The 120,563-nt window shown below is 39.2% G+C and overlaps 4 protein-coding genes across 4 annotated transcripts; 2 read left to right on the plus strand and 2 right to left on the minus strand.

Moving 5' to 3' along the window:
• Positions 1 to 23,188: 23,188 nt before the first annotated feature.
• MGARP (mitochondria localized glutamic acid rich protein) lies at positions 23,189 to 50,947 on the minus strand. Its single transcript, XM_060778927.2, is given in 5 exon segments — positions 23,189 to 27,288; positions 35,040 to 35,145; positions 38,237 to 38,337; positions 50,648 to 50,758; positions 50,761 to 50,947. Coding segments are annotated over 5 exon segments (756 nt in total). The 3' UTR covers positions 23,189 to 27,037.
• Positions 50,948 to 60,035: 9,088 nt separating this feature from the next.
• NDUFC1 (NADH:ubiquinone oxidoreductase subunit C1) lies at positions 60,036 to 66,055 on the minus strand. The gene is made up of 4 exons (XM_060778926.2): positions 65,947 to 66,055; positions 63,262 to 63,365; positions 62,510 to 62,593; positions 60,036 to 60,211 (listed from the first exon to the last, which is right to left on the minus strand). Exons 1-3 carry the CDS (start codon positions 66,005 to 66,007, stop codon positions 62,528 to 62,530), a joined length of 231 nt encoding a protein of 76 aa, XP_060634909.1. The 5' UTR covers positions 66,008 to 66,055; the 3' UTR covers positions 60,036 to 60,211; positions 62,510 to 62,527.
• A 7,037-nt stretch (positions 66,056 to 73,092) lies between these two features.
• Positions 73,093 to 105,590, plus strand: NAA15 (N-alpha-acetyltransferase 15, NatA auxiliary subunit). The gene is made up of 20 exons (XM_060778924.2): positions 73,093 to 73,466; positions 85,157 to 85,241; positions 86,586 to 86,690; positions 87,300 to 87,457; positions 88,002 to 88,136; positions 88,847 to 89,000; positions 90,558 to 90,677; positions 90,941 to 91,036; positions 91,443 to 91,549; positions 92,145 to 92,217; positions 94,165 to 94,334; positions 95,011 to 95,163; positions 95,960 to 96,088; positions 96,581 to 96,794; positions 97,259 to 97,452; positions 98,697 to 98,805; positions 99,831 to 99,929; positions 100,578 to 100,721; positions 103,783 to 103,880; positions 104,176 to 105,590. Exons 1-20 carry the CDS (start codon positions 73,413 to 73,415, stop codon positions 104,374 to 104,376), a joined length of 2,598 nt encoding a protein of 865 aa, XP_060634907.1. The 5' UTR covers positions 73,093 to 73,412; the 3' UTR covers positions 104,377 to 105,590.
• A 4,532-nt stretch (positions 105,591 to 110,122) lies between these two features.
• Positions 110,123 to 119,975, plus strand: RAB33B (RAB33B, member RAS oncogene family). The gene is made up of 2 exons (XM_060778925.2): positions 110,123 to 110,404; positions 115,645 to 119,975. Exons 1-2 carry the CDS (start codon positions 110,159 to 110,161, stop codon positions 116,083 to 116,085), a joined length of 687 nt encoding a protein of 228 aa, XP_060634908.2. The 5' UTR covers positions 110,123 to 110,158; the 3' UTR covers positions 116,086 to 119,975.
• The last annotated feature ends 588 nt before the right edge of the window (positions 119,976 to 120,563 follow it).

Raw genomic sequence — 120,563 nt, forward strand, 5'->3', positions numbered from 1 at the left:
CTAAATGAGAAACTCCCTCCTGGGCACACAGAGGACTGGGCGACTTGGAAGGTGCTGAACAGATTGCGCTCTGGTACCAGGAGATGCAGAGCCAACCTTGAGAAATGGGGCTGCAAAGTGGAATCCTCGATATGCGAGTGTGGAGAAGAGCAAACCACTGACCACCTGCTGCAATGCAACCTGAGCCCTGCTACATGCACAATGGAGGACCTTCTTGCAACAACACCGGAAGCACTCCAAGTGGCCAGATACTGGTCAAAGGACATTTAACCAACTACCAAACTCACAAGTTTTGTATTTGTCTGTTTGTTTGCTTTGTTCTGTTAGAAATGTAATATAATGGACAGGTTGCTCTGACACGACAAATAAATAAGATTCCCTGGTCCCACCCCCTTTTTGGGTTTTTGGAGGGAATAGGAGCCTTTTTGGGTCAGTCCACACAGAGAAGCTTTCCATGCAGGACATAATACCAAGAGCTCCTGTAGAAAGCTTCGTCTTCTACAGCTTGGCTGGGGAAATATACAGTCTACAGGACTTACTTGCTGGCTGTTTTTATAGTCCAAAATATAAAACACAAAGATAGCAAGTAGCTACAGAATAAACAAAAAGTGATAGCAAAAATAACTTCCTAGTCAAAAGGGTCCAGTCCAATGGTCAAATGCAGAGTTCAAAAAACAAAGTCCAGGGATCAAGAGTCTATACCGTAGTCAAAAGCCAGGCCAAAGGTTCAAGGTTCCAGGGTTCCAAGATTACAGGAGACAGGTCAGGATACCAAAAATCCAACAGACCTGGGGAAAACAAAGCAGCATCCACCACCAAAATATGACAATATGCCGCCCTTCTCACTCCAAAGGGGACTCAGAGCGGCTTACAGGGTATATATATACATACAATATATTATATTATTAGCATAGTACAATATCAGTATTAAATATTACTATATTGTACTATACTATTATATTGTAATATTATTAGTAATATTACATGTAATATAAATATATAATTATAATATAATATTAGTATTGCATTACATTATAACATTATAAATATTATATGTTGTTGTTGTTCATTCATTCAGTCATTTCTGACTCTCCGTGACCTCATGGACCAGCCCACGCCAGAGCTCCCTGTCGGCTGTCACCACCCCCAGCTCCTTCAAGGTCAATCCAATCACTTCAAAGATGTCATCCATCCATCTTGCCCTTGGTCTGCTCCTCTTCCTTTTTCCTTCCATTTTCCCCAGCATCATTTTTTTCTCTGAGCTATTCTTTCTGCTCATGGTGTTGCCAAAGTACTTCATCTTGGCCTCTACTATCCTTCCCTGTAATGAGCCGTCTGGGTTTATTTCCTGAAGTATGGACTGGTTGGATCTTCTGGCGGTCCAAGGTACTCTCAGAACTTTCCTCCAGCACCACAGTTCAAAAGCATCTATCTTCCTTTGCTCAGCCCTCCCTATGGTCCAGCTCTCACATCCGTAGGTGACTATGGGGAATACCATTGCTTTAACTATGTGGATCTTCGTTGCCAGTGTGATGTCTCTACTCTTCACTATTTTATTGAGATTGGACATTGCTCTTCTCCCAAGAAGTAAGTGTCTCCTGATTTCCTGGCTGCAGTCTGCGTCTGCAGTAATCTTTGTACCTAGAAATACAAAATCTGTCACTGCCTCCATGTTTTCTCCCTCTATTTCCCACTTGTCAATCATTCTTGTTGCCATCATCTTGGGTTTTTTTATGTTTAGCTGCAACCCAGCTTTTGCGCTTTCTTCTTTCACCTTGATTGGAAGGCTCCTCATCTCCTCCTCGCTTTCGGCCATCAGAGTGGTGTCATCTGCATATCTGAGGTTGTTAATGTTTCTTCCAGCAATTTTCACCCCAGCCTTGCATTCATCAAGCCCTGCACATTGCATGATGTGTTCTGCATACAAGTTGAATAGGTTGGGTGAGAGTATACAACCCTACCATATACCTTTCCCAGTCTTGAACCAGTCTGTTGTTCCATGGTCAGTTCTGACTGTTGCTACTTGGTCCTTGTACAGATTCCTGAGGAGAGAGACAAGGTGATTTGGTATGCCCATCCCACCAAGAACTTGCCACAGTTTATTATGATCCACACAGTCAAAGGCTTTAGAATAGTCAATGAAACAGAAATAGATATTTTTCTGAAACTCCCTGCCTTTCTCCATTATCCAATGGATATTGGCAATCTAGTCTCTCGTTCCTCTGCCTTTTCTAAACCCAGCTTGAACATCTGGCAACTCTCTCTCCATGTATTGCTGGAGTCTTCCTTGCAGGATCTTGAGCATTACCTTACTGGCATGAGAAAAAAGGGCTACTGTAATAAAGTTTGAGCAGTCTTTAGCATTTCTCTTTTTTGGTATGGGGATATAAGTTGATTTTTTCCAGTTTGATGGCCATTCCTGTGTTTTCCATATTTGCCAGCATATGGCATGCATCACCTTGGCAGCATCATCTTTCAAGATTTTAAACAGTTCAGCAGGGATCCCATCATCTCTTTCTGCCTTGTTGTTAGCAATGCTTCTTAAGGCCCATTCAACCTCACTCCTCAGGATGTCTGGTTCTAATTCGCTTACCACACTGTCAAAACTATCCTCGATATTATTATCCTTCCTATACAGATCTTCTGTATCGTCTCACCACCTTCTCTTGATCTCTTCAGCTTCTGTTAGGTCCCTGCCATCTTTGTTTCTTATCATGCCAATTTTTGCCTGAAACTTACCTCCAATGTTTCTAATTTTCTGGAAGAGGTCTCTTGTCCTTCCTATTCTGTTGTCTTCTTCTACTTCCATGCATTGCTTGTTTAAAAATAGTTCCTTATCTCTTCTGGCTAACCTCTGGAATTGGGCATTTAATTGGGCATATCTCCCTTTATCACTGTTTACTTTTGCTTTCCTCCTTTCTTGGGCTACTTCCAGTGTCTTCCAGGATTATATGTATATACAATATATTATATTACATTACATTATATTACATTATTAGAATAGCACCGGAGACAAGGAGGAACTGTCCCCTGGCCCCCGTCTCTTCACTCTGGCCCAGAGCAGCAATTAATGCTGTGGGGAGGGATCCCCAACTGATGACATATGCAAGATGGGACTGTCTCCTAGCCCACTCTTCACTCTGGCCCAGAGCGGCAGTTGGTACTGGGGGGAGGGGTATCAACATTACACTTATTGATATTATTATTGCTACTACTACTGCCCCCAAAGTCTCCATACCTAGAAAAAATTACCAAGTTCAGATAATATCGTAAATAATATTATTACTACTACTACTACTACTACTACTGTCCTCAAAGTCTCTAGACCTAGGAAAAAATAATACGTTCATATCATATAGTTAATGATATTATTATTATTACTCTATACCTAAGAAGAATAAACAAGTTCATATATTATGATATAGGTTGTTTTTCCTTTTTTTTCGTGCCTGGAGCTACTTGAGAAATTGCAAGTCATTTCTAGTGTGAGAGAACTGGCCATCTGACATTATAGTTAATGATATTATTATTATTTGAAATACAGCAAGGTGAGTCCACAGCAAACAAGATCACTCTGCTGGCTGTAGTTTTGGATCACACGTCAGACACTTCCCAAGTGTCTAGGACTGTGTGGTGTATTGGTGAACAATGCGTGCAGTTCCCAGTAAGGTGGCCTTCTGCAGCTGGCAGCTGGTAATTTTGTCAGCACCAATTGTGTTTAAGTGCAGGCCAAGATCTTTAGGCACTGCACCTAGTGTACTGATCACCACTGGGACCATCTTTACTGGCATGTGCCAGAGTCTTCGCAGTTCAATCTTTAAATCCTCAAATTGTGTCCTGGAGGCATCCTGGCATCCTGGAGGTTGTGCTGAATTCCACCCACAGGTGGTGGTATCGCTCTATCCTCTATGACAAAGAGTCCTTGATAGCAGACTTCCTCCTTCCTTTGATTGTCTGGTATTTCTCTGCTCACAGTTCACAGCTGTTTTCGAACTGCTTAGGCTTTGAACTGCCAACCTTTCAATTGGTAAGATGTTGGTAAGATGTTGTTGTTATTTATTTATATAGCACCCTTATTGTTATTTTGAGCCATTTCACATAGGAAGTAATGGTAGCAGGGGCTGTTTCAGAAACTATGCTCTTATAGTGCTATGATTCCACTTTACTATAATTATCATTACTATTTTGTTATCATTTATTTATATGGCACCCTCAGATGCATTATTGTTTCACTGAGCCATTTCAAACCACATTATACCACTACAATTCCGCTTTCAACAACATTGTTCCATCCCATGGAATCCTGGTAGAATAATAGAATCGTAGATTTGGAAGAGACCTCATGGGTCATCCAGTCCAAACCCTTCCAAGAAACCCTTCCAAGAACCCTTTCCAAGAAGCAGGAAAATTGCATTCAAAGTACCCCCGACAGATGGCCATCCAAAAGAAGGAGTCTCCACCACACTCTGGGGCAGAGAGTTCCACTGCTGAACAGCATTTGGTATTTGGAGTTTAAGTGTTGAAGACTTACACAGGTTGAGCATCCTTTCTCTGGAATCGAAAATACTGCAAAGTAATGGGTGGTTGGGATTGTGACCCCATTGCAAAGGTTCAGTGTACACAAACATTGTTTCATGCTCAAATTATTAAAATATTGTGTATAAAATCCCAAGAAAGGCAGCCAAAACAGTCAAAAGGTCTGGAGGGCAAGAGCAACTTACTTAACGAGCCAGGTACATCTAACTCAGATACAGGATACTTTCCTATCCTGTATCTTTGCAGAAGATTTTGGCAGTTGCAATCTGCAATGCAAGTGTGAGAATATTTGCATTGGCTGAAAAGAGACATGAACCATTTTCTCGTTTTGTTTCCAGCTGTCCTATCACAAGGATAGGATAGAAGAAAATCTATTCTGTTTAACCACTTTAATTGGGGGGGGGGGGGTACATGTATTTCTTCAATTTGAATTCAGTGTGAGATTCACAGTATGGCACAGATATTTTGTTAATATGTATTTACATATTAAAATCTTAAAAGATGATGCTGTCAAGGTGATGCATGCCATTTGCCAGCAAATATGGAAAACACAAGAATGGCCATCAGACTGGAAAAAATCAACTTATATCCCCATACCAAAAAAGGGAAATGCGAAAGACTGCTCCAACTTCCGTACAGTGGCCCTTATTTCTCATGCCAGTAAGGTAATGCTCAAGATCCTGCAAGGAAGACTCCAGCAATACATGGAGCGAGAGTTGCCAGATGTTCAAGCTGGGTTTAGAAAAGGCAGAGGAACGAGAGACCAGATTGCCAATATCCGCTGGATAATGGAGAAAGGCAGGGAGTTTCAGAAAAACATCTACTTCTGCTTCATTGACTATTCTAAAGCCTTTGACTGTGTGGATCATAATAAATTGTGGCAAGTTCTTAGTGGGATGGGCATCCCAAGCCACCTTGTCTCTCTCCTGAGGAATCTGTACAAGGACCAAGTAGCAACAGTAAGAACTGACCACGGAACAACAGACTGGTTCAAGATTGGGAAAGGCGTACGGCAAGGCTGCATACTCTCACCCAACCTTTTTAACTTGTATGCAGAACACATCATGCGATGTGCGGGGCTGGATGAATGCAAAGCTGGGGTGAAAATTGCTGGAAGAAACATTAACAACCTCAGATATGCAGATGACACCACTCTGATGGCCGAAAGCGAGGAGGAGCTGAGGAGCCTTCTAATCAAGGTGAAAGAAGAAAGCGCAAAAGCCGGGTTGCAGCTAAACGTCAAAAAAACCAAGATTATGGCAACAAGAATGATTGACAACTGGAAAATAGAGGGAGAAAATGTGGAGGCCGTGACAGATTTTGTATTTCTAGGTGCAGAGATTACGGCAGATGCAGATTGTGGCCAGGAAATCAGAAGACGCTTACTTCTTGGGAGGAGAGCAATGTCCAATCTCGATAAAATACTAAAGAGTAGAGACATCAGACTGGCAACAAAGATCCGCCTAGTCAAAGCCATGGTATTCCCTGTAGTCACCTACGGATGTGAGAGCTGGACCTTAGGGAAAGCTGAGCGAAGGAAGATCGATGCTTTTGAGCTGTGGTGTTGGAGGAAAGTTCTGAGAGTGCCTTGGACTGCGAGAAGATCCAACCAGTCCATCCTCCAGGAAATAAAACCCGACAGCTCACTGGAGGGAAAGATACTAGAGACAAAGTTGAAGTACTTTGGCCACATCATGAGGAGACAGGAAAGCCTAGAGAAGACAATTATGCTGGGGAAAGTGGAAGGCAAAAGGAAGAGGGGCCGACCAAGGGCAAGATGGATGGATGGCATCCTTGAAGTGACTGGACTGACCTTGAGGGAGCTGGGGGTGGTAACGGCCGACAGGGAGCTCTGGCGTGGGCTGGTCCATGAGGTCACGAAGAGTCGGAGACGACTGAACGAATGAACAACAAATGTATTTACAGTCTACATTTATCAAATATGTAAGGCTTTCTGAGCAATTCACAGTCATATTCATTCTCCCCTACCTCCTTCTGCGATGCCATAATTTCTTTGCTCCTATTACTTTGGTGATACTATCCTTTCTCAGGAGTGTGGGGGAAATTGCTTAATGATGTGATTCTGCTATTCAAAGAGCTGTCCATTTAATTAGAAACATGCATTCGGCTGAGTCTGTGTTCAGCTATTGTCCCTTTAAAATGAAAGGCAAGCAACTGGTCTGTTTAATTGCATGGATATATTTTAGAGACATGTCTGCCAAAAAACAAATGTTATAAGTAGGTTATTAGAAAATCAGTAATAGTGGGCAACTTATGAGCCTTTCAAAACCAGAGGAGGTTGGAAATAATGGTTAGCACAGTGTTTCTCAACCTGAAAGTTGGGACTCCTGGGGGGGTCGCAAGGGGGTGTCAGAGGGGTCACCAAAGACCATCAGAAAACGCAGTATTTTCTGTTGGTCATGGGGGTTCTGTGTGGGAAGTTTGGCTCAATTCTGTCGTCAGTGGGGTTCAGAATTCTCTTTGATTGGAGGTGAACTATAAATCCCAGCAACTACAACTCCCAAATGTCAAGGTCTATTTCCCCCAAACTCTACCACTGTTCATATTTGGGCATGTTGAGTATTCATGCCAAGTTTGGTCCATACCCATCATTGTTTGAATCCACAGTGCTCTCTGGATGTAGGGAACTACACCTCCCAAACACCAAACCCTTCCAATATTTTCTGTTGGTCATGGGAGTGCTGTGTGCCAAGTTTGGTTCAATTCCATCATTAGTGGAGTTCAGAATGCTCTTCGATTGTAGGTTAACTATTAATCCCAGCAACTACAACTCCCAAATTACAAACTCAATCTGCCTGCAACCCCACCAGTATTCGGGTATTTACCAAATTAGGTCCAGTGAGTGAGAATACATCCTGCATATCAGATATTCACATTACGATTCATAACAGTTACACTTTTGAAGTAGCAACTAATATAATTTTATACATTACACTTATGAAGTAGCAACAAAAATAATTGTATGTTTGGGGGTCATCACAACAGGAGGAACTGTATTGAGAGGTTGCGGCATTAGGAAGGTTGAGAACCACCGGGTTAGAAAATCGCATGCATTTGCTTTGAATGAACAGTGCCAGTTTTGTATGGACAGGAGTATTCTAGGAACAATGGGCCTCAGTCATCATAACCAGTTCTACAAGGACCTTTCTTCCTCTGTGTGCCACAGTAATTAAACACTTCACAAGGTTTATAAAGTTTAATCTCGTTAAGCAAATCCTGATTTGATCCTTGGCAATTGGAAAAAAGGTGAAATTGTGTTGATTTATCATTTAGTTGTCAAGTTGTTGGGTTTTTTTATGGTGCTTTGATTTTTATTTTTTACACATCTTCACATTTCAAAATCCCAGTTTGGAGTCTTTCCTAATAGAATCGTGATGGTATTATTACCCATTGGTTATGTTGCTAATCATGCCAATTCATATTGAAAAAGCGCTACGAGGCTGTACATTTCCATTGCAATTTATTTAATCAAGCTACTTTTTCCCATTGAAAGGGAAAAATACATTAAGCATTCTTGTCGAAATGGCTTAGCATCAGGTCTGTTGCTGGTTGGCTGGGTTTCTATAAAAAAGGTTCTATTAACATTTAAGTTTTTGATTGAGTGCCATCTTCTGTTTGATACACGTCACTACATAGAAAGCAGATGCTTTTTCTTTGACAGAAAAAACATATCAGTACTGTACAGATATGATGCAGATTTTTCTTTTAAATGAAAACCATCTAAAGCCCCTTCTACACAGCCATATAATCCAGATTATAAAAGCAAACAATCCAGATCATCTGCTTTGAACTGGATTATATGAGTCTACACTGTTTAAAGCAGATAATCTGGATTTTATATGGCAGTGTAGAAGGGGCCATCCAGACAGTACCTTTATCCCAGGAGCTTCCGCAAGAAACAGGAAAGTGGCCAGACGCCGTTTCCTGTAAACACTAAAGCAATTGTTACAAATGGCAAAAAACTGCAAGATTTTCAGGTACAGGAATATCCCGGTTCTGAGCCGAAAATCCACATCTTTGAATATCTGTATGTCTCTGCACGCAGAAATCACGGGATTTTTTTCTCTAAGTTTGCTCCCGGGTTTTAGAGATCAGTTCCTGATTGGTTGGTTCCTAAAAAGAAGTTGATAGTTGAATAGAAGGTGAAAAGTTTGCTTGTGTGCCAGAAATGTCATGAAACATGTGGAGGGCATGTTTTCTCTGGCCAGGAAAAAGTTGTGGCTCCCTTAGTCAACATTCTACAATAAGAGCAGCCAGGAACAGGTACGTATAACCCAGGAACAACACCTTGTCTGCACAGATGGCCCTGCAGCTTGTATAACCCAGGAACGGAATTTATATGATTCACACCTTCTCACCTTAAAAAAAAATGCCGAAATTTCTGGTGGAAGTCTTGTGGCAGCCATCTTGGGAGCATCTAAATCCCACAACGGGACAGCAAGTGTGGACAACAGAGGCAGAAATCCAACAGGTCTGTATGTGGACCTCTTCTGAAATCCCAGGATTTTTTGCCCCTAATTAAAGTTCAAGATTTGGTGTTGTCTGGAACTGCCCTAATATGACAATTGCATGATAGTACAATTTGTGCAATGAAACATATACAACTTGCAGTTTATGTTCTGTGCCACCTTGTTTTGGTCCTGTAACCCTTTCCAGTTCTTTAACCTTACCAATCTTGCATAGGAGTTTGGGGAAACAAATTTTTATGTAGCTCCCAGAACCATTTTTATGTAGTTCCCAGTCAGCATTTTTCATGCTCTGTCTTCTGCTCAATATCTCTCTCAGCACCTGGACTCTTTTCAAACTAATTTTCTTGCTTTCTTTGAGTGACACTTTTCCTCTGTGACCAGCTTGGCCATATATCCTGGAGAATCTTAAGCCTGTAAAGCTGCAGATCTTTCTTCTCACTCTGAGGGGAGCTCTGAATCCACGGGGTTATGTGAAATATCTCCTGTATGTATATAAATGTCTTATTGTTGTAAGTACTCTTTGTAATTTAAAAAAAAACCCTTCTGAACCATTTGTAACGGAAGCAAAGGGGAGGTAGAGTGCATATGTGTCTGGGGCGGGACATCTGCTACTTGTGTAGTACTCTGAACCAGGATCCAGAGTACTACACACTGGACTGTGCTTTACACGTGATGGCACTTTCAATATATTCTTATCCCCAACAAACAGCCCAAAGTTTCCACTCTTTAAACAGTCTTGAGAAGATTATGACATTGGAAGGAAATAGTCCTCCACGGAAGCAGACACAAGTTCATATCCCAATTCTATTCTTTTATCATCCTCAGATGGTGGTAGGAAGTTTCATAAATGTCTATGTTGTGGAGGGTCAGAGCATACGATAGTTAAAAGAATCAAAAGTAGTGCACGTAAGGCTTGGGCTATTTTGAAGACATCTCCCCAAGGTCATACCATTCTGAAATGATTCTATTGTGTTGTCGAAGGCTTTCATGGCCAAAATCACTGAGTTGCTGTGTGTTTTCTGGGCTGTCTGCCCATGTTCCAGAAGCTTTCACTCCAGACATTTTGCCCACATCTATGGCAGGCATCTCAGAGGTTGCGAAATCTGTTGGAAACTAGGCAAGTGCAGTTTGTATATCTGGAATGTCCAGAGTATCTGTTTGACGCAAGTGTGAATGTTGCTATTGGCGACCTTGATTAGCAATTAATGGCTTGCAGCTTCAAATCCTGGCTGGTTGCTGCCTGGAGGGTCCTTTGTTGGGAGGTGTTAACTGGCCCTGATTCTTGTCATGAATTCCCCTACTTTTTTAATTTTGCTCTTTATTTACTGTCCTGATTTTAGAATTTTTAATACTAGTAACCAGAATTTGTTCATTTTCATGGATCCCCCCCAGACAACAACCAGCCAGACTTGTAGATTCATATGATTCCGATCAAAGCCGTTAATGTGGATGGTCTGATCTGATAATCTGGATTATATGGCAGTGTAGATCCAGCCTGGCTCTTAGTTGGCTATTCCTTTAAGTTTCAAGTTTCAGCCACCTCCTTGTGATAACCAGACTTTTATGCTTTAAAGTGGAGTGTAACTGTTCCATCCCCAGGCAAAACGTTTAATAATTCTGAATAAGGCTATAGTCCCAAAGATAGTTACATGCCCCTAGATTAATGAAGCGTTGGTGAGATCCTACACCAAACTAGCAGCACAAATTTCAGTTGTGTTTGCAAAGTGGTTGTGCTATACCACCCTTTTGCTCAATATTAAATGTATACCATTGAGTCCCCATCCACACTGCTATATAAAATCCAGATAACCTGCTGTATAATCCAGTTCAAATCAGATAATCTGGATTATCTGCATTGATATCTGGATTATATGGCAGAGCAGATCCAACCTGAATGTGTTTCCTATCAGTGTGCCAGCCTGCACCTGTGGGTAAAGTGATATATTCAAGACACAGATGAATATCCAAGAATGTGCTAATGCATGTTCCCAACTAGAGCAGACTCATTCCATCAATTGTTGGAAGGATGAAAACACCTAGGTAAACCCAATTGATTCAATGATTCTCATGGGCAAGTTTATTTACTCCATTTCTACCCTGCCCATATCAGCCCGAAGGCGACTCAGGGCGGCGAACAAGTTGGCACAATTTGATGCCATAGGTTGATTGTCCCAGGTTGATTCTCTTCCAAAGGTAGAATCTTGGTAGTGGACCCATAAGTAACTGTGAAGAACTACTCTGGATCCACATGGCCTTTCACATTGAGGGCATAGGTTTCCAGGTGGCAGAGAATCATTGCTTCAGTGCTGGTGGCTTTTGCTTCTCCCAGAACGCTGACATTTTTCCACCTGTCTTCCCAACAGATTGGCAAGATTTTTTGAAGGCAACGCTAATGGAATCTTTCCAGAAGTCAAGAGTGAAGCCATGGTATTCCCTGTAGGAACCCACGGATGTGAGAGCTGGACCATAGGGAAGGCTGAGCGAAGGAAGATAGATGCTTTCGAACTGTGGTGTTGGAGGAAAGTTCTGAGAGTGTCTTGGACTGCGAGAAGATCCAACCAGTCCATCCTCCAGGAAATAAAGCCCAACTGCTCATTGGAGGGAAGGATACTAGAAACAAAGTTGAAGTACTTTGGCCACATCATGAGGAGACAGCAAAGCCTAGAGAAGACAATTATGCTGGGGAAAGTGGAAGGCAAAAGGAAGAGGGGCTGACCAAGGGCAAGATGGATGGATGGCATCCTTGAAGTGACTGGACTGACCTTGAAGGAGCTGGGGGTGGTGACGGCTGACAGGGAGCTCTGGCGTGGGCTGGTCCATGAGGTCACGGAGTCGGAGACGAATGAACGAATGAACAACAACAACGTTTTGTAGGCGTATCCCTATGAAGGTCCCTATCCTCAAACACTTTCTGCTTCATTCAAAAAATGTTGTGATCTCAGAGCGCAGATGGTGTTATATTTTGGTGTCAGCTTTTGTGGTGAGATGGCTGTCAAGGTAGTGGAAATGGTCAACATTTTCTAACATCACAATGATTCTATTGTATTCAGAATGAATATAGGATTCAAATCCATGTGAAACACTATTGTATAAAATCCATATATTTGATAAGTCAAGTGTACAATGGCTAAAACAATGCAAATGCATGTGTAAGAAAATTCACGTAAGTATAACACCAGTAGGATTTCTTCTCATATATATTATGGCTTAATCAGGACTTGGAAGTAATGCATTACAAGCAGTATTGTACTACAAGTAATGTTGTAATTCAGAGCTGCAATAATAATTCATTTTAGAGATATTAAATGTGTTATTAGAGCCTATCTGTAGTTTCAAATAGATAGCTCATAGTACTGCTAGTTAAAAAGGCACACACAGCTCTTCTTTCTTTCTCTCCTTAATTTCTTTTTCATTCTAAGAAAAGAGACAGAAGTAGTGAGGAACATACCAAATGACATCTGGACCCATTATGAAATTCACTGTCAGCAGCATGGTATTTATTTACATAATAAACATTTCATCTGGAAGCGGGCTTTGTTCTATTGTAGTAGAACTTTTGTCAGTAATTTCTCAAATAAATCTGAGCATAAATTAAAGACGATTTAACATTTTTACAATTACATGAAATTAGTACTTACAGAACCAGCTATATCTAGTTAGCTAGCCAAATTCTGCCTTGCAATATGTATGTACACTGTGCACCCTTCTGCCATTTGGAAGAAGGCTTGGAGGATAGGTTGATGATGCCTCATCTCATAATGCAGGACCATTTCTGGTAAGTGTAGACCACTCTACTTTTGCAGTCTGCCTGTTCCACTTGATTGTAGCCAAGGAGGTCAGAAACCCATTGATACGCAGTCACTAGTAGTGCCTTCCCTTGCTTTCTTCCAAGACTTTCTAACTCAGTGTTTCTCAACCTTCCTAATGCTGCAACCCCTTAACACAGTTCCTCATGTTGTGATGACCCCCAACCATAACATTTTTTTCTTGCTACTTCAGAACTGTAATTTTGCTACTCTTGTGAACTGCAATATAAATATCTGATATGCAGAATGTATTTTCATTCACTGGACCAAATTCAGCACAAATACCTGATATGCCCACATTTGAATACTGGTGGGGTTGGGGGGGGGGGGGATTTTGTTATTTGGGAGCTGTAAGTTGCTGGGATTTATAGTTAACCTACAATTAAAGAGCATTCTGAACTCCACCAACAATGGAATTGAACCAAATTTGGCACACAGAACTCCCATAACCACCAAAAAATAGTGGGTTTGATGGGCATTGACCTTGTGTTGTGGAGTTGTAGTTCATCTGCATACAGAGATCACTGCACACTCAAACAATGATTGATCTGGACCAAACTTGGCACAAATACTAAATATGCCCAAATGTGAACCCCGGTGGAGTTTGGGGAAAATAGGCATTGACATTTGGGAGTTGTAGTTGCTGAGATTTATAGTTCACCTACAATCAAAGAGCATTCTGAACCCCAACAACAACAGAATCCCCATAACCAACAGAAAATACTGTGTTTTCCGATGGTCTTGGATGACCCCTCTGACACCCCCCCCCCCCCACAATCCCCCAGGGGTCCTGACTCCCAAGTTGAGAAATGCTGTTCTAATTCTAACCACCAATTGTAATTTCTTATAAGGTTCTCCACCATGATGGAGCTGTCCTCCCCATTAGTGGTGCTCATTTCCTTTAGCAAAGAATATTGGGAAAGCATCATCATGACATCCTAATTTCCTTCAGTCATCAAGACCAAGCCTAGGGAAGACAGTCACATGATACTTATAATCTAGGATGTTTTACAGATATGAAACAAGATTCAGTGGAAAAACCAGTGCACAGTAATTTATATGAAGTGGCTACATAATGTTGTTGTGTACTCTAAAACATAACACAATGTGAACACAGCTTTGTTTGGTCCAATGTAGAAAATCCAAAATGTGGCTTCTTTCCATTTTCCATCTTAAGAGTGTAACTAAATGCATACTGTATAATTCAGTTGTTTTCTTTCCCATTGACCTTGTTGCTTTGTTTGTAATCTCTTCTAATGAAGAATGTTGAACCATTTGAGAGCTTGCACAATATTTGACGACCTTTGATAGAACTGTGTAAATCACAGTTCCCTTGTACTATCTCATACACAAGACAATATGGATTCCTCCAAAAATAAATCAATAAATCTATGGATTCAATAAAAATGTTGTAGTTCAGCCTGTGATTGTGGATTTCTGGGTCTGTGTGTGATGTCGATGGGGATGAGGTTCTTTCAGGGCCTGATCCAAGCCCAGGCCTTGCTAAGAGGTCCGAGGTGTCTCGTGAACAGAGTGCTTCTCCTGCAAATTCACAAGGTCAAATTCCTGAAAGAGGCCCACAGTAGTCTTTCTCTGAGAAACTGTCTTCTGAGGATGATTTGTCAGGTGCAGAATTTAATGAGTGTAAAGATAGAAAACAAGACTTCTATAAACTGAGACAGAGTTCTCAGGATCGGCGAAGGTCAATCGGTCTGCTGGAGAAGAAAGAAATTCTTATCTGGTTGTAAGGGCAAGCGGAATGCTTTCCTTTCGGTTCTTGGGACAGGAAAAGCTTTATATTGAAATAAGGGAAGCGTTTTAGCTCAGCCTCGTCAATGTTCAAACTTTATTATGGTCTTGTTTCCAAATAGATTTCTAGTTTCATATTTCAAGTTTTGCCAGGTTTCTGTTTCATTTATTTGATTTCCGTGCTGTCTTGTTCTCTGAATTTTGCATCCTTGGATTTATATTTTTACCTTGTACCTTAAAGTTCATAGACTATCTCTTATCCTTGGATTATACTGTTTTGCACTATACTGCTTTGCTTACATATATCCTTCAATAAACTGCTTGCTGGTTTTACTATACTGGTGTAGTGCTTAAGGACAGAGTTGTTCCTGCTCTGGGATACAACAAAAGACATGATTGTGCTGGATAAAACAGAGATGTTTCAAAACCGACTCAAGCCACAGCTCATACTTGTGGGCTGCATGGCCAATAGCTGAGAAATGAATTCAAAGTGAAGTTTTTTTCCAGATGAATTCTGAAAGGAATCCAGATAAAAACTATTGTAAACACACACACACAAGTGTGCTGATAAATATAAAAGTAATAATGTGCTGAAAACAGGTGTTTATCAGAGGAACTATTTTGATGAAGTGTATTGGTGCTTCACTTGAACTATGAAGACATTCTTTTCTGTTAATACTAGGTTATGTGTTCTACAGGATATTGCATTTGAGTACAAACAGAAGAAGTAGATTGGTATGAATGTGCCTTAGGGGAGAGACTAGGAACTTCCACTGGTTATTGCTAGTAAGCTGAAAATGCACATCACTTTAAATTCTATCTGTGATTTGATAAATGTCAGTGCTAAAAGAGAGAGAAAAGACCTTATTGAGGGAACAGATCAGAGAGTGATTTTTAATGTATTTATTGAAAAATTAGTGTAAACAGTAGAACTTAACGTGAGATTTTTATAGGAGAGAATGCATTCTTCTTAGTTGGGATATCTTTTGCTACTTTATACTGTTTAAAACCAAGAGGCTGGATTAGTTATATAACAAACAACAAAGTTGTGACATGTAAGTCCATGAATCTCTTTTTATCGAGAGCCAGATCCATTCCAACAGGTATAATTATTTCTACCTGTGTGAACCTACAGATATGTATATTTTAGGCACATTTATGTCCAAGGAACCAGCGTACTAAATTGTTGGAAGTTCCACTTAAGTGATAATTATTTCCCAGTAAATTATATACAACCATGATATTGTAACAAAGGACTCCAATATTATCTAAACATTGCCACATGCAACGTAAGGCTGTCAACGCTTTCTCTATTATTTGCCATGGGAGTGTAGCCTGTGTGATGAAGACAGCTATTGTTTATGGCCATTTCCCATCTCTCTTTTTTAGGAACAAATTCAGAGTGACAGGATGGAACTAGCATCGTGTTTCCAACTAGTCTGTGGTATCCAATTGGAAGCGGCCCTGTCGCTGGAACACTCCAGAGTGGATTAATTTTTACTAAAATGCATTCAGGGATGGCTGATCAGAACTGTACAGAAGGGGATGTGTTTCACTCTTTCTAATCAAAGTTGCCGCAGTTGCTTTTCTCTTCCCTGGTGAAAAAAATACACAGTCTGTTTCCTATCTGGCTGAAAATTCACTTCGGTTGGAGGACTGCTTTTTATTATAAAAATGTATTTTTATCAATGATGTATTCAATTACACTGTTAAGAAACCAAGAGAGAATTTCTCAACATCACACTTTTCCTCGTGGACCAATTAAGAAGGTTTTTCTTTCCATTGCAGACTCTGAAACAGGAATTTGTCTTTTTATTGTGTAGAAAAGATTAAAAGAACAGTTAATGGAAAGCGGTAGCAGTTGTTATTTATTGATTTTAGTTGAAGTGTCTTATTAATTGGTTTGTTACCCTGCAGGGCCTCCAAAGTGAAGTGTGTGTCTATGCGTGTGTATCACTATTGACTAAGAAAGCATCCACACAGGGTGGAAAATGCATGCCCTTCTGGATTTTTACGTGGGGTGTCCAAACAACGGCTCACCTAAAAACGCATTAATTTGATACTGAATTAAACCTGAGTCTTCCTGGAAGATTCGGGTCTGATCGAGCATGGCCAGTGTCTGGACTTCCCTCTCAGAAGTTCTGGACTTCTGAGGGGGCAGTTCAGACAGTCCTCTCAGGTTTTCCAGGCTGATTCATCCAGGAATATCTGAGAGGGCTCTAAGGCCCCTCCCAACCCCCTCAGAAAAGCCTTAAAAAGTTAAAAAAAATACTTACTTGGCCGGCAATTCCCTGCTGCCAGCCCTTTCCTGGAGCATAGAAATTACATGCCAGGAGAGGGGTGTGTGTGGAAAATTGCTCCTGCCCCCTTCTCTTGGTGAATAATTTCTATGCGCCAGGACAGGGCTGGCAGCAGGAAAATGACGGCTGGTTTTAAGACTTTTCGGGGGGGGGGGGGATGTTGGTATCTAGGTTTAGCAGAGCATCTGGACCTCCCCTCCCCCCCCCCCCAAAAGCATGAGCTTTCTGGGGCGTGTGTGGACTAATCCGAGCCCAGTCAGGTTTTCAAAACCCGATTGGGCCCAAATTCAAGTCCTGCCTGGAACCACCCTAAAAGTTTTTAAAAACAAGGACAAGATAGAATAATACAGATTCAACCAGCTGCTAGCTCAATGAAGAGGGATCCAACCATGGCAAGTTCAGTCACTGAAATGCTGTTCCAGAGATCACTTCTCTCATGAAAGTCTCATATTTTCAGCAGATTCATTCTGGAAAATCAGTAATTAATATACAGTTGTCCCTCTACTTTTGCAGAACTGACTTTTGTGAATTGATTAAAATGTTCTCTCTGGAAATCACTAGATTCTCCAGTGTGATTTGAAGATTAATTTCAAATGATCATTGTATTGCCGAAGGCTTTCATGGCCAGAATCACTGGGTTGTTGTAGGTTTTTTCGGGCTATATGGCCATGTTCTAGAGGCATTCTCTTCTAACATTTCACCTGCATCTATGGCAAGCACCGTCACTACCTCTGAGGATGCTTGCCAAAAATGCAGGCGAAACATCAGGAGAGAATGCCTCTAGAACATGGCCATATAGCTCTTCAAATGATCACTCTAGAGAACCTCAACATTTCTGGAGAGTACACTTCTGCAATTTTGTGGTCATTTTCCAGCAGAAAACCTCAATGGAATCATGCTGGAAGATCTAGAAATTCCCCAGAGAAGTGTTCTCGCAGTTAAAAATAAAAGCAATTTCTTTATTTGCAGTTTTTCACTTTCACAGGGGTGCTGTTTTCCTAACCCCAGTGAATGTGGAGGGCTGACTGTATTCTGCTTCAAGGCAATTACAATGTACTGTATAATGATTTGCCTCTGTGATAATGGTTAGTTGGCAACACAATGTATATCCAATGGTTAGCTCCCTTTGATCCTAAGATCACCCTTATTCTTCTCCTGTATACTGCTTGATGGTGAGACCCATGGCCAATAAATATATTGGTCTTTTGGACTTTGTTGTACAGTACAGTATTTGTTGCTATGTGTTAACCATGCAAATCCAGGATATGTTTCCAGGGTTTGAAGATATTAAATTTAGCTGCAATAGGAGGATCCTAAACAGAAGATATTGCTCACTTCTGATATTTCACTTGTCATAGATTTTTCATATTTTTATTTTCTCTGAAAGGGTATTTGGAGACAACTTTCAGTAAACAACTCAAAGGTAGTTCCCTAGTCTAGAGGTTTACCATATTAAATATACAATATATTGTATGATTTGTATTTCTTTCGATGTGTATGATAGCATACTCAAACTCACCACCACAAGGAGAAAATGGAAATTTTTATGGGGATGAACACTCAAGAATTCTGCAGTTAAGAATTAACTGGGGATGTTTCATTCTCTATTTTGAAAGGTTTGTTGCTTTACTCGGAAGTTTTCATCAGGAAATACCATATTTTCTTTCTATATTTAGCTGAGATATAATTTTGTGGGCTTACTTGGAAATCACTTGTTTTCCAGAAAACATATATAGTGAACTATTTATGATGTCTAAGGCTCTAGGATTGGGTTTAAAAAACAAAGCGATCTCTGTGCACGAGACTGCTTATTTCTCTGTGAATTTCATCTTTCCTATAATGAACTATTTTATTAGCTAGCCCAGCCATCAAGATATTGTTCTCACTAATAGAGAATGTCATGTCCGAATACTTTTGAACGCATTTCTTTCAAAAGACAGTGAAGCTAAAATAATAGCAGATGGCTAGCATAACACAACTGGAATTTGGCTGCAGCTTTGGGACTAGCGTGAACAAAAGCCGGAGCTCAGTGTAATATTTTTCGTACTCTAAACTATGCATTATAAATCAGTGCCTCTCAGTAATTTAAAGAGACACACAAATGGCAGTGTTTTAGTTTTCCTAAAAGATTGCTAAAACATGATTGATTTTCAAATGTTCATGTTGAATTTGCTGCAGAATTTACAGTATTTAACTAAAATCAAATTTTAAAAAATCATTTTTTTGGAAAGTACTAAAACTGTAATGCCTTGGAGGTTACTGCCCAGGGAGCAGGCAATAGTTCAATCCTGGAAAAGAAAACAAAAGTCAGTTTTGGAAGTTTGTTCTGGACTATAATTGTTCTAGTGGCCAAGGAAGCTTTTGCACAACTAAAACTTGTGCACCAGTTGCGCCTGTACCTTAGGAAGTCAGACTTGGCCATGGTAGTCCACACTCTTGTTACATCCCGAATATAGTACTGCAATGCACTCTATGTGGGATTGCCTTTGAAGACTGTTCGGAAGCTTCAAGTGGTCCAAAGGGCGGCAGCCAGATTGCTCACCGGTGATGCATACAGGGAGCATACAACCCCTATGTTGTGTCAGCTCCATTGGCTTCCAGTCTCCTACTGAGCACAATTCAGAGTGCTGGCTTTAGCCTAAAAAGCCCTAAATGGTTCCGGCCCAGCTTACCTATCCGAATGTATCTCCCTCTATGATCCTCCTTGGAGGCTAAGATCATCGGGGGAGACCCTGCTCTCGGCCCCACTCCCCTCTCAAGAGTGACTGTTGGGGACAAGAAACAGAGCCTTCTCAGAGGTGGCCCCTTATCTATGGAACTCCCTCCCCAGTGAAATTAGATCGGTCCCTTCCCTCCTGACTTTCAGAAAGAAATTAAAAGCATGGCTTTGGGATCAAGCTTTTAGTTAGTAAATTGGAGCAGTGCAATAAGCGATTACAAAATAACATAATGACGACTTGGATCAGCCCTGAAGTATGACTTCGATTGTGTGATTTTAATTGTTGTTTTAATGTTTGATTTTTAATTGTTTTGAATGCTAATGCATTTGTTCATTTATCAATATGCATATGTGGTGTCAAATTGTTGCCCTTCTAAGGCCGCTCTGAGTCCTCTTCAGGGTAAAAAGCGTAGAGTACTAGTGTGGTACATAATTAAAAATATATAATTCCCAGAAAAGCCACTGATTTCTGGGAGATTCTGGGACTTCTAGTCCAAAAAGTAATGCTTCCTAACTCTGGCCATAATAATGTCCAGATGCCTTCTGCTTCTGTACAAGAGTGCCACAGATTCCATTGTGCTGAAATTTTGTCATCTTGATTTTTGGGATTTCCAGATAGTCATAATTGGTACAAGGTAATAAATGTGGTGAAAACAACTTAGGAAGAACTGTAGAGGGAAAGAAAATGAATAAAAATACCTAATGTGGACTCCAACTTACATAGAAGGGGACATGGTAAACATTTTTAATTGAGTATGGTTTCTCTGCCATCCTCCAAACACATTAAGGATAGACTCCTACAAAACTGGAGTAACAAATGTTATTATAGATATGAGTGAAAGTAGATATTTAAGACTATTGCTGTAGCATATGTGAGTGAGACTGTCAGCGTTTTATTTTCCAATGACGATTGTGTGTTTTCAAAATTTCATTTGAACTCCTATGTTCATGTAAAATGTTTAATTGAGTCTGAGGACTAATGACAGGTCTTTTAAAATCATGCTGAACCTTTGTACTGTCAACAGTAGCACTATTAGCACATTATTCCTGCTCTTTTCACATTTGCCATGTAGCTCTAAATCTGTAAATAAATTAGTAGAAATCTCAAAGTCCAAAATTCACAGTAGCTAATTGATAATTGGAATGAACAAAAAAGATATCCTCCATCAAATAATGTCTGAATAATGATAAAAATTCTGTCAATGAAATCCTTTTAAATGTTTCCATTAAAAACACATGAAACCCAAAGTAAATGTTGCTATCAATGCATGCCTTTTGTTACTTTTGTATTAATGGAACCCAATCATTAATGCTCCCTGAACATTTAAACAGTAGTTAACTGAAAAACTAAGAATAAACAATTACAAAAGACAAATGTCACTGCTTACCAGTCATTTCTCAAATGAAGTAGGAGCTAATAGTCTACATTCTCAAGCAAGTGTAGCATGAAAGACACAATGGAATCCCCAAAAGATCACTCAACTGTAGACTCCATCTTGTATAGAAGGGTGGATGTTAAGCATATCTTATTGGGTTTAGCACATGTTTCTAGTTCTTTGCTTTTCTCTGCCTCCTCCAAACATATTAAGGCAGAATCCTACAAACCTGGAATGTGTATATGGGATGAAAAAGAGATATTTCCCAAATCTTGTTGCCACACAAATCCCAAATGCACCAACATCAGAATGAAGCCCAGATTAGATTTAATCCTAAATTTTGATAAATCCTGTAGTTTAATTCATGTTTGTACATTAGACTTGTGCAATCCGGGTAAACATTGACCCGTTTCCTGTCCTGCTTTCAGTGGGGGGCCCCAATCCGTTTTTTGGGAGCCTCCCAGAATCAGGAGGGCAGATATCTGTTTTCGCTCTGGGGTGCCAAAAGTTCCATTTTCTATCAGCCCATTATGGCTCCCCTTCCTGCCATTTTAGGCATTTCAGCTGTTTCTACTCTAAAGGAGAGGTGTCCAGCTGCAGCCAGATGCATGCATTTAAGGAGGCTTCTCTTATCTATTTCTCTATTCTAGAGGAGAGGCACTTGGCTGCAGACAGGCGCACGCGCTTTCTAGGCCTGCATGCCACACACATAGTCTTTCCAAGGCAAGGAGGCAAACTCTGTTCTTGCGCTAGAGGAGGCACTCAGCTGCAGGCAGGTGCTTGTGCTTTCTGGGTCTGCTCGATGGCAAGGAGGCTGTTCTAAAAAAGCAGGCAAGGAGCCAAGATCGGCTCTTGATTGCTTTCATGTCAAGCTGATTTTTGTACCGGAAGGAGGTTTCCCGTTACGTGTTCCCAAAGGTAATGAAAGTAACGAAAGAACATATGTAATGAAGGATCCATGTACAACTCTACTGTACATGCACCCAAGCTCACCAAATAATGTGTGGGGCCAACTAAAGGGATTGTAAAACAGTTCAGAATTGATTTGTAAATCTTGGCTTACACAAACTGCAGTTTTTCATTGTCAATAATTTATATTAATTAAAGTTTGCAGCATCTCTCCAATGTGCATCCCACCATATGCCTCTTAAATCCACTCTGGAAGGATGCCATAAATCTCTGGAGCACATCTGGTAAGCTGCAGGGGTGGGAAATGGGATCTAGCAGCATTATGCATTTTGTTGGAAGGATGCTATTGGATACAATTTTTAGAGAGTGAGTAGGAACTGGAGAAGAAAGGAAATGTTTTTTGCTCTGAGACATAAAAAAAAAACTGAGCCAAAGAACTACATGGAGAACATTATTCATATTTTCCTGCCCCATTTCTTCAGTCGACCAATGATAAAACTCATAATACATGGACAGAAGTCCCTTGCTAGATCCAAGGGCCTTAATAATGCAAAGGGATATTGTGTTGGTAGTCAAAACCCTCTTATAGTGCCATGGCAACAGGGATGTTGGGAGGGGACAGGCTGACTACCCATGAAAGATTACTACAACCATATCAGTTTTATATGATTACCATAAATATGGTTTTCTCTAGGCAAGCAGATGGTGACTACTAGGTGGCATATGTTGTGTATCAGAAACTAGAGCTGATGTGGTCTATCCAATGCAATTTTTTGAATCAGCACCCCAAATAACCAACCAAATGTAAAGTTGTCCAAAAACTGATTCATAACCCTTTTCGTACTAATGATGGAGAGTGGTCCCTGGTCAAAGTTGTTGTGGTCAAGTGGTCCCTGGTCAAAAAAAGGTTGGGAACCACTGGTATAAGAGGTATGTATGTAAGCAAACACAGCAATTATCGAGGATCTAGTAAGGAGATATGGATTCCAATCAAGGCCTATTTTACCAAGCTGTAATGTCAGATTTGTAAGTCCTAGGCAGTTTCTGCAACAGTACTTTCTATGGCTCAAAGGTCAGAGAAGTTCCAAACAGAAAAATCTAGCAGGTTAAACTGTACAAGTGGTTGCAACAGATACCTCCATTAGTGCACATGAATTCTAAACTGAATACACAGAACTGCAGCTTTTGATTGTACAACTTTGTACTTAAATATTTTCTCACCTTCACGATGTCACATATTACAAAAATTGGCATCTGTAATAACACAGTAGAATATATTCCATGTACTTAGAGTAATACAAGCTTAATTTGAAACACAAGAGCCTTTATTGAGGAAGCAGTGGGCAAAACATCAACCCAGAATTCTGTTTTATTCTGTTTATACTCAATTACTCAACATGGAAAAGATTAACAGGGAAGCAAGTCTTTATTTATACAAAAACATTACAGTGCAGTAGAAGAATATTACTGTGTTAGCGTGCCAGCTGTATCCGCATTAAAAAATGTTTTCCATTTCAAAAGTAGGAAAATGCTACTTTTAAACAGAGGTATTTTTTCTCATTGAGTACTTCTTTAATATATTCTATAGATTTTATATATATTCCACATATTTTTATACATATTTTGCATTCCTGAAATCATTTTAAAACTCTGTTCGAAAAGGGAAAAATATATTTTAGTAGTCATAGCCTATTAAGTTAATTCAAAAATGTTATAAAACCCACAATTGGTGTACTTTATTTGTGCCAGCTGAATCATTTTAGATGTTCAGACAAAAATCTACGTGTTAGCCTTAACTATAACAGACTTACTGAACCAAACTGCTGAAGGGCAATTCAACATTTTTATAAATCCCACTAATTCAGTGGATTTAATAGAAATCCCCGGTGGCGCAACAGGTTAAATCCTTGTGCAGGCAAGACTGCTGACCAAATCCGAGGAGCAGGCTGAGCTCCCATCTGTCAGCTGCAGCTTCCCATGCGGGGACATGAGATAAGTCTCTCACAGGATGGTAAACCATATGGGCATTCCCTGGGCAACGTCCTTGCAGACGGCCAATTCTCTCACACTAGAAGCGACTTGCTCCAGCTCAAGTTGCTCCTGACAAAATGAAAAGTGGATCTAACGTAGCTGAGATTTGTAATCGTCCCACCTACAGTAGTATATTCCTTTTACTGTTTTATGATGAAGGCCTAAAACAACATTCCATCTTCCTGGATATATGGAAGCACTTCACATTCACATACTTATGCTGTCGAGCTTTTCATTCACATAACAATTCACAACAGCTGAAATCTTTGCTAAACCCCAAAAGAGGTGATAGGGAAACCTCTCTTACCTTGGGACTGTTATGAAGGAGGGGAAGTGGCCACTAGCAGTAAAGTGGTGAATCATGATTTTTGTATATAATTCAAATGCTCAACACCTTTGGTATGTTTCATCATTTCACATCCCATTTCCAAGTTCTCCACATCCTGACTCCCGAAACAATAGCAGAATTAAGCTAGACGTACCAACTTTCTCATTCAATGTAAGATAGCTATTTCTTAAATAAATGGACTGATTATATTGTGAGCAACAATTTTTGTATTTATTGAAGAGAGAAGCTTCTGAATAGAAAACTGGAGAAATAAAAGATAAATGAATATCTGATTAATACAATCAACAATTACATAGGGTTGCTGTGAGTTTTCTGAACTGTACGGCCATGTTCCAGAAGCATTCTCACCTTTCACCCACATCAGTGGCAGGCATCCTCAGAGGTTGAGGGGTCTGTTGGAAACTAGGCAAGTGAGGTTTATATATCTGTGGAACATCCAGGGTGGGAGAAAGAACGCTTGTGTGAATGTCACAACAAGCAAGTGTGAATGTCACAACTGGCCATCTTGATTAGCACTAAATGGCCTTGCAGCTTCAAAGCTGCCTGGGGAAATCCTATGTTGGGAGATACTACCTGGCCCTGATTCCCAGTTCTAGCTCCTCCATCACAACTCTATGGTAAACTTGCAGTGGAAGCATACCATACAATTATGCTAGAGAATTCAGAAATGCCTATAGAAATGCCTATAGAAAACATATTTTTGAGTAGGTGAAATCAAGAGTACCAGTAGGGAAAGGATATATTTGAAGAATGTTATACAGATACGAGGGAGTACTATACTCTTAAATGGGTTCAACATCCTATTGTTGGGAGCCCCCAGTAGAACAGTGGGTTAAACCGCTGAGTGCTGAACTTGCTCACTCAAAAGTTGGTGGTTTGAATCCACGGAGTGGGGTGAGTTCCCACTGTTAGGCCCAGGTTCTGCCAACCTAGCAGTTCAAAAACATGCTAATGTGAGTAGATAAATAGGTACAACTCAGGTGGGAAGGCAACGGCGATCCATGCAGTCATGCTGGCCACATGACCACGGACAACGCTGGCTCTTCAGCTTAGAAATGGAGATGAGCACCACCCTCCAGAGTCAGACTCAACTAGACTTAATGTCAAGGGGAAACCTTTACTTTTAACATCCTATTGTTAGTACACTTAAATTGAAAAGACTTCTTAACAAATACACAAGTCCCTTTAATTCAGATAGTCTAATGTAGTTAAGACTAACAATTGGATTTGACCCCTAGATAAAAGGTGGGAATCATGTGACCTTCCACATGTTGTTGGACTGCAATGATCAGAAGCCCTAGGCAGCATAACCACATGTGAAGAATGCTGAGAATTGCAACCCAGAGACAGAAAATATATTGGAAAATATTAGAAAAGTGGTAAAAATATCTGGATTTCCAAGTGTTGGGACATCTTGATGAGAAATGATTGAGAATCTTCACAGTTTGGGACTTATTCTGTGCGGAAAAGTGCATGTGAGTTTATTGCATAGGAAACAGGATTGTCTGTGCAAAAGTGTATAAATTGTTTCACTCAGATTAAGTTACAAACTGCAAAATGTATTTTGAAATTGGTAAAGTTGTCCACTACTTACAATAAGGAGAAAAGTGAGAAAATTATCTGTTCTTGCTTGCGAAAAGATTGATAGTCTTATTGCAGTTCAACATATCTGAAGGCTGCTTGATTTGCACTTCTTCCCTACATTTTACTCATCTAGTTTTTAATCTTGAAGACATTCTAAAGGAAATATTGCCTATTGTCATATTGCAACCACAGCTTTGGAAAATACCTTTCCAAAGCCTCAGTTGCTAGATCACAGCCAACAAGATTATTTCAAAAGGATCTGATCTTATCATAGCTTTTAGAGCTCATAATGAATTATGCATTTCTCTGCACCAAAAGTCAAGGAAGAACATTAAAATGTTATCTGATATATTTTAAAACACATATTTATAAAAAAAATCTTTTTTCAGAAATACAATATTTGCCTACAATCAAAATAAATCCCTTATTTATTCATTTTAATTCCTCAAACATGGAATGATTTTTGGGAGATAGTAGCTACCAAGATTTCTGAGTAGTTATATATGGAATGGGGGTTGCGGTGGTGCAGAAGGTTAAACTGCTAAGCTGTAGAACTTACTGACTGGAAGGTCAGCGGTTCGAACCAGTGGATGGGGTGAGCTCCCATTGTTAGCCTCAGCTTCTGTGAACCTAGCAGTTCAAAAACATACTCATGTGAGTAGCTCAATGCTAATGTGAGTAGATCAATAGGTACTGCTTCAGCAGGAAGGTAACAGCGTTCCATGCAGTCATGCTGGCCACATGACCTTGTAGGTGTCTATGGACAACACCAACTCTTCAGCTTAGAAATGGAGATGGGCACCACCCCCCAGAGTCGGACTCGACTAGACTTAATGTCAAGGAGAAACCTTTACTTTTTTATATATGGAATGAGCTAGAGTACCTATCTAGATAGTATCTTACAGGCTGTGAATTTAGGAGGGGAAACAGAACCATGCATTCTATTTAAGACATATTGGCTAGCCATGATCACCTATTCCTTTTGGAAGAAAATTAGGAGCCCACCACCAGATACAACAATGAAGGATTTCTTGTACTAGATGCAATCAAGAATCTTGAATCTAATACTGAACCCTGACATTTTAAATGCATTCAGTTTGGAATACTTCCTTTTTATTAAGAACACAATAGTGCTTTCCTGTGGCAGAAGGCAAAAAAAAAAATAATAATTAAATTCCATTTGCAGCATTAACCTTGAGTTTCATCTGTGCCTGAACCAGAAGCAGCAGTTTCTTGTACATCAGGAGAAGCCTCTTCAGTGGGTGAATTTTCTTCTTTTTCCACTTCAGTAGATTCTGTAGTTGAATTCTGTACCTGAGCTTCATCTTTAGTTATTGCTTCGGCTTCTTCTTTGGTTTCAGCTTCTTCTGCACCATCCTTTGCCTCTTCATTTGCTTCAGCAACTTCTTCGTTTGCATCTGTTTCCTCATTTTCTAAGGCTTCATTTAATACAACAGAAAAATTATGAAGAACAAATGTGCAATGTGGAAAGGATTATACTGTAGTTTTGCCAATTTCATTTATTAAAGTTATTTCAGCACACCTGTTGGTTATATGCCCATTTTTTTTCTTTTCAAATAGCTCACACTGTTGTCATGCCAATAGAATGAAAAGTGGCTTGAAGTAAAGAATGGCTATGAAGTACATAACGAAATAAAGTGAAACATGCCATCCCTGAACTAAAATTTGTGAATGCGTAATTCACAGGCAAAAGGCTGTCATCATTTTTTTAAAAAGCATTCTGAAAACTAACTAAGGTCACACCATGCTATTCTTACATACTTGAATGCAATGTGAACAAGCTACTACGTGCAGCATAGCATCCAACTATGTAGTTGCAAATTAAGCAGCAGCAAAAACAAGGTTTTCTCACTATATATGCCAGGCATGGGCAAACTTTGGCCATCCAGGTGTTTTGGACTCCAACCCCCACAATTCCTAACAGCCAGCCGGGGGGGGGGGGGGGGGGAGAGGTTTTTACTACGATGTAAGAAAGCAAACATGGTCCAACTTTCAAAAGATTTTGGAGTTCTGCCAACATTTCGGTTAAACCCTATCCAGTATTAGGTTCTATATCAGTGGTTCCCAACCTGTGGTCTGTAGACCACAAGTGGTCTGCAAGAAGGAAAATATGGTCTGCAGCCTCACCATAATTACACTGTTGCCTCGAAACCATGCAGCAGCGAGAGCGACTGGTCTCACGAAACCCTCTTATAGTGCCAAGGCAACAAGGATGTCAGGAAGGGAGAGACTGACTACCCACAAAATATTACTACTACCACATCAGCTCTAGATTATTAAATAAGGATTTCTGTGGGCAAGCAGATGGCAACTACGGGATGGCATATGATCTGTATCAGAAACTAGATCTGATGTGATCTATCCAATGCACTTTTCTGAATCAGCACCCAAATAACCACACTAAATCTAAAATTGACCAAAAACTGATTCGTAACCCTTTTGGTACTAATGTTGGAAAGTGGTCTCTGATCAAAGTGGTCCCTGGTCAAAAGAAGGTTGGGAACCACTGTTCATATAAATGATGAATACAAACACTATAATATACTCGAGTATAAGCCTAGTTTTTCAGCCCTTTTTTTAGGCTGAAAAAGTCCCCCTTGGCTTATACTCAAGTCAAGGTTATTTATTATTTTACTTTGTTGTTGTAGTTGTTGTTGTAGTTGTTGTTGTTACATTTATTATTTTACTTTATTATTGTTGTTATTACATTTATTATTTTACTCTACTTATTGTTATTATTACATTTATTATTTTTCTATTGTGATTATTATTACATTTATTAACTTTATTTTTATTGCTTAGATTTCTCTATTATTATTGTTATTATTCTATTTATGATTTTACTCTATTATTACTGTTATTGCTACATTTCCATTATTTTACTCTATTGTTATTATTTATGATTTTACTCTCTTTATTATTATTGGAAGGATATGTGAGCACATTTACATTGAAGAAGGTAAGAATAATGGTTTAATCAGAGTTGGAGAGTCTTATATTAAATTACAGTGTTGGGTAAATATTCAGAAACATTTAATCTACTGATACCTCAATTAATGTAATTTTATTAGTCTCTATTTTTATTTTGAAATTTATCAATAGCTGTTGCATTTCCCACCCTCGGCTTATACTGAAGTCAATCTGTTTTCCCATTTTTTTGTGGTAAAATTAGGTACCTTGGCTTACATTCAGGTTGGCTTATACTCGAGTATATACGGGTAAGTATTTTTGCCAACCATTTGTTGCTGAAAAGTGCACCACATGTCATTTTAAAGAAATATTTAAGTCCATCAAAATATAACAACAGTATGTACCATGGCCATAAAACTAGGTGACATTTTCGAGAGGAGTTTTAAGCACAATGGATAAAAAGACAAATGAAGAAGAGAGGATAAGTATAGCATCATACAAACATTGTTAGTTGGGAGACATCAAAATGGTGATCAAAGCTGGGAAGAAATTTGTGAAATCATCACATGCAGAGTTAAGGTACAGTATGTGAGCAAAGGAAAAGAGACGGTCATATTGAACTATGACCCTGCACTGAAAAAAATGGTATTTAATTCTTGATATTGTTGCATGTCAATTGAATTTTCTAGTAATAATGAATATTTCACTTGAGGTGAAAAATAATAGAGGTAATGTTTAAAATTGTTGACTTTCTTCACTTCGTACTTCAACTAACTGCTACAATTTATTAGGTAATAAGCAATCGTAATAGCAATTGCCTGTAGACCACTAAATCTGAGGCAACAATACCTGTGTCTCTCCAAATGAAATCAAAATTTCCAGAAAACTAACCTGTTCCCAAAAAAGAACAGATTGACAAGCAAGAGCTATGTTCAGTGCTTTTTATTGGACAGTCAATTACAAGTGCAAGAACTCAGAACAGCCAGTGCCTTAGAAGTGCCAAGTTACAGGATGGTCTATAACTGCAATGGGGAAAATCTCACAAATATGAAGTCCTACAATAGATGATTTTCTCAAAGTCTGGCTGTGAAGTATGCAAAGATGGACTGTCCTTCTAAAAATTATTTCATCGGGTTTGGAAAGAGATTTTCTTTGTTATTCTGAAAGGGTAAAAGCAGAGGAACAATTAGAAAGATTTGAATGCAACCTTTCCAATGCAAGAAAGAATATGACAACAAAGGAGAGATCAGAAAAAAGGGGACGGGAAAGAGAAGGGGAGGGAAATGGGAAGAGGAATCTCATGAAATCATCCAGAAAAATGCAAAATCTAATTGTTCTGAAAATTAGACAGTCAACTATGAACCCTACATTCACATTTTTACAAATTGTTTTTACATTCAACTACAGCCACATAAAAGGCTCCTTCATATACTATACAGAAACAAAGCTAGGATTGTCATAATCCAACAGAGTTGTGGCCAATCCTAGCTCTCAAGAAGTGTATCTGAAAACCTGCATTTAAAGAATATACTTAGATCAGTATAGGATTGTGTTGTAAGTTTTCTGGGCTGTATGGCCATGTTCCAGAAGCATTCTCTCCTGATGTTTCCCCTGCATCTATGGCAGGCATCCTCAGCGGTTGTGAGGTCTGTTGGAAACTAGGAAAATGGGATTTATAATATTTGTGTATTAATGTCCTGGGTGGGAGAAAAAACTCTTGTCTGTTTGAGGTAGGTGCAAATGTTTTATTTGGCCACCTTGATTAGCATTTAATGGCCAAGTATGAAAATGAACAAAATCTGGAAGAGTATCTAAAAAAATTCTAAAATCGTAACAGTAAATAAAGAACAACACTCAAAAACAGGGGCATTCCAGACAAGAAACAATCAGGGCCAGCGATTCCCCTCCCAACAAAGGATTCCCCCAGGCAGTAAGAAATCAGACCTTGAAACTGCTAGGTCATTAAATGCTAATCATGGTGGCCAATTGAAACCTATTTCAAACAGATAAGAGTTCTTTCTCCCACCTTGGACATTCTACAGATATATCAAATTTTCCTAATTTCCAATAGACCTCACAACCTCTGAGGATGCCTGCCATAGATGCAGGCAAAATATCAGGGGAGAATGCTTCTAGAACATGGTCATACAGCCCAGAAAACTCACAGCAACCCAGCGATTCCGGCCATGAAAGCCTTTGACAATACATAGTATAGGATTGTACCTAATGTGTAAAGCAGCTGACAAGTAGTCTGAACAATGTCTACTTTTTATTGAAAAAGATGCAATAAAAACAATCAAGATCTATCTAGTTTTCCAAATAATCAAAATTTCAAGTTACCAGGATAAACCCAAGGCTATCTAACATTTGCATTTTCATGATGTTTCACCTTTAAGATAAAGATAATTTAAAATATGTAATCTAGATTGGGGATAGGTTATTTCTGAAAAGTAATCAGTGACCCAGGAAAGAGAAAGAAAATATCCAGTACTCTTCACATAAAAAGTAACGTGAAAAAGAAACAAAGACATAAGAAAAAGCAGAAAATAGTGGAATAGTCTCCCAAGCACAAAGGTGTTACCGAACTGCAAAAGTGAGGAAAAGAAAACAGGTAAAGGTAAATGCAAGAACATGTGCTGTTTTTGTTGTTGAAAGTTTTTGCATTTATTGTATTTAAGACACAACAATAAAATTTAACAGCATATAGGAAAACAAATGTGCGTTTGTGTGCATGCACATCTTCAAGCCGACTATCTACTCTAAGGTGAATCCATGAATTTCATATATTTTTCTTATTCATGGAAGTTCCTTTCACTGAAATATAGCCTACAGCACCTCATGATTTGCTGTGGTTGCTTAGCTAAGTACTAACCAGGGCTAATTCTGCTTAGCTACCAACATCAGCCAGAATCTTATGTCTTTTAAGACATTTAAGTCACCCTTCAAATATTAATTGCACATACATTTAACGAAAATTGATGGAAGACCGATCTGAAGTGTAACTCACTGCTAGGAAGTTTACTTGTGATAGCTGCCTTAGGGAACAATTCTATGGACTTATAGTCACATTATATCCAATAGGACTTACTTCTAAATCAGGCATGAGCCAACCTGAGCCCTCCAGGTGTTTTGGACTACAACTCCCACCATTCCTAACAGCCTCAAGCCCTTTCCTTTTCCTCCTCAGCCGCTTACACAAAAGGTCCTCAAAATAAATATAAGGGATGCTGATTACGTGTTCTTGAAGCTGATCTTTATTTCCACCTGTAGTAGTTCAGCCTGCATTTGTTCCAGTGCCTGAGGTTTCAGTGTCGAATGACCAAGACCCTGCAGACCCACAGGCATCTAAAAATAGGGATTTTGGGCAGGAGAGTGTTGAAGCTGAGGATTCTGGGATGGTCAAGTCTGCATTAGATGTGCCATTACGGACAAAGAAAGAGGCCAACAGACTTATGTTACGTTTCCCAAGGGAGTCAAGGTCGGAATGTGAAAATAATGTTTTAATTGGGGATCTTTCAAAGGAAGGAATCAGATTTGTGAACAGAGACAAATGGCCAGGGAGAGGCCCCGCTCTCAAAGTTTAATTGACAAGAGGGTTCCTCCTGAGGCTTCTCAAGGGAAAAGGTATGGCTTTTTTTTACTATATATGAAGGCAACTGCGATTGGGCCTTCAGAGGAACCAACGATTGGTTTAGACAGCAATTCCTTTCTCATGTTCAAGTTTCTTGTGCCTTGGATTTCTATTCATATTGATATTCCTGTAAATGTAATGCCTTGGATTTAATGCTCAAATTTTGTTCCTATATTATCACATGTTTTGGTTTTGCTGTCCTGGATTATTTTGGAATCACAGACTCTTGTTACCTTTGGATTTTGTCATGGTTTTGGGCATTCCTGTTTCCTGAACTTGGTGTTTGGATTCTTGTTTGGCATATTTAAGTGACTCTTTCAATGGGCAATACTCTATACTACTTTTGATCATTTTTATCTTTTTGCTGAAGCTATTTTTATTCGTCAATAAACTGCTTTGCTTATACTGAACTCTGGTGTGTGACACTGGTTCAGAGATGCTTTCAAAGACCTGGTGTGCGACACCACCTTCACCTCATTTTAGTAAGGAGCCTGAGGTAGTGCAATGGGTTAAACCCTTGTGTCTGCAGGATTGCTGACCAATAGGTCAGCGGTTCAAATCCAGAGAGAGGGGGTTGAGCTCCCTCTGTCAGCTCCAGCTCCCCATGGGGGACATGAGAGAAGCTTCTCACAAGGTTGATAAAACATCAGAACATTTGGGAGTCCCCTAGGCAGCATCCTTGCAGAGAGCCAACTCTCTCACACCAGAAACGACTTGCAGTTTCTCAAATCGCTTTTGAGACAGAAAAAAAATCCTCATTAGTAGCAATATGCCAGAAGAATCACGTTTAGAGCACGGAATTGAATCCAAAAGTCCTGTTTCTTCTATGAAAAAGCGAATTCTACCAAAGATTGAGAAACTTTATATCAACGCTACAATCACTCAGTTAGATAAATATTCTAACCATAAATGTAATATTTGAACACATCTTCAAATATTCAGAGGTATTCCTGTGATCGTTCTTCAAACTGGAGTGATGAATACACATCACAAATTAACACCATCCATTATCATTCACAATTATTTCATGCTTTCTAGCATGTTTATTTATTTCAAATATTAAACTATTCATTTAAAAAAAACAGATCTTGAGTATTTCTAATTAGAAGTGATAATACTTGTTAATAAACCCTGTGGCAAATTGTCAATTTCAGCTGCTTCCAATTAACTGTATACAGAGTTGTTGTCTTCAAATACTGACTGAATGGAATTCTATTACTATTTCTACTAAAACTAAAAGGTAAGATATGTCTGTGCTATAGCACAATGGGTACTTAAGGTAGATCCTATAGGGTCGAGCTTTAGCACAGCTGGTTAATCACCAGCAGCAATAGATCACACTAATCAAAAGGTTGACAATTCAAAGCCCAGTTCAGGGTGAGCACTCAATCTTCAGCCCAGCTTCTGTCCACCTAAGCAGTTTGAAAACAGCTGTGCTGTGAGTAGAGAAATTAGGCACCGCTTAAACGGGGAGGTATTTTATGGCATCATGAAAAGGATGTACCAGAAAATGCCAGCAACCAGAGAAAGGAGGAAGTCTGTGATCAAGGGCTCTTCATCATTGAGAATGGAGCAACATCACACCCTGTGGCCGGAATTGAGAACAAGCTCCAGGACGCCGAGTTGGGAAAAATGCTGACACATATCTCTATCTGTTGTCTGTCCTATCTATTTAATGGCATTGAATGTTTGCTGTGTATATGTTCTGTGATCCGCCCTGAGTCTCCTTCGGGGTGGGAAGGGCTGAATATAAATGCTGAAAGTAAATAAATAAATAAAATATTGCTTCCATCAGCATCAGTGGCCTCATCTGTAGCCTATTTCTCGGTTTTCTGGAGTTTTTATGGTGTGCAAAGGGCTGCAAAAAAGCAGGACTTTCAAATTCTGATGGGATCCATGTAGTCTGGTTTAGATATCTAACTGGATCCTAGTCAAGCCCATACAACTAAAGCTTTACTATTCATATATTTGGAATTTATAACTTCAGTCATCTTTTCTTTGTGAAATCTTAATGACATCTAAAATACTGGAAAAACATTCTACTTGTTACAACATGTCTATATATTTTTCCTCTCTAAACACGATAAGCAAGGTAACAGGGAAAACGTAAGCTTACAAGACAGATAAATATCAAATGTAATGGTATTTCTTAGACCTGGAAGGCACTGAATAAGAACCATTCTAGTTTTGTTTGTTTTTTTCTAAAACGCTTACAGAATTCTTCAATACTTGGTAATTTAAAGTAAAATGCAAAATCCAACTAGGTTATATATTTTCCATTTCTATGTCCATCTTTGGAGCCTAAATACCCTAAAGGCATCCAATACTGCCTGAACTTGGAAGCTAAGTAGAGTCAGTACTGGTTGGTACTTGGATGGGAGACTGCCAATGAATATCTGGTGCTGTAGGCTAGATTTGAGAGGAGAGAATGGGCAAAACCATCTCTGGATATTCTTTGCCTAAGAAATCACTACTAAATTCATAGGGCTGCCATAAGTCTAAAGAAGATTTGAAGGCACACATTGCTGCTGCTATGCTTAGATGCAGAGTTTCCTCCCAACCTTTATCCTGCTATGAAGTCAAACAGCTTCAAAGTAACATTTGTAAATTTAGATATAACCAACTTACATTGAGGAGGCCAGGGTTTTGGTTTCCATTCTGCTGTAGATCGTTGTTGAATATCTTCAATCCGCTCGTTGTATCTGGCTTTGTCAGAAGAAATGGTTCTATAGGCCTAAAAATAATTTATAAAACTTCACTCATCAAATCACACCAAGACTGAGCCATCGCAGGCAATTTAAGTTTGCTGTTGTTTCTGTGCATTATCTTGCATTATTTTGAGGTGTTTGTATTCAATTTGAGGCATTGAATGTTTGCCTTTTGTTTTGTATTTGTAAACTGCCCTGGGTTCCTTCGGGGAGAGAGGGCGTTCTAGAAATAAAGTGCTGTTGTTATTATTATTATTTTAAATACAACAAGATTAGTACACAGCAAACAAGATCACTATACTGGTTTTTGTATTGGATCACATGTCAAACACTGTTTTTATATGATCTGTGGAATGTACTCTTGTCTGCTTGAGGCAAGTGTAAATGTTGCAATTGGCCAGCTTGATAAGCATTGAATGGACACCCTGGACATTCCACAGATTTACACCCCACTTGCCAAGTTTCCAACAGACCTCACAACCTCTGAGGATGCCTGGCATAGATGTGGGCGAAATGTCAGGAGAGAATGCTTCTGGAACATGTCCGTACAGCCTGGAAAACTCACAGCAACCCATTGATTCCAGCCATGAAAGCCTTTGACAACACAATATACTTAATGTTTCAGTATGTCCCCAAAATATATCAACCCAAATCCAAAATATGAGCAATGCTTACTAAAATTAATGATTTCAAAAATATCCAATTCTACACTGAATATAGGTCACAATGTCAGGCATAAGAAATACTGATGTATCAATTTAATATTCAGACATGTGCATTCCTATTTTACTATCCATATGAATCACAGTTGTTTCTTACTACCTTAAGGGTGAGATTATGGTAGCACGACACTACATTTAGTAATTTATTTGCTGTGTGCTTAAATAGATTGGAGAATCATGGTGTGCTAAGGACTCATAGAAAGTTTTATTGTAACTCATTTAACTTTTATATAGTTTGTACTTCTGATAATATTTTAACTGCTAGTGTCATTTTCATAATAAAATAACTTACAACAGCAATAAAAGTTTCCAACATATACTGATATTCAAACATACATTCTTGAGAAATTGGCTGCATACAGTGTTTCTCCACACAATTTTTCTGAATAACACAGGCATGTATAAATCCATGATTATTAGTTTCAAAAATAACAAGCTGTTCTATTTCTGCTTATAATTAATTGATCTACTAAGTACAAGTTAGAATAGACCGGAAAATTTTTATTCCTAATTATTTCCATGGTGGTAGGTAGGAAATAATTAGAACTTGAAGCCTGCCAAGAAGTGAACAGTAAATAAAAGTGAAACAGCAGATCAAATAATTAGTGTATGCATTTTAAAAGCTTCACTTTGGCTTAAGTAGGATGTACATTTATTTATGTACTATATTTATATTCCACCTTTCTCTACCCCGAAGGGGACTCAAGGCGACTTACAGACAGGCAACAATTCAATGCCTTAACAACAATATACAATTTTAAAAAGCATTTAAATTAAAATTAGGACAAAATGGAAACACATTAAACTGTTTTAAAACATTACAATCAATATAAAACCACGCTATCTGCAATCATAATCCATGTCAATCCTATTGTCACTGCACTTAATTCCAGTGCATCTATTGCAATATAGTTCTTCTCCAAAGTCTTGATCCCAAAGCCACATTTCTACTCTCTTTCTGAAGGTCAGGAGGGAGGAGGCTGATCTAATATCACTGGGGAGGGAGTTCCACAGCCAAAGGGCCACCACTGAGAAGGTCCTGTCTCTCATTCCCACCAGTTGTGCCTGCAAAGGAGGCGGGACCAATAGCAGGGCCTCTCCAGACAATCTTAGAGATAGGGGGAGATACGCTTGGACAGGTAAGCTGGGCTAGAACCGTTTAGGGCTTTATAGCCAGCACTTTGAATTGTGCTCGGTAGCAGACTGACAACCAGTGAAGCTAATGTAACAAAGGGGTGGTATGCTCCTGTACGCCGCTCTGGTGAGCAATCTGGCTGCTGCCCATTGAACCATTTGGAGCTTCCAAACAGCCTTCAAAGACAACCCCACGTAGAGTGCATTGCAGTAGTCTATTCGGGATGTACATAAGCCGTGATCCATCACTTTACATTTGAATCAATAGGACTGCTCTTATTAGTACTACAACTAGGATCCACGTCTTGGTTTCCTTTGAAATGGATAATACTTTGGTGCAGTGGTTCCCAAACTGTGGTCTATGGACCATCAGTGGTCCCCAAGAACTAAAATATGGTCCATGGCCTCACCGTTACTAGACCATTGCAATGAGAGCGACTGGTCTCGTGAAACCCTCTTATAGTGCCAAGGCAACAAGGATGTTGGGAGGGGAGAAGCTGACTACCCACGAAAGGTGTGACAACACATCTCCTGACTGCTTCTCCTCCTCCTCCCTCCCGCTGAGTGGAGTCGTTCCATGTGGCGCCTGGAAGCAGGGGCACCTGTTCCTGGGGTTATTCGGAGTGCTGATTCAGAAAATTGCATTGGATAGATGACATTATAGATTATTAAATATGGTTTTCTGTGGGTGACCAGATGGCAACTACTGGATGGTATATGTTCTGTATCAGAAACTAGAGCTGATGTTGTCTATCCAATGCAATTTTCTGAATCAGCACCCCAAATAACCAAACAGAATTTGGTTATTTGGGGTGCTGATTGGAAAGTGGTCCCTGGTCAAAGTGGTCCCTCATCAAAAAAACGGTTGGGAATCACTGCTTTAGTGTCTTTGGAATATCTATTTACGGCATTCATGTTTTAAATGACTGTGGTTGGGAAATAGCATCCTGCACAAGTAGCAGCGTCTGCTAAACAGCAAGTATGTTGTAACGATTAAAGCATATATGGCACTGATTTCATATATATCCTTAAGGTTATCTTCCATCACAACCAGCGATAGATACAACATTGCCTTTAGCCTGTTACTACAAAAACCACACTGTTTAAGAAGAAAAAAATTAATAAAAACTCCATTTCTGGCACAGAAGTTCCAACTTAATTAACTTGCTGACTATATAATCATTTTAATTTGGTTAAGTACAGTATTATTTCCATTCTCCACTTGAAATAAACATATGTGAAGATGTGTGAAGGTACTCACGTAAAAACCACCTGCACCAGCAGCACCAATAACCAGCAGATAGTAGATGATGTTCTCTCCAGAAGAACCAGGAACACTTCCAGACATCTGGCGGAAGGGTGCTACAAAATTGAAGTGACAATACTGAGAAACTAATGCAACAGGTTCAAAATGCTATCATTTAGACTATATCCCAATAGTATTGAAACAATCTATATAAATAAAAATGTAATGTTTGTTTGTAGGATTAACATAACTCAAAAACCACTGGACAAATTGACACCAAATTTGGACACAATACACCTATCAGGCCAACAAGTGACCATCACTCACAAAACACTGAAAAACACAGCAGAAGAGACTTAAAAAGCCAAAAAACAAATATTACAATGCACGCGCAAAACCACATACACACACAAACACACATATATACACAAATATATGTTGTTCATTCGTTCAGTCGTCTCCGACTCTTCGTGACCTCATGGATCAGCCCACGCCAGAGCTCCCTGTCGGCCGTTACCACCCCCAGCTCCCTCAAGGTCAGTCCAGTCACTTCAAGGATGCCATCCATCCATCTTGCCCTTGGTCGGCCCCTTTTCCTTTTGCCTTCCACTTTCCCCAGCATAATTGTCTTCTCTAGGCTTTCCTGTCTCCTCATGATGTGGCCAAAGTACTTCAACTTTGTCTCTAGTATCTTTCCCTCCAGTGAGCAGTCGGGCTTTATTTCCTGGAGGATGGACTGGTTGGATCTTCTCGCAGTCCAAGGCACTCTCAGAACTTTCCTCCAACACCACAGCTCAAAAGCATCGATCTTCCTTCGCTCAGCCTTCCCTAAGGTCCAGCTCTCACATCCGTAGGTGACTACAGGGAATACCATGGCTTTAACTAGGCGGATCTTTGTTGCCAGTCTGATGTCTCTACTCTTTATTATTTTATCGAGATTGGACATTGCAAATATATACACCCACATATATATATACACAGACTGGGCCTCAGCAACGCTTGGCAGGGGATGGCTAGTATTTCATAAAATAGCAAGTTCAGCAGCGCAAGAGTAAATGGTAAAATAGAATTAAACAAGAGAACAGAAGTGGTTTAAAGGGAAGGACAACCATGCATGTTACTTAACACATGCAGCTTATACAAAGCATTTAAATAACTGGTATGCAGCTGTACAGAGGGGAATAACATCTCTTTGAACAGAGTAAACCTAACCCTTTCATGGCTAACCTTTCTCAACATCCATCCACTCCTAATTTATCCTCTGCCAATTCAGTGGTTTGAATGTTAGACTAAGAGTGCATCTACACTGTATAATTATTGCAGTTTAATACCACTTTAACTTCCATGGCTTAATGTCATTGAATCGTGTATGTTGTAGTTTGGTGAGCCTCCAGCACTTTTTGGCAGAGAAGGCTAAAGGCCTTGTAAAACTACAACTCCCATCATTCTGTCATCTTGAGCCATAGCAGTTAAGTTAATGTTGAACTGCATTAATGTCATATTAAAATGGTGTGTGGATTTGAAAAATATGGATTTGATATGCGTGGGTATGGATGAAATGAATGTATGAATGAGACCTAATAATTTTGGAGACACCATTTTGGAGATCAAGACCTGCAATGACTAAACCATTAACTACCTGCTTGATGAATTGTAATGAAAACCTGCTAATGAGAATTGAAATTGTTGACCTGCCCTAGTAAACTGTGATAAGAACTGTGACAGTGATAAGAGAAATGTTTACATCTGCTTACATCTGTCAACATTTGCTGACCAGAAGTCAGATTAACTCTAAAGGAAATTATCTCTGTTTACATTAGTCAAAGACAATGTTCTTTCAAGTCAAACCTAGAATACAATGGCTCGTTACCTGAAGACAAACATTTATATCAGGAGGTGAAGACTCAAAATAATTTCAAACAGACAATTATTTACAACTTTGGAACAACATCAGCAAGAAATATAAGAGACCTCCTAATATTCCAAAATTGTGACAGACAGGTGTGCTGTTCACCCACTATGCACTAGTGAAAGAGATGGTGTGCCTTTGGAAAGTTTTAGATCTGTTATGGGAAAGCAGAATTCTGGGCATTTGTTTGTTTGTTTGTTTGTTTCTAGCATTTATACCCCATTCTTCTCACACACACACCCCCGGGGGGGATGGGGACTCAGGTCGGCTTACAGAAAGGCAATCATTAGATGCTGAACCTTGTCCTAACAATCAGCACTAAAACAACACTTAAATCATTAAAACAATTATAAATACACCAAAGGAAAAAAGTTAGACATTATTAAAATCACCAGGTTAAAATCATGATCTGGAAGCAGTCCATTGTCAGTTGCTTCAGTCAATCACATTCAATTGCTGTATTGTTTGAAGGCTTGATCCCAAAGCCAGGTCTTCAGTTTCCTTCAGAATACCAGGAGGGAGGGGGCAGATCTGATATCATTTGGGAGGGTGTTCCACAGCAGAGGGGCCACCACTGAGAAGGCCTGTCTCTCATTCCCACCAGTCTCGCTTGCGAGGATGGTGGAATCGTGAGCAGGGCCACCCACGATGATCTTAAAGTCCTAGATGGTTTGTAAAGGGAGATATGTTCGGACAGGTAAGCTGGACCGGAACCATTTAGAGCTTTATAGGCTAAAGCCAGCACTTTGAATTGTGCTCGGAAAATCTAGATATGCCTATACAGAAGCAAATCCTAATGAGTCTAATGGAGTTTGTGTTGAAGAGAACTAAGAAGGGCAATCTCCTCTGCTCCTGAATCTCCTGACCTATATACCCTTAAAAAGTCTGAAAGTCCTCTATAACACAGAGGGCTTCAGAGAGAAGGGTCAGGGAAAGCAAGTCAGGTCTAGTCAAGTGTTTTGAAATATGAAGACTTTTTCCCCAACATACTTACTTCACAACATTCTTCCCAACATACTTACTGCCTCATACTTTGAAGTCAGAATGAATATATAAACTATTTTAAAGTAGGTGTTAGGACAAGGCAGCAGTACTTTTTATCTAATGCTTCTATATTATTATTACTTGAAACACAACAAGACACAGGTTCGCAGTTTGGGTGTGATCCTGGACTCATCGCTGAGCCTGGAGCCCCAGGTTTCGGCGGTGACCAGGGGAGCATTCGCACAGTTAAGACTCGTGCGCCAACTGCGACCGTACCTTGGGAAGTCTGACTTGGCCACGGTAGTCCACGCTCTGGTTACATCCCGTCTTGATTACTGCAACGCTCTCTACGTGGGGTTGCCTTTGAAGACGGCCCGGAAGCTCCAACTAGTCCAACGGGCGGCAGCCATGGTATTAACAGGGGCTGGACGCAGGGAGCACACAACTCCTCTGCTGTACCAGCTTCACTGGCTACCGATTAGCTACCGAGCCCAATTCAAAGTGCTGGTTTTGACCTTTAAAGCCCTAAACGGTTCTGGCCCTACATACCTATCCGAACGTATCTCGGCCTATCAGCCCACCAGGACCCTTAGATCTTCAGGAGAAGCCCTTCTCTCTATCCCACCTGCTTCACAGGTGCGGCTCGTGGGAACGAGAGATAGGGCCTTTTCTGTGGTGGCCCCCCGGCTTTGGAATGCCCTCCCTACTGAATTAAGATCAGCCACCTCGCTAATGGCATTTAGGAAAAAACTAAAAACCTGGATGTTTGAGCAAGTCTTCAATTGACCTTCGATGTGATGTTTTATCTGACCATGGATTAGCAATCAAGATAACGAATTGGATGATGATTTTAACTATGAGATGTCCCGATCTGTATTGGTGGCCCAATACTGTGTATGTTTTTTGTATGTATTTTTATTTTAATTTTATATGCTTAAATGAATTGTATATTTTAACATGTTGTAAACCGCAATGAGTCGCCGCACAGGCTGAGATATTAGCGGTATACAAGCATACCAAATAAATAAATAAATAAATAAAAATAAGATGAGTCCACAGGAGACAAGATCACTCTGCTGGCTGTTGTATTGGATCACACGTCGGACACTTCCCAAATGTCTAGGATTGTGTGATGTATGGGCGAATAATGCGTGCAGATCCCAGTAAGGTGGCCTTCGTCAGCTGGCAATCTTGTCAGCGCCGATTATGTTTAAATGCAGGCCCAGGTCTTTAGGCACTGTACCCATTGTGCCAATCACCACTGGGACCACCTTTACTGGCTTGTGCCAGAGTCTTTGCTGTTCGATCTTTAAATCCTCATATTATGTCAGCTTTTCCAGTTGTTTCTCTTCAATCCTGCTGTCACCTGGGATTGCAACATCAACGATCCATACTTTGTTTTTTAACATGATTTTGAGGTCAGGAGTATTGTGCTCCAAAACTGTCTGTCTGAATTTGGAAGTCCCAGAGTAGATTGACGTATTCATTTTCTGTAACTTTTTCCGGCTTGTGATCCCACCAGTTCATTGTTGCAGGCAGATGGTATTTGTGGCACAAGTTCCAATGAATCATCTGAGCAATGGTGTTATGCCTCTGCTTATAGTCTGTATGCGCAATCTTCTTGCTGAGGATGTGATCTATTGTTTCATCTGCTTCCTTGCAGAGTCTATATTTGGGATCTGTCATCAACTTTGATGGCACTGGTTCTAATGGCTTGTTCTTGGGCTGCCAAAATCAGGTCCTCCGACTCCTTTCTCAAAGTTCCATTTGTGAGCCACATCCATGTTTTTTCTTTGTCCATTTGGGTCTCAATTTTTCCCAGGAACTGTCCATGGAGAGTGTTCTTTCACCATTATTATTATTATTATTATTATTATTATTAAGCATATTAAATATATTCCACCCCAAAAGGGACTCAGGGCGGAGCACAACATATATATGGCAAACATTCAATGCTGGAACATAAAGCAATCTATAAATTCACACAAACATTAAAATCAGTTGTATCCACTTTAAAATCAATTGTTAAAAACCATCTCAATCTGCCATACTGGATCTGGTCATCTGAACAGGGGCACAGACAGGAAAACAAACACCACAGGATTGTTAACCCTTCAGTATGCTATCCAATATATACATATACATATACATATACACACACACACACACACGTATATATTTTGCTGGAGTTGCACTTAAAAATGGACCTATTCTGACTTACAAATAATTTCACCTTTAGACCAAAACTACAGAACCCATCTTCTTCATTACTTGGGGACTGTCTGTAGTACTACGGCAAATGTTAAGAGATATTTTTTATAAAGTACACAAGTCAGACACATCACAAAAATAAACTACTTTTCCAACTCATTTAAATAGATTTTATTTATGTTAGATAATTAATTCTGGCCACCATGGCAGACAAATACACAAGACTTCCCATGGGAAAATGAAACCCCAGGGAAAGCACTGTACAATAAAGGAAATTGAACAATTGGGCGATCTAAAGGGGAAACATAGTTTTAAGACATCTTTGCGTGACAACCTAGCTATGTGTATTTGGAAGCATGAGAACCATACACGTCTATTCAGAAGCAAGTCCTAATGTGTCTAATGGAGTTTGTGTTGAAGAGAACTAGGAAGGGCAATCTCCTCTGCTCCGTTGTTGCCTGAACTATATACCCTTCAAAAGTCTGAAAGTCGTCCATAATACAAAGGGCTGCAGACAGAAGGGCAAGGGAAAGCAAATCAGGTCAAAAATTTTGAAATATACAGACTTTCTTCCCAACATGCTTGCTGCCTCAGACATTGAGGTCAGAATGAATATATAAACTGTGTTGTCAAAGGCTTTCATGGCTGGAATCACTGGGTTGCTGTGAGTTGTTCAGGCTGTATGGCCATGTTCCAGAAACATTCTCTCCTGACGTTTTCCCCATATCTATGGCATGCATTCCTCAGAGATTGTGAGGTCTGCTGGAAACTAGGCAAGTGAGGTTTATATATTTGTGGAATGTCCAGGGTGGGAGAAAGAACTCTTGTCTGTTTGAACCAAGTGTGAATGTTGCAATTGGCCACCTTAATTCATTGCAACATTTACACTTGCCTCTAACAGAAAAGTTATTTCTCCCGCTCTGGATATTCCACAAGTATATAAACTTCACTTTCCTAGTTTCCAACAGACCTCACAACCTCTGAGGATGCCTGCCATAGTTTTTTGTGTAATGTCAGGAGAGAGTGCTTCTGGAATATAATAATAATAAAACTTTATTTATATACCGCTCTATCTCCCCGAGGGGGATTCAGCGCAGTTTCAAAGCAACATTACCAAAACATACAGAGTGAACAGCATAACATAAAATTAACAAAACAACATAAGCATAAAATTATCATAATAACACACATATATAAATAATAATAATTCTGCCTATTCAGAGCAATTAAAAGGCTGGGCCGAGGCTAGTGCAAACTCAAAACATGAGGGGACCGGAAATTAAGTACAGTGCTATAACATAGCTATACAGCCTGGAAAACTCACAACAACCCAATACATAAACTGTTTTTTTTAATGTAGGCCTTATTTATTCATCTAGGATACAGTAGTTACTGTACTTAGTGTTTTTATATTTTATAGTAGTTACTGTACTTAGTGTTTTTATATTTTATCTGAGCTTAATCCAAGTTGGTGAGAGTCCCTGGTGGCACAGTGGGTTAAAGTGCTGAGCTGCTGAAGCTGCTGTCCGAAAGGGTTCGAATCCAGGAAGCAGAGTGAGCTCCCGCTATGAGCCCCAGCTTCTGACAACTTAGAAGTTTGAAAATATGCAAATGTGAGTATATCAATAGGTACCATTCCGGTGGGAAGGTAATGGTACTCCATGCTGTCATGCCAGCCACATGACCTACGGACAACGTCCACTCTTCGGCTTAGAAATGGAGATCAGCACCACCCCCAGGAGTGAGAAACGAGGAGACTTAATGTCAAGGGGAAACTTTTACCTTACTTAATCCAATTTGGAGTGTCACAGTGACAACTGAGTGCATCTAAACTGTAGAATGATGCAGTTTGACACTACTTTAAACACCATCAGGTGTACATTATTATTATTCTGTCCCATTTAATGCTACATCATATAGTAACACCATAGTGATTCCAGTTTAAGCACCATTGAGTGCATCTATACTGTACAATAAATGCAGTTTGACACCACTGTAATTGGCATGGCTCAATGCCATGGCATCATGGGAGTTGTAGCTTTGTTTGGTCTTTAGCTTTCCCCACCAGAGTGCCAATGCCTAACCAAACTATAAATCCCGGGATTCCATAACATCAAGCTATGGCAATCAAAATGTACCTAACTGCATTAATTCTACAAGCACTCTTAGATATATTAAACTTAGCAAAACTTCAACTGTGCTGTGAGTAGTTCTTAAAATATATTACTTTTACTGAAAGTTATTTGATTGTCTCTTGTTGATTATTTCAAACAAATTTATGCCAATTTATAATGTATACGTTTAATGAATGCATATGAACAGGAAAGTCAAAATCCTATTTCTTCTCCCAACCAAAGTAAAACCCAGGAATCAATGCCAACTTGGTTACTCAATACATGTAAAATATAATTGATTCACTAGAGCTGTTCCAATTAGGACTAGCTGAGGAAGAAACCATTTAGGTCAAATTGTTTCTTCCTCAGACGGATTGCGTTGAAGTTAATTTTGCAAATGTTGTACTCTATTAATCCTACTGTTATCTCCCTGATGCACATTGTTTTGGTTTTGTTCAGACCTACACTTAGGCCCCTTCTACACTGCCAGATAAAAATCCAAATTATCCGCTTTGAACTGGATTATATGGTAGTGTAGACTCATATAATCCAGTTCAAAACAGATAATGTGGATTCTTTGCTTTGATAAACTTGATTATATGGCAGTGTAGAAAGGGCCTTGGAGAATTAGTTCAGTGTTTATGAACTATAACTATTTAAGATAGATTCAGCTATAACAGATGGTAATTGCAGACTTCACTCGTCTGGCAGATTTCAAGCAAAGCTATTTTTAAAGGGATATACTAAAATGCACATTTTTAAAAAATGTAGAAATATTTTCTCCTTTTTCTCATCCTCTAGAAAATGCTTTACGCCTCTATAAATCCTCTTTTCAATAATGCTGGATAGACAAGTCTCAGGACACAGTTCCTAAACTGAAGACAGTAATAAATGTGCCCTTTTGCTCACAGCATTTCCACGTCCTCATTTTCAGAGACTAAACAAACATCTTAAATAATTTAAAGAACTGCAGGATGGTGTTTCAAAAATACAAGAATCCAAGCATCAAATCACCAGGGAAATGCACAGTTATGCAGATATGTGAAATACACATGCAGTGGCTAATATTGTATGATATCACTATGAACACGACAAGATATGCCTCCCTGGTTTCTATGCCGCTTTGTTAAATATGTACAGCTTATATTTTTAAGCTTCACAACATTGCTATATCTTTTTGAAAATAGTTTGAGAAACTGCAACCTCCACATTTGAGGAATGTTTTGCATGTGGAAGGGGGGGAGGAGTATTTTCCTTACCTAGTCAAAGTGGTATCTCATTCATACACACACACACACACATATACACACACATACATATACATTCATACACACACACATACATATATACGGAGCCACCAGTAGCACAATGGGTTAAACCGCCGTGCCAGCAGGACTGAAGACCGACAGATCAGAGGTTTGAATGGGGAAAGAGTATGGACGAGCTCCCTCTGTCAGCTCCAGCTCCCCATGCGGGGACATGGAGAAGCCTCCCACAAGGATAGTAAAACATCAAACATCCCCTAAACAATGTTTTTGCAGATGGTCAATTCTCTCACACCAGAAGCAACTTCCAGTTTCTCAAGTTGCTCCTGACACAGCACAACACACACACACACACACACTGAAATAGGCTGTACCCTCTTAGAAATAGCATATTTTGAGTCCAGAAATGTGTTTACAATACAAGATCTGACTGAAGGACAGTTTGTGCACAACACAGATCTATTCCTGGTTATCCCAACTGCCTTCTTCACAATCCAATTAGATTGGCAGAAGTAGGATGGGGGAGTTTTGTGTGTGTATAAATGTGTGCTATTAAGTAATTGGGAATTTTAAATCTTTCTGGATTGACTAATGTGAATTGCCCAAAGTTTCTGCTATTTCCTCCTTTGCGACATAGCTTCAAACACCAGAAGATTAAACATGGCACCTCCATTCACAGGGCAGTTACCTTGCATTCACATGAAGATAAGAACTGAATTACAAAGTTTCTTTTGGCCGGGTATTAAATGTATTTATCCATACTAGATGGTGATGGCTGTGTGATAACATTTGTTTCCATCCCACAAAGTCTTGGGTTCTGTGGCTTGATGTGATTTGGAATTATCTGTAAATTAGCAATATATGTCTCTAGGAGGGATTTCCAAGTTCAATCTCAGCACTGTGTCTGATGGGGTCACAAAATTAATGCATGCAACTGCCACAACTGTATTGATGAGTTTCCCACAAACAATTGTATTTGTATTTGAACAATTGTTCAATTTATGTTTATTTAGTATTTATTGAATATATGGTTTTATAGATTACTGATATATGTATGCTGGATCTGTATTGGTTTTTAAAAATGTTATGAGCCACTTTGGGTCCTGTTTAGGGAGAAAGGTAGGATATAAATAAATATATTACTACTACTACTACTACTACTACTGTGCAATGCATGCACTTTCTATGTATGTTTTAATTCCCTGCCCTATACCCCTTCTGCTCTTTATAAGCCCAGAAAACTAGAAAAGGGTACGCTCTCAGTGTTAGCCTCAGCTTCTGCCAACCTAGCAGTTCAAAAACATGTAAATGTGAGTAGATCAATAGGTACTGCAGGAAGGTAACGGTACTCCATGAAGTCATGCCGACCACATTAACTTGGAGCCATCTACAGACAATGCCAGCTCCTTGGCTAAGAAATTGAGATGAGCACCACCCCCCAGAGTTGTACACGACTAGACTTAATGTCAAGGGGAAACCTTTACCTTTACTATATTTAATTCTGTTTTAATGTTTGTATTTTTGCATATTTTAAATTGTTATGATGATGCTTTTATTTGAAGCCGCTTTGAGTCCCCTTCGGAGAAGATAAAGCAAGGAATAAATAAATATAAGAATAAGAATAAAATTACAACTCCCATGAATACATAGCTGTGAGCCAGGGTGGTTACAGTAGTGTCAAAATGCATTAATTTTGCAGTGTAAGTGCATCCTTTGTGTCAGTTGCTTACTAGTGCATATTTGCCTTAATTGCTTTGGCATGGGTAATTATTATTCTTATTTTTCACCCTCCAGTAAGCAGTCCCACCCCCTTTCTCCACTGTTGGAAGCAACCCAGGAAGAAGGAGAAAAATGCTGCATGCAGAGGGTGCATTCACACTGTAGAATTAAATGGTTTGAATGCTATGGAATAATGGGTGTTATGATTTTGTTTGCTTTCATCATCATCATCATCATCATCATCATCATTGAACTGCAAAGACTCTAGTACAAGCCAGTAAAGATAGTCCTAGTGGTGATTGGCATATTGGGTGCAGTGCCTAAAGACCTTGGCCTACACTTAGAAACAATTGGCGCTGGCAAAATTACCATCTGTCAGCTGCAAAAGGCCACCCTACTTGGATCTGCATGCATTATTTAGCAATACATTAGACCAGGGGTCCTCAGACTTTTTAAACAGAGGGTCAGGTCACAGTCACTCAAACAGTTGGAGGGCCAGATTATAATTTGAAGAAAACATGAATTAATTCCTATGCACACTGCACATATCTTAGTTGTTGTGCAAAAAAAAAAAACAACTTTAAAACAATACAACAATTAAGAAGAATTTTAACAAATATAAACTTATTAGTATTTCAACAGGAAGTTTGGGCCTGCTTTTGGCTGATGAGATAGGATTGTTGTTGTTGTTGTTGTTGTTGTTGTGTGCTTTCAAGTCGTTTCAGACTTAGGTTGATCCTGAGCGAGGGCCAGGTAAATTACCTTGGAGAGCCGTATCCGGCCTCCAGACCTTAGTTTGAGGACCCCTGCATTAGACAGTCCTAGACACTTGGGAAGTGCTCCATGTGTGCTCAAATACAAAAGTCTGCATAGTGATCTTGTTTGCTGTACACTAGTACTACTACTACTATATTAAAATAATTAATATATTAATATATTAAGAATTTAATATTAATTATTATTAATAATATTATAATGATACACAATGAATTATAGGAAATTGGAACAACGGATGACGAGCTTGGATTATGATTTTAGTTATGAGATGCTAATGAGTTGTTTATTGATGTTTATTGATGTTAATTGCTTAGTGTTTTATTGTGTTAATTGTTTTTAAATGGTTTGTATGATGCTAGCATTGAATTTCTGCTGCTGTTTGTTGTTAACCGCTCTGAGTCACCTAAGGGCTGAGAAGAGTGGTATACAAATAAAATAAATAAAGTAAATAAATAAATTATTATTACTACTACTAATATATTTAAAAAGGTAAAGGTTGTCCCCTGACATTAAGTCCAGTCATGTCTGACTCTGGGGTGTGGTGCTCATCTCCATTTCTAAGCCGAAGAGTCGGCATTGTCCATAGAGACCTCCAAGGTCATGTGGCCGGCATGACTGCATGGAGCACCCTTACCTTCCCGCTGGAGCGGTACCTATTGATCTACTCACATTTGCATGTTTTCGAACTGCTAGGTTGGCAGAAGCTAGAGCTGACAGTGGAAGCTCACGCTGCTCCCCGGAATCGAACCTGTGACCTTTCGGTCAACAAGCTCAGCAGCTCAGCGCTTTAACCCACTGTGCCACCGGGGGCTCCAATAATATATTAATATAGTTAATATATATTAATATATTAATATTAATGTAGTTAATATTATTATTAATAATATAATGAAACAAAAATATTATTATTATTTGTGTATCAAATAATAATTGTTAATTATTGTTGTTATTATTACGAGCTCTTTAGCCACCTCTGCCAAGGAGTGCTGGTGCCTCACCAAACTACAGCTCCCATGAGTCCATAGCATGGATCCAGGGCAGTTCAAGTGGTGTCGGTCGAGCTGCATCAGTTCTACAGTGTAGATAAGGGAGAGTGTGGGCGCAGCTACACTGTGGAATTAATGCAGTGCGACAGTATTAATGGGAGCTGTAATTCTCAAGAGGTCTTTCTCCTCTTTTGCCCAAGAGTGGACCAGACTCCCTGGATTCCAGAGCAAGCCAAGCGTGCGAATTCCTCGCTGCTTCCCTGGCTGGGCCAATGCAAATCGCGGGGTGACCTTCAGCTCTCCTTTCCTGGGCGGGCGGCGCCGCAGCCTTAGCCCTCGTGGCATCGCGGGTGGGCTTTGCACCTTGTTCCTGCAGAGCGGCGGCCAATCATTAACACACCTCCCTTCCTTCCACACAAGCGCACACACATTCCCCTTCCCCAGTTCCCCAGCTGACTCACCGTGCCCACGGAGGAGAGGAGCGGCTCGCGTGAGGCGAGAGGCGAGGCTCTGCCAGGCCACCCTGCAGAGATACATGGCCGGGAGGAAGAGGGCGAATGGCGGAGGGTCAGCGACTGGCGCAAGGCTCGGCTCCTGACAGACCAGGCGAAGAGACTGACAGCTCGCCCCGCCTGCTTTTGCCCGAGTGGGGAGAAAAGGGCGGGCACACAACGCGACTCCACCAATCGGGGAGGGAGGGAGGGAAGGAGGGAGAGGCAGCTCCTCTTTGGCTGCGTCCAGTCTCCTGGCCCCAGGGCCATTGGTCTCCTGTATAGCACATTTACACCAGGCCTGGGCAAACTTCGGCCCTCCCGACAGGTATTTTGGACCTCAACTCTCACAATTCCTCACAGCCGGAGTGGAACTTATCTACTGGACATATGGCAAGTAGGCCTGGGCAATGCATGGTTCTAAATGGATCTAAAGTACTTACAAAACTAAAGTTCTGGTGGTGAAAATTTCAGAACTCTAACAAAACTTTCAAAATTTAATTATTATTTTTTTAAAGAATTTTATTAGATTTTCCATAATACAACGAAAGAGTGGGAACAATAACATTATAGAAAGAGAGAGAAAGACAGAAGTATATGAAGAGGAGAAAAAAAAGGAAAAAATATTTGAAAAGTGAAAAAATAAAAAAATAAAAAAGTGAAAAATGAAAAAAAAGTTAAATAAATAAATAAAATATACAAAAACAAAAAGAAAATTGACTTCCATTCCATTTTCTTGGTTAATGTCTTTTTATTATTAAAAAATACTCCCTAAAAATAAATTTGAATTATTATTTCATTACTGGCTATTTTTAGGATAGAACCAATTAGGAACTGCCATTTATAATGAAATTTTGAGAGCTTTGTTAGAGTTTTGAAATTTTCACCACCAGAACTTTAGTTTTGTAAGTACTTTAGATCCATTTAGAACCATGCATTGCCCAGGCCTAATGGCAAGCTGTTTAACCTCAGCAGACAGAAAGCCACAACCAAGGCCACAACAAGATCTGTTATACAACTCTGATATGCTGATGATAACGTAGTATGTGAGCATACAGAGGAAGACCTACAAGCCACACCTTTACAGAAGCATATGAGAAACTCGGTCTTGCATTGAACATCAAAAAATCCAAAGTGCTGTTCCAGCAGTCACGAGCCAATCCCTCTCCAATGCCAGAAATACAGCTGAATGGTGTAACATTAGAAAATGTTGACCATTTCAGCTCCCTTGGCAGCCACCTCTCCACAAAAGTCAACATTGACACTGAAATACAACACCGCCTGAGCTCTGCGAGTGCAGCATTTTCCCGAATGAAGCACAGAGTGTTTGAGGACCAGGGCATCCATAGGGATACCAAGGTGCTTGTTTATGAAGCCACCGTTTTACTGTTTTAATGATGGCTTATGTATTGTTAATTATGTTTTTATGTTGTTTTAATTACTGTAATTTGTTATGTAATAGCTTCGTAACGGGGTCCATTGTAAGTCGTCCTGAGTCCCCCTTCAGGGGTTGAGAAGGACGGGATAGAAATGCGAGAAAAAATAATAGTCCTCCCAACCCTGCTAAATGCCTGCAAAACATGGACTGTCTACAGATGTCACATACAACTCATGGAACAATTCCATCAGTGCTGCCTCTTAAAAATCCTGCAAATCTCTTGGGAAGGCAGGTGAACAAATGTCACCGTGCTGGAAGAAGCAAAGACCACCAGCATTGAAGCAATGCTCCTATGCCATCAACTCAGCTGGACTGGGCACATTGTCCGCTGTTAGCCCCAGCTTCTGTCAACCTAGCGGTTCAAAAACATGCAAATGTGAGTAGATCAATAAGTACCGCTTCAGTGGGAAGGTAACGGCGCTCCAGGCAGTCATGCTGGCCACATGACCTTGGAGGCATCTACAGACGTCAACTCTTCAGCTTAGAAATGGAGATGAGCACCACCACCCCAGGGTCGTACACAACTGGACTTAATGTCAAGGGGAAACCTTTACCTAAGGCCCTCTTTGGCTGAGGATTGCATTGAGCCATGGCAGTTAAAGTAGCACCAGATTGTATTAATTCTACCGTGCAGGTGCACCCAGAGTTAGTTTTCACATATAGCTAGCTGCATATGTACTGTGTTCTCAATAAAAGAGTTGTGAACTGACAGACATTCATTTCAATACAACCCAGGTACCAGGAAATCTTTCTTCTGGGTTCAAGCAGCTTTCTTTGGCATTCACAAAAGTAGAGTAGAACTTTTAAAAATAGGCTTGTTGGACCTCAACACCCACCATTCCCTATCTAGCAAACCTGTGAGTGGGGGATTCTGGGAGATAATAATCCAAAAAAGGTAACATTTCAAAGCTTTAGGTAAATACTGCCATTTTTGTGAAGGACTTTTATTTATTTATCATCTCAGAAATTGTACAGTTATGTATTTAAAAAGTCACTAAATTAAAAAAAACTTGGCATTGTGCTAGATTTCCTTTGACCAGAAGCTGGCCACTTGGAGTACCTCCAGTGTTGCTGTAAGAAGGTCCTCTATTGTGCATGTGGCAGGGCTCGGGTTGCATTGTAGTAGGTGGTCTGTGGTTTGCTCTTCTCCACACTCACATGTCATGGACTCCACTTTGTAGCCCCATTTCTTAAGATTGGCTCTACATCTCTTCGTGCCAGAGCACAGTCTGTTCAGTACCTTCAAAGTCGCCCAGTCTTCTATGTGCCCAGGAGGGAATCTCTCATCTGTTATCAGCCACTGATTGAGGTTCTGGGTTTTAGCCTGCCACTTTTGGACTCTCACTTGCTGAGGTGTTCCTGTGGGTGTCTCTGTAGATCTTAGGAAGTTATTTCTTGATTTAAGGTGTTGGCTTGCTGACTCATATCTGAACAGAAGATGGGCCGGATATGTCAATGCCTTGCTCCTTTCATTACTGGCTGCTACTTCCTGATGGATGTCAAGTGGTGCAATACCAGCTAAACAGTGTAATTTCTCAAGCAGTGTAGGACATAGACATGCTGTAATAATGTGGCATATCTCATTAAGAGCCATATCCACTGTTTTAACATGGTGAGATATATTCTACACTGAGCATGCATATTCAGTAGCAGAGTAGCAAAGCGCAGGAGCAAGTGTCTTCACTGTGTTTGGTTGCGATCCCCAGGTTGTGCCAGTCAGCTTTCGTACAATATTATTTCTAGCACCCACTTTTTGCTTGATATTAAAACAGTGCTTCTTGTAACTCAGAGCACAATCCAGAGTATCTCCCAGATGTTTGGGTGTGCTGCAATGCTCCAGTGGGATTCCTTCCCAGGTAATCCTCAGAGCTCAAATTACTTGTCTATTCTTAAGATGAAAGGCACACATCTGCATTTTAGATGGATTAGGAATCTGCTTGTTTTCTCTGTAATAGTCAGTAAGAGCACCTAGAGCTTCAAAGAGCTTCTGTTCAACTATTTCAAAGCTCCCTGCTTGAGCAGTGATGGCACGATCATCAGCATAGATGAAACGCTCTATCCCTTCTCTCAGTGGCTGGTCATTAGTGTCAATATTTCTTTATGATATGTTTCAATCCAGCATATCCCACTTTCCTCTCTTATTGTAGACTCAACGTGACTACAATGCTAACAAACAAAACAATTTACCATTGAAAACCCACAGCATATAAACACTAAAATAGAATTAAACATAGAACTATTAAAATACATTGTTCAAATCAAACAATATTCCTTGCTTTATAGGATTACAAGATATCTTGTTGTGCAAGATAAGCAACCCAGCCTAGGGCTTCTTGCAATATTGTTTGTGTGGCGTAACTTTCTGATCTGGCTCTGAAAAATATTTCTGCCCCAGGGAACTGAGTCAACAGCCAGTTCTGTTCAGTTAATGATAACACTGCTTAGATACAGGTCTCTGGGCTCTAAAGTCAGATTTAAATGTCAGGTTTCATTAGGTAAATGAGTCTGTCCCAAAGCACTTTCCATCTTGAAATTACAAATTTACAGATTGAATAATTCTTGTGTTTAGGCTACAGCAGCAAATTACAAGCAAGGTAACCCCAATCATAATTTGTCTTCTCTATCACCTTTTAATAAAATACACCACAACCAGTATTCCCTAACATGCCCTCTAGTATTTTTTATTTATCTCCTGTTTTTTTTTAAGCATATATGGCAGGAAAAAAGTTCTCCAATTCAGTTTTTAAGAAGTTGTATTGTTTTAAAATACATCTCAGTGAAAACCTTGAAATCCCACAAATCAAAATAGGCCAGTTCCAGGGAAGACTTTGGATTTCCTCTCCAAAAACCCCACCCAATATTTCCAATGGTAAGGGATTGTTGGAACTGTAGACTAATTCTGCAGAGCCAAAATTCTGACAGATCTAGCACAGACACTTAGTATGCGCTACTTAATGTTTTATGAATATGCAGTCATGCTGGTCACATGACCTTGGAGGTGTCTACGGACAACGCTGGCTCTTTGGTTTAGAAATGGAGATGAGCACCACACCCCAGAATCAGGCACAACTCGACTTAAAGTCAAGGAAAAACCTTTACCTTTATTATTGTTATTAACTTTATTTATACCCCACTTTTCTCACCCCGCAGGAGACTCAAAGTGGCTTACAAACGGCGGAAAAAATTCAATGCCACATCATAAAACAACAATAAAACAAGCCATGTCAAACTATAAATAGTTGAAACAAATAAACAAATTAACACGCATGAAAGGAATAAAACATAGTGGATTATAAACATATCAAAGTGCCGAGTCTTGGTTTCCATACTTACTGCTTTTGTACATACTTATTTGCCAGTCTTCCAGGCTGCATGCTTCCAACAATGTTTCATTGCAATGTAAGAACTTTAGTACCAGACTAAATACAAATACAAATATGTACAGGTACATAAAAATAAACATAATAATAGCATTTATGGATTATGGACTACAATCTGGAACACAAAATAAAAAGCGTCCCCTCTTCAAATTTTGCCCCAAAACAGCCAAACAAGCCTTGCTGTTGTTTGCCTTCAAGTAATTTCTTACTCATGGTGATCTTATCGCTAGGCTTTCTTGGCAAGTTGCATTCAGAGGGTGCTTGTCATTGCCTTCCTCTAAGACTGAGACAACATGACCAGCCCAAGGTTACCCAGTGGGTTTCCATGGCCAAGCAAGGATTTAAGCCTAAGGTGTAGAATTAATACAGTTTGAAACCACTTTAACTGCCATGGCTTAATGCTCTGGAATCCTGAGAGTTGTAGTTTGGTGAGGCGCAGCATTCCCAATTGGCAAAAGCTAAAGACCTTATGAAACCACAGCTCCCATGATTCCATAGCACTGAGCCATGACAGTTAAAATAGTGTCAGGCAGCCAAACTTCCCACACATAATCCCCATGACCTACAGAAAATACTGTTGTTTCCTGATGAGCTTTGGTGACCCCTCTGATACTTCCTTGCGACCCCCCCCCCCAGGGGTCCCAACCCCCAGGTTGAGAAACACTGCACTACACCAAGTTACCAGTCAACCCCCCTAGAGGGACATAAAGGTAAAGGTTTCCCCTTAACACTAAGTCTAGTTGAATCTGACTCTGAGGGGTAGTTCTCATTTCCATTTCTAAGCCTAAGGGCTGGTGTTGTCTGTAGACACCTCCTAGATCAGTGTTTCTCAACCTGGGGGTCGGGACCCCTGGAGGGGTCACGACGGAGTGTTGGAGGGGTCGCTAAAGACCATCAGGATACACAGTATTTTCTGCTGGTCATGGGAGTTCTGTGTGGGAAGTCTGGCCCAATTCTATTGTTGGTGGGGTTCAGAATGCTCTCTGATTGTAGGTGAACTATAAATCCCAGCAATTACAACTCCCAAATGTCAAGATTCTATTTCCCCCAAACTCCCAACAGTGATCACATTTGGGCATATTGAGTATTCATGCCAAGTTTAGTCCAGATCTATCAATGTTGGAGTCCACAGTGCTTTCTGGAGATAGGTGAACTACAACTCCCAAACTCAAAGCCAATGCTCACCTAACCCTTTCATTATGTTTTGCTGGTCATGGGCATTCTGTGTGCCAAGTTTGAGTCAATTCCATCTCTGGTGGAGTTCAGAATTTGATTGTAGGTGAACTATAAATCCCAGCAACTACAACTCCCAAGGTCCAAAGAATGAAAATACATCCTGCCTATCGGATATTTACATGACGATTCATAACAGTAGCAAAATTCCAGTTATGAAGTACCAACGAAAATATTTTTAGGGTTGGGGGTCACCACAACACTAAAAACTGTATTAAGGGGTCGCGGTGTTAGGACGGTTGAGAACCACTGTCCTAGATCATGTGCTGGCATGACTGCATGGAGCACCATTGCCTTCCTGCTGAAGTAGTGCCTATTGATCTACTGACATTTGCATATTTTCAATCTGCTAGGTTGGCAGAAGCTGGGGCTAACAATGTGAGATCAACCCATTCTGCGGATTTGAACCGCTTACCTTCCGGTCAGAGATATACTGACCCAATTCGCCCCATCTCCCCTGATCTGATTGAGTTTTGGTGTGGGCCAAAATTGGAAATGATTCAGTCATTCTGATTTTGGGGAAAAAGTCTCCCATGCCCCTCCCAAAGTTAGAAATAGTGCAAAATTATCAACTCAGCAGTGGGCACAAATGGCAGTATAAATGGGCAGCACATAAGGAGGAGCAACCTCTGAAATCTCCTGGAGAGTCTGAACCCTCTCTGGAAGTTGCTCACCTTTTGAACTAGATCCTGGAGAAACTGGTTTCCCACCACCAGCCCTGCCACTGGAACTACCACTGCATCCTACTCACCCTTCCCTTTTCAGGCATCTTTCAGCCATTGGCTGAGGGACATGAGATGGATTGGAGTGTAAGTGAGATTTCATCCTGTGCTGTCTACATTCTCCCTTCCCCCACCCTATTCTGCTGGAAACAGCTAACTTTAATATGTTTCTTACATCAATTTTATCACACCATAGAACACAAAGAAGCTTCATATCTGGAACTTTAAGACATTTTCTCTTGATCATTCAATCTTCACAGCTGCATTTTGTAAGATTGCACGAAAGCATCTCTGTGGTTGCTTCCAGACTCTGGAACGCCTTTTAGAGAGGATGGGTTGGCTCCTTCCTTCCTACCTTTACATCAGCAAGACCTTTTGATTCCATCAAGCATTCGAAAACTGACCATATCCATGTAAGAGTGCTCTCCTATTTTTACTGTATGATTTAAATGGTTTTAATTATAATGATACAGAGTATCCCTTATCTGAAATGGGTGGGACCAGAAATATTTTGCATTTTGATTTTGTTTACGACAACAGAATATCTGTTTTGCATATACATAATAAGGTACCTTGGAGATGGAGCCAGTCTAAACATGAATTTCATTTATGTTTCATATAACCTTATACACACAGTCTGAAGATAATCGTATACAGGCAGTCCCCAAGTTGCGAACAAGATAGGTTCTGTAAGTCTGTTCTTAAAATGGGTTTGTATGTATGTCGGAACAGGTGCATTTTCAAAGGGTAGCTCTAGCCAAAAATATATATTGTTTAGCTTTGGATAGCATAGTGAAGGGTTACCACCCCGAGATGTTTGTTTTGCTATCTGTAGACTTCCTGTTCTTTCACCCCCATTCTTAACTATGAGTCATTTGTAAGCCAGATGTTTGTAACTTGGGGACTGTCTGTGCAATATTTTTTAATAATTTTGTGCATGAAACTAAGTTTGTGTATATTGAACTAGCACAAACCAAAGGTATTAATATCTCAGCCTGCCATATAGGCAATTTTGAAGTATTTCATAATTATAGTTTAATACTATTTTACTATTTTTCGTGTCCAACCATGAAAATGAACAAAATCTGACTACCACTATTAAAAAACTCTAAAATCAGGACAGTAAATAAAGAACAACATTCAGAAAACAGGGGAATTTTAGACAGGAAAAATCAGGGCTAGGTAATATCTTCTAACAAAGGATTCCTCCAGGCAGGAAACAGACAGGCTTTGAAAATGCAAAGCTATTCAATGCTAATTAAGCTGGCCAATTGCAACAGTCACACTTGCCTCAAACATACAAGAGTTATTTCTCCCACCCTGGACATTCCATAGATATATAAACCCCACTTGCCTAGTTTCTAACAGACCTCACAACAACCTCTGAGGATACCTGCCATAGATGTGGGTGAAACGTCAGGAGAGAGTGCTTCTGGAACATGGCCATACTGCCCGGAACACTCACAGCAACCCAAACAAATGCTTGATTACATTAGTAAATGTTGTTAAATAAAGCTGTACCAATTTTCTTTAAAATTGCATAATGTTAGTTTTTATGTAATATCTAAGAGCATCTCCCTCTACGTCCCACCTCGGAGTTTGAGATCCTCTGGGGAGGCCCTGCTCTCGGCCCTGCCTCTGTCACAAGTGAGATTGGTGGGGACGAGGAGAAGGGCCTTCTCAGTGGTGGCCCCCTCACCTATGGAATTCACTCCCACGGGAAATTAGATCAGCAACATCCCTCCTTTCCTTTAGAAAGAAATTAAAAACATGGATGTGGGACCAGGCGTTTGGGCAATCTGGCAGATAAATAAAAGACTGCGATGACGGATAGGAATAGACAATGTGGAACGAAGTATGGACTCTGAGTTGGCGAACGCTGTGCTTGATATTGGCTATTGATTGTGATATATATTGTTGTTTTAATTGTTTAACCATTTAATTGCTGTTTTTATAAGTTTATTGTATTATTGTGTAGGCATCGAATTGTGCCATTTTGTGAGCCACCCTGAGTCCCCCCTCGGGGGTTGAGAAGGGCAGGGTAGAAGTATACGAAATAATAATAAATAATAGTATGAATCAATCATTTCCCCCAGCTTGGAAAGAAGAGTAACAAACTATACTGAAGCTGAATAGAGTATAGAGATGAATAATGCTATGACAAGATATGACTTGATATGACTTTACTTTCGAATAACTGAAAAAAACTAATGATTACATAATTTAGGGATAACAAACTGTCAACTCTCTCAATTGTAGCCATGTAAACATTGCCACACTGTATTACAAAATATCAGTAGCACTATTTTCTCATAGAGATTTAAATTAAACTATGGCTGCCACAGAAACAACATCAGCATCAATCTTGTTATTAAATAACCAACTGTTTGGATGACAGTAAAAACAAAAGGAGAACAATGCAAATAGTAAGAACTACTTCCTTAAACAAACGTTTGCCAAGTTATTTCCAGACACTTGTCAGGAATAATCTTCCTGAACTCACTGGGACTTACTTGGGAGAGAGAAAATGGTAAGAGTATTCTGGTCAATTTTCTATGCAAAAACAGGAACGCATTAAACAAATATTTAACTTAACATATTTTATTTATAATTTTCAGACATGTCCATACATTTCATCAGCTTCTATACTTGCTATTGCTTTATTTCAAGAAGCTTAGTATTGATTAGGAATGGATCCAGCAGATATTCTGTTTAAATTATTAATGTAAATGTGATGATTCACATGGAAAACAGCTTAAACCTGGAAAAAAGAATATAAGAGAAATATCAAAACTTATCTTAGAATTGAGTAAGAGTAAGAATGATGTGTCTTACAAAAAAATCTTACCAAATTTCGCTATCTGGAAAATCACAGAACGGTTTTAATGGCAATTATACTTGAAACCTATTTGTATACATAGTCTTTGTTATAGAGTACATTTACACTTCAGAATTAATGCAGTTTGACACAAACTTAACTCCCATGGCTCAATACTATAGTATCCTGAGATTTGAAGTTTAGTGAGGCACAAGGACTTGTTGACAAACAAGACTAAAGATGCTATAAAACCACAACTCCCAGGTTTCCACAATGTTGAGTCATAGCCAGTAAAGTGATGTCAAGCCACATTAATTCTACAGTGTAGATGCACATATCGAAAACCGGGTGAAAGGGATAATCTGTCATGTTTATATGTTTGCCATTTGTCTTTTAATTGATCAATATTTGACAATTTCAAAGCCAAATGCATATAATGGTTTATAAAGGTTCCAAGTAAAAAACAGAAACAATTAATAGGCAAACAATGAACAGATATATTCCCAGGAGTGGTGCATCTGCTTTAGAAATTCAGCTGAGTGATTAATGGGGCTTCGTGCCTTTCTTTTGTTCAAAGTGCTATATCAGCATATTGCACAGAAGCGGTGTTGTGTAAGTGTCAAATAAGCAATATTTAGTTCAAATAACATTGCGTCTGGGGATTCACAGCATCCAAACACTACCATGAATTAAATGTTTCCAATTGCCAAAGCTGAGGCTCTGACTGTCAAGGGATGTCCTGAGTCTTTTCCTTGCAAATTTTAACCTAGGAACACAAAATGTGCTAATAGAAGACAAGGCCAGGGATGTGGAATGCTCTTAAATCGTAATATATCTGAACATCTGCTAATGCTGAAAAATAAAACAAGAAAGTCACTTTAACATTTAAATGTACTTCTTCACCTCCCATTCCATTATCAAGAATAAAAGGAAACAACTTTGAAATCCAATGGGAAATAAAACATATAGGCCATTTTGCTTACAATGATAAACAATGTTATATCTTTATGAGAACACATCTTGACTTCGCCTTTCATCCTCTAGTGCAGCTGGGAAGAGAGGACTACTGGAAATTTCTGCTTCCATTATCAATTAATCAAGATTTAGCATTATATTTGAACCCAAGGCTTTGATGAAATAATGAATCATTCCAATAAGCTAATAAATATATATAACATTAGGCACAGGTTGCCTTGTTTCCAGTATACTGCTAAGCTGTGATTAGTATAAAGCAGAAGCAAAACTTTCCTGTTTCTTTCTGGTGGTTATGTTGAAGGGGGAGGGTGTCTTTGAGCCCACTGATCACATATGAATCAAGGGCCATTTAGGCGTTTTTCATAATGATAAGCCACTGATTCACATTCCACATTGAATGTCGTTAATAATATGCTACGGCAGTGGAGAAGGCTACGATGTATAGAAGAAAATTACAAGGCAAGTGGACATAATACCTGAAGAAGATGACAGTTAGCTGACAATTAAGAAGTAACTGTCAGAAATATTAAAAATTAACTAGGTATTTTTAGTTACAAAAATGTGAGTCAAGCACTGAAAGGGTTAAATGGATGCAATGACTCAGAAAAGCTGCAGATCTATTTAAGGAGATGTGCCTGTAGTTTAGTAAGCCTCTGTGTTCGTTTACCTCAGTGGGAGAAAGATCTCAGTCTGTGAGATGGCCTCATAGTGTGAGGCAGGCCTTAGTCTGTGAGAGAAGCCTCTGCGTGAAGTAAGCCTCGGTATGAGAAGGCCTCATGCGTGAAGCTCCAGTGTAAAGATTGAACTTTATTTGTGCCACGGAAACCTTGTTCTTATAAATAGTGCAACCATATTATTCTGCTATAAAGGAAAGCTTCCTATGGAAGAGATGATTGGTCTGTGTGTTTTTGTTCATTTTATCACTTTGGGCTACTGGTGCTGGGTCATGCTGCTGTTGATAAATTACTCTGCTGCACACGAGGAGGGTCTCTTGTTAATAAGCCCACTTGCCTAAAAGTAACTTCACAAACCCCATGGCTTTGAAACAACGCCATAATCAGATTAATATCATGTTTTTAAAACAACTTTGAAATAATGTAACATTTTTATATCAGTCTGCAAACTGGGAAGTGAATAAAGCCCGAAGAAAAAGACAGCAATATGAATCTTCACGTTTCATTTTTAAAAATCATAAAATTGGATCTTTAATGCAAAACAACCAATATCAGACCAAAACCAGGCACATAGTTTTATCTGCATACTCACCACAATAATTTGAAACCATTAAGATCCCTGTTCTGCTTTTCTTCTTTCATATTCTGCTAAATGTTCATTATGCTGTTTGAAGATCTAGATGGTAACACACAGATTTTAAAAGCATGCAGCATGTTAGGCCAACATGCAATTTTAGGATGCTCACATCTTTGGTGACTTCACTGTTAGGATCTAACTGGAAAGCATTCAATTATTTATAGACCTTAAAATAAATATGAATTTATTCATAAAATCATAATAGTAAGGACTTTGACAAATTGGCTATATTTGAATGAGAGTTTCTATTCCACTCTTACAGAGGTGGCTGATATTAGCGCTTACTAATTCTCTTAGCCTATTGCAGTTAAAGCAATACACTTGCATCAATAGAGTTTCTTTGTCAGCAGATTTCCGCCTCTACAAACATTTAGAGTCATTATCTACAGTCAAAATCCAGCTGTTAGTCCCAACTCGAGCAGAATTATTAAATCAATCAGATAAATGCTGAGGCATCAAATTTCCACTAACCCAATGAGTTTGTTCTAGGTGGGATTAACAACTGGATTTGTAGCAAAAGTATCCCAATAGTTTAAAGTAGAGCGCAATAATGTATTTCCAGCCATGCAAAGTTTGCTGTGAAAGTGGGACTGTCAATGCTTTATCAATGATAACATAAACCTGAGACAAGAATAAGATACTGGCATATCTAAATTATTGGCAGAAATAACTGAAAAAAAAATGGTTCTCAAATAATAGAATCTTACCAGCATCCATATTGCAGCCGTGGCACCAAGACTCAGACCAACCTTCACCCAGTTAGGATTGTTTGGATCATCTTTCCTTGCCGTGAATGCAGAGCGAGAAAATGCTAAAATTAAGAGATTTTAAAATGTGTTAGTTCTGATTTTAATAAGAAACAAATCAGTTTACTTCCAAAAATACTTTTTTACAATTTATTCCTTAGGTCAAATAGTTGTTCCAATGAGAGCTAAAGGAACATGCTGTTGTGGACAAAAGATAGAAGCTAGCACTTGTAGCATATTGGGAATGGCTTTTGTTTAAGAGTTTGCTTATTTATAGACAACCAAGAATGCCAAGAAGCCACAGGTTCAAGCTACAGTGGGGAAAGGTTCACTTTAGAAACTATTAAAAAAACAACAGACTTGCATCATATAATAGATCCAGCTAGTCTAGCACTACTTTCTTCAACAAGCCATTTCCCTCTAAAATATCTGAGAACCATTTTTCCCAGCACTGACACTGACTGAATATTCCTTATCCAAAATGCTTGGGACCAAAGGTGTTTTGGATTTTAAAAAATATTGGTATACCTGTATTTGCATAATACAATATCTTGGAGATAGGATTTAAGTTAAAATTAATGGTATGTTCATATACACCTTATACACAAAACCCAAAGATGCCTTTATACCAGTGGTTTTCAACCTGTGGGTCCCCAGGTGTTTTGGTCTACAACTTCCAGAAATCTCAGCCAGTTTACTAGCTGTTAAGATTTCTGGGAGTGGACGGCCAAAACATCCGAGGGCCCACAGGTTGAAAACCACTATTTTAGATAATATTAGTGATAATGTTGTCCATGGAACACAGTTTGTAAACACTGGTCCATCAGAAAGCAAAGGTTTCACTATCTCACCCAGCCATGTGGACAATTTTGGATTTTGTGGTACTTCTGGTAAGGAATGCTCAATTTATGTTACAATTTATACTAAAAACACAAATATGTCAGGAACAAAATCTGCAAAATACTGTACACAAGTCCTATCTGTTCTCTCACAGAGTAGAATCATAGAATATAGAGTTGGAAGAGACCACATGGGCCATCTAGCCCAACTCCCTGCCATGCAGGAAAAGCACAATCAAGGTATCACTGACAGATGGCATCCAGCCTCTGTTTAAAAGTTTCTAAGGAGCTTCCACCACACTCCAAGGCAGGGAGTTCCAATTTTGAAGAGCTTGTATGGTCAGGAAGTTTGTCCTAATGTTCAGGTGGAATCTCCTTTCCTGTCATTTGAACCGATTGCTCCCAGTCCTAGTTTGAAGGGCAGCAGAAAACAAGCCTGCTCCCTCTTCCTTATGATACCCTTTCACATATTTATACATGGCTATCATGTCTTCTCTCAACCTTCGCTTCTGCAGGCTAAACATACCGAGTTCTTTAAGATGCGCCTCATAGGGCTTGTTCTCCAGACCTTTGATCATTTTAGTTGCCCCCCTCTGGACACTTTCCACCTTGTCAATAACTCTTTTAAATTGTGATGCCCAGAACTGGACACAGTATTCCAGGTGAGGCCTAACCAAAGCAGAATACAAAGGCATCATGACTTCCCTTTAATCTATTCTAGACCTTTTGGAAGCTGAAAGTAAAAACCCCATTCAGCTTCCAAAAGGAATTGAAACCAAGAGAGCAAATATTAACAACAAACATTTGATCAACTCCCTGCCACTTAATCTGGATGTCACATTCTTCTGTAGAAGCGCATCCCTCGCCTCCATTAATTCATCCCAACACGGATATTATATTTATTTACGACATTTATATGCTGCCCTTCTCACCTCGAAGGAGACTCAGAGCAGCTTACAAGATATATACAATCTTGTAATACAATATATTACATTATTAGCATAGTACAATATCAGTATTATTACTATATTGTACTATACCATTTTATTGTAATATTATTAGTAATATTGAGGCACCCCCGGTGGCGCAGTGGGTTAAACCCCTGTGCCAGCAGGACTGAAGACTGACAGGTCGCAGGTTCGAATTCGAGGAGAGGCGGATGAGCTCCCTCTATCAGCTCCAGCTCCTCATGAGGGGACATGAGAGAAGCCTCCCATAAGGATGATAAAAACATCAAATCATCCAGGCGTCCCCTGGGCAACGTCTTTGCAGACGGCCAATTCTCTCACACCAGGAGCAACTTGCAATCACTCCTGACACGACAAAAAAAAAAAGTAATATTAATGTAATATAAATATATAATTCTAATAATATATTATTATTAGTATTATATTGCATCACATTATAATATTATAAATATTATATGTACATACAATGTATTATGTTACATTATATTATTAACATAGCACAGGAGACAAGGTGAAACATGGCGCAAAGTTATGGAATCCTGGGAGTTGTAGTTTTGTGAGGCACCAGCGCTCTTTGGTAGAGAAGGCTAAAGTCCTTGTATATTTACAACTCCCAGGATTCCATATGACTGAGCCCTGGCAGTTAAAGTGGTGTCAAACTGCATTGATTCTGCAGTGTAGATGCGCCCTCTGATGCTTCGCCTAGAAAGGCACTGATGCTGAAGGTGACACACAGAGGAGAAGCCATGCTTTCACTCAGCGACGAGGACAAGAGCGGGCTTCTTGTAGATGAGGAGCCCCTATCCTCTAAGCAACCCCATTCGGCCCAAGAAACTCACTCGGGTTCAGGCCTCCCGACGACCGCAAAAGTCTCCTCACAGCCTGTAAGGGCGCCGCCATTTTGGTTCCTTCGCCCTCTCCTCCTGCAAAGAGCAAACAAAGAACACGGACCAATCACGTAGCGCGAGGGGCGGGCTCACACCATGATTGAAAGAAGATGCTTTTGAAAGGAAGAGCGCCACCTACCGACCGCAGCCCATTCTGCAGAGAAGCCCTCGCCTACTTGCAATGGGAGAGGCAGGGTGCATTCCACATCTACACTAGAGAACAGGCATGGGCAAACTTCGGCCCTCCAGGTGTTTGGACTTCAACTCCCACAATTCCTAATAGCCTACTGGCTGTTGAATCCCAAACACCTGGAGGGCTGAAGTTTGCCCATGCCTGCTATAGAATAAATGCATAACTTCAAACACCAATTATTATTTATTTACTTACAGCTTTTATATTCCGCCCTTCTCACCCCGCAGGGGACTCAGGGCGGATTACAGTGTACACATATATGGCAAATATTCAATGCCAATTTTTGACATACAAACATACACAGAGGCTATTTAACTTTTTCTGGCTGCCAGCGGAGCTGTCGCTTTCATTGTCCATCTGCGACGCTGATGAAGCACTTCCGTATTCCCCACATGCTTCCCCGCTGGAATGCTTTGCTGGAGTCTTCTTTAAGGCCTCATAAATCAGTTAATTTAGCCTCCCCACACTTTTAAGATGGTACCTAATTTTCCTACTTGACAGATGCAACTGTCTTTTGGGTTGCAAAGGTCGACAACAGGCTACACAAAATTGGTTGGAAACCCACTCCAACCCAGGCTGGCTTCAAACTCATGACCTTTTGGTTTACTTTACTATTGGTTTAGAATGGACTGCGCTCCCTCATTTCTTTAAAAACCCTATACCAGATATATCCTACCTTGTTCATGCCCGCGTTTATTTTTTAAATTTTAAACTATTACATTTGGCCCGGCCGTAGGTTTTTAAATTCTTGTATGTTACTGTTTATTGGTCATTGCTTATATGTGGTTTATATTAATTGTATTGTATTTATTGTTTTGTTTATTGCTTTTTGTTTTTATTGATGTGTTGTTGGGCTTGGCCTCATGTAAGCCGCTCTGAGTCCCTTGGGAAGATGGTGGCGGGGTATAAATAAATTATTATTATTATTATTATTATTATTATTCAATTGAAGCCTGGACGTTGTGTTTTGGTTATTTATTTATCGTGACAGAATTGAATTGAGGATACAGTTATAATGTGTAAAAAAATCACAAACAAAATGAAAAAAACACAAACATAATTAAAAACCACAACTTTAAAAAAAACACTTGGCATTATATCAATTTCCTTTGAAACTGGCCACTTTGAGTGTTTCCGGTGTCGCAATAATAATAATAATAATGATAATAATAATTTTATATTCTGCCCTATCTCTCTGAAGTTCCATTTTTCCATGTGGCAGGGCTGCATTTTAATAAGTGGTCTGTGATTTGCTCTTCTCCACACTCACATGTGTGAACTCCACTTTGAAGCTCCATTTCTTAAGACTGGTTCTGCATCTCATGGTACCAGATCGCAGTCTGTTCAGCACCGTCCAAGTCGCCCAGTCTTCTAGTTGCCCAGGAGGGAGTTTCTCATCCAGCATCAGTCACTGATCAAGGTAAGGCTTTGGTAAGGCACCAGCACTCTGTGGCAGAGAAGACTACAGACCTTGGATAATTATATTTCCCATGATCCCAGAGCATTGAGCCATAGTAGTTAAGAGTGATATCAAACTGCATTGATTCTACAATGTAGATGCACCCATAGTAAAAAACAAATGCCTAATATTCTGTTCCAATCACTGCATTTACCTGGGAATAAATCCTACTGTGGCAGAGTGGGTTAAACCACTGAGCTGCTGAACTTGCTAAATGAAAATAGCAGGTTCAAATCCGGGGACCAGCATGAGCTCCCGTTGTTATCCCCAGCTTCTCCCAGCCTAGCAATTTGAAAACATGCAAATGTGAGTAGATCAATAGGTTCCGCTCTGGCAGGAAATTAACGGCACTCCATGTAGTCATGCCAGCTACATGACCTTGGAAGTGTCTATGAGCAATGCCGGCTCTTCGGCTTAAAAATTGAGATGGGCACCAACCCCCACAGTCAGACACAACTGGACTTAATGCCAGGGGAAAACCTTTACCTCCTTTACTAAATCCTACTGAGCATAGTGGGACTTACATCTGAGTAAGTATGAAGTGTTGTGCAGTAGTGTCTAAACTTAAACAGGCCTTTAAGTGATTCAGAAAGCAAATTCCACTGTGCTTAACAGACTTAACTTTTAAGCAACTACTCATAAGATTGTACAAGACAAAATTTCAAATTAAGTACAGGATATCAGATAGAAAAGCCTTCAGTCAGATGCACAATATTCAGGCCTCTTAACATTGATGCCGTCCAATATGAAAGTTGTCTGTCATCCCAAGTTAATTTACTATTTCCCAATCGTGGCAATACCCAGAACATTATGATGAAAACACAATACAGGAATGCATATGCAGGACAATTTCGTACACAGGAATGATGTGTCACAGCTGGTTCTTCCAGTGTGTTGAGTTCAATGCTGCAAAAGGTGTAGTAGGAAGCATTTGTGGCTGCAGAGGCAGAACTTTGTCTGCAGAATAATGTTCAAAGGGATGTTATCAAGCCATAGTAACCCCCCACCCCCAATGATTTATAGCTCACGAACTACCTCATCACACTAGAGAATGAATCCACTTTAAATCCTGTTTCTGCCTCCTGCAGAATTCTGGGGTTTGCAGTTTAGGGAGGAGCCTTTAACAGCCTCACTCAACTACAAACCCCAGAATTCTGCAGGAGGCAGAAACCGGATTTAAAATGGATTCATTCTCTAGTGCGATGAAGTAGTAAAGAGACCACAAATAAATATATTATTTATTTATTTATCTGTGGTATTTATATACCACCCTTCTCAACCCCAAAGGGGATTCTGGGTGGTTCATAGTGTTGGCAACAATTCAATGCCATAGATAAAAAAGTATAAAACATCAAAATTGACCCTCCCTTGATAAAACATTAAACATTATTAAACACATCACACTAACATCTTAAAAACATCTTTCCCAGGGATCTCAAATTGAGCAAGTTTGAAGCTTTAAGATCAGGAATAAACCCAGCAGCTGCACCCCATGAACTACATGGCATCCAACCCTTTAATAGATTGTATCAATTTGATTTTTGTGTAGTTTGTATATTTTAAACTGTGTACTGTATCTATTTCTTGCATGAAGTATATGTGAATTGCTTCTTAACGTGTCAGAATGTAACCCAGAGACAGTCACCCCTCTATGACCCTGATCAGATAATCTCATGGGAATGGAAAAGAGAGTAAATCCCTTTGGCTATTTCACCAGCAGGCTCATTGTGCATATGCAAAGATCTCCTTTCCCAGCCACATGCTTGTGCAATTCACCTGAGGCTGAGAGTGTGCTGGTCCCTTGCAAAAACAGGGGCTTAGGGAGTATGTGCATTCATAAACTCTTTTACTGACAGCCAAGTCTTTGATCCTAAGATCAGCACCTTTGTCCCTTGAGTCTTGCACCTTTGTTTCCTGGCCTCCACAACTTTGTTTAGCACAGAACTGGACATCTGAGCAAAATCAAAAGCTCACCAGCATATCTGTGCCATTGTTTCCTCCCAGACTGCATCTCTGCAGCTGATTTGTCCTTCACTCTAACCAATCCCTCACTGCCATTCTCCTTCCCAGCCAATCCCAGCACAGATCCTACCCTGCCTTTTTCAGCCTATCAGGAGAGGGAGCGGGAAGTCTGAATAGCTATCAGAACTGTACAAGTTATCTTGTATCTAAATTAACAGTTCATCTGATGAAAAAGGCTACTGAAAGCTAATGCATAGTGGATGTATTAATTATAAGGTGTTTCAGGGCTCTCTGCTGTCCATCTAGAGTAGAGATTCACAAATGTATTTGGCTTATAGCCGCTTTATTAGAAAAAAAAACTTGAAGAGTCCCTCCTCCCCCCGAAAATCTACAATTTTTACGCGAACAAAGATGCAGTGACAAATTCACATTCATGTATTTCTATATTTCTATCTGCATCCTACAATACAGTAAAGAAAGATGTTGTAACCTTGAAGTTTGAAATTGCAACATTATTTTTTAAAATCAACCATAGCAACATTCACATTATACACAGAACGCTAAGATAACAAAGGATAAAATAAAAATGATTAATAGCATTGAAAATAATTCTAAATGAGAACAATGAACTTGGTGTGCTGCCATTAATAAATTAATGTGCAGCTCTATTTTTGTCAGCAGCATAAATTAATACTTTTAAATACTCATTACACTTGCACTGTTGCTGACTGCTTGGCACACCATTAAAAAAAAATCTAAATTAAGGACCTCAGCAGGTGCAGGATTCCCCTCCTCCAGTTTCTACACATTTTAAAGATTGAGTCCCATGGAGTCAATCATATGACACAAAACTACTTCTGCCAGTTTCTTGTGATACTCTGTCTTAAAATGTGTTTAAACTGTGTAGAAACTTTTGGAACTTGGAGCAATGGTCTTCAGAACTCCTGATTCACGCAGAAACGATTAAAGGGGCTTACTTTAATGTGGGATGGGAACTGTCAGATTTCTCCATTTTAGATCATTATAGTAACGTTAAATAGTGGTTGTTCCTGTGGGTGGTCTCAAAATGGGCCTTGATGCTCCTTTTCTCACCATTTATCCTCTTGCATAAATCTTTTATAGTGAATTTTTAAATAATTTATTATTCAGGAATTGCACAATTTTGATATATTGCCAGTTCACTGCAGCTATACTTCCCCCTATTTTTTAGACCTAGATTTCAGGCTTCTACTATTCCCAAGGTTTCCCCTTGTTTGCTTTTTTTAATAAAAAATAAAAAAAATAGGCCGAGAATACACTTCCCCATGTGATAGCTCAGAAAGTATAGAGTATTTATATAGAAATGAACGGAATACATTACATTTGATGGCAGCAGAATTATATCCCCCCCCCCCCCAAAAAAGAAAGAAACAAAACATTACGGTAAGCAGACTATTGTCCCCACCGTATGTTCCTAATGGGATGAGATTTTAGATTTCATATATGTTGCCACTTTCTTATATTATATTGTAAACATGTCTTTACATGCACATATTCCTGCCAATGCATGCTGGGATTCCAGAGAATATGTGACACACGTGCCTCCCAACACTTATGAAGACCTATCAGTGGGTGTGAACTCTAACTTGCATTGTGTGTGTTCTATTTGGAAAATAGTCACAATGGCTTTAACTTTGCTACAAAACAGATGAAACATGTCTGAATAGGTTTTATAACTTCTCTTCTTTATGTTTCCAATGCCCCCTTATTTTTTTATTGAACGTCCCCCAATTACCACACTCCAGGATTGTTTCAGCACCACCCAGGTGGCAATATTGCCCACTTTGGGAAGCACTGGTTTCTAGAGTCAGAACATAAAGGCAGCCATGCAGGGTATTCTCATACACTGTTTCTTAAACTGTGGGTTCTGGCCCCAAATGAGTTCCTCTTAGCTCAATGTTGGGGTCGCAAAAAAATTGGCAACTGTAAAAGGTTTCTGAACGCCACCTAGATGTTTGCACGAATATGTTAGCAACAACTTGCAGTGTTTACAGTGGACTCTATAAAAATGCTTCAGGTGTTGTATTGTCAAAGGCTTTCATGGACGGAATCACTGGGTTGTTGTAGGTTTTTTCGGGCTATATGGCCATGTTCTAGAGGCATTCTCTCCTGACGTTTCGCCTGCATCTATGGCAAGCATCCTCAGAGGTAATGAGGCCTGTTGGAACTAGATGGCCTGTAGCTTGCCCATGCTTGGTGTAGACCAGGGGTCCTCAAACTAAGGCCCGGGGGCTGGATGTGGCCCTCCAAGGTCATTTACCCGGCCCTCGCTCAGGGTTAACCTAAGTCTGTAATGACTCAAAAGCACGCAACAACAACAACAATCCTATCTTATCAGCCAAAAACAGGCCCATACTTCCCATTGAAATACTAATAAATTTATATTTGTTAAAATTGTTCTTCATTTTATTGTCGAAGGCTTTCAGGGCCGGAATCCATGGGTTGTTGTAGGTTTTTCTGGCCTATGTGGCCATGTTCTGGAGGCAATCTTTCTCCTGACGTTTCGCCTGCATCTATGGCAAGCATCCTCAGAGGTAATGAGGTCTGTTGGAACTAGGAAAAATGGGTTATTGGGTTTATATATCTGTGGAATGACCAGGGTGAGACAAAGGACTTTTGTTTGCTGGGGCTAGCTGTGAATGTTTCAGCTGATCACCTTGATTTGCATTCAATGGCTTGGAAGCGCCTGGGGGGAATCTTTTGTTGAGAGTGATTTCATGTGCCTGTTTGTTTCCCCTACAGCAGCAAAACAACAGAGGGGAAACAAACAGGCACATGAAATCACTCTCAACAAAAGATTCCCCCCAGGCGCTTCCAAGCCATTGAATGCAAATCAAGGTGATCAGCTGAAACATCCACACCAACCCCAGCAAACAAAGTCCTTTGTCTCACCCTGGTCATTCCACAAATATATAAACGCACTTTTCCTAGTTCCAACAGACCTCATTACCTCTGAGGATGCTTGCCATAGATGCAGGCGAAACGTCAGGAGAAAAATTGCCTCCAGAACATGGCCACATAGCCCGGAAAAACCTACAACAACCCATGTTCTTCATTTTAATTACTGTATTGTTTTTAAGTGGGTTTTGCACTACAAATATGATATGTGCAGGGTGCATAGGAATTTATTCTTTTTTTCCCCAAATTATAATCCGGCCCTCCGACAGTTTGAGGGACTGCGACCTGGCCCTCTCTTTTGAGGACCCCTGGTGTAGACACACTCCCTTCCCTGATTTCTGGGCCCTTGTTTAAAAACACCCGGTGCTGCTCCTGCTCAATGGCCTCCCAGAGCTGGGCCTGCAGCATTGCGCCTGGCCTGAATCACCCCACCCACCGCGCATGCGCAGTCGGCTCCAGCGGGGCGGGGCGGGTAATACCCCCCTTCCCGACTTTCAATCCATCTGAGCGCGTGAGGGCAGGAAAGACACGGGGTCGCGGCGCATGCGCAAGAGCCCCAGTGACCCGGCTGGGGAAGCCCTCAGCGGCGGCCATTTTGGCGGCGCCTCCTCCTCCTCCTCCTCCTCCTCCTCCTCTCTCAGGCCTGTTCTGCTACCACGTGAAGCGGCCGAGAGAGAAGCAAGGGGGAACCGGCCGCGGGGAGGCCGAGCGGCTGTAGCGGCGGCAGCCAAGTCGGTAGGAGAGGCGAGTCGGTGGTGGTCGGAACAGCGGCGGCCTGGCGGGGTGGCGCTCCCGTGAGGCGGCGGCAAAAGCAGGAGCGGGGAAGGGAGGCCGAGAGTAGGAGCCAGGAGAGGAGCGCAGGCCGCCATGCCGTCGGTGAGCCTCCCGCCGAAGGAGAACGCGCTCTTCAAGCGTATCCTGGTGAGTGGAGGAGCGGCGTAGCCAGGGCACTCTCCCGCCTCGAAAGCCGTCGTTCTAAAGGGGGAGGGGGTTCTGCTACTACCTTGAGAAGACCACCTCTCCTTCTTCGCCCACCGCGACCTTTAAGGAAGCCTTGCCCAAGCCGAGTCGGCGTTCCTTGTTCCAGAACCAGCCTCGCCAGGCATTCCTTCCTTCCTTCCCCGCGTTCCCTTAGGCAGCCGCCTCTCAGCTTAAGGGAGAAAGAAAGGGGCTAACTGAGGATAGCATCGGGCCATGGCAGTTCAAGTGGATTCATTCCACAGTGTAGATGCATCCTTGGAGAATCATTTCGCTATTTATGAACGGTGACTGTTTAGAGTAGATTCCATAACATTGTGCCATGGGATCAAACCGTATTGATTTCACAGTGTAGATGCACCCTTGGAGAATCATTTCACAATTTATGAACTATCACTATTTAGAATAGATTCTGTAGCACTGGAAGGTGGCAGTTAAAGTGAGATCAAACTGTATTAATTCTACAGTGTAGATGCACCCTTGGAGAATCAGTTCACTATTTATGAATTTATTTAGAATATATTCCATAGCATTGTGCCATGGCAATTATAATGAGATCAGACTGTATTAATTCTACAGTGTAGATTCACCCTTGGAGAATCAGTTCACTATTTATGAACATATTTAGAATACATTCCATAGCTTTGTGCCATGGCACTTATAGCGAGATCACACTGTATTAATTCTACAGTGTAGATTCACCCTTGGAGAATAATCTCACTGTTTACAAAGTATCACTATTTAGAATATATTCAGTAGCACTGGGACATGGCAGTTAAATTGGTATCAGACTGTATTAATTCCACAGTGTAGGTGCAGCCTTGGAGAATCAGTTCACTATTTATGAACTATCACTATTTAGAAGAGATTCCATAGCATTGTGCCATGGCACTTATAGCGAGATCAGACTGTATTATGCACTATTTACAAATTATCACTATTTAGAATAGATTTGGTAGTACTGGGACATGGCAGTTAAAGTGAGATCAAACTGTATTCTACAGTGTAGATGCACCTTTGGAGAATAATTTAACTATTTATGAACTATCACTATTTAGAATAGATTCCATAGCATTGTGCCATGGTGCTTATAGCGATATCAGACTATTAATTCTACAGTGTAGATTCACCCTCGGAGAAACATATTCACTATTTACAAACTATCACTATTTAGAATAGATTCAGTAGCACTGGGACATGTCAGTTAAGGTGGGATCAGACTGTATTAATTCTACAGTGTAGATGCACCCTTGGAGAATCATTTCACTATTTATGAACAATCACTATTTAGAATAGATTCAATAGTATTGGGCCATGGCAGTCAACCTGTATTAATTCTGAAATATAGATGAATCCCTAGAAAATGTTGTTTGGTTGTTTGGCAAAGGAAGGGGAGAGAAGGCCTACTGGTTTAGGGTGTGTGTTTTTAATTTAAGTAAGAGATAATTATCATTGAGTCACCTTGCTGTCTTTTGAAACTACCTTTTAATTTTTACTTTTCTTAGGGTGCATCTATACTGTAGAATTAATGCTATTTGGGATGATAGGGGTTGTAGTTTTACAAGGGCTTTAACCCTTTCTGCCAGTCATTGAACTGTACAACTCCCATCCCAGTATTGTACCATAGGATTAAAAGTCATGTTAAACCATTAATTCTGCAGCGTATGTGGACCCTTAGAGCATCAGTAGTTCACTATTTATGAACTATATTTAGGATAAATTCCATAGCATTTGGCCATGACAGTTAAAGTGGGATCAAACCATATTAATTCTACTGTGGAGATGCACCCTTATGAAGTGTTGATTGAAAAATGAAGGGGAGAGAAATCAAGCTGGAGCGGGATGTGTGCTTTTAATTTAAATAAGAGGTAATTAGTGCTGAGTCCCTGGAGAGCATCTTCTGCCCTTCTGATTTGAAAACACTTTTTCTTTGATCATCTCAAGATTATTTCTAATGTCTCTTGGCGATTTTCACTTTTCTTGATGTGCATCTCCACTGTAGAATGAATGCAGCGTGGCCCTAGTTTAACTGTGGTGGTTCAATTCTATAGAATGATGGGAGTGTAGTTTGGTGAAGAACCAGCATTCTTTGACAGAGAAGGTTAAAGACCTTCTGAAACTACAATTCCCATATTCCATAGCATTTAGCCACTGTAGTAAAAGTGGGGTCAAACCACATTCATTTTGCAGTAGAGATGTGCCCTTAAGAAGTGTTGGTTGCCAAAGGAAAGGAGTTGAAGTCCCACATGAGTGGGATGTGTGCTTTTATTTTAATTGAGAAGTAACTAATGTTGACATACCTGAAATTATCTTCTGCCCTTGTTGTCAGTTGAAAGCACATTCTCATTGATCATCTCAAGACTACTTCAAACTTTCCTTGGGATTTTCACTTTCAGTTAGAAATAGCTTAGTTCCCATCAAGTGGATGGTTTTGTAAATACTGACTTTTATTTAATGCTTCATAATTAAAACAGACCCCATGGATCAGTTTGGGGTGGGTTTTCTGTTGTTTTTGTTTTTGTTGTGTGGCTGTGGCACTGAAACAAATCCAACTTGTATGCTAACTTTAAAAGTGCAGTCTTCTCTTTCTAGGTTATACTAGACATAAATGACTGGCTTTAGAATAATAATACAGTTTCTACATCACTTAAACATAATAAAACAGTATGGCAATTTAATTAATTGAGTCTTTTAATCTAGCATAGTCCCTTTAACAATTACTGAGGATAAGTAATCTAATACAACAATATGTTGTAGATTACCTATCCTAATTACAGTGACTTAGTGAGATATGGAGAACTGTGATAATACTGATCTATTAACAAAAGTTGATTAGGTTGTCTTATATGCTTAAGGTTTTTTTGCTGATTTCTTGGCTAAAATGGCTTATAGTTTGTAGCTTTCAAAGACAAAAAACATTTATATTAGAAAGAGCGTTTAATGCCAAAATACTTTGTCCTAGATTATAGAAGTAGTAGTTGGACCCACCAAAAATGGTAATGTTCCTTGTTAATAACAACTCCTTGAAAACATTGAAAAGTTTATTCTTTGTGTTGCATGCTTCCAACCTAATTGGTGCATTTATTCTTTTATCCTGCCTTGAATTGTTTGGAGCTGTTCTGAGTCTACAAGTGATCCTGAGTGTATAAGTGCTTAGATTTGGTACTGCTATTTTATGTTTCTAGACAATTCAGTGGCTTATTATATGGAAGCATTCGCACATAATTATATACCAGAAACCCTAAATGCTTAAACGACAATAAACATACGTTCTGTGCCAGTATACACAGCCTGGCTTTTTATTGTGGAAGTGTGTAAACAAATCAGGTACATATAATTTAGACCTACATATGTATTTGAGATAATGGATTATTTGACCTACATATGGCAGGATAACTTTAAATCACATTTTTGGTGTACGAATTGTGCCTGTTCAGCTCTCCTCTTGAGGTTTAAAGTATCTGTGTCTGTTATGTTCCCCCTGTTTCCATAATAAGGTAAAGTAGAATGAACAGCTCCATGTGTCGTGAGGTTTATTAAACCAAGATTCTTAGCTTTCATGCAAACATGCCTGTTGTTTAAGGTGACATTTAGTTAAGTGTCATGTTGAAGTATATCCAAAGGAATACACCAGTTCATTATAAAAATGGAGGCTGATTATTGCATATGGGAGTAGACCTTTGGAACAACCAGTTAGACATGAGGTGAGGAACTTAATTCAGTGTTCTTTGCTTGTCTCAGCTTGTTCAGGTACATTTTAATGCTATTATGCAAATAAACAGGTCCTTTAAAATGCTTTTATGAAGCACATTTCATGGATTCTCCAAAATGATTTGTTAGAAAATGCTAACGTGGTCTAATTTTTTGAGGTTTATAAAGCTTTCAAGTTAAAGGGGGAAAATGCAGTTCTATATCAAGAACCATGTCACCATCTAAATTCACACCTATTTAAAGCCAGGTCATTGAATTTGTAGTTTTGCTTTCAAGCACTCATTTATTTCACAAAGTTCAGCATAGTGTGGAATTCAGCATGGTTATTTTATTTATGAAACTATTTTGGTCAGCTGAATTAAGAAAGGGCAATTCCCTTTCAGCCCCTTAGATGTGCCTTCTAAACCTGCCCCAGGAACCCATATAAATGCATATGATTTATGGTAGCATAAAGAGCTAGAGGAAAAATAAAATCTTGTTACACTACTGGGCTGTTGAAAGCACAACGTGAATATAAGCTGGTTTAATAACTAGGATGGAAATACTTATATGCTTCAATTTCAAGAAATGGCAAGAAAAACAACTTGTAGTTGTAGGAAAGGTGGGATGATATACTTTGGAGATGTGAAGGTCAAGAGATTGTTAAAAAAGAAGGGGGGCATTTTCCCCAGTATTTCACACATCTAGTAAGCACTGGATTTTATCTGATCTTGAAAGCTACGCAGAGCCAGCTCTGATTAATACTTGGATGGTGGACCACCAAGAAATACCAGATGTAGTAAGCTATATTTCAGAGGAAGACAGTTCAAACAAATTTCAAATGTCCTAAGTGTTGTTATTGCCTAGAAAAACACTTAGGAAATGTGTGGGTTCCATAACATAAGCCCCTTCCCCCCCACACACAGCTATTATGTTTGCGTCATCTCTGTAAGGTTGATCTAAATGCTAACAACATGCATATACTCCTTGACCCATATGGCAACATGTGCTAATTTCATGCCCTGTTTTTATAATGTCTACATTGTGTATATCACTGTCATACCTGTGTGGATTTGCTTGTTTTTGATATATGTAGGTATTAAATCACATAAGGTGGGTGAGGCAGTTATGAACATGCAATTGTCAAAGGTGTATATAGGCTTTGAAAAGCAGTTAAGCCATTCTGCGGCCAAGACCCAATCAATTTGGAAACTTTGTATCAAAAGCAAAAGATGACTGAGTTGTACTTAATAGGAAAATATATATATTCTATCTATATTCACATCTATTCTTTTGAAAGATAACTTTCAGTGTTTAGGTTTTAATCTAGTATTTAAAGCCTCTCTAGGTTCACAGCCTCAGTGATAGTGTGTTCATCAGAATATAAATAAAGTTTTGTGTTTTACATTTACTCACTCTCTGAAAAAAATATCACATACATAGAAGTCTTTGTGGTTCTCTCTAGGTCTTCCGTCCACTATGACCCTATGATATTCTTCCATCCAAGTATAGTCAAAATACAGGGTATGCTATTATCTTTGGGCTCAGTTATGTTGGGTCTTTGAAGGCATCTGGAGTGTATTTGGGGTGGTGTGGGGATCATACATATACACAAGAAATAAGTAAATTGGAATGTTGTCTTTATTCTTTAGGAGGCTCTGCTGCTTACAGAATGTAAATCATCCCACAATTTTGTTATCATAGTAGCAACAATGATTATAAACTAAGGGTTCACAAACTTGAGTTATAACTCTTTTTTTGCCAGATATCTCTTGTAAATGGTTATCATCACTTAGCATCTAGTGGACACTGGAGAATTTCCAGGGACAGTCAAAAAGATAGATAAACATCAGTAAGAGTCGCTTTCTACATTCAGAAAGCCAGATAGGCCAATTTTTAGCTTACAAATGGATTAATTAGTCATCTTCAGAAACCACATATAAAAATCAAGCGATAGTAGAGCAGATGGCGGAATTGTGCTTTCATGTTACTGTTCTCTTACTGAGAAGCAGTGTCATATGTTATAGTAGTACTGATTTCTTTCATATTTAAATGAGTCAACAGTTTTGAATGAATAAATGGCCACCATAAAAGGTGCATTAGACTTATACTACCTCCAAGTGAGATCTTAGAAGCAAGGATAAGAAAATAAAACAGAACAGTAGCAGAAAACATTTTTAAAATTTTTAAATTGTACATTTGATACAAAAATTCTTTTTAAAAAACATTCCAGAAATCTTTGCAAGTTGTATCTTTCAGTATAATTTGCATCATTGCTATAAAACAGCTGTGGGTGCAAAACCACATGTTTGTTGCAAGGGAAATGGTATCTGTTAGGGGAGAATCAAAATGCATGATGTTAAAACCAGTGTATTTTTGGTTGCCATTTTCTAGAGCTGTTAATCTGTCTTAAAAGTTTTGTGTGTAAACTTTTATCTGTTATTGTTAAATAAGTTTATCTTCTTCCAAAACATTTGTAACATAGGATTATTTTTCCAAGTGATATTTGAATATGTGCGTTTAAGGAAAGTCAATATGAATTGATAATTTAACTTTTAAAAAGTGATTCTATGAGCAGATGTTGATTTATTGTGATTAAAAAGAGGATTCACTAATAAAACAGTTGTGCTGATAGAAGAATTCCATGGTATCTCAAGCACACAGTGCAAAAATTGAATATATATCACATGACTGCAAAAGGAACAATGATGGTGTGAGTTTAATTGTAGAGAGAATTAGGGGCCTCTTCAGAATGAAAAAATATGGGTTTCATTACACTAACAATCATATATCCATCTTCTCAAATGTATGTCTCACTGAGTTGAATTTGGGTTTTTTATCTATGTATGTCTATAGGGTTGAATTTAGGAATTTTAAATGATTGATATACCATTTTTGAAACTATAATTGGCTGGGATATCTCTGCCTCCTAGTATGATGACACTGCTGCAAGAATCCCCTGCAGTATCCTCTTCTCTTTCATTTCCTGGTCTGTACCTCCCTTTTCTGCTTTCACACCTTGATGTCTCTCCTTTGCCACCTCCTGCCTCCCCATTCCACTTCTGCCTCCACTTCTCAACCACCCTACTTCCTGATTTGGAAATTCTCATGTCATCTCGACTTGCTAGGACACTGGCTAGGGATTCATAGAAATGAATGTGCATGAGAGTGCAGATTCCTGGAGCAGAGTTTTGTCAAGTAGTGGTGGTGGTGGTGGCTCCTATGACGTCAACAGCCACCTTCCAGGATTTCTTTTGAAGATATGAGACACCTGTGCCTCTCCTGTGGCTGGCTTTCTGAGCTAAGCTTGAACAAGCACAGGTCTCCTGATCCGCAATAACCTGCTTCCACTGACACCCCTTTTGTTGTAGCCCAGGATCATGGGGAGAACCCTGCTCAATGTGCGGCCTGTGGGAGATTCACTTGGAGTTGCCTTCAACTGCCTCTAGAACTGGTTCCGAACTTTTTTTGACCAAGGACCACTTAACCAGAGACTACTTGACTAGGGACCACTCTCCAACATTAGTAACAAAAAGGGTTACAAATCAGTTTTTGGTCAACTTTAGATTTGGTTTGGGGTGCTGATTCAGAAAACTGCATTGGATAGACCACATCAGCTCTCGTTTCTGATACAGAACATATGACTTGGTCAGTGGTGGGGAAGGAGTGGCAGGCGGCGTGAAAGGAGTGGAAGTAAAATAAACAAAGAGGAAGGAGGCTTGCAGACCAGATTTTCGTCCTTGTGGCCCACTGGTGGTCCATGGCCCACAGGTTAAGAACCACTGCTCTAGAAGGAAGGAGGGAGGAACAGGGAGCTTCATAGCAGGCCTCCCTTTCAATCAAGTGATTTTCTTTCATGTTCTCCCTCTATGCCTGTCTTTTGGCAGTCCCATTTTAATCCTAGATAGGTGGGAAGGAGCAGCAGAAAAACTCAGGCACAATGGCAGCTGATACTGACATTGAGCTAAAGACCAAGAGAAGTCAAGTGGTGTTCTTCCCACAGTCCTAGGCAGTATCTTCAAAACAAACCCTGTTAGGCTGATTCAACTCATAATGAGATCAGTAATCTACAGTTTTACCATGGTGGTATCAGTCATCCCTTGTGGCATGCAGGTTCTCTGTTTTCAGCTGTTCAAATTCACTCCATAACCCCTTCCAGTGCAGGGAGCCAACAGGCCAATCACCATAGTATTATAGTATTAAAAAGAAGCCCTCTCTCCTTGATAGCATCTTCCAGATTTGCTCTTCTAGGAAGGAATGGTGCTTTTGAATGTGTAGCTTCTAAGTTGCAGCTAATGAGAAGTCTTATCAGAAGCAACAAGAACACATTCTCCTTGTTCAGGTCTGGAGTACGTCATCAACCAGAGAGAAGATATTTCTCTGTCCCATAGATAGATCTGAACTTGACTGAATATTTCATATTATTTAAAAATTGGGGGGAGGGGATCAAGCAATGCAAAGTTAACACATTAATAACATGTGATTTGTGTCAATATGAGTTCAGGAATTGGTTCTGACACTCTCTGTTCTGATTTCGATCCCTTTCTTTGCTGCTGTAACATGGAATGCTTGTTTTTTGCCTGTCTTTCAAACTTCTGTGGTTCACACTTACCTTGAGAAGCCAGGATTGGGCAGCCTGGTATCACCATGGTGTATTTGAGTTTCTCCCTCCATTGACTATCCACATTTCTAAAATTCTTTCTGAAAATTTCCACTAATCCTTATACTTGACCTATCGTATATGGAAGTGGTTTTGGTTTTGGATAAGGTCATTTGTTCTTTCATATAAAAAATGACTGCCCTGTCTCACACTTTGAAAATTAATTATACCTGTTTGTTGTCAGGATCCTTTTAGGCATAAATTAAATAGAAACCTACAGATACAGTTTATCTTGACTATGTATTTATAATCCAACATCATAAAACAAATACCTCTATCATAGAAATGAGCAACATGCTTCTTTACAGATATTTGAGCTAATTGTGAGCAATACTGGTAGATGCAGTCAAACAACATCTGGAGGGCTATGCTTGAGCCATTCCTGCTCTAGTAGACAGTTCTTACAAAATCAAATTCTGCTTTTTGTCCAGTGTTATGAATATGTAGCCATTGCTAAGTTTTGCTGCAATTTTTGTAATTAATGGAACATTTGTTCTTTTATCTTGTTATCTCTGCCTTTAAAATAGTATTCTTCAATATTTTCCTGCAGATCCAGCTTTGATCCCAGTCAACAACATAGCATATTGCCATACATCAGGAAAGTCATATTTCATAGTTTAACCCAATAGAGAAAGTACCATATATTGTTCTACTTTGCTGTAGAAATGATAATGCAGAATTCTACAAGTACAATGAACACCTGGTGTCCAAATATTTTGGGAGGATGAATGATTGGGTTAAAGATAATCCCTCCCCCCAACACATACATCCTGATAAAGCACCAAGTAGCTTAGCTGGTACTTTATAGAGGCCCCTCTCTGGTTCCATGGTACCTCTGTTCTGATTAAAATAAAAACACTCCATATGTATTAGTTACGTTAAGTACCAATTTGGAAATATGCTACTATTATTCCAGGTGAGCTAGACACTTTAGAACACACCCTGGAGAGTCACTGATATAATCTTTAGGGTTATGCTCCACAGGATGATGAAATGTATTCACCTTTTTAAGGTTACTATTTTTCTGGCTATACAAGATAGATCACAGATGGCTATAAATGTTAATGAGCATGCAGTTATTGAAACATGGGACAAATTTAACTAAGAATTGAAAAAAAATGAATTTTATTTGCAGTATTTATCTTTTTCTAAAAAGAGAAGAAGTTTTAGCCTATTGCAGTAAAATGAACAAAAGTCTTGTGGTGCCTTAAAGGCTACCTGTTGTGACATATACTTTGATAGGCAACATAATAAACTTGTTTGTCTTAAAAGTGCCATATGGCTCTTTGTTATCTTCACAACTTGATTATTTCACCAGTTTGCTGATGCATTGAAAATAGGATGCCTTGTGCTGCTGCAATGAAAGATCTGTGTGGGAAGGAAAGAAGGTGGTTTAGTAAGCTTTTTGCATTCTGATTCTATAAACAATGTAATTAAGCTACAGAATGAGCCATGAGATCTTCTTAATCTTGATGTGAAAATAATAAGTGATTATTCCCCAGATAGATAGATGGATGGATGGATGGATGGATGGATAGATAGATAGTGTATTGATAGAAGACTTAACAGACATTAAGTTTCTTAAATTATTGATGTTTCTCCTGTAAATTTTATGTTTTAGAATGTTAACTTATGATTGAAGGCTGTTATCCCCTATTGTTTTGAAAATATTGTCCGTTGTGTTCAGTTTGCCACTCTTATTTACAGGTTGACAGTTTTATTTGAAGTGCAAAATACACTGCTAACCAGTGAATCTGAAGTAGTTTTACTGTAACTAAAATATTCTTACCTGTCTGTAGGGTTGCCCTGGGTTTTTCAGGTAGACGTTACCTTGATGAGTCAACTATCTGATTAGATTGTCCAATAAAAACATAAATTATGGCCTGAATCCATATGGATGAAACTGAAACCAAACATCGAACTAATTCCTTTGGGTTCTTATATAATTCTACTCTGGAAGGCTGACAGATCTTAAGTAGAGGAACAGAGGAGAAAGAAAGTTCCACTGCACTAGCAATTCAATGGCAATATTACATTGGATGTGTTCCTATAGTTCAGGCATGGGCAAACTTCAGGTGTTTTGGACTTCCACATTCCTAACAGCCAGTAAGCTGGGTGGGATTTCTGGGAGTTGAAGTCCAGAATATTCGGAGGGCTGAAGTTTGCCCATCCCTGCTATAGCCAGTGGAACACAGTCACAGAGTATAACACTTAAAATGGAATTCTAGTAAACTAACATAGGCTTTCTTAGGAATTTAATTTTAAAAGCAGGTGAATAAATATTTCTAATTTTTTTTCTTTTAAGAGGAAGCTATACTACATATCATATTTACTAGCATATAATGTTCAATTGAGTGTAATGGGCACCTCAACCATTGCAGGAAAGAAAAAAAGTAAATATTTGTTTTGGGAGATTTTGAAGACCTCATGAATGAGGCCAGTTGAAAAACCATGCCCCGTTGTCATCCTCGACCTGACGGAGGGACACAGGCACATTTAAATGTGTGATTTAACACACCATGCGCACCTCACTTTTGGCTATGAGCACTAGATTTGAGTAAATTTTCTTGATTTTGCTATGTGTCTTTATAAAGATAGTCACTAGGCCTGATACTTATATTTGCAGTGCTTTGTTAAAGGGAGATTGTGCTTGTGTTCAGATGTAATGGGAATGTGCTATTGATGTTTTAAGTCAGCTACCAAGACTTTAAAGAAACAATACTGTTTTCTTCATCTGGAAGAAATAATCAACTTCCTATTTCTTCTAAGATCTGTTCCCATTGGTTTTAAGTAGCACTTATATTATGACCTTGAAGCCATTTAAAATTAAGGAAGGTTCCTTATTATTGCTAAATATTAGATAGTTCGTAAATTAAGATTAGTATTTAGGAAGAGGGAAACTTCCATCAAACTTGGAATGAGGCATTGTTCGTTTAGCTATCTGTTCTGGAAGGTGCTACCTGTCCAATAAATTATTGCAAATGAATGGTGAATTGCAATAAGCTGAGTAGTGTTCAGGAAAAGGAAGTAATTCTTTCTGCATACAGTTATTTGATTCTATCCTTTTGTTGCATAGTTTGGAGAAACAGTATTCTTTATTCCCTGAAACTCCTGGTGTTTAATAGTGTATAAAATACATTAAGAATAGAAAAAAAAACCCATTATGCTACAAATAATTAAACTGATTGGGTAGGTGTAAAGTGGTATGCCTGTATATATTTTCTTTCTATGACATTTTTGCAAAGTGAAACAGTAATAATTTTTGTGTTTTATTTGCTTTCAGAGGTGTTATGAACATAAACAATACAGGAATGGTTTGAAATTTTGCAAACAAATTCTTTCAAATCCCAAGTTTGCAGAACATGGAGGTGAGTATTTTATGGAAAGTCTGTGGTTTCTATGGAAAGTCTGTGGTTGGCTGGTCTGACATATTTTCCTTTGCCTAAAAGAAACTGCACCGGGGAACAACTTGGATTGGGGTCATGGCAGCAGCAGGAGATTTAATCCCTCCCATCATGCAAATTGGCCTGTCTCTCCAAGCTGATACTAGCTTTGGAAGAGAAACCATGACTAATAGCATAATAGTTATTGGGGGTTTGCTTTGGGGAGCCTATGCAGTAGAGCACTAATCTCCCTCAAGCACATACCTAAAACTACTTTAAGGGATGACTGAATGGAAAGATGTGATTTATGGTCACAGATTTCTTGCACCTCATGGAGAGAACCTGAAAAAAGGTACGTTCTACTAAAACTTGCTTGTCATAGGCATGAATATGGGTGTGTAAAAATGGTTTATATCACTTTAGTAAAGTGTGTAGTACTATTTAGACCTTGGATTGTGTTAAGCTGTTGGATTTTGAGAGATTTTGTGACAAACAAATTCTAATATCATTACAGTGTTCACTAAGGTTTGGTTCCAGAACCACTACCCTGCCACAGAATACCAAAATCTCTGGCTGCTCAAGTCCCATTATATACCATGACATAATAAAATGGTGCCTCCTATATGAAATGTCAAAATTAAGGTTTGGTTTTGGGATTTTGTCTTTTGGAATGTTTTCAAGCTGTGGATGGTTGAATGTAGATATTCCACATCTACGTGGATACGAAGGACTGGCTTCCTTTATGAGCCTATTTGTGTGATGATATCTTGGATTAATAAGCTAAGATTTGAGGAAGCTATTCATGCACTGCATTAGTAATGCACGTAAACATGGTAGGAAGAATCAGAATGCTTTGGATCCACATTATGTCCAAACCAGGAAAATAAGCCAGAATCCTATTTTTCTTAGGGTTTTCTTAAGGAAAGACTGCTCAGAAGTAGCTTGCTAATTCCTTATTCTGAAATACAGCATACATCTTAAACATAGCTGCACTTTCCCAGAGATTGTGCAAGTGTTGTCTCTAATCTGGCCAGTTGTTTTTCAAGTACACAAAGAGCCTTCTTGCTTTTGACTTGGTGGGTGGGGAACCGATCGCCCATTTTACAGCTGGTGAACTCAAGGTTGTCGTGCCCATTGTACAGTCAGTTGAACAACTATAGAATTGAACAAATGAGTTTACATTTATACTAGATGAAAAGTACATTGGATCTTTCCCTGTGTTTACCAGCTGTTATCAGGTGTGGTTTAAGAAAGAACAGGCCATTAATCAACCTCAAATTATTGATGATTATGGCTTGACTTGGTTTGTCATCTCCTTTTCCTTTTTAGAAACCCTGGCGATGAAAGGACTAACTTTAAACTGTTTAGGTAAAAAGGAAGAGGCATATGAATTGGTGCGTAGAGGGCTACGAAATGACTTGAGGAGTCATGTCTGTATCCTTTTTAATGTGTGCTTTAGATTACATTTATAAAACAGTATATAATACTAATATTGTAAATGTTATCTCTAATCTTTTAGACAAAAAACTAGTACATTTCTTATGCACTTCCTAAAGTCTGTTCAGTTTAATGAAATGCTTGAGCAGTCATATTATTTTATTATTTCAGAACTGCCTTGATTATTTAACAATCATCAATATATCTTTCTATTTCTATAGTACAGCTTTGCATTTTTCATTACATGTAAATTCAGATAAGTGTCTTGTTATGTGTGTTCATTTCTATAGTCATAAAAACATAATGCACATACCTATTCACTTTTGTTGGCTTTAGTGTGTTTTGATAGTACTTTGAGTTGCCTTAAAGCCATTTTGTTGTATGTATGGTAATACTTTATTTTGGTGTACAATGGGCCTTCAGATATCAGTAGTGTCACTTACATAAAATGGTGAATAACTCAAAATGAAAAAGTGTCTGAGGATCTGTAAAATGGTAAGAGACCGCAGCAGATTATGCATGCACATCAGTGTAGATATTCACATGAGGATCAAGGTTTTTTTTGTCAATTTCTGAAAAACTAATGTCCTTAACTGAAGTTTTCAGGCTGGCATGTTTATGGGCTCCTCCAAAGATCAGACAAGAAATACGATGAGGCCATCAAATGTTACAGGAATGCACTGAAATGGGATAAGGACAATCTCCAAATTTTGAGGGACCTCTCCCTACTACAAATTCAAATGAGGGATCTGGAAGGTTATAGGGTGAGTAAGGATAAGACCTCAAGAGCATCATGAGCATGTGCAAGAATTTTTTCACCTCACTTTTGTCATTTTTTCCTCATTTTCAGTCTTAATAGTGTTGTCTAGATATTTACTGTTCTAGGAGTGACGAGTCTCAAAAATGCTTGAACTTTATCTTTCTGTTGTGAAGGTGAGGAACATGCAACCATATATATATTGGATTGCAACTCCATAGCCATCATATTCTATGGTAATGATGGGAATTGCACTCCAACAATATCTGAAGGACCATACATCCCTCTTCAGTGTTCTAGTAGAAGTTCAAAATTTGAAAAAGTGATTTGGAAATTTTCAATGATGATTGCAATACTTCTGCACAAAGAAATGTCCACTCTTCTCCTTCGTTACAAAGCCCCAAATCACTGCATGATTTTGGACTTGCTTGATTCTGTCCATAATATGTTTCTCTAAGAATATTATACATCATTAGTTTTCTGATAAATGATTTCAGTAGTGAATCAATAGGACTATAATGTAAAAATAGCATTTTCTTTCTGCTCTACAGGAAACTAGGTATCAGTTACTTCAGCTTCGACCTGCACAGCGAGCATCATGGATTGGCTATGCTATAGCTTATCATCTGCTGGAGGACTATGAAATGGCAGCAAAGATTTTGGAGGAATTTAGGAAGACTCAGCAGGTATTGTTTGTTTTCAGATATATATCAAAATGGTTTGATGATAAGAACTAGAAATTCAGGTATAAATATAATGATCTAAATTCAGTGTTGCACTCGCATCTGGTAGCTTAACAGTATATGTCTTGCTTCCCTGCTCCAAAATCTGTTAAAGAGTTTTTCCAGCACCCCAGAGCAGGTTTTGAGAACTGGAGTAGAGGTGCCTGCAGTAAGGGTCTGCTGACACAACTGTGTCTATAATTGGAAGCCATCTATTAGGATTTGAAGATTTTGTGAATTGCAATTGTAAAAATACATGTGTGTTAACATGGCTGCCATGCTTCCCATTTTCTTGATCCATTCTAAAAATCTTAATGATAATCAACTTGCTTCCAGATTGTAACCTGTAGTTTCATTTTATTTTAACCAGTGGTTAAAATCTCCCATTGTTCGGGAGCTTTGAAAGCTAACTTGCTGAAGAAATTTGTCAGTGAGATTAAGGTATTTCCAGTTGTGATTATCCCTGGGTGATTTATGAAGGAATCTAGAATTTGAGACAATGACTTTTGGCATCTATATTTCTCAGAATTCCACATTTGGGAAGACTAGGCTTTCATTATTTTTGAGCACTAAAAAATTATCTCCTGATGGATTATAATTAATTGAAGTGTGTTTTATAAATTGAGATATTGAATCAAAAAGTATAAGTACCTAATAATTTTCTTCTTACACAGACATCTCCTGATAAAGTTGACTATGAGTACAGTGAACTACTTTTATATCAAAATCAAGTCCTCCGAGAAGCAGGACTCTATAAAGAAGCTTTGGATCATCTTGGTACCTATGAAAAGCAGATCTGCGATAAATTAGCGGTTGAAGAAACGAAAGGTAAATGAACCATCAAGATTTTCTTATACCTAAGCTGCTTTATAATGAGAATGAGAAATATGGAAATACATGTCAGTTGGTTCAAATTGTGCTGCTATATACGTTTTTTTCCCCTACATGTTCTGTTCATAATAGAAATTACTCTTCTGATATAATCTGTTAAGTATTCTACATATCTCTGTTGCAATGCTAAGACAAGCACAGTGTTTTAAGGGAGACTTGTCTCAGTCTCAACCTTAATTTATTATCTAAAAAAAATAATATGCTTGAAGTTAGAGCATTTTTGGGTGCTGTTGAAAAGACTTCTGTGTGTGTGTTGTGTGGACAACTGAAGAGGGAACATTCCTAATACTTCAGTTTGGACTCACTCCATGAATCATATTATTCCTTCTTGTGTTTGTTGATATGCTTTGACATGTTGATCCAAACATGTGAACTGTTTTATGGCAATATATCAATATCCTTAAAACCTTGAAATTAGGGCTTGTTGTATAAACCTTTTTCAGGGTTTAAGCTTTAAAAATATTCCTAATCAATTTACAAAATACATTACATTATCTTTGCATGTGTTCAGTAGAAAGATTCTGCAAAAATGTACCATAATTAGATTTATATTTAGACAACATCTTTAAATGAAAACAAAAACCTCAAACATATAGTTAAATTCAACTTTTCAATATATCCTGTACTTAAGTCTCACATAAAATTTATTTATTATTTACAGTATTTATATTTCGCCCTTCTCACCCCACGTGGGACTCAGGGCGGATTACAATGTACATATACAGGCAAACATTCAATGCCTTAGACACCCAACACATATAGACAGACAGTCAGAGGCTATTTAACATTCCAACTTTTTCTGGCCACCAGAGGAGCTGTCGCTTCACCATCCATCTGTGACACTGATGAAATACTTCCACATTCCCCGCATGCTTGCTGATCATTATGGCCTCGTAAATTAGTTAAATTAGCCTCCCCGCAAAGGGGTACCTAAATTTCCTACTTGACAGATGCAACTGTCTTTCGGGCTGCAAAGGTTGACCGCAAGCTGCACAAATTTGGTCGGAAGCTCACTCCGTCCCGGGCTGGCTTCGATCTCATGACCTTTTGGTCAGTAGTGATCTTAATGCAGCTGACACCCAGCCAGCTGCGCCAAAGCTTCTGTGACTGCTGGGATTTTCTGCTAATTGCTAATAGCAATTTTTCAAATTAAAGTCATCTACAATAACCTCTTGCATTTCAAGAAACAGAAAAAACTTTGCAAGTAGTCTTCTTAAGAAAGCTAAGGTATTTGCATTCTGGCATAAATTCAGATGAATTCCTTTGATCTCAGAAATGAATGGTTGATCTTCTATATATTGGCTAAACATAATGGAGTAAATACTGTATTAGCCATGTGTGCTGTAGACTCATTTAATTGATTGACTTGGTAATTAGAACTGACGGATGGAGAAACCCAAGGTATACGAGGCAGACATTGTACATTTCCTTAATTGACTATATGTGTGTGTCAAATATCCTCTCAGTTGATTTATAATTCTGCATTTTTAACAGGAGAACTTCTGTTACAACTCTGCAGGCTGGAAGAAGCAGCTGAGATATACAGAGGATTACAAGAAAGAAATCCGGAAAATTGGGCTTATTACAAAGGCTTAGAAAAAGCATTTAAACCAGGTAACATTATAGCTTGGACTAAAAAAAGTATTATATGAAATGTGAAAAGCTTTTTGTCAATTACCACAAGGAAATGGCAACTTACCTTTTGGTGCTCTAACATTCTTCCCATTGCACCGTATTCTCAGTTGCTCTATAGAGAGCATGTCTTATTATCAAGGTTAATGCATTCTCATTTTGTAAACACAGTTATTGCTGAAGTTGAATTGGCGACCTCACTCCCCAAATAATTGTTATGAGTAACATTTTTTTTCTCCTTCTAGCTAATATGTTAGAACGATTTAAAATCTATGAAGAAGCCTGGACGAAATACCCAAGAGGACTGGTTCCTAGAAGGCTGCCATTAAATTTTCTGTCTGGTAAGTTTCATTGTGGTACTGAGTAGAATTACTTGCAGCATTATAATCCTTCAGAAGTAACCTTATCAATCACTTAGAACCGACACCAACATCATAAAGGGCTAGATTGACAATTTTTCTGTTTGCTGAAGTGATTTCAACATTAATTTTGATGCTTTGTCTCCTTCTTAGAGCAAAGCCCTTATATAGAAATCTGGGCTTTCCAGAACTGAATTGTGGTTTGGCAGCATTTTGTTTCATTTCATTAAGCAAAGCATAATGAAAACTGCAGGAGATCTTTATCATGAACATTTCATGTCATATCCCATTTGGCTTAGCAAGTGGACAGTAATTAAGGTTGTTTTGAACGTGTTGATAATATTTAAAGTAATGTTTGCAAAAGAAAGAATGGTATTTTTCTTTGTAGGTGAGAAATTTAAGGAATGTTTGGACAAATTTCTGAGGATGAATTTCAGCAAAGGATGTCCTCCAGTCTTTAACACATTGCGATCACTGTACAAAGACAAAGAAAAGGTAACTCCAATGCTGAAAATGTGGGGCGTTTTTACATAACACCATTATAAGTCAAGCAATCATTGCAAGCACCTATTTTCTTAAATCAATTCTTCAAGAATATATGGAACCTTACGGACAATTGTAGACAGATTCACAGTAATGTCTTTTAAAATATTAAGGATGTACATTTTGTTTTGAATGGAGATGACTGCACAACTCCAGGTGCAATATGGGAATCTACTTTAGCTCAGGGATCCATTTAATACTTCCTGGACTGAAGTCCCTTATAGCCAGTATGGTTCTAAGCCTTGGATGTATACATTGCATGATAGCCATAACTGTTTCTAGTTCTATTTCTGGTGAATAGAGGTCAGTTCATGATTGGGGATTTTTGAAGACAGAGACTAAGGCTCCGTCTTTGGATTCTTTTAAACAGAGGCTGGATGGCCATCTGTCGGGAGTTGCTTTGAGTGCGAGTTTCCTGCTTTTTGGCAGGGGTTGGATGGGATGGCCCACGAGGTCTCTTTCAACTCTGTGATTCTATGATGTGATTTTATTGTTTGCTGAAGTAAAATATTGGCAGGTTGTTTAAATATTTGTTTTCCATATACAGGTGGCAATTATAGAAGAGCTGGTGGTCGGTTATGAAACTTCTCTGAAAAGTTGCAGATTATTTAACCCAAATGGTGAGTATTACAGCATTGTATGTTAGTATTTGTGTTACTGCAATATTTTGCTAGTAGTACGTTCATTAACAAAATAGTGTGAATGGTTAATAGACAGCAAACAACCCATACGGCAGAGCTTTCCAAACTGTGTGTCAGCTGTAGTCCATAGCTGTATCATATGGCAAATCCCTACCTCCACAAAGAAAGGCAGGTAAAGGCGCAGAGGAGGGGCCCTTGGTGAAAAGGGAAACACAGAATTACCCTCCAAGGGCATCTAGTCCAATCCCCTTCAGCCAGGCAGGAGATTCCACTGGAAGAGACTCCAAAGTGCCTCCAGTCCAACCCCTACAGTTGGGCAGGAACACACAAAGCACCCCTGGATGACTATCCAGCCTCTATTTAAAGAAATTTAGACTGGTTTAATCACTGTAGAAATGGAGTTCTGGTGCTGTTCTAATGTAGGTACTGTTATAACTTTTATAATTTACATAATTTGTTGATTGAGTCACAGTAATTACCACTAAATGGATATGTTTCTAATTAAGAAAAGAAACTCTGTTGAAACTTATATATATTATGAAAAGTTATATAAGAGGTTAGTTTTGTTGGCGGAAGCAACCTTCTCAATCATCCGCTATATGATGTTTGTCTGTTTTGTAATGTGTCGTTTTATAACCTGAAGTATATGCCTTATCTCTATATACCTAAAAGTAGTGGGAGGGGCTGCGGATCACATAGCTGACTCAGTGACAGCTTAGAATGTTTAGGTTTAAACAGGATGACAGGGAATGCCAGTTGAGGAATGACTATTAGAGAAGTTTTGTTGAGTCTTGAATGAGCTTGAATCTAGAAGCCTGTCAGAATGCTCATGTTAGGAAGTTAGAAACTGTTGAGGTTTGTGTTTTGTTTGAAAGTAAACTCTTATGAAAGAGAGCTGTATAAAGCAACATTGTTTATGAAGAAACTTACAAGTACACAATACAAACTCTCTGAAATGTTATTGAAGTTTTTAACTCTTTACAAGAAATGTGCCTGTATCTTTAAATACAGGAAGTTATCAGTAAACAAAACTTGTTATCTTTAAAGGAAGCCTGCTTGCATCATTGTCTGCTGAAAGCATCAGACAGAAACAAAACATCTACATGCTCAGCAATTATCCATTACGAAATAAACTCTGTTACCTCGATTAGGTTGTGATCCTAATAGTTCATGATCTATATCCTGATGGTCAGTGATCCTAACAGGTCATGATCTATTATCCCCAATAAGTTTAACCTCCAGTTTGCTAGTAAAACTGTGTCGCAAAAGGATGCATGTCTAAAAAGTATCACCAACATTGAAAGTTTGGAAAGCTTTGCCATAGAGTGTGTGTCCTGGTTTGCGTTCCATTACCTTCCTTTACTCATTCCTGTACTGTGACCATTGGTTCCTCTACTGCAGACATATCTAGTTCTGAGATCAGAATGTTCTGCAACTTTTATTTTGAGATAATCTTGGCAATCCAGTTTTCAGCTGCCAAGACTAGTCTGCTCTGGGCTTGACACTTGTATGAGGAACTGCATAACTCATTTGGATGCATAGTCAGCATTTTTGCCATGCTTTTGATGAGTGATGGAGCTTTAGTACCTTAGGCACTTTTTTATCCCCTTATCGATAATTCTGGAAACATCTTTCTAACTCTCATTATGATGTACTTGCATGGTTGGTTTATAAAATACCATTAGTGGGTGTGTGCATACCTATAGGCATTCAAATGTGGCTAACTTAAATGTATACTTCTAAAAGGAAAATATATATGGGAATTATAAACACGAAATAATACTCTAGCTTCTTATATCATCGCCTTTACCTACAAATCTTTCCAATCCAGAAATCGCCAGTTTGAGATGAGAAGCAATGCCAATGGCTTCTTTCTTTGTGCAGCCTGATTTTAATTTTTAAAAATATACAATTTCCTCCAAATAGATGATGGTAAAGAAGAGCCTCCAACAACATTACTGTGGGTCCAGTACTACTTGGCACAGCACTATGACAAAATTGGGCAACCATCCATAGCTTTGGAATATATAAATGCTGCAATAGAAAGCACACCAACCTTGATAGAATTGTTCCTTGTAAAAGCTAAAATCTATAAGGTAAATTTTTAATTATTGCTGCAGACTTGCAACATACAGCCCTACTCGTCATAATTGTACTACTGCTTATATTTGAAGGATGCTTTGATTTCTAAACTTACACAGGGCTGTCAGGGTTTTTTTTTTCAATTTCTAGTTTATGTTGCTCATTTGACACCTGCTAATATCAGCTGTTCAAGGACTGTAGCCATCCTAGTTACAAAACCTCAGAGAGACATTGGTAGTGAATGGTTAAGATTTCTATTCAGAAGAGAGCTTGGCAGCAGCTTGCCATTGAGTAGGATTCCAATTAATTGGACTGTTTTCTTTCATTCTGTAATTGGGCTCTATTGAGCAGCTATACCTCATTTCTTTGTTCTATAATCATTCAGTAAGCAGCTAATTTCGAAGAGCTGGGTAAAACTTCTGAAAGATATATGAGGAATGAATAAGAAAATAGTCCAGAGTTATAACCCTGTTGATGTTTACCTGGCAGTAAGCCATATTAAGAATAGTGCATATTAAGAATATTAAGAATAGTGCTGCTGACTAGATATGTGTGCATTGTAATATTTGCAATTCTTCTAAAATGCCCTGTACCAGTCCTGGCTTATTCATTCACATTCTTATAATTTACATGAGGGAGAAAACATGGCATACTACAGTTAAGTTAAGTTTTTGTTTTTGGTCTTTCAAGCATGCTGGGAACATAAAAGAAGCTGCAAGATGGATGGACGAGGCTCAAGCACTGGACACGGCAGACAGGTTTATCAACTCCAAGTGTGCAAAGTACATGTTGAAAGCCAACTTGATAAAAGAAGCAGAAGAAATGTGTTCTAAGTTTACAAGGGTTTGTTTGCTTGTTTTATTGTGCTCTTTACATTAGGGGATATTGTACCTGTGGAAAACATTAGCTGTTATTGATAATTCTGTTACTGACCCCCTTGGATGCCAAAGGATGGGTATTCTTGTAATTATTTAGGCAACTGCCCTGTGCTGTTTTAATCTGGCCTAAAGTGCCCATGCAGTTTGTAATTTCTGGATCATTCTTTTGATTTTTCCCATCCCAAGGACTATTTGCTCATAATTTAACATATATCTAGCTTTCCCCTCCTCTCCCCTCCTTAGCATGTTTAAGCTCCTGATTAACTTTAAGTTAGAATACACTACATTAACCATTTATTGGCTGTTATAACAATCTTGTCAAATATGCTTGGTTTTTAATAGCATATTTCTCTTGCTCTCATGACTGGTAAATCTTTTAAAAATTCTCTTCAAAGTCAAAGTACTACCCTTCCGGTGGCAGGCTAAAACATTTCTTTTCAGGCAGGCCTTTGGAGAGGAAAGTTTTTAAGAAGAAACCAAGGGGTGCTATATTTTTTGTAGTTTAACAGGTTTTAAAGATTGTTTTAATGATTTTATTGGTGTTTTCCATATTTTTAGTCTGTCCCATATTTAATTCTATTTTAACATGTATATATGCTTTAGGTTCTAATGTGTACATTGTGTAATTTTTAGTGTTAGCTGCTTTAAGTTTCCTTTGAGAGATTATATATATAATATACATAATTTTAAAGTTAATTATTTTCATAAGCTAAATATTTATAGTACCATGCCATGTTCTGTTATATTTCTTTTTCCCCCAGGAAGGAACATCAGCAGTAGAAAACCTGAATGAAATGCAGTGCATGTGGTTCCAGACAGAATGTGCCCAAGCTTATAAGGCAATGAATAAATTTGGAGAAGCACTTAAAAAATGCCATGAAATTGAAAGAGTAAGTACCTAATGTTTTTAGCTTCAATTTAATTGTTTTCAGGATCCAGATTAGACTGATTTGAGTTCTGGTTCATAGGAATGTGTATGTGCTTTTTATCCCAGTGGGGGTGGAGGTCTAGTTGTGGGTTGTGTTTAATTTTCCATTGCACTGGTTAATACCATATTTTTATATTAGACCCAAACTGCATGTGTCTTTTGCCCTTTAATGTCACCAGAAGAGTGTGAGTGATTAAGAAATGTATGTTGTTGTGATACACAAGCTCCTGAAAACCTTTTAGTTAGAAAGTTGAAAGGACCAAAACTTGTGAATATATCGCATATATTCTGTCACTGAGATATATTGCTTTTCTTCATGGATAGACTTCAGTTACTGAAGATAGCACTAACTGTGTTAGCAGCTTTCATCTTTATGAGGCAGAAAATTCATTTTATATATGTTTTTGTTACTGTTGATATCTGATGTTTGCTAAATAACATGATCTTGTTTTAGCATTTTGTAGAAATCACAGATGACCAATTTGATTTCCACACATACTGTATGAGGAAAATTACACTTAGATCCTATGTGGACTTGTTGAAACTAGAAGATGTACTTCGACAACACCCGTTTTATTTTAAGGCTGCCAGAATTGCCATAGAAATATACTTAAAGCTTCATGATAACCCCCTCACAGATGAAAACAAAGAGCATGAGGCTGATACAGGTATAATATATTCTTAGAACTTGTTGTATGTAGGGTAGTCACTCCCAGCTTTGTGAATCTGCTGAATAGCAAGGTCTTTCCTGTGTATTCTTTGCTACTACATAAGGCATACTGCATACTGTGCACTGTTTAAAAACCTCAGATATCAGGTTAACATTTTGGAGAGTTCAGCTGTTACCATTTGAAAGTGTGTAGACCAAAAATTCATAGGGATGAATTTCACCACAGTTAATTTGATATGAAAATGTAGAATTGACAATCCTATAGATGCATTTGGAAAATACTCGAATGTTGGGATTCCTCAGGTTAAGAGTTAGATAAGCGACTGTATTCCCTTTGAAACTAACTGGTCTGGGCTAAAATCTGAGTTTCTAGATTAATACATTGATCTGTAAGAAGTCAGGTGAAAACTGAGTCTTCTAAACATAATTATAGATTCTCTCCCCCCCCCCCCCCTTGAATAGCAAATATGTCTGATAAAGAGCTGAAGAAGCTACGTAATAAGCAAAGGAGAGCTCAGAAAAAGGCTCAGCTAGAAGAAGAGAAAAAGAATGCTGAAAAAGAGAAGCAGCAGCGGAACCAGAAAAAGAAGAAAGATGATGATGATGAAGAAATTGGTGGACCAAAGGAGGAGCTTATTCCTGAGAAACTAGCTAAGGTAATTCAATGACCCTGTAGTGTAGATTGTATTTTGACATGCACTTATACAGAACTACTAAAAAGAATTCATAGTGCGCCAGTTCAGGATTGATTTTCCACAATCATAAGTCAAGGTGTCCACAGTGACCTGTAATTTCTGTCAGGATCTCAGTGCATAGAATTTGTGAGTTATTCTGTTGAAATATCAAGGTGGAAACAAGTAACAATAACATGTGTGTTACTATACATGTTAAGTTGTTTAGAATGAAGTTTCAAACACATACATGGCTTTTCCCTTCTTATTTACAAAACTCTCTTCAGATTGAAATACCAAGTGAATAGTATTTTTAACATCCATTAATATTGTTGCCTGCCATATCTGATCTGTTAAGCAAAGTATGTATCTAAGTTAACTTAAATATGAAAACACAATCTTTGTATCAAAAATTAGTATAGTTTTAGATCGGTACAGTAATAGACCCCTGACACATGTTCTTTGGTACTCCTTAAATCTTCATGAAAATAGAACACACAAATAAAGCAACCTAACATAAATAACTGAGGACCATAAAATATAGAAACCCCCAAAATATGAAGGCTTGTATTAGTGTGTGTCATGACTCTAATGCATTATGAGTAAAGATTGTGACAGAATCAGATTTTAAAAGTATATACACCAGAGTCATACTAATTATTTTAAGTAAGCAGCTTCCTTTTAAAACTGACTCCAAGCAAATCTCTGAAATAAAACATGGTTCATTGTGAATATTGAAGACTTCAATCATGCTTTCGTTGCCCTCATAGATCTGTAGCTGGCCTTTTTCATTTGGTTTACGATGTTCTCATAATTGGTTAGTATTTTTCAACTTGTGGTTGACATTAGAATATAAAAAAAGAAATATGTGTTATAAACGAACAGAAATTGTGAGAATATTCAGCAATAGTCTTTCAACTTAATATCGTTTGAATTTAGATTATCTGAAAACAAATTGGAGGAAAACCTTACATATTTTAAAGATCCCTGTATAACGATGTCATAGTTCTCCTTATGAATGGGATGCCTTTCACTCAGCAGCTATTCAGCATAAAGCGCACAGATTTTGTTACCATCAGATGGCAGGTGTTCCTTTCTTACTCTCCTTAGTCAGTCCCTTGCCCCACAGTGACTCTAACACTAAGAATTCCAGGGGGAGGCTTCTCTTTATAGATATTTGACAAATATTTTAATCATCTTTTATTTTGGTCATTTCTTTGTATCTTTAGGTTGAAGCGCCTTTGGAAGAAGCTATCAAATTTTTAACTCCGTTAAAGAATTTGGTGAAGAACAAAATAGAAACCCATCTTTTTGCCTTTGAAATTTACTTCAGGAAAGGTAAATAAAAGATTCCTTGAAGTGAAAATGCACCAAAAAGCAAGTAAAAGTATAAAGTTGAGTTGCTTGAAGCTTTCATTTTGCTCGTTTCCTTCATCTGAGTTCATGGTCATAGACTTCAAGTATCTTGTGGGTGGGCCTTAAGGATCCCTGTAAGATGTAGGGAAATGCCGTTAACAAAGGGTTTTTGTAAGTACACCCAAGATGCTATAGATTCGCAAGTCTGGTACTATATTTCACTTGCAGACCATATTTACCAGGAACTCATTTATGATTTAGGGTTCTGAAACTTTGTCCAAACAAATGTTAATCTTCATTTAAAAGCAAAATACTATGATAGGAGTCTTCCTAGCTATTAAGTAACTCCATAGAATTTGATGCTGGCTAACTTGTCCTTTTATTTCCAGTGCAATGACAATAAATGATACAAATGAAAAAGATAGCAGCCATGATCCTTTTTAGTGCTATCAAAATGACACGCCTCATGGGCTTTGTTACAGCCTTGCACAGGAAGGTAGAAAGTGCAGGCTTTGGAATAATGAACCATTATTTTAATGTAGTCATCAGCAGGATTCCAGCTACTGCATGCAAGTGTTATATTTATTATTATTATTATTTGTTCCCATCCTACCGCCAACTGACAAACTGTTCCTGTTTTCCAACCCTCATGAGAAAATGCTTAAGACAAGCTTCTAGAAAAGCCCCCATATATAAATGGTAATGCCTTTTGCATATGAGATTCTTCAAATACACACCAACCTCTTTTGTATTTATTTTAAAATATGTCTGAATTGAACTATAATTTTTGATTTGTTTTGGTAGGTTTTATGAGCATCTCTGAAGATATAGCAACTCAAATTAATGATTTCATTTATTCTAGTCGTTATAATTTCAAATGTAATCATTTTGATTATAATATCTGAAGCATAATTGAGTTTTTCATCATTTTTTTATCCTTAGTTTTACTTTCTTAATAAATGAGAGCATTTTGTAATCCATTGTCAAATCTATTTTGTCTTAAACAGAAAAATTTCTTCTTATGCTGCAATCTGTGAAAAGAGCATTTGCAATTGACCCCGGTCATCCATGGCTTCATGAGTGTATGATTCACCTATTCAGCAGTGGTATGAATCTATGCTTTATGACCTAGCAATTGTGCTTGCAGATACTAGCATATGTAGTCATCGCTTGAAGATTACGAAATTCTCAGTTTGTTATTAAAAATGCATGTGTATATTTTCTAATAGTGAGATTCCTTTAAAACAGCTTTGGCCAATTTTGATCCTCCAGTGTCTTTGACTACAAGTTCTATACAACTCCATTAGAACCTTCAGTTTAGAACTCATGGTTAACAGATTGATATGGTGAAGACTGGTGAACAGCTTCCAGTCAGAATAAATAGAGTTGGTAATCTGACTCATTGCAAAGTAATTTAATGCATTCTTACGATTTCTGGATTTGTTTTCTTTTACCAAATTAAAACTATCTTAGTTGTAAAATATGTAGATGGACGACTTCTCCCAGATTCTGAAAAGAGAAAAACAAAACTAGACGTTTGAAACAATTGGTATTTTTTTAAAATTTGGACAATGGGCATTTTTATTAGAAAAAATGAAATGGGCCAGTGGGGAATTGTTACCTATTTTAAAAGATAGACAGTCCTCTGAAAGGACCCAGAAGAGAGGTACAATAAGAAGAGCAACTGTAATATGGGGGGAAAGAAAAAAGGAATACAGTAGAATACTGTTAATTGTTTGTTTAAAATGCTTTAGTTTCAGAAAGCAAAGATTTACAAGAAACAGTCAGAACAGTGTTGAATCAAGAAATTAATCGGCTTTTTGGAGCAACTAATCCAAAGAACTTCAATGAAACCTTCCTTAAACAGAACTATAATTCACTACCACACAGATTATCTGGTATGTAATTTGTTTTGGATTTCCAGGTCTCCTTATGAATTTTTAATATTGACTGTATGTCACCTCATGTCCTACATATGCAGTCTTCTCAAACATATCAGCTTTGTTGATGCTAAGCTGCCTTTCACCAATGGGAATCTATTGGTGAGTGCGGCAGAGAGTTAGGGCTAAGCTCCATGATCTGCATTTTCTCATTGTATATAGTTCTACAGACTTCAAGTAGAGTATCAAATATTCCCCATATTAATAAAACTTCCATAGGGAAATGAAACTAGTCAGATTTTGGGTTTTTCTTTAAAGCAAGGTCAAATATTTGACTTCCCTACATGTGACCGCTGGCTATTGGCATGTTAACAATTGAAACGTCTATGATATTGCACTTCTTCACAAGACAATACAAAATCATGCTATAAAACTGCAAAATTTTGGGCCTACTTTCGTAGTAAAGTAGCTAAAGACAATTACAGAAGTGATTTACATGGCTGACACAAGTCTCAACAGAATGGCGTAAAGCCAAATCGCTCTGAGGTTCCAGTTGTTCTCACACTAATACAAATCCACCACCTCCCTGTTGCTGTCATCATATCTCTGGGGGCCATTTCAAACAGGCCCTATATCCCAGGATCTGATCCCAGGTTTTCTGTTTATCCCAGATTATCTGGCAGTGTAGACTCATAATCCAATTTAAAGCAGAAAATCTGGGATCAGATTCTGGAATATAGGACCTGTCTGTAAGGGCCCTGAGTCAGCAAAAACATCCAGGCTGTTGCATCTGAAGGGATGTTCAACAAGCCCCTTTTCTTACGTAATGTCAAAGTAAAGCAGCAGCAGTAGTATGCACAAATTGGAGATCTTTAAAGCAGTGGCAGAGCTGCAAATGAACTTTACCAAACCAGAAGTGTTTTGCTTGAGACTCATCAGATTCTAGAAGAAGGCCCTGCGTAACTAATCTAAGGAGATAGATCTGTATCTGGGAAACTACATTCCTAAATGCATGCAGGTCTGAGAAGATTTAGTCACACTGCAGTTGTGCCTGATTAAAAACATTTTTTCCCTGAAAAATCAGAGCTTAATTTAATATGATAAGGGACAATTGCAGCTCCCATAATGATTGTGTTAACCAAAATTAATTTACTTTTTCAAACTCTACCCTTTTTGTTATCATCTGAATATCTAATAGGTTTTGAGCAAGAATTGGTGGGCTTTTTTTATTTTCTTAATGGTAGGAAATCAAATATCAAAACCCCAAAACTGATTCTGTCAGAGTGCAGTCCAGATTATGCAGCTTGTGCCTCTCAGAAATAACTTCAGAAATATAAAATGTTACTTTCCTGCAACTTTTCTTTTTACACTTGTGTAAACAGATTTCTGTTTTGACCAGTCACACTCTTACAGCTATCTTGGAAGTCTAGGTCAAATGATTTAAATGTCTAGCATCTCCAATCTGTCATGTTAAGCCCTATATTAATATACAGGCAGTCCCCGAGTTATGAAAAAGATAGGTTCTATAGGTTTGTTCTTAAGTTTGTTCTTGTATGTAAGTCAAAACAGGTACATTTTTAAATGTAACTCCAGCCGTGTGTGTGTGTGTGTGTATGATTTGGATAGCATAGAGAAGGGCTAACACCCCTGTGGTGTACATTTTGCTATCTGTGCCCCTGTTCAGAAGATTTCACCTCACTTTCTATCCATGTCATAATTTGATTTTGAAAAAAATGGCTTGTTGTGAAAACAAGGATTGGTGAGAAAGCTTCAGTGGAGACATCGTTTTCCCCATGATCACTCTTTCAGGAATAAATTTCCCTTCCGAGGGGTAGATTTCTCTCACTTCCTGTTGTCTCAGCCCTGTTCTTAACTATGAGTCATTTGTAAGTTGGTTGTTTGTAACTCAGAGACTGCCTGCTTTCTACCATTCAAATTATTTTAAAAACAAAGCAGTTACACACCTTACAATCTGGAAGGATTGTTACAACCTCAGATTTTTTTTATACTAGTGATGAAACTGTTCAGTTTCTCACCAATTTTTGAAAAGAGCTACATTGTGGGACAAGTGATAGTCCCAGACTCAATGCTGACATTCTTGAATACCTCTATTGCAATTACATTGTCCTCGTCATGTGTCTGCAAATGTTATAATGGTAACAAATGTGTCAATTTATGTTGCTTTCTCAGTAGAGTTTGATAAACCATTGTTATCAATTGTCATGACAAAATAGTATTTAAAAGATTTCTCTCTGCAATCCCCCAACAAACATCACTTGGGGTTTTTGCAGTGGAGATACCAGAAGGTGCTTTAACAGTTGCATCATAGCTCAGTGCTGGGGGAGGGTGGGGTATATCAAGTAAGTATCAAAAGCCTGTCTGAAGAAATATGAAATTTTAGCTGTGGAATTGGCATTCATTTTGTGAAAGAAACTCATAAGTTGTATGTTGGTTATTCTTTACAGAACCATTATATAAAGGATTCTTAAAATATAATGTGTTGCGTGATCTTCTAAGTGCATGCTGTGATAAAATACATTTTATAACTTTTTACACTTGTGTGACTTCATTGCAGCTCGCAGTGGTTATACATTTTCCTTGCGTCAATATGATGAAATTAGCAACTGTACCTTTGATTCCATGAGAACTTGCTATTCAGAAATAAAATTAGACTTCCTCTCCCTGCCATGTGATAAATTGTACTGTTTCTTCTGCTTCAGATACAATCAGTTCTAGCTGTTTATTTACATGGCCACACGTGTATTACGTGACAGACAGGGTATTTAAAGATTAAGACTAGGAACTTTAGTTCCTCTGAATAGATTTCTGCACATTGCAATACTCCTCCCAGCAGAAGGGAGAAGAAACATTTCTTCTCCCACCTATTCAGTCCCTTTGATAACCTATTTCAATTTTGTTCTGTATGAAAATAAGTTGTCATATATCTTGTGGAAATGCCTGTTTGCTCTTTTTGTAGAAGGGAAAAAGGAAGTAAATGTAAGAGTAAATTTGGGGAATTGCTGCAGATTAGTTTTGTTTGATTCAGTTTATGCTCAATTGCATTTTCTTTTTCTCTTAGCTGCCAAAATGGTGTATTATTTGGACCCTACTAGCCAGAAAAGAGCCGTGGAATTGGCAACTTGCCTTGATGAATCCCTAATAAACAGAAATCTTCAGGTAATTAACACATATTTATTTATTCCCTTGGCAATTGGTGTTGCTTTTACAAATCAGTCTCTTGTGTGAAAACCTTGGAATTCTTAGGTTTAATTAACTATATATCTTTTCACTAAGCTGGGGCTTTCACATATGACTAATTTAATTCTTTAATAAGTATATAAAAGCCATTCTGTATACTCTGCTGACTACAAGCATTGATGTTTATTTCTGTAAAAATTTCAAACTACTGGCAATGTAAACAATTGAAACAACTTTTCTTCAAAAGAGTAACACTATTTTTTCTCTCTTTTAGACTTGTATGGAGGTATTGGAAGCATTGAATGATGGTAGCCTTGGAAACTGTAAAGAAGCCGCTGAAATGTACAGAGCAAATTGTCACAAGCTTTTCCCTTATGCTTTGGCTTTTATGCCCCCTGGATATGAAGAGGATATGAAGATCACAGTTAATGGAGATATATCTGCAGAAACCGAAGAACTGGCCAATGAAATCTGAACTTTTTTTTTAAAGGAGTGGAATGATTTTGGACCGTATCTGGTGTATAATATTTTTGTCACGCACCTGCTGATTGTTCTAACTACACAGAGAATGGAAGGAGTAAAAATGGTTGCCTTCAAAGTTTTACTTTTTTTGTCCTGCTGACGAAGTATATAATATAAAGTAACGTATTACTGGATATAGGTGGCTCAGTTAAAGAAAAAACTAAGCACTGCTAAAATTGAAAAGTTTCCTTCTCTACGTACCCCATTTTAAAGCTAATTTATATGGAATCTGAAGGCTCAGCACCCATTGGAGCAGGTGTGTGGCAGAAATATTACTTTAAATTTGTCTTGTTGAGATGACTATCTCAGACAGCAAAAATGCTGTTTTAGCACTGGATCTTTTCACTGAGCACAAAGAGTTGTTGGGGCTTTAGCATCTGACTGGTTTTGATACAGAGATACCCTTTGGAAGTATGCAATGTGAATCAATATTTGCAAACAAACCTGCAACACATATATAATGTTGTTGTAGAGACTGGGACTTAAAAGTATGAAGCAAAATGACAAAACATAAGGTGTTCAATAAGCTTGTTGTGTCTCCGAAATTCACTGCACATGATCAGTTTGGTGTTCCTGCACCACAGTTTTTAAATGAAGAAATGGGTTAGAACATCCTCTTGTTTTAATTAAAATTTGGACAGAAATCAACATTGCTGTTTAGGAGATGAGCACGATAGCATCATTTGGCCGAAACTTTTAAAACTGTAGTGCAAGAATCAAATGAAATTATGCACTGTGATGTGGCACCAACTCTTTAGAAAGACAGCATGAATTTTTCACATCCAGTGAAAATCAGAATGAACATAAGCTACGGCTTGAAATTTCAAAGAGGAACTCGTGGCTACCAATTTGTGACTGATCGAGAGACTTAATTGTTTAAAACCTCGGCAGGCCTTGTTCACGTTATGCAGAAAAAAAGTGCTGCAGTTTAGATACCTCTGGAACTTTTCCACAGTGTCACAGGTTTGTAATACTTGAAGCCCTACATTTCTAAGAATATATTTCTTGCTCAGTTGTTTCAGGCAAGCCCATGACTTTGTAACTTTTAACGGGCCCAAGATTTTTTTTCGATAACAGACCAGCTTCTTATTCCTGCAGTTAAAGATGTAATTTCCTTTGTCAAACATAAGGTACCAAATATAATGCAATAAAATGTTTTGAAAAAGAGCTGTGTGATTGTAGCATTCGAAAACTCTTATCACGAGAGGATAAATGTAGTGGAAGACAATATAGTAATGGGTATAAAGAGTCATACCCTGCAAGGAAGACTCCAGCAATACATGGAGCGAGAGTTGCCAGATGTTCAAGCTGGATTTAGAAAAGGTAGAGGAACGAGAGACCAAATTGCCAATATCCGCTGGATAATGGAGAAAGGCAGGGAGTTTCAGAAAAACATCTACTTCTGCTTCATTGACTATTCTAAAGCCTTTGACTGTGTGGATCATAATAAATTGTGGCAAGTTCTTAGTGGGATGGGCATCCCAAGCCACCTTGTCTCTCTCCTGAGGAATCTGTACAAGGACCAAGTAGCAACAGTAAGAACTGACCACGGAACAACAGACTGGTTCAAGATTGGGAAAGGCGTACGGCAAGGCTGCATCCTCTCACCCAACCTTTTTAACTTGTATGCAGAACACATCATGCGATGTGCGGGGCTGGATGAATGCAAAGCTGGGGTGAAAATTGCTGGAAGAAACATTAACAACCTCAGATATGCAGATGACACCACTCTGATGGCCGAAAGCGAGGAGGAGTTGAGGAGCCTTTTAATCAAGGTGAAAGAAGAAAGCGCAAAAGCCGGGTTGCAGCTAAACGTCAAAAAAACCAAGATTATGGCAACAAGAATGATTGACAACTGGAAAATAGAGGGAGAAACCGTGGAGGCCGTGACAGACTTTGTATTTCTAGGTGCAAAGATTACTGCAGATGCAGACTGTGGCCAGGAAATCAGAAGACGCTTACTTCTTGGGAGGAGAGCAATGTCCAGTCTCGATAAAATAGTAAAGAGTAGAGACATCAGACTGGCAACAAAGATCCGCCTAGTCAAAGCCATGGTCTTCCCTGTAGTAACCTACGGATGTGAGAGCTGGACCTTAGGGAAGGCTGAGCGAAGGAAGATAGATGCTTTTGAGCTGTGGTGTTGGAGGAAAGTTCTGAGAGTGCCTTGGACTGCGAGAAGATCCAACCAGTCCATCCTCCAGGAAATAAAGCCTGACTGCTCACTGGAGGGAAAGATACTAGAGACAAAGTTGAAGTACTTTGGCCACATCATGAGGAGACAGGAAAGCCTAGAGAAGACAATTATGCTGGGGAAAGTGGAAGGCAAAAGGAAGAGGGGCCGACCAAGGGCAAGATGGATGGATGGCATCCTTGAAGTGACTGGACTGACCTTGAGGGAGCTGGGGGTGGTAACGGCCGACAGGGAGCTCTGGCGTGGGCTGGTCCATGAGGTCACGAAGAGTCGGAGACGACTGAACGAATGAACAACAACATAAAGAGTCATAGTGTTGGTGAAATGCCACAATGCATAATGCAGCAGTGGCTGGAGACACTACTCCCCTTCCTGCCCTTTTTCTCCCATAAAAGTTAACCACAAGGGACAGTAATTTGCAACTTGGCAATATCGACTTGTAGAGTTAATAGTAGATAACTCTACAAAAAAATCTATGAGGACTACAAATTCCATGGGAACTTACAGTAAGAACTAAAGCAGTGGTTCCCAAGCTGTGGTCCATGGACCACCAGTGGTCCGCAAGAACTAAAATATGGTCCGCGACCTCACCATTACTACACTGTAGCAATGAGAGTGACTGGTCTCACGAAGTCCTCTTACAGTGCCAAGGCTTATTAAATACAGTTTTCTGTGGGCAAGCAGATGTTGACTTCTAAATGGCATATGTTCTGTATCAGAAACTAGAGCTGATGTGGTCTATCCTGTGCAATTTTCTGAATTAGCACCCCAAATAACTAAACCGAATCTAAAGTTGACCAAAAACTGATTCGTAACCCTTTTGGTGGTATTGTTACTAATGGTGGAAAAGTGATCCCTGGGTAAAAAAAGGTTGGAGACCACTGATCTAAAGGCTAGTGTACAAAATGGTTTAAAAAATTGCCAATCTGAAAGCTTACACTATGGTTATTATTGCTGTACATCTCTTTTTAGAGAGACTATTGCTCTTTCTGTGATAAGAAGAATTCAAAGAAAAGTACTGTGTTGTCATATGTACCTCTCTGAAAGAAATATACATAGCTGTGATCTATACTCTAATTTTAATGAATTGATAGATTTTTTTTTCCTGTTGGCTAATATATATTGTGACAATTTTATTACAGCATGAGCCCCTTATCTGTGGATATGCTAGCCACAGTTTTCACTTAATACTCCAAAAATATTCATTTCCAGGGTTTTTTAGGACTTTTCCTTATTTATTTATTTATTTATTTATTTCGAGTACTTCTACCCCGCCCTTCTCAACCCCCGAGGGGGGATTCAGGGTCGGCTTACAAAAAGGCACAATTTGATGCCTGCACAAAATACACATACGTACAAAACACAGTTAAAACAATTATCACAGTTAAAACAATCGGTATATAACACAATCAATAAAACTAATCTCATGCTCAGCGTTCGTCTTTCAGAGTTCCATAATTCCATTCCACTTAGTCAGTTCCTGTCCATCGTCAAAGTCCTTTATCTGCCAGATTGTCCGAATGCCTGGTCCCAAATCCATGTTTTCAATTTTTCCTAAAGGAAAGGAGGGATGTCGATCTAATTTCCCCGGGGAGTGAATTCCACAGGTGGGGGGCCACCACCAAGAAGGCCTTGCTCCTCGTCCCCGCCAGTCTCACTTGTGATAGAGGCGGGGTCGAGAGCAGGGCCTCCCCAGAAGATCTTAGACTCCGAGGTGGGACGTAGAGGGAGATCCGTTCGGACAGATACACTGGGCCGGAACTGTATAGGGTTTTGTAGGTCAAAACCAGCACTTTGAATTGTGCTCGGAATTGAATCAGCAGCCAGTGGAGCCGACACAACAGGGGGGTGGTATGCTCCCTGTATGACGCTCCTGTAAGTACTCTGGCTGCCTCCCACTGGACTTGTTGAAGTTTCCGAACAGTCTTCAAAGACAACCCCTTGAACCTCTAGTGCTATTTTATGGAAGGTTTCCAGGCAAAGTATAATCAAAATTTGTGGTTTGCTATTATCAGTAGTTTCAGGTATCCATGAAGGGTCTTGAAACGTATCTTCCTTCGATAGGGGGGGCTCATATTGTATATTCCAACGCGGAGTTGAAGCTTAAGCATACTTTGTGTTGTTGACGGCTTTTATGGCCGGAATGACTGGGTTGCTGTAAGTTTTTCGGGCTCCATGTCCATGTTCCAGAAGCATTCTCTCCTGACGTTTTGCCTGCTTCTATGGCAGGCATCCTCAGAGGTTGTGAGTTGGGTTGCAAACTATGAAAATGGGGTTTATATATCTGTGGAATGTCCAAGGTGGGAGAAAACTCTTGTCTGTTGGAGGTAGGTGTGAATGTTTCCATTGGCCACCTTGATTAGCATTTAATGGCCTAGCAGTTTTCAAGGTGTGGCTTTTTACTGCCTGGGGGCATCCTTTGTTGAGAGGTGATTAGCTGTCCCTCCTGATTGTTTCTTGTCTGGAGCTCACCTATTTACTGTTATGATTTTAGAGTTTTTTAATACTGGTAGCCAGATTTTGTTCATTTTCATGGTTTCTTCCTGTCAACTCTACCAACTATCATGTCAGACTACTTTTTTTTGTTTGTCGTGTCAGGAGCTTAAGTCACTTCTGTTGTGAGAGAATTGGCCGTCTGCAAGGACGTTGCCCAGGGGATGCCCAGATGATTTGATGTTTTATCATCCTTGTGGGAGGTTTCTCATGTCCCCGCATGAGCTGGAGCTGATAGAGGAAGCTCATCCACCTCTCCCTGGATTCGAACCTGCGACCTGTTGGTCTTCAGTCCTGCCGGCACAGGGGTTTAACCTACTGCGGCACCGGGAGCCCCATGTCAACTTTTTTTTGTCAGACTACAAAGAGAAGCCGTTGAAATCCACAAGCATGAACAGAAACGAAGAAATAGATGCAGGCGAAATGTCAGGAGAGAATGCTTCTGGAACATGGCCATAGAGCCCGAAAAACTTACAGCAACTAAGCATACTTTGCAAAGATATGAAGCCATCTACAAGTTAACTTGGCCATACAGCAGGTGCATCTACACCAGGCATGGGCCAACTTGGGCCCTCCAGGTGTTTTGGACTTAAAGGGGAAAAGGTTGAGAGGGAAAAGGAAAGGGACTGAGACTGTTAGGGATGGTGGGAGTTGAAGTCCAAAACACCTGGAGGGCCCAAATTTCTCCATGCCTAGATTGGCTAAGTTGGTCCTTGGAATCTGAAAACAAAATCTCGTGCACCACTGGTTGCCTTGTATACAAAAAGATCCCGCTCCTCACTTCTCGCGAGGTTTTCTGCCTCCACCGCCGGAGAAGAGAAGAAAAACATGAGGTCACTCTAGCTAGCACTGTTTAGTTCTTGCCAGGAAAGGGGCGGAGCAATCTTTACGACGTGGCTTCAATGACGCGCGACGTACGCGAAAAGGAAAGAGGAAAAAAGCGTGTGGGAGGCGAGGCTCAACTTTGATTGGCTGCCACGGGAAGCGGAGGGCGCGCTCGCGAAGCGGGCTCCTGCTGCGCGTGCGCACAACTCCTGGGGATGAGCGCGCGATGGCCGCGGCTGAGGTGGAGTCTTCGCTGGAGTTGAGCTTGCCCGGCGGAGGCAGCGGCGTCCCCGGCTTCCTCCCTCCGGCGCGGTCCCGCATCTTCAAAATCATCGTGATCGGGGACTCGAACGTGGGGAAGACGTGCCTCACGTACCGCTTCTGCGCCGGACGCTTCCCGGAGCGCACCGAGGCCACCATCGGGGTGGACTTCCGCGAGCGCGCCGTCGACATCGACGGGGAGCGAATCAAGGTAAAACCAGGAGGCCTTTCTCTATAGGCCGCTCGGGCCTTCCAGGTGTTTTGGGACTCCAACTCCCAGAATCCCTCATCGTTAGCCGAAGCAGCTGAGGCTCCTGGGAGTTGAAGTCCAAAACACTTGGAAGGCCTGAGTTGAGAGAATCTGCGCGTTGACACCACGTAAACTGCCACAGCTCGGTGCTGTGCAACCATGGGAGTCCTAGTTTCACGAGCCCTTGAGCCAGTGGTTCTCAGCCTGTGGGTTCCCAGGTGTTTTGGCCTACAACTGACAGAAATCTCAACCAGTTAGAAATGGGAGTTGGGAGTTCAAAACATATGGGGACCCACAAGCTGAGAACTCCTGCGAGCCTTCTCTTCCCAAGAGTGCAGGGGCCTCACCAAACGACAACTCCTACAAACTGCATGAATTCTACAGTGTGGGTGCCCCCTCAGCCTTTCTGGGAGAGTTTTCTGGCAGCCAGTGATGCCTTTTTATTTAATAGATTTAAAATAATAATAATAATAATGGCCATGCTGTAAGTAATCATAATAATAATTGCAAATAATAATAATAACAATAATAATAATTGCAAAGACTCTGGCACAAGCCAGTAAAGGTGGTACCAGTGGTGATTGGCACACTAGGTGGAGTGCCTATGCCCCCTCAGCCTTTCTGGGAGAGTTTTCTGGCAGCCAGTGATGCCTTTTTATTTAATAGATTTATAATAATAATAATAATGGCCATACTGCCCGAAAACCTTACAGCAACCCAATTGGGCTGCTGTAAGTAATCACAATAATAATTGCAAATAATAATTGTAATAATAATAATAATTGCAAAGACTCTGGCACAAGCCAGTAAAGGTGGTACCAGTGGTGATCGGCACACTAGGTGGAGTGCCTATGCCCCCTCAGCCTTTCTGGGAGAGCTTTCTGGCAGCCAGTGATGCCTTTTTATTTAATAGATTTATAATAATAATAATAATAATAATAATAATAATGGCCATACTGCCCGAAAACCTTACAGCAACCCAATTGGGCTGCTGTAAGTAATCACAATAATAATTGCAAATAATAATTGTAATAATAATAATAATTGCAAAGACTTTGGAACAAGCCACTAAAGGTGGTACCAGTGGTGATCGGCACACTAGGTGGAGTGCCTATGCCCCCTCAGCCTTTCTGGGAGAGCTTTCTGGCAGCCAGTGATGCCTTTTTATTTAATAGATTTATAATAATAATAATAATAATAATAATAATGGCCATACTGCCCGAAAACCTTACAGCAACCCAATTGGGCTGCTGTAAGTAATCACAATAATAATTGCAAATAATAATTGTAATAATAATAATAATTGCAAAGATTTTGGAACAAGCCACTAAAGGTGGTACCAGTGGTGATTGGCACATTGGGTGCAGTTCCTAAAGACCTTGGCCTGCACTTAAACAGAATTGGCACTGAAAAAATTACCATTTGTCAGCTGCAAAAAAAGGAGCAAGAAAGGAGCCCCCGGTGCATTTGAAGCTTCAATGCAGGAGCCAGGGGGGGGGGGGGGAACTACTCCCAGGAGATAGTATTTCTTATAAGAAGTTTGCCTCACTTTATTGGGGTGGCAAATAGCCTCCCAGGCTTGCAGGAAAGGAAAACCAAATTATTATCTGCTTGATTTCATTCATCAAGGGCACTTAGGAGCTCCCGGTGGCGCAGTGGGTTAAACTCTTGTGCCAGCAGGACTGAAGACTGACAGGTCGCGAGTTCGAATCCGGGGAGAGCACCAATGTGCTCCCTCTATCAACTCCAGCTCCTCAGGCGGGGACATAAGAGAAGCCTCCCACAAGGATGGTAAAACATCAAAACATCTGGGCATCCCCTGGGCAACGTCCTTGCAGACAGCCAATTCTCTCACACCCGAAGCGACTTGCAGTTTCTCAAGTCGCTCCTGACATGACAAAAAAAAATCTGCAAAAGGCCACCTTACTGGGATCTGCATGCATTATTCGCCAGTACATCACACAGGTCTAAACACTTGGGAAGTGTTCGACGTGTGATCCAATACAACAGCCAGCAAAGTGATCTTATCTGCTGTGAATTCATCTTGTTGTGTTTCCAATAATAATAGTAATAGGTTTTCTGTGAGTTTTCTGGGCTGTATGGCCTTGTTCCAGAAGCATTCTCTCCTGACGTTTCACCCACATCTGTGGCAGGCATCCTCAGAGATTGATGGGTCTTTTGGAAACGAAGCAACTGGGGTTTATATATCTGTGGAATGTCGGGGGGGGGGGAGAATTCTTGTCTGTTTGAGGCAGGTGTGAATGTTGCAATTGGCCACCTTGCTTAGCATTTAATGGCCTAGCAGCTTCAAAGCATGGCTGCTTTCTGCTTGGGGGAATTCTTTGTTGGGAGGTGTTAATGCTTTATTTGTAACCACCCTATTTTCCTAAGCGGACTCAGGGTGGTTTCCAACAGGTAGAAAAATGGCAAACAAAAACAGATTTATTTACTCAATTTATACTCCGCCTTTCTCTACCCTGAAGGGGACTTGAGGCAGCTTACATAGAGGCAATTATTCAATGCTTTAAAACACATACAATTCCAAAAAAGGAGGCGAAGGAGATGGGACCGAGAGCAAGGCCTGCCCGGATGATCTTAATCACAACAAATCAAATCAAATGAACGGCACTGCAGCCTATTTCAACCTGAAAAGTCAGCCATAGTAGAGCACTTGATGAACCAACCTGGACACAGCATATTATTTGAGAACACAGAAATGCTGGACCACTCTAACAACTACCATGTCAGATTACACAGAGAAGCCATTGAAATCCACAAGCATGTGGACAATTTCAGTAGAAAGGAGGAAACCATGAACATGAGCAAAATCTGGCTACTAGTATTAAAAAACACTATAATCAGGAGACTGAATAAAGAACAATTCTCAAAAAGCAGGGGAATTGCAGACAAGAATCAGTCAGGGCTAGCTAACACCTCCCAACAAAGGGGTCCCCCAGGCAGCAACCAGGCTAGGATTTAAATGCTAATCAAGGTGGCCAATAATAATAACAACAAGTTTATTTTTGTATCCCGCCTCCATCTCCCCAAAGGGACTCGGAGTGGCTTACATGGGGACAAGCCCGATCAACAGTTAAAATAACACATTTAAAATTCATAAAACAGCAACATAAAGCAAAATAAAGCAAAAACAAACAAAATCATAACACAATATAAAAACAACCAATTGCAACATTCACATTTGCCTCAAACAGACAAGTGTTCTTCCACCTTGGACCCCTGCCCTAGACATTCCACAGATATATAAACCTCACTTGCCTAGTTTCCAACAGACCTCACAACCTCTGAGGATGTTGGGCAAAACGTTAGGAGAGAGAATGCTTCTGGAACATGACAATAAAGCCCAGAAAATCCGCATCAAACCAGTGATTCTGACCATGAAAGCCTTTGACAACACATCAAATCAAAGATAATAGACAAAACAATCTCAATATAAACCTATATACTAAACCCCAAAAATTAACTAAAAATTTAAGTTAGTTTATGGCTTCCAGCAAGCTGAGATAGGTGTCTAATATCTAGACGAGGATATATATATATATATATATATATATATATATATATATATAATATGTACAAGTACTCCTCTTCATAAGCTAAAGTGCATAAATGGGTTTTAAAAAGCTTTTTAAAGGATAGGAGAGAGGGAGCCATTTTTAGTTCTTTAGGGAGGGAGTTTAATGGTTTTTACTATTTATTTTTAACATCACTATGTTTAATTCTATTTTAACAGCTATCTGTTTTGGGGTAGAAATTGTACATTTAAATATGGTTAGCTGCTTCAAGTCCCTTTTAAGAGGGAAAAAGTGGTATAGAAATAATAAATAAATAAATAACATTTCCTTTTACTCAGTTAAGATGATGTGATTTTCGCTTTCCCCAAAGTGATACACAGCAAAAAAGACAAAGCATTCTTTAAACCTAAAAGGAAGTTTAAGGGCAGGGGACTGTTCCTCTTTTTCTTGATAAGCACCATGTTCAGGGATTGTTATTATTGCGTGGTTTCAAGCTGTTTCCAACCAAAGTTGGAAACAGGCTGAGGCTGAGATAGTGCGGCTTGCCCAGGATCATCCAATGAGTTTCCATAACCAAGTAAGCTTCATGGCTGAGTAGGGACTCAAACTTTGGCCTCCAGGGTAATAGTCCTGTGCTCAAACCACTGCGCTACACTGGCTCCATGTATATGTGTGTATGTATACACACACATATACACATACATATCTACAGGCAGGCAGACCCCAAGTTATCAATATCCAATTTACAAACAACTCAGTTAAAAACAGGGGTGAGACAACAAGATATGAGAGAAATCTACTCCTCAGAAGGGAAATTCACGCCTCAAAGAGTTACGGGAAAAGGTGTATCAGCCGAAGCTTTATCTCCAAACCTTGTTTCCACAAAAGCCACATTTTTTTCCCACAAAATGTTATCAAAAGCTTAAGGTCTCGATAGCATAGGGAAGGAGTAACACCTTTGTGAGTTTGTTTTGCTTTCTGTGCCTCTTTAGAAGATTTCACCTCACTTTCAGTCCCTGTGATAACTGGATTGTGAAAAATGTGGCATGTGTGTGTGTGTTGCTAGAGTTACACTTAAACATGTACCTGTTCCAACTTACATACATATTCAACTTCAAAACAAACCTACAGAATCAATCTTGTTTGGAACTTGGGGATGACCTGTATTGTGTTGTTGTCGTTGTTACAGCTTGGGCACCCCTTATCCAAAACACTTTTGACCAGAATTATTTTGGATCTTAGAAATTTTTTGGATTTATGGAATGCTTATATTTGGAACTAGGTGCATAATAAGATATCCTGGAGAAGAGACCCTAGTCTAAACACAAAAGTATTTTTTGTTTCATATACACTTTATACACAATTTTAAATAATTTTGTGCATGAAACAAAATGTGTGTGTATTGATCCATCAGAAAGCATTCTGAAATGCACCTCCCTGATACAGAATTGAGGCTATGTTTCCTTTATTAGTTTTAGCACTTGGAGTTTAGAGGAAACTTCCCTATGGAAATAGGCATTTTTATGTGTGGTATTGGAATTTCCCCTGTTCCATAAATGACAATTATGTGTCATCCATCCATAGGTGAAGAAAGGTCATGACTGTGAAAAAGTGCTGTTTTACTTAAATAGAAATCAATTTTGTTTCTTGTCTTTTCTCTCTCTCTAGATCCAGCTCTGGGATACGGCAGGGCAGGAGCGATTCAGGAAAAGCATGGTACAGCACTACTACAGGAATGTACATGCAGTTGTGTTTGTATATGACATGACAAACCTGGCCAGTTTTCATAGTTTGCCATTATGGATCGAGGAGTGCAAGCAACACTTACTCGCCAATGATATACCCCGGATTTTGGTTGGAAACAAATGTGATCTGAGAAGCGCCATTCAGGTGCCTACGGATGTGGCTCAGAAGTTTGCCGACACTCATAGCATGCCACTCTTTGAGACGTCTGCTAAAAATCCAAATGACAATGATCACGTGGAAGCTATATTTATGACACTGGCTCATAAGCTCAAGAGCCATAAGCCACTCATGCTGAGTCAGCCGCCTGATAACACTGTCCATTTAGAACCTGCATCAAAGCCTGCCATAACATGTTGGTGTTAGCTCACAATACTTCTGCAGCCATCCCCATGTTTGCCAGTGCTATAGAAGTGTGGTGTCGATAACGTTCCAAGTGTAGTAGGAAATTATGTGGGATCTGCTGGGCACTTTATTGTATGTCCTCACTTATAAATGTATTCCACTCTTAATATTTGCACTTTGTAAACGGTAGCATCTGACTTGGTGAAGTTCAGCTGAAAAGTAGATTTTCAAGTGAATATTAACCTCTGGTTCCTTTAAGAAAGCATAGTTTTGAGACCCTCCACTTCACTAAACAAAGATAGATATGCATATTAGGTCAAATCACGGATGCCTTTAGTGTTCAATTGAGCATACCCCCTTTCTGTAGAAATCCAAAGACTAGTATGAAATTGTAATCTAATTTCTTTGATAAATGTATGAAATCTACACATATTTATCATATCTTAATCATGCAATAGAAGAAAGACTCAACAGGAATACTAAATAGTAGTGCAACTTGCCTGCCATCTATCTTATCCCACATTCTGCAGTCATTAATTACACAAGTGATAATTGACATAGTATGTTTTTCTGCCTTAAGCTGTGCTTTTCTTACCTCTGTGGCATATTTTCATAGCTTTGCTCTCTTCTTTAGATACAAGACAACAAGGGATAGGAACATATTGAGGGAACATAAGATTATTCAAACATTATTTAACTCTAATAGTGTTTTTTCCAAGATGAACATAATGCAAATGTACTGGATTATTGGAAATAACACTAAAATTAGGTATGTTAATATATGTTGCTGCTGTAGCCATGGGAATTCTATCTGTTCAGTAATGGTGATGCTTCAGAGATGTGCTCATCAATAGGATTACAAAACATTGCTGTTGAACGTGTGCCTATATCTTTAAAAGTTCCTTAAGAGGACAGATCAGTGTGTAACCTACTTTGTCATCCACTGAGCCTTTGGTTTCACTTGCTATGCGGTGAATGTTGAAGTCAGCAGGATGAAGGAGAAGGGTTATTTACATCATAGTTTTGGAATATTTATAGATACTGCATGGAATCTAGCGGACTGCTTCAGTGCTGTGAGAGGAACAGCGAAAGAAACGAAAGCTTTTGCACAGGACCCTTCCTCTCTTGCACCTGAAAAACTGCTTTGACATTCTGATAACCCTTTGGAGCCAATTCTAGGGTTGGCAGGAGAGGAATTTCCACTGTGCTACCAATTAGGCAGTAGTGTGAAGTTGAATTTAGGCCATGTAAACATTCTGCAGGTTAAGAGGAGCTTAACCTGTATCTTGGTATAGTATGTTGGTTGATTTGTGACAGCGTTGTAGTAGATATCTTTTGTACAGCTTTCAAACTAGCCAAACCATTAATCTTGATTCCAAACCTAGAGTGTGTCCAAATGTAGGATTTGGGATCACATTGTTTATTGCACTATAGAAGGATCAGTGAATGCAAAAGTGTGAACAGCAGCATATGAAGAACAAATAGTAGCCAAGTTAACTTGCAACATTGTGTTTTTGCAAGAGCTTGAAACAAAAACCATGTAAGAATCTGTAGTGGGTTGTTGTGAGCCCGGAAAACTCACAACAGCCCAGTTATTCCGGTCATGAAAGTCTTTGACAATACAATCTGTAGTGGGTCATGACATTTCTACTTCTTCAGCCTTAGCTATTAAAATATGGGAAGGACATATATGAAGGCAGTTGTGTTCCATAAGAAAAGTGAATAAGTTTTTACTAACACTTGAAAGGGCTCTTCAGATTTATTTGCAGTATAGACAACTATATGACAGGGGACGCTTGATGATTTTGCATGGATATATTTCTGCCATTATACCTGGCCTTGTATCTTAACTTTCCTACAACTAGAAGGAATCTTACCACTCATAGGAAATGCAAGGGAGGGGTAAGCTCTCCTGTACTCATTGTGTAACATGCATTAGTGACATGACTGGCCAAATAAAGGCCTTCCAGCAGCTTACTGTCAGCAAGTGAATGTTATGCTGCCTCTTTTATGTAAGTTCTTGCTCAATATGGCAGACACTCAATTCAAAAATATTACATTGTCTTAATTCTGCATCCACCTGAAGAATTTCAGTAGTTTTAAAGAGGAATATACTTTCTTTGCTTTCAGACACTGCAGTATATCAATTGCTCTTGGTGCTGTCTTAGAAATGCATTGTCCTCTGCATGAATGAGAATGGAGATTTTCATTTCATGTTTGTATCCTGCCTTGCCTTTCACAAAGGTAGCTAACATGAATAGTCTGCATCTTCTAAAATTGGTGCTAGCTGGCTGCTGTGTTGTAACTTGTTAATATATTAAAAATGGGCTGTCCAATAATGGAAATTATTTTTAATACATGATTTTATTGCTCTGTTCAAGTAGTTAGCTATACATTATTTACCAAAATATAAATGTATTGCAGAGATCTTAGTCTTAATTTTTTTTCTTTCAATACCAATAAGGGGTTATTGCAAGCTTTCTGATCCTCATTCTTAATGATGGAATTGGTGTTTTACATGTGTTCTGGATTCTACATTTTGTCTTAGGCTGCACACCACCTCTTGGTTACACAGAAAGGGAAAAGAAGCCATGAATCCCACTGCACCATAGAATTTTATTCAAATGAAATAAAGTTTCAGTATTCTATGTGAAGATTTTGAGAACAGTGTGCTAAATTTGATTGTTGTGTGTTTTCCGGGCTATATGGCCATGTTCCAGAAGCATTCTCTTCTGACACTTCGCCTGCATCTATGGCAGGCATCCTCAGAGGTTCCGAGGATACCTGCTACAGATGCAAGCGAAACGCCAGGGGAGAATGCTTCGGGAACATGGCCATGCAGCCTGGAAAACACATAACAGCCCAGTGATTCCGGCCATGAAAGCCTTCGACAATACAGTATGCTAAATGTAGTTTGTTTATTCTGTATCCACTCTATGCCGCTATTGGAAGAACTAAATTTGAGTATCAAATGAAGTTTTTAGTTTGCCTTCAAGATTGTGTTCTATCATTATGGTAAAAGTTTAATGGCCAAACATATAGAGAAAAACAAGCATTCTTGTTACAATGTAAAAAAACAACAACTAAATTTTAGGTTTTAAAAATGTATGTATTGCACCTTAAGTAGCATAAATGCAGGGAACACAATCTGCTTGAACTATGGGGAAAAGTGTGAATGGATTGTCTCCAAAATTTTTAGATAATCTTTCTCTTTTTCTTTTTTCTTTCTTTTTGGGGGCAAATCTTCTATCACTGCAGTTGTGGCATCATTTTCTTTAGCTTTTGTATAACATTTGAGAAAAGGGATTTTAAAAAATCTGCCGTAAACGTGAATTTCATTTTGGTTTACATATTTTCCAGGGAAAATCCTCTTTTATGCTAAGTGTCTTAAAGGATTTTTGGTAATATGATTTTTAAAAACGTGGTTTACATTCTTTTCTAGAGGACTTAACTGTTTACTTTGTATCCTTAATCTATTTATGTAAAGGATCGATTTGAATGCAGATAAAGGCAATGCATGTCTGTAAATTTTATCATCTCAGAGCAAGCACAAAAATACAGAGCTCTAAATACAGGTGGGAAGTCAACCGAAGAATAAGGCATATGGATTCAACATACGAAGGCTTTCTTGGTTCCTGGTGACAAGAACATTTTCAACGGTTGATTTGAAACTAGAAATATAATTATTCTGACATATAATATTTTCAGCTTTTAATATTTTCATCACCAATTATTTTGATAGTGTTATACAGAGTATTGTTGATCCAGATGTTTTTGAGTTTAATAATGCTTTACTCCAAAATGTTGTCTTTGTTGTTATTGTTCCAAAACAAAATGAAGGATTTTTTGTATGTTTCAAAATGATCACAATGTGCCACTGTCTTGAAGTAATAAATACTAGCCATATAAAATTGTTGTTGTCATCTTTTTTCCTCCATTAAAACTTGATATGAATGATTGTAGCACAGCTAGTTAATCACCAGCAGTAAAAGATCATTGTCGAACAGAAGGTGACAAGTTCGAAGTCGAGTCAGATTGAGCACCCGCCTGTTAAGCCTAGCTTACTGTCCACCTAAGCAGTTCAAAAACAACTGAGCTGTGAGAAATTAGGCAGGGAGGTATTTTACAGCACCATAAAAATGCTGGCGATCAAAGAACAAGGAGGAAATACTAAGATCAAAAAGGGCTCAGCATCACAGTGGATGAAGCGACAGCACCCCCCATAGCCGGAATCAAGCATAACCTTTAAGCCTCGAATTGGAAAATGCCAAAATGCCTGTCTGTCTGTCTTGTATGTCTAAAAACGGCATTGAATGTTTGCCATGTATGTATGCATTGTGATTCACCCTGAGCCCCCATTGAGATAAAAAGGGCAGAATATAAATACTGTAAATAAACCAATAAATAAATATTGGCAGCTCAAGAATTCAGGGGAGGCTGCATTCCTTTCTGTGGACCTGTCAAGTGTAATCAAGGTAAGAAAGTCTTACCAGTCCATA

Source organism: Anolis sagrei, chromosome 5 (genome assembly GCF_037176765.1).
Source record: "Anolis sagrei isolate rAnoSag1 chromosome 5, rAnoSag1.mat, whole genome shotgun sequence".
Classification (NCBI taxonomy): domain Eukaryota; kingdom Metazoa; phylum Chordata; class Lepidosauria; order Squamata; family Dactyloidae; genus Anolis; species Anolis sagrei.

What these genes read in the sequence shown, in the direction of transcription:
- NDUFC1 (XM_060778926.2), bottom strand. Translation starts at nt 66,007, where the DNA reads ATGGCGGCGCCCTTACAGGCTGTGAGGAGACTTTTGCGGTCGTCGGGA. An exon ending in GTCGGGAGGCCTGAACCCGA is followed by an intron (nt 63,366 to 65,946) that starts GTGAGTTTCTTG and finishes TCTTAATTTTAG; the next exon opens with CATTTTCTCGCTCTGCATTC. An exon ending in CGGCTGCAATATGGATGCTG is followed by an intron (nt 62,594 to 63,261) that starts GTAAGATTCTAT and finishes GTTACCATCTAG; the next exon opens with ATCTTCAAACAGCATAATGA.
- NAA15 (XM_060778924.2), top strand. Translation starts at nt 73,413, where the DNA reads ATGCCGTCGGTGAGCCTCCCGCCGAAGGAGAACGCGCTCTTCAAGCGT. An exon ending in CGCTCTTCAAGCGTATCCTG is followed by an intron (nt 73,467 to 85,156) that starts GTGAGTGGAGGA and finishes ATTTGCTTTCAG; the next exon opens with AGGTGTTATGAACATAAACA. An exon ending in GCCATTAAATTTTCTGTCTG is followed by an intron (nt 91,037 to 91,442) that starts GTAAGTTTCATT and finishes TTTTCTTTGTAG; the next exon opens with GTGAGAAATTTAAGGAATGT.
- RAB33B (XM_060778925.2), top strand. Translation starts at nt 110,159, where the DNA reads ATGGCCGCGGCTGAGGTGGAGTCTTCGCTGGAGTTGAGCTTGCCCGGC. An exon ending in TCGACGGGGAGCGAATCAAG is followed by an intron (nt 110,405 to 115,644) that starts GTAAAACCAGGA and finishes CTCTCTCTCTAG; the next exon opens with ATCCAGCTCTGGGATACGGC.